Source organism: Lipophrys pholis (assembly GCF_963383615.2).
Source record: "Lipophrys pholis genome assembly, chromosome: 4".
In the NCBI taxonomy this organism is placed as follows: Eukaryota; Metazoa; Chordata; class Actinopteri; order Blenniiformes; family Blenniidae; genus Lipophrys; species Lipophrys pholis.
The window spans coordinates 14,209,977-14,354,155 of record NC_137637.1 but is presented as its reverse complement, the minus strand read 5'-3'; the positions used below and the strand labels follow the sequence as shown (position 1 = coordinate 14,354,155).

Genomic DNA, 144,179 nt, shown 5'->3' with positions numbered 1-144,179 from the left:
TACATAAAGCCATGCTGGCACATAAAATCAGGCGAATCAGTGAAAACCTGCGTTAATAGCTGCAGATATTGTCTATCCTGAGACAAGACAGTCTTCATCCAAGATTTGCCTGAGGCGAAAAAATAAATAATCTTTCTGCAGCTCTGCCAAATCAAGGAAAGTCTTTTGTACATTTTAAAATGTAACAAAATGTTAACAAACAAACATTTTGGGATATTTCACTGTGCTGAACACTGAGGAAGCATCGTTGGCATATTGCTGAGATTGTACTTAATGTCCTTTGCAGTTTTAACTTGTTCAGTTCTTGTAAAGAAGGCAAACAAGAATTGTTATTATGATATCATATTATGGATCTGGCCCACTGGAGATCAAATTGATGTAAACTGTATCTAGATTGTTGATTGTTGATATCTAAAAGGATGTCAGAGCTCAGAGTTGAAGGGGGGAAAGCAAGATGAGACAGGATTCAGTTTCGTAGATGTGGAACACTGCTTCTGACAGACAAAACAATATTTTTCTTAATGTAGGTTTAAAATGTGGCTTCCTCTCCACCCGCCTCCCTTCATCACTGTCTTCCTCTCGCTTGCTGTGATCTCTGAGGAACGTTCTCTTTAAACTCACCTTTACATAATCGAGACGTCACTGCTCAGCTTATCTGACCTCAGATTAACTCTTTGCTTTCCCCTTCATTTATTACGAAGGTCGAGCGTGGAAACACTGGGGGCTTTTACAGTAACATGGAGACACCATCAGGTAGACAGACGAAAGGTCAGAATTTGTTCTTCTAGTGAATCCAATAGTTATAGATGACTAGCAGGAATAACAAATGAATCACTGTGGATAAAAACAAAACAAAATTTCTTTCCATGTAATAAAACACGTTAATGTCCCATGTGACTAATATCTCACAGAAAGATAATAGTGTGAGGGGTTGTGTTGCGGAGATCTCTGATCTTTGTCTGCCTGTTTGGAAGAGACGTGTAAATCATCAGAGAACAGTCTTAAAATGTGTCACAAGAGAGAGCCAGATAAGAGAAATGGGGAGGAAGGGCTGGGACGTTGAGAGGAGTGCTTACATACCAGTCACTTTATGACAGTGATCATTCAAACAGTTAACCCGACACCTCCAAAAGGCTTCGTTTCTGTGTAACGCCCCTCTGGTACTGCATATGCAATGCCAAAATCTGATTTTGCCGAGTTCTCTTATAAATTTTTGAGATGACCATTATCATCATTGAATTAGAAAAGTCAGTGGAAACACAAAATTGTCTTTCTCTCTGGAAGAGAGGAACATTTTGCCACAAGAATCACTAGGAATTTGTAACTAACCGTGAAAAACTAAATGCATGTTACTTAGGTTAATCAAATCGATATAAATGCATTTGATGGTTTAAAATAAAGAGGCTTAACTCCTGATAATGTTTTTCTCTTGGATAAAGAACAAATGTGAAAAAATGACACTTTTTTTACACACTTTCAAGGATTTGTGAGTCCGTTTTATCTAATCATTGCGTTAAATCTGTCAACAATGTAAAACGCTATAAAAAAAACTGGAAGGGTTTGGATTCCAACTAAAGGGGAAACATGATGCTCTCTCTAGATTTCCGTCACATAATAATGTTGCGCCGTTAAATCTTCATGTTAAACAAGACCAAGATTTCGAATAACGAGGATAAACGCCTCAGGATTGGCCTGTATTGTGTGAAGCAGGTCTGCATGACATTCAATCATCCTGTAACAGACTGACAACATGAGGAAGCTGGTAACAAACTACAAGCCCATGATGCTGCACGATAGCAAGCTCATGGGAGTCCGAAGAGAGATGGTCGATAAGAACAAAGTGGGACCTTAAAGATAAAGAAAATGATCATCTGCAAGAAGAAGCGATATAAAACAGTTAGTCACATGGCTCAAAGAGACTGAATAAGCTCTTAATCAGAAACCGGTGGGAATTCTATAAACATGATGCTAATTTTGGTAAATATGCACAAATCTTGAAGTGAAACATTTCAAACTTTTACATCTCTCATGAATCATTCACTGAATTAATGAAAACATATTCACATGTTCAAACAAGCTGTTTACCAAGTTCTGAAAAGAAGGTACAAAAAAAAAAAAAAAAAACTTATATAAAAAAGACAACACGAAACTAAACAGCTATGAACTTTCTGAAAATACTGTATTTCAACTGTATTCCACTGCTTTCCTCACATCTTAGCCGCCTCTGTTTTTGGTGTACTGTGGTCTTAAGTGGTTGGATCAAGAGGTTCTGTCCTGCGGCCCATCCGTTGGCTGGTTTCTAATCCAGTTAGGGCTGAGGGGTCTGGCGTTTCCCGTCTTGGCTGAACAGGCTGTGCTAAACGAGGTTTTTACTTGCCCCGGGGAGTCAAACTTTAATGGAGCCTGCTTAATGAATACACAGAGAAGAGAGGCAGGCCAGAGAGGGACTGCCTGCTCCGACAAGAGGAGAAGGAATGACAGTGACAGTAATTAACAGGTAAAGTGATCAGTCAATAAACTGATCAATCAAATGTGAATATATCTGTCCTGTGGATAATGACAAAGGACAAGAGAGCTAACAAAATTATGGATGTCTACTGGCAGCTACCACATTAAATAAGTTAAATACGGCTGCTGTAATGTTGTAAAGCTTTTAGTGACTCAACATTGAGGCGGCAGAGGTCTATCCACTGCTTAGTGCACTTCCTCTTTCCCACTATTGGGAGAAAAAACACTATTGTGCACATGAATGTATTTATATGCTGTAGCCACTGTTGTGACTGCTCAGACCTTTTGGTACGGCTAGAAAATAGCTCCCTCCATAACCTTGCACACTTTCCTCCTCACACGTACACACACACAAATAAACAGCCGTCCTTTCCACACGTTCCCCACTGGGGCCACACACACACACACACACGCACGCACGCACGCACACGCACACGCACACGCACACGCACACGCACACACACACACACACTGTAGCACTATTCAAGCCTCTGTTCTTCTCTTTCCATCAAAGCTGTCAATCTCAGGGAAATTCTCATTGCCCAACCCTCCTGCCTCCACAACACACACACCCCCACCCCCCTACTCCCAACACTGAGACCTCGACCCACCTTTTAAGGCCTGGAATATTTGGTTCTGCCGGTTACTATGGTAACCATCCAGATGTTGGCCTCTGATTAGCTGGCGACGGTCAAATGAAATCAGAAGAGGTGTGATAAGATCGCAGAGCGACAGAAACTGGGAGAGTGGTGGCCGCAAGCGAGAGCGGGGGGGAGGAGGGTGGGGACTTGAAGGAAGTCACTGAAAAGGAGGGAGATGGGCATTAGCAGCGGGGTCTGCACACACATTGACACACTTTAGTGCGTTTCACAAGGCAGAGCTATTTCTTCCCACTAAAACATGTTGAATGTTCACTCCGCCATCTTTGTTCTGCTGGTGGACCACGGTTCCTCCATCTGTAAAAATGGCCTCAATTTTACCTCCAGGCCAAATGTCCATGTGCTCCGTCTGTTTTCTGAATGAGAATTTGTCATGAGCATTCGAGCAACAGAGCACCTATCATTCTTTCACTTTCTCCAGACAAAGTAAAAATAGAACTAAACGGATGTGGCACAGCAGCCCTTTATAATCCATGAAAACACTGATGTGAAGGGACTTCATGACTTTGCAGCAAACGTCATGCTCTCGCTGTGGCGAGGCTGATTCTATGGGTGATATCAACCCCTGCAAAATGCACATTCAAATAGCTTTCAAACAAACTCCAACGAGCACTCCTCCTCTCCCCTACCTGTCCTGCAACTATCTAATCGGATCCAAAGTCCCATTTCCTGTCAATGAAATTACATTTAACATTTCCCTCTAGGTCCTTGTCCAAAGTGACCCCAAACTCACTGTGACTGATAAGGGTGCTAACTAGGTAAAAGCTGAAGCACTTCCCAATGTGCAGTCAGTGAATAGAGCCACGGTGAAGGGTGTGTGTGTGCGCGTGTGTGTCTGTGTGTGTGTGTTTGTGGGGGGGGGGGAAGTAGGGGCAGGGGCAAGCCCCCCCCCCTCCCGTGCTTGCTCCATTTTCCAATAAACTCCAGCAATCAGATCAGCGCTGCTTTAAATGGACGACTCGATGGCAGCAGGCTGCATTAGCCGCTGGTGTTCTCCCAATCCGATTAAACAGAGACAGTGACAGTTTCCAGCCAAAAGAGGCAGGTAAAAGACACACACATAAATACACTGCCAAAAGCAAATTAAAAATCTACAGAGGCCATCAAACAAGCACATGTATGTGAATGTAGGTTTGACTTTAAAGGGTATGAACATGGTTGAGCATCACAGTGACACATACAGGCGGGACCTCTTGTGGCCATTTGTGGTGCTAATTGAATGGTCAGCGGCAGATGTCATTATTGTTGAGCAGTCACCCGCTTGACGTTTCCAAGTTGTTGGGTAGTCATTTAAGCATATTAGCAGCTCCTTCGGGGCAGAGGTCAAGCCTGAGGGCAACATTAAGTGTCTGTGTTTGCATGCACAGATGTGAGTATGATTGTTTGTGTATAGTGGTGATTTGTACATGTGGAAACAAATCTCTCTCTCTCTCTCTCTCTCTCTCTCTCTCTTTCTTTAATGACTGCCCTGCACTCAGCGGCAGCCTTTTATGGTCATATAATTACTCCTGATTGTTTTTATGTACCCAATGGGGTGCTTCTCCGCTGAGCCTGACATGAAAACCTGGCAACAAGCTGCTAAGTGCAACAAGCAGTCACATAAAAATGGTTGCCATACCTCAGATAGCTTAAAAACCTCTTTCAGGACGACTACCGCTGCTCCTCTGGACTTACAGCGAGAGAATGGCCCCTCAGTGTGCTTATCAGGTAAAATAAACCTCAATGATACAAAGTAATGGCTCGGTTATACGAGAATGCGTGTGTGAGGTAGAGACTGAAAACTCTGCTCCTTATCACAGTGCGAGACAGAGAGGAGTGAGACTGTACTTAACAGATTTAGACGGTCAGTGAAGCCCAGCACCTGGACGGAGAGAAAAGAGAGGACGAGAAGCGGATCTCAGGTTACAGCCTGCTTAGAGGAAACAGAGAAAACCCGGACAGTGGTAAAACTTTAAGTAGGACGGCAGACCGTATTCCTAATTCAGATCATTAAGTTTCTATCCTCTGCATTCTACAACTTCAGCAGTTCCAGAGTTTTGTCAAATAAACACCTCCCGCAGCTTTTAAGACCACCTGCCACATAAAGGAAAGATGTAGATGGAGAGATTTAAAATGAGTTAACTCTGCATAATGCAGAGCTGAAAAGCAGACCACCGGCTGTTTTTTAGTGTTTTATGTTAGAAACACATTTGCGCTACCTGACGCTTTCTGATCCCTTGGCTGATGATGGACTGCGGATCAGCCAGTTAATTTAGGCCAGATAAAAGCCTCTCATCTCTGCCGAGGTAGATTACTGTAATAGCAGCCTTTCTCATCTTTTGATCTTTTTTACTGCTGCGTTGGTTCATTTGCATGTGTCAGAGATACAGCTTTATTTAGGGCGCTTATTAATGAGAACAGGAGGGATTCTAGATACTAAAACCTGAAACAGATTAACACTGACCCCCCCTGGATGTTGCATGCTGTTTCTTTCCATACATTACCTGAGTGCAGGTACACACTCACTTTCTGTCGTGCTGTAAACACACACACACACACACACACACACACACACACACACACACACACACACACACACACACACACACACACACACACACACACACACACACACACACAAACACACAAACAGACGCTGTATGCACCCAAAAATGCTCATAAAAACTTAACTCCCCCAACTTATGAATACACACATGGCATATTTACAGACACAGTGATGCAGATACACAACAACAACAACAACACACTTAAGACAAACACAAACATCCCTTCATGCCTGCCCCTCGCTGACAGCATGTTGGACTTCTAAGCGTTTTCTCCCAGGCCTCGGCCTGTCATCCTCCTGTCTCTCCCCGGCTGCGTCGCTCCGGCAGATATGGTCGATGTGGACGTGTACTTTGTCCAGATCAGCCGTGAGATGAGATGAGAGGAAGTGGGAGGTATTGTTCTTCCTGTGGCGCTAAGCCCCTGGGCGATTACCCTGTCAGGAAGGAGAACTCAGCGCCAGCGTCGACTGCCATAAACCAGTGCTAAATCCCAACTGATCGCAAAAGAGGCCGATTTTACACTTTAGATTCCTCCCATCTCTTAATGCGGCCGATGAGGCAGAGGATCTTCGCCTCTCCCTCATCTTATCCGCTGCCGCTATCCTCCTCAGCCGGTGGCGTCAACCCCTAAGCTTGCGCTGCGGGGATAAGACTCAACGCCTTGTCAGGCCAGATCAATGTGATTTTACAATGCAGTCCGAAAGAAGAGGCCCGTATAGCCAAGCACGGCTGAACAACCGCGCGCGGCCCTTTTCCATGTGCTTGAGCGCTGTTCCCAAGTGATTCTTACCACCTCTGTGTATCCAGCTTGCTCAAATAAGATACTGCAATCTAACAACAATCTTGTACACAAAACCTGCCAACTGCATCTCCTGAATCTGACTACCTCACACATACCTGCATCGTCTCTCCCACCTTCTCCTCCCTCTATCGTTTAGTTTATCATCAGGGGTGATCTCTCTGAATGCCTCATTGAACTCCTCCATCGGTTTATCTTATCTACTTTCTCAGAAACACTCCTCGGGACACTTCTTCAAATTCCTCCTCAAGTTGTCAAAGCATTTCTTCTTCTCCCCCCCCCCCCCCCCCCATACAGAGACAACCCAAGGATATGGCCGCAGAAGATGACACTGTCATGTGTGCGCCTGGGCGACAGAGGATGTTTATGTTAGAGAGGAATTAACAATGATACAGCAATTATGGCTTGCAAAATGCAGCCAGTGAAAAAGTCACCAACATTACTAGTAAAGTTTCTTTGCTTTTTCCTCCGAGAGGGACCAAAAACAATTATGGCCGCATGACGGCTCTTGGGCAGCTTGACTGAAGGTGAAATTGAGAAATATATTTTCACATCAGAGCACCCAACTTCACGGTGACACCCTCTCCCTGCCAAGTCCTCTGCCTGATTTCCTGTTTGTGTTTGATTATCATATAGGGCCGCGCTACTATATCATCCCCTCCCTCTGCTCTGCTCTCCTCTCCTTTAGTTTTACGAGTGACAGTTGGGAATAAAGTAGAGCGTAAATCTCTGGCAGTAATAAAGCTGCTAAGGCCAATGTTCCTTCCTAATGCTCTCCCTCATCACAAATTTGTGCTTTTTACAAGACAAGCCCCCACTGCCTTTCATTGCTTCCACTAAGTCATCCTCAAGTGTCAGCTCTCAATCCAGGTTTAAGAGAACTAGGAGATCCAGAGTGTAGGAAAAAAAGAAAAAAAAAGAAGTGCAGCAGCACACTTCATCAGTCCAGACATGAAAGCTTGGCGTGCTGACGTGCTCAGCCTTTCACACAAACACACTTTTACACACACGCTCACGGGAACGCACACACTTTCCTAGACCACATTCCTGCAAAGGGCAATAATGAATCTTGGCTCGGAATCTAAGTCCTGAGCTGGTGAACTAGCGAGTGGCAACACTCCTCCGATCCCTCATAAAGTCTTCCCTGGGTGGGCAAGAGTAGCCCACACCTCGCTGACCTCCATCCATCAGCAAGAGTTGGTAGGGAGTGCTCACCTCTTCTCACTGAGTGGATCCTAAATCCATCTGCCTGAGTGCAGCACCAGCCTCCACACACACACACACACACACACACACACACACACACACACACACACACACACACACACACACACACACACACACACACACACACACACACACACACACACACACACACACACACACACACACTGAATGCGTGCCCTCTGGCGTTGCCTTGCTTGTTAAAAAGTCCACAGGTGTCAAAACATGCATTAACAGCTCCGAGTGCGGAACATCACACACCTGTCTAATCAGTCACATTGGAGATAAGGTTGTCAAAGTGGTGAGATATTCGGCTGCTGACTTATCACATCTATTTTCTGCTCCTTCTTATAGCAACTGACCGGGCAGACTGCCCTGCTATTGTCATTTATGAAAAACTTGAAGATGGTCACAAGAGCAGCATGAGAGTTCAATAATAAAACAAACACAACGCACACATTTATCCCAGAAAGAGCCAGCTATTCGTCCAAGATGCCCAAGCACGTAGAGAAGCACTATTTTCTGCTCAGCACTCAGAAGTGGTGGATGAGTTCTTATATCAAGGATCTGAATGTCCTGAAACCACTTTGAAACTGCAGTCAACACACTGATTCCACTGTGCTTCAGATGCAAGACCTAACAGCTCAGCATTAATCAACAAATAAATATCACAGTAAACAATAATGCCAGCGAAAAGAAATTGTTTCTGAGCTAGCGTCATCATTCTGGTTTTATATAATTGTACTTCTTAGTAGATTATCAATAAATCACAATCGAAGCACATATTTGGGCAAGAAGTGGCTTTGGGACATTTAACCACAGACTTACATAATCTATAGTCAAAATACAGGAAAAAAAAATGTCTATTTGAAAAAGGTCAAGTTGTTGTTTTTTAAATAGTAAAATAACTTTTTTTTTAAATACAAATAACCAGAAAAGTGAACAATATATGGATTTACTGTAAGAATTGTATTTTTTCTCATGTTAAATACTGATTTTTAGAAGGAACAAATAACATTTCACGAAAAATATGAAACTCTAAATCATTTGTATAAATGATTATGAACTTACAACTTTTTACTTGTTTTATTTTACCCGTGTCATGCTTAGATAAATATCTAATAACACTCCAAGATCAGCAAAGAAAAGGAGACATCCTTCAACTGTTAATGCTATCAACGTAGCTGGGTTTTTTTTCCAAAATTTTCAGGATATTCACATTGTATTTGCATCTCTTTGCAATGAGGTTTAAAGTTGAAATGTCCCGGAGCAAACTGAAATTGTCAGATAATCAAACTATTTTCACAAATCGCAATGAAACAGATTTTCTCATGCTCACAGTATTACGTAAAATTAGAAAGTTATCTGGCAGATGCAAACAAAGTGACTTACTGTCACCTCCCTCACTGATGAGCAATACTCCTGTTTATTATATGTCTGTACATAAACAAATACATACTGTATTTACTATTTTTATAGTGAACTGCAAATGTGCAAAAAACTATGTTTTCTCCCATGAATCACTTTTTCTGTAGTTTCTCTCCTGAGCAATGATAGTTTTTAATACTTGTATGGAAGCTTGGTGTTTATTCTGTGCCAAAAATGGGATTACATTTTACATAGACATTATTAAAAAAAAAGTGAGGTGTGATCATGGACATGCATCAGTAAGACAATACTACTGATGGAAAAATGAATGCCCTTCAAATGTTTCAATTTGTTGTGTCTATCAAACTCCATGTTCAAATTAGACAACAGGATTTTTTGGGGGGGTTTAGTTAGAAATGTGTTGTGTTGAGTACTCTTGCCTCGCAGTGGGAGGATTCCTCGCTCAAGGCCGGGCTTGAGGGTCTTTCTGTGTTGAATGGGAATGTTCTGGGTTCTCCGAGCGCTCCCCTCAGTCCGAAAACATGCATTTATTTTTAACTGATGACTTGATGGTGTGAATGTGAAGCAGTGTGAAAAGCCTGTCTCTCGTCTAACTCCACCCTTCAGCTGGGATCGGCTCCAGCACGCTGCAAAACTAAGATGATTGAACAGTATACATGATAGATGGATATTAAGTAGACTTTTTCATTTATTGATTAAGAAACCTAGAAGAAGCAATGCATCAATATGAAGGCAGGGGTGTTTTTGTTTCAATGTTGATTGATTTCTTGGGTCTTTAAATGGAGATTTTCACACCAACATTCCCTGATAAATAACTCTAAATAGCAAATAAGTAACCAGTGCCACCAATCATTTATGCATAAACAGAAATATTTAACTTATGTTAAAAATGTCATTTCTGACAAAGTAACTGAAATCTTAAATAGCAAATATATTTTTATTAGATTTTGCCAGAAAATATGAAGGAGAAAAACTGAAAACAAAAGCTTCAACATGACTTAATGTCTTTTTGATTAGATTTTTTTTGGGGGGGGGGGGGGGGGGGGGGGGCTCCACCTTCAGCTGGTTTAAGTTCAAGTGCTGTTAGATTGACGCAGAGGCTGCAGCAGCACAAGGTCAAACCCGAAGGAAGAGACCTTCACTTTATCTCCGTCAGGAACACTGTAACGCATGTGTCACATCAGTCCACGCCTGTTACGCACAAACCAAAGAAGTACAGAAAGACACAGCCTGTGTGGAGCTGAGTTCAGCTGAGGACATCTCACTCATGACGGGAGACTATTAAAAAAAATATTTCCCCTATGGTGTGACCGGGGCAAAAGACCTTGTAAAAATTCCAGCACAATGCATTCAATCTGATTAAAAAAAAAAGTCACCAAACATAGTTTAAAAAAAAAAGGAGACATTTTTTTTCCCTGATTGTGTGGTTATGACAAGATGGAATTTTTTAAGAAGTGTGGGCAAAATAAAAAGAAAGGTCTCAACTGTACATCTTATTATGCAGTATTTGTTATTGTGAGCCATTCATTTTTTCTCCCTTAAGTACATGATTTGATGAAAATGGAGTAAAAATGGGTCAGGGAAATCCTTCAATTAAACTGTGGTTTCCGAAGGCTTACTTACTGAAGGCTCAAAAGGCAAAAAAAAAAGCTTTTGTACCTCCATTGTAACATTTATACCTCTTTGGTTTCCGCTATTGCACCTGGTGCCAGATCTCATGTAAGTGATGGGCTCGGTTTAATTGCATCCAATCATATTTCAATAATTCCAGAGATCAGTGGAAAAGACAGCAATGGTGACGCAAGCAAATCCACACTTTCCTCCTTAAAAATAATATCACATAAGATCTCACAGTGTTCCCATTCATTCCCCTCTCTTCACTATTTTTACACAAAGAAATACTACATGGACCGTCTTTCCTTGCTCAGCCAGCAAGCAAGTCCTTTTTGATTATGGTTTTAAATGGAGTCTGCAAATGAACAAAAACAGTACATAATGTCATAATTTTACTGCTTGCATTCATAAGTAGTACACAGCATCCACCATTGGAAAAAATTATAACAAAATTACTTAATCAGTTCTTTTGGCTGGTACCTGAACCCCATTCAGTCACTCTTGAAAAATTGGTGTCCACTAATTTCCAGAATCCACCTGAATCCATGACATGTCCAAATTGTACTCTGGTTTTCACCAAACAGCCATGTAAATTCTGTAACTGTGGATGAATGGTGGGGTGGGGGGGGTGGGGGGGGGGGGGGGGGGGCAGCCGCACTTTGTTTTTCAACTTCAGTTCACCGTATTGAGACTTCTTCTGACAAGGAGATTTATTGTCAGCAGATACACAAAACCCAACCAGGAGTTTAAACCAGTCGACTGTCTTCTTATAACAAACTCAGAAATCAGGCTGTTAAGTTGACTCCTTCTCTCAAATCTGTGCAACCTCATTGTGGCAACGCAGCAGATCAGGCTCAGCTGAGCAGCAGCTCTCGCCTCGCTGCCCTCCTGACCAGAAGTGTTGTTTCCTTGGTTGATATGAAGAGTTGAAGTCGTTGCTGCCGCCACGTGTCTCAGTACATCACACAAGATATTTATCTGAAACAGTTTCGTCACAACGTTCAAAGGAAACATTGACAATCCTAAAATATTCATAAATGCCTGAGCGGCACCCTGGTCTCTGTGACTTTGTTTATCACAGCATCAGCGTCCAAAGACAGAAGAATTTCTTTCTCAATGTACTTTAGCATGACCGCTTCAGGTTTCTTCTGGGCTGAATTGCTTCTGAATCTATTTTTGATTAATTGCACTGTTGAGAACATCCTCAGAGGCTATTTGTGTGATGGACATTTTTATTAGCAGCTTGGAGGCCAATCCAATCACATGGTAGGCATCCGTTAGTCGTTAGTTCGGTAAACTTATTGAAGATCACGTTTTTATATATTTTTTCAACTGCAAACAAAGCCGGCTTATTTCCCATTACTTTCATGCTTTCCCTTTTCAGTTGCGGGCTGTCTTGTTTTAATGGCAAAAAGAATGATGGGTTGCTAACTACTGTAGAAAGTGGTTCATTTAGAAGTGAAGCTTGTTTCACACTGTTAAAAAGTTAATCATTCTCCACATAAATCTCCCATTTTAACAGTTCAACTCTGCTTCAAAGCATGACTTTTCAGGGCCTTTTCCCCCTTAAAAGAAGGTTTATGCTCTACATATTATGCATTATATTAATTCTAAAAATTAGCAATGCCACACGCTCACTCACAGTGTTTTGATATAGAGCCACTAATATCTGAAAATATTGTTAATATGACTATTGACTGCACTTTAATGAGAAAATGTTTGTCTTATTGCATGTTTTTAAAAATGGTCAAAAGTTAACATGTTAAAGAGCTGTGGTATCAACCATTTCCTCATTGGTTTGAAAACTGTTTCCATTATAGAACAACTGTTTGGTACGTTTACTGAAGATGGCTGAACTTGCTTCAGGTGAGCTGTCGATGTGACAAGGAGACCCACACAAGTGGGAGCAGCATTAAATGATGGATTGTAACTGAACACCTGGTTGGCCCGCTGGCACCAACCGACCCCTCTGGAAAAGTCTCATGATCATTTGGTCAATCAGAGCATGTCAGATAAACACGCACACTGAGGCCAAATCTTTAGAGGGTCAGACACTTGCAAATGGAAATAAATATCATATGTAAGTAAACCAACTTCACAAAAAGATCAGGAAGACACAAAATATAGACGTAACACAGAATAAAACATATAAATGCAGGTCCATGAATATTAGTATCAGACTTCGAATGAATATGAGGTGCAATACATCATGACAAATACACACATGTGTGCGTGTCAACATATCCCCGGTTGATCAGTCTTTCACACAGGGGTGGGGCTGTGGGAACTGTGCTGTCACTTCCTGTGCCCGCAGGCCTCAGCCAATCGCCATCAGATAAGAGCCACAACTCTGCCAATCAGAGCCGAGCCTCAGCTTCACATGATGGGGCAGTGGATGCGATAAGGAAATAACTTGCCAGTGAAAATGTCTTGATCTCAATTGTACCCCCCGTCCACCCGACCCTCTCCTCCCTTCCCACCAAAATAGTTGTTTGGAGACAAGGTTTCTTTTTGTCTTTCGCCCATAATTACGCACCCTTTCATCTGCCCCCCTGTTCCCCTTGACCCCTACTCTGGGGTCAGTGGCCAGGATATCCCACTCTCCTCGAGCCAATAATGTGCCTTTTAGGGTGGATGAAGAGGGGCATTCATGCCAGGGCAGACAGGAGAGCAGCAAGGAGAGTAATCACTCCATCACACTCTGCCCCCGTCTGTCTCAGCTCCTGCCCAAACACCCAAACAACTTGCCCAGCTCCTCACATCAAAGACCTGGACCCGGACTGCAGCCTCGGCTTCAGCCCCGCACAGCACAGAGGGTGACTGTGTCACCAGCCAGAGAAAAGCACAGCAGTTCACAGATGCTGTTGTAATCACCATGGAAAACCCCAGAGAGCGTCCACAATCGCATCCTAAGATACAGTGAAGACGATCGCCGAGGTTCAAAGAAATGAACTCACTTTCACCTAAGTGGAGGCACACTCTCTGGATTACCAACCTATATGACCACAGCCTCATTAAACAGTCCTTTAATAAACAGCCTGGGACCTTGGGGGATTTTCCTCCTGTTATACCTCGGGCGGACACACATTTGCACTGTTCCTGAGCAGCTATCACAGGTGGTGGTCTGCCTTATGAGCCAGTTCCTAGATGCTGTCTGAGCTACACTAACTGTTGTCAGGTTAAGTCAACATTATGAATATATTTTAAAGCAGAGTACGCCAAGGGAGTGTCACAGCATCTGTCTGGTTTTACTTTACAGTAAATTGTTGGAGGGCCTTTCTTGACCTTGCATGCAAAGAACAATAAGCAAAGTGTGGGGCAGTTTCTTAAAACATTCCTCAAAAAGGGTCGAAGAATGACTGGAATCCTGCCAAAACTCTTCCACTCTGTTGAAGTCCCTGCAGGCTTACCGATACACAGAACAACTGGACAGCAATAACACCAAAGCTAACTTGTGTACTGCAAAGAGATTTTTCTTACAACATTCAACGGTAGAAATCAGAATTTTGTCTCAGTAGAAGTGGAGAACATAACAGAGACTCTTGAAGTCTACTCTACTCGCTCGCTCTTGGTCCATTTACTTTTAATTACCGCTCGGTATTTATTTTAGTTTGGGTGCACATCCTGTTACATGTGGTCACAAATGTGGGTGTGTGGTTCCCAGTTTTGGCATATCGCGCAAGATTACCCATCGAAAGTTATGTTTACTCCATAAATGGAGGATATCGTAGATTGGACTGCAGCACTGACGACAATCTATGATGTTGGCTTCATCTGTTTTCACATATTTGCAAGAAAAAGTGTATAGAAAACAGCCTGCCAAAGGGTGGAAAAATGGGAGAATGGAAGCTTGACCACAAACCAACAGTCAACACAGCCTGTGGGGTAGTGGTGAGAGCTTTAACCTCACAGACGGAATATCCTCATTTTGAGTCTGATTTGGAGCGTTTTCGTGCAGAGTTCTTGTGTATTGTTATGTATATGCATTGGTTTTTTTTTCCTATTTCCTCCCGCAGCATAGGGTTGAGGTTAACTCGTCACTCTAGGTGTGAGTGCAGCATTGTTATAGTGGCTATCTCTCTGTGTTTGGCCTGTGGGAGACAGACTTGTCCAGGGGGTGCCCTGCTTTCACCCACAGTCAGCTGGGATTGGCTCCAGTACCCCGCTAACCTAAATTGGATAAAGCAGTGTAGAAGATGAATGGATGGATGGATGGAAATACAAAGTGGATTATTAAGGACTATGGAGGATGGATCAGCTTGTCATGAGGGACTGATATGCTTGCAGCTTTCTACGGGGTTCGGGATCAGTTTCTCTGCTCAAACTGTCAAGACTATAGCTAATGTGGGCCTTCATCAATGACAACGACACTTGAAGTTTAATTTGCTGGAGGGCTAACTGCTCCAGATATTTTAGGAATGCCACAACTCTGTTGTGTTATTTGTAATGTACTTGGTGTTCTTTTCCTTTTGATTCATTTTGATGACTTTTTTTCTCGACATGTCTTCGTTACTTACTTATAAATGCTGATTTGCATGAAACAATAACTTGTTTACAAGTGAAATGAATAGGACAAAGGAAGTGACAAATAGTTAGGCTTCTGATTCTTCGAAAAACTTCTGAGGATCTGCTCCAGTTTATGATTTCCTAAGGATCATTACATTGAACAACAGGTAGGCCCTGATTGTCTGCCTCCATCAGCGAGCGGTGTGGCCTCTTGCAGCCTTGATCCTGAATAGACCTCAAGCGGCCTGCCTGCAGCATCCCAGCCTTTAGAGTTTCCCCTGTGATCAATAGCTGGATTAATTGCTGAAAGGATGAGGGGAGGAGGAGGTGAGTAAAAAGAAGGAGGAGGAGGAGGAGGTCTCAAGAGCCCCGGGCAAGGGAGTGTTTCTGGGGTGGGGGGTTAAGATTGTGCTGACAGCCAGGGAAAGCTGAGGGGATTTAAAAGGCGAGCGAAGGGGAGCCTGAGTCGGAGCTGTACAAGCTGAAGAGGGAGCTTCTCCCTCCCCTCCCTTCCACCCCCACCTCACCCCACCCCAGGTCACCTGGCAGCATGCAGGGCGGCGGGCCGTCAGATTAGGATCTGAGAGGGGGAGATAACGGGTTTATTGCCCCCTGGATGGGGTTGTTGGAGCCAAGGAAGGAGGAAGGAGGAGGGCAGGCCAGGCAGGCTCAGGCTCAGGCTGGGAGGCAGAATGGTTGGTGGTAGGCGTTTGTGTTTGTTTTAACCTGGGGAGATAGATGCAGCCAAGCAGGGTCTTTATGAAAGTGCACCCTGGCGGGGCAGTAAAACACGCAGGCAGCATGGTTAGAATACCAGCAACACCACTCAACTAGCAGTCGGAGGAGCTCATCTATCACAGCCTCGACATGCGTGCGCACATAGTTACAAATGTACTCTGAATAACCTCTGTGTAGATGTGTGTCCTTTACTGTTCATCAAAATAGAGCGGCTCAAACTGATTTTGAAGTGGTCAGTAAATAACAGATGTTGAAAATAATTAAAAGATTTTGTCATTTTCATCGCCATTCTAATTTGTGTGCACTGAGTAATGTGTGAGGGCCTGAGAGGAATTCTGGTTCCTCATTGATCAACAGTGTGTACCTTCATGTTATCTCCCGCGTTATTGGAAATGGGATGAACCCGATCCTATTACAAGCAAACACAGAATAACATATGAAATCTATATGTATTTTCACACTGCTGTAATCTTTGGTCACTGAATTCTGCACACGTATCGGGGAGCCTGTATTAGCTTTGCGTGTCTGGCCCAGACGCTGAGAGAGAGATAAGGGGAGCGGATATGAGAAATATGAAAAATAGCACTGTGATAGGATGATCAGTGAGAATGAGCAATACGGGCTGTAGTGACAAATGGGACAGGGAGCCAAAGAGGAGAGCAATGCAAAGCAGCATTAGAACCAAGGACAGACTGATTCTCCAAGGAGTGGAGACGAAACATACTTTCTTAGAGCAAACAGGTCAATAATAACCTCCTGATATCTGTCATTGAGTCATTTACTCCAGTTCACATTTTTCAGTTTTGAGTCACCCATGCAAGCCTTATTAACAGCAACACACACTCTTAAACAGGTGCCGCATTTCTTATTATATTTTGCCAGATATCAAGAGCACAATTTTAATTACTTGCAGCACCAGAGTAGACACACTTTCATTATTGCACAATTTACATGCATATTTTATCTCTAAAAGATAACATTTGATTACACAGCATGTTTTAGTTGTTTCAGCAAACAATCCAGCCAGACAATAAAGAATATGTAGTATCAAGAGAAAGCCAATGAATGGCACAGATTCCCCTCAAACACACAAACCCCCCCCAATTTCTCTGCAACACTCGCACACTTGTACACACACTCAAAGGGATTTTGGGGCCCTGCAGAGCGGCACGTGAGCAGCCCTCTGTCAGCTGTGTTTGCAGTGAGGCAGGCGAGGGGCGCCCTGCACCTTCGAAAGAGAGTAGCGACCCAGGGAAATGGGAGAAAGGAGGGGTGCCCCGTGGAAAGGCCAAGGTCCAGAGAGGAGAGAAAAGAGCAGCCCACAAAACAGCTTTCCTCTGGAGGGAGGAAGGGAGAGAGAGAGAGAGAGAGAGAGAGAGAGAGAGAGAGAGAGAGAGAGAGAGAGAGAGAGAGAGAGAGAGAAGAGGAGGAGGGGGTTGTTGGAACAATGCCCCTTCAGCTGCAGGTGCAATGGCTAAGGCTGTGTGCATGGCGAGAGCACTACTTTCTTTTTTGTGTTAATTGAGCTGATCTGTTGTCTTTTCTCTCCTGCAAGTTTAACTCACAGCTGATTAACATGTGGCCTTTTGGCACTGCAGTGTGTGCACAGTGCGTGTGCAGAATTACAGACTGAGCTGCGTTGCCAGTAGGAACAGAGCGGTGACACCGGCGCAGGCGTGTGTAAACACAGCCAAACAGAGAGCGTTAACTCGATTTGCACTTGTATGGAGCGCGGCGCAATGGTTAACACATCTGAATAAAGGCTTTATATGCTACATGTCATACAATTGAAAGTGTATAGAGGCGTCGCCCAGCCACTAGATTAAATAGCATACTCACAGGATTAAAGGATTTATACCTAAGAATAGTAACTAAGTAAAACAAGCACGTTATTCAGCTCACCTACTGTAATTACCACCGTTGTGCTGAAGTATTTTATCACTGTCACATTCGGTGAAATCATAGAAGCAGCCACTTACCACCTTTGAGAGGATTGTAACAATGTCAGACATTCATATTGTGAAAAAACACTGACGGGTACTTAATAGATCTTTCAATACAATGGCCAAATGGGAATAAAATCTTGCATCTTTGTAATCTGATTTATAAAAATGCTACTGCTCATGCAAGACTTTCAATAAAACACTACACAACTTCTGCATTGTCACTGGTCATTTTCACTCTATACGGCCAAATTGTTTTTCAGACTGCTAGATTCTCAGACCTGGTACTCCCAATTAGCTGTCAGCTGGTGGTTTTATTCTACATTGTTGCATCTGTCCATCCTCAGTGTAAAAAATATGTAGATTCAGCCCATTTAACAATAATAAATATACAAATATTGTAAATTGGTTCAGTTTGCACACATGGCATAAAATAAATATTAATACTTTTGACACTCTTTATCTTTCCTTATGCTATTTAACACATCAAAAGCCACATTAGGTCGTAATTATTGTGTTCTGTGCAGGTTAAACAAAGGACAGTTTAATATTATTAAGTTTAACATCAAAAAAGTTTGGCGACTAAACATAATGAAGGCTGGGGTCCTGACGCCAAGGGTCTGTCCCTATTAGCTGCCCCATGGTGAGAGTTGCTATTCAGACCCCACCAGACTGGATGACCCTGTTTAGACAACTGGTTCCTATCCGACACTCGCATGAAGTATCGCAGCCCGAGGGCACACCGAGCCCGGCCTCAACTGCTGACACTCTGGTACAGAGGTGCCCGTGTGCTACTACCACCCGCCAGCTTTAAAGATTCTCCAGCGCACATGTACACTTCTGCTCGTGCACCCAGACGTTTAGCACACCTCGGAGTGTGAGCCCTCGGGCAATCAGCGGGGCACTCGGAGGGCCGGGATGTGGCAGGAACACAGAAACACGTGTTGGGGCATCACAGGAGACACTCACTTCACAGAGGAGCGAGTCCCCCGTTTCTCCCCCGTCCCACACCTAGCCCCGTCCCTTTCATAGGAGATTACTGGAAAAGAGAGAGGAGCAGAGGGTAGAGATGGGGAGCTGCGATATGAAAGCGAGCGAGTGAGTATGTTGAAGACAGAAACAGAGAGATTTTGCTCTCCACCCCTCTCTGCAGATATTACTGCTTAATTAAAAGGGCAGCATGTGCTAAGTATTATTCCAGCTGAGATCTCTATCTCCAGCCTATGTAATAAGATCTTCAGCAGGCTTACAGCTAAATTTTCGAGCAAATTTCCTTCCTATTCTTTGCCCTTATTTCCTCTCGGCCTACGTCTGTTTTGTGCTGTCACTGCAATCTTTTTGCGTGCTTGCATCGCGCACGCACGTGTGTGTGTGTGTGTGTGTGTGTGTGTGTGTGTGTGTGTGTGTGTGTGTGTGTGTGTGTGTGTGTGTGTGTGTGTGTGTCGAGCAGCACTGTTTTGCATGTTAATTAATGTAATATTTTGTACACCACTCGGGAGCATGTAAGTGTTCTCTTGAATGTGTTCCAATTAAGAAACATCCCTCAGGCACAAATTGGTTTGGACACACTGAAAATGTTCCCATATTTTTACATATTTGGGAGACCATGAAGAACGTGAACAAAATGCAGAGTTTACCCACTGTTCAAGTGTGGAAAAGATGTTTGGTCTCTGTGGAGTCGCACGGAGAAGCCTCTTTCTCTTGAACTGTCAGCCCCAAAAGCGATCTCTGCCTGTCTCCATCTGCTCTATATCCTGATGATGATTCACGTCTGCTGCTAATGCTGCAAATCCAGAGATGGTGGCTGGCTTGGGTGTCGGGCTGCCTGCCTTTAAATGAACATCTCCAAAACCTTTACGGTGAAACAGCATTTGGAAATACGATTAAAAACATGTACCTCACGCTGCTGCACGCTGGAATACACTGAGAATTTTTTCTGCACAGATATCATCCGAAAATCTTTCCATCTTGCGAAGGATGACACGTTGCAGACTTACATATAACCCTCTCGCAAATGTACACACGTAGGCATGATTGCCAAGTCATTCATGTATCATGGCTACTGGAGGGGTGGCTGTGAGCCCCTTTTGCATTTTTTCCAACAGAGTGGCTTTGGACTCACATTCAATCATCTGGTAAATTAGTTTAATCCTGCAGCAAATCTGTCCCTCTCCTGGGACATTTCCAGAGGTGTCAATCGGAGATAAGGCCTGTGTGACAATAAAGCCACTAAACCATGAGGGGGGGGGGGGGGGGGGGGGGGGGGTGCAGCATTATAACTCGTCTATATGTTTGATGCTATTTGATTTATTGCAGCAGAAAGAAAGATGGCGCATTTTTCTTAAACTGATACTAAAAACTAAAGAAATGGTTTGGGGAGTCAATGTTTGAGACCTGTGACAGATTATAGTAGCAGCTCTGCAGTTTTTGAATGCAATATGTCAGAGGAAAAAGAAAACATTTTTATTCGTCTTACACAAACAAATACTAAATCAATGTATTTGTTTAACTAAAATACATGAGAATACGTCTGTAAAATCACTAAAACACAACCTAATTCATTTATAGGGTAGTTGTGGTGCTTAACCATTTTATTTATATAGTGTATTACAAAATAATTCCAATTTCTGTCTTAAAACTGCTGTGACATTTGAACACACACGCACACACACGCACGCACGCAGTTTAACAGTAGTCTCTGCAGATCACTTCTGCCCTCTATTGATTAATAACGGCACTGCAGGTATACACATTTGGCTTCATAATGAAAAGAGATGAAAAGAGATGGAAAGGTCAACTTCCTTAGGCCACATCACCAAACTTAAGTCAAGAGTGAAGTGAAAACCTTCTAAGTGAGTCAAGGTTTTTCACTGAGTACACATTGTGTTGAAACTTATGGTTAGAAAATGTATGTTCTTTTGGCATCAATAACAATTAAATTGTGGAACAAGTCTAAAAGTATGGGAGTCGATAAATGACTATTATAAATGATCATACAGGCAATAATATCATCCAAATGTTTCACAGTATGATTATAATAAAATCTGATATTTTCTGTTAGAATTAAGCTCGATTCAAATCATGGCAGTTAAATTTGTTATCATTACAACAAATGCCAAAAATCATTCGCCAAACATTTTTGAAAGTTATCAGCAACTTTAATAACTGAATTGATTAGATCTTATATTGTAGAGTTTTTTTGGACACCACTGCTGTAGAGTAACTATAAGGTGGACCGTGTTAACTAAAGTTCTCTGCTTTACTTATTAGTAAACAATAATTTTAAGATATGAATTTACTCTGCGAACCTACAATTGTTTCCACAAGCGGCGAGCAGAAGGTTGATGAGATGCAGGACGTCACGGCCGGGAGGGTTGTGCAACTTAATGTGAGTCATTTCAACATTAATAGTAGCACGAGACAGAGGAAACAGAAAGAGCAAAAGAGGAAAGGAAACTTCAAAATGCTCTTTGAGGGAAATGAGATCACAGACTGCAATTATATAATTCTTGTCAAGTGATGGTAGCGATAGCCTAGGAGGAATGCACGTATGAGCACACGCACGCGCACGCACACAGTCACACATCCACGCACACATATCCACAGACAAACTCCAGTGGGAGGATTGCCTTCTTGACTGCTTTCTTAAATGTTGGAAAGTTATAGGGGTCACATGTGGGTCAGGTACAGGAAGACTTAGTGTGTGCGCGTCTGGTTGTACATGTGTGTCAGGCCCTGAGTACTGGGCCCCTGATAAAAGCCCTTATTCTGATTTCCTCTTTGGTTTTTGTTTTGTCCATTTGGTCCCCCTCTTTCTAGTTTTGATGAAAGTCAAAAAGCCAAGCGTTCCCAAGTTCACTGATGCCAAGTCCAGATTTGAAGCGAGAGCACAACTCCTGAAGTGTGTGTTATGTACTTTTTAGTTTTTTGCATGACTGTACAAGGGTGCTTCACTGTCTCGGGGCTTTAAGAAACAGTCAATCTTGATATGGCTCCTTCACATGGGCTACAACGCAACCGCATGAATACAAACATATATAATGAATAGTCAGTAACATTATGGCGTGCGGCTTCCAGATGACCACTCAGAATAAACCAGGCATTCATGCTGTGGCCTACATATCGTGGACGCAAACACATCTCCACATCTCGCAGTTTGCAAAACCCATTTACAATACTGGGACTGGAACACAAAGGTTCCAGTCTGAGCCCTTGTTATCCATCCACACACACACACACACACACACACACACACACACACACACACACACACACACACACACACACACACACACACACACACACACACACACACACACACACACACTGGTAGTGGGGCCAGGGGGTCTGCTGCTGGGTTCCCAGGGAGCCTCACTGGTCTGATGGAGGCACTTTGTCTGAAGCCGGGGCAGACTACAGCAGACTCCAGAGGAGATGCCTATCAGCTACTAGCTATGCTACGGCCTGGAGGAAAGAGAGAGAGGGAGAGAACAAGGGAGGCAGAGAGAAAGAAAAAAGAGAGGGAAAGAGAGAGGCAAAAAAGAGGACTACAACAGAAGGTGCTGCAATACAATGACAGCTTCAACTTTGTAAATTAGGTGAACAAAAAGGTTCATTTAAAGACAGACACACATACAAGACTGAAATTGAGAAGGTTATCTGGGTAAATTGTATCATTTGGATACAGACCGTATTTGATTGCCACGGAAAATCCTTCAGAATAAATCCTTCAACGAGCAAATCAAACTCAACCACCCGACTGCTCTTTAGCCACAAAACTATGTCTTCGGCATGTAAAATGCTTGCGATAACAGTGACAGGGGAGGTCACGGGCAAGTGTTGGCAGGTGGAGTGATGTATCGTCAAACTGCACGAGAGCCCCCCCAGTGCGTCACATTAAAGGTCAATAAGGAGCAAGACCTCTCCAGGTGTGGCCTAATGTCTCAACTGCAATACAACAAGCTCCTTCCATATATTCTATTATCTCTTTTTTTGTTCTCCAAAAAAATGATATCCGACAGGTTTAAAATTATGCACAATATACAGTTCATCGTTCACACTGACAGGTATTGTAAGGTGCTCGGCAATGATAGGAACAACAAAAAGCGGATACGAGGATAAATGTAATTCCTTTCTGACGTCTTTTTTCGCTCCTTCTAATCTCACTTTGATTACTGAGGCAGAGCGCGGTTGGGATGGGGCGAGTTAGTTGACATAGCTGGAGACAGATCTAATGTGTGCTGTCTCCTGCATGGCGACTTCTTAGTTAGAGCGTGAGGGCGCTGGGTAGGGCGAGGAGGGGTGGGCTAGAGGGACTCACACCGTGACCCAAGGATCTCCACGGCCTCTGTCAGCGTAAAATTAGATTACAACAGTGGGACCAGGGGGTGACTGAGGTGGGGGCGTCAAGAAGTCTAAATATGGAGGGCTCAGTATGTCCATAATCACTTTATACAAGTTAGATGAACAAAAAGACTTATCTCCTCCTCGCTGTCCAGATTGCCTACACTGTGTCAGGCTTGTGTGTGTGTGTGTGTGTGTGTGTGTGTGTGTGTGTGTGTGTGTGTGTGTGTGTGTGTGTGTGTGTGTGTGTGTGTGTGTGTGTGTGTGTGTGTGTGTGTGTGTGTGTAGTAAGCCAGATGAAAAAAAAAAAAGTACAGTGGAGCATAAATGTTATTGAATGGATGGTTTCGACACAGTAGCAGCCAAAACAGGCCAATTCAAATGGTGCCATTCAGAAAGTGGCCATTGTGAGAAACAGGCACAGACACGTGAAGCTGCATGTCTGTTTGAATTTTCATTCAGCATAATGAAATTATCAACCATAGGTGGAAAATTGATTTTATGTGTTCTTTGAGATTTTCAAAACCTTTCTCACTCCCTCTGTCAAAGCATGCATACAGCATACAGTTTTGCGGCTGCTTACGTTATGAATGAATGACGTCCATGAGTACGGCGGGTAGTTGGTGAGAGAAAGAGGGATAGCAAAGACAAAAACAGGAAGAGGAGAAGCCTGGGTGAAGTGAGGGTAAACGGTGGCTGCAGATGATGGTGGTGACAAGAAAGAGAAAAAAAGAGAGAGGGGGGGTGATGTACAGAGACAGAGCAGAAAATTGAAGTACATGTAACATGACACAAATGGACAAAAGTATTTAGCTAATGATTTATTATTAAACAGGGCAGGCAGCCTTCTCCAGCCCAATCCTCCAGCCTAGCCCAGGCCCTATTGAAGGGAGATGGAGAGACAGATAAGCGGGGCTGTAATGGTAGTCAGATGGCAGGTGGGCTGGCTGAATCCGGGGTTAATCACTGCTAAGTGCTGTGGAGAGGGGAGGACACAAGGCCTGGTTGAAACACTGTATCCTGGGGGGCACTGCGAGGCCAGGTAAGTCAGCCCAGGTAACTCACCTCGACGGCTCCAGCGGGCAGCTGCACTCTCATGCCTGAGCTAATGGTGTTAACTCAGGAGAGTTGACACAGTGACATGCAACATTAACGCACTCCCCTCCGTCTCACTCTCCGTCTTGCCTCTTCAAACCACGTTAGGGCTCTTTTGAGCGCACTCCATCCTGCCTTATTGCTTGGAGCATTTCCGAGTAACACGAGTGATTCAATCTGTCCGAGCGGAAGGAGAGAACACTGCGTAACAAAGCAGCAACGCAAACAGGCAAGTGGACATTCAAGTGGAACTCTTCGAGTAAAATGAGAAAACATGAGGTTGTTTTTAATTCACAGATAAAATGAAAATAAAAAGGATCAAGTAATGTAAATTTAATTTTGATTTCAAATATTATGCCTTGAAGGGCTGAAGTAAAATCAACATCTCTATCAAAACCATGTTACTTTTATTCATGTTTTCACTTAAAGTGCCCCCTGTTGGTCACTGTCTCCACATCGAGCCGCTCTAGCCTCAGGCACATATGAGGCTAAATGGAGAAAAACAACAAGCAGACTCTCCTGACACACCATGAAATGCAGCCCGCCGTGCTTCTAAACAGCAGATGACAAACTCATAACGAAGGCGGTAATTGGAACAACGTTTCAGATCCACCATGCACGTTTCATTCTGATATCCATGCCGCCATCAGGCCCCGTCTCCTAAATCATTCCCAAACGTCCAGTAAATCAAAACAAAACACAGGGAAAAGAAATACAACTTTACAGAGCAGTGACTTCTGATGGGCCATTTCTGCTGGAGACTTCAGTCTGAGCAGAGGTGGGCCGTTCTGAGTCCTTAACGTGAAACAGGCTGCTACTCTGGGCTATGCTGAGCTGGAACCATTGAAGGTATCAGTTACTCCAAAATGCTCGCCGGTGTGTTTGCAAATAAAACCTGCACAAAAGGCAAAAGGGAGGCTTTCATGCATGCAATCATTCCATGCAACAACAGTGTGGGCAAAAAATAAATAAATTAAAATGCACACACGTGTGCAGACAAACACACACACACAAACACCTCATCTTAAAACACAACTATCAGCCTTATAGCTCATTCCTCCACCTCCTCCTATAAAATGGAGTCATTGTAAACAACAAATGAAGTCATCTTGTTTTAGAAGAAGAAAAGAGGAGAGGTCAAGTTGAATGGGGAGCCTTAGTTAAATCATCTGCTTGTAGTAAACAGTTGAGAGGAACATCTATCAGCCGGGCACGTGCCGCTGACAGTATAATAATAAGGTAGCGAGAGCTGGAGCGTGCACTGAAAACAGATAAAGAGAGACACTTCCCTCCGGAGACGCAAGGAGAGGGGGAGAGAGTTAGAAAGGGAGGTGGGGGTGTGTGTTGGTGGGGGGATGAAGAAACAGAGGACAAACAGAAAGGGAAAAGTAGCTCATCACCTTTTCCATCAGCGTGGCGGGTGGTGCTGGTGTGACAGTGCACAGTTTCACTGCACACTCTGTTCATAATCACAAGGTTACTGTTCATTGTTCAACATGACCCTGTGGACGTGAGTGACAAGGTGGGCAGCCGGGCCCTGTGCTACTGCGCGGATAATTACCTCATGACGACAAAGTGAACTTTGATGTACAATCCTCCGCTGTAATGCTTTAATGACCTGAGAGCTGGTATTTCTGCACGTCTCTGTGTACGTCTGTGCACAAAATGCCTGTACATGCTCGACATGTGCATGGATGCTCAGAACGCACGCACGCACGCGTCACACACACACACACACACACACACACACACACACACACACACACACACACACACACACACACACACACACACACACACACACACACACACACACACACACACACACACACGCACGCACACACGGGACTTTAGTCGCCAGTAGGCTTGATGTCAATCAAGTGGGTGTCTAATTAAAAGTAACAGAAGGAAGCTGCTGGGGACAGCAATCGCTATCGGACTCCCATTTTCATATGAATGGCCTTTTTTAATTAAACTCAACAGCTAATAAGCCTCAGTATCCAGACCATGTAGCAGTTTAACAGACAAAGAGTCACAAAGAAACACACACACACACACACACACACACACACACACACACACACACACACACACACACACACACACACACACACACACACACACACACACACACACACACACAGGAATGGGGAATGAAAGGTAAAGACAGTAGGATGAATAATGAAGAGTCAGAAACAGAGTGATGCATTGCCTTTGAACCTGTTGGCTCTCCTTTGTTTGTGAAGGCACTTTGCCAGCAGCTATTGTTGTCAACAAAGTTTATTTAGCGCCGATGGTATTAAAGAATACCGTCCAACAGAATTTGCCTTTGCCATTAGACGGGGAGAAATGAAAGAGGGGTAAAAAAAAAAATAAAAAATTAGAAAGAAAAAGGAGAGCGCTAGCTCCTCCTCAGATGAAAAGGATGGTCTACAATCAATTGGCCATGTGTGTGTTAGTTCTTCTGTCCCCAAGCTGAAGGCTAATTATGAACGTATTTGAGTTGCGGCGACAGGATCAAACATAAAACGGCATTCAAACTGAACCAGCTGTCTTAATTTAAGCCAAGAAAGGCAAAACAATAAAGTATTTTACCAAATGATTTGGGTTATCATGAAATGAAAGACGTGAATTGTCGCTGTAAAATCCAATCTTATTTCCATCAATGGATTTAGCAGTTATTGAAATCAAACGAGAAAAGCAGGGCGGCATTATACAGCGACATGGATTTATTGCTTCGCAGCATGCTTATGTGATGCTCAGACTTGTTCTGCCAAGCTCTAACAATGACATTTACCAGCTCCAGCGCATGCTTTGTTCATGGGCCAGAAGCAATTAATGTGCTGATCCTCTTCTAAATAAAATTAGTAAACCACTCAAATCTGTATTTATGAAAAAAAAAAAGGACACATTTTTTTGTATCCCTGTACTGCTTCTTTTTTTCAATCAAGTGTGTGTCAACAAACATAAATAATCACGCCGGTTTGCCAACATTTGCGTGAAGAGAAGCACGGGGACAAAAGGCAAAATAAACGGGACGCATGATTCCCATACTGCTACGATTTCTTTGTGGGGGAGATTATGGTTTCGTTCTAACAAACACGACAAATCTCCATTTTCCCAACCTTTTACAGCAGATAAAGGGCCTTGGATCCCTTTTCCACACTAAATCCCAGATCAACTTCTCCTTAGCTATTCAAACCACCCAGCAGGTTGTTTCTAAAAGGCTTGAAAGTGAGCGGAGAGATAGCCGGCTCCGGCATCTCAAATGAGCTCTCTGCGCCGCAGCCACGTTAATTCTCCCCTGTTCCTCACTTCTCCAGAAACTTTTAACATCATGACCCCGAGAAACATTTGCAAACTATAACAATAAAATTAACATGTAATGAGCAAAATAATTGCACATCAAACGCTGCTCGATGGAGGAGCGCAAGCTCGGAAGAAAGGGCCCAATTTGCAGATTACATGGCTCATGACTACCGAAGTTCAAAACACAGAGAAATTGGTTGTGAAGTGAGAAAAAAGGGTCCTTCCAAAACGACTCCGAAGCATTCTTTAAACTTGTGTAATGGATACGCTGCGGGCAACTGGGCGAATTTACCATGCAAAGAATCTCCATTCTGCACGCAGCACTTCAAAGGAGAAAGGAACTGAGTTTCAGGGAGCCAGTGGGCACAGGGAGAGGGGGGAATGAACTCGGCGATGCACATTTGTCTCCTGGAGTGACAGAAATTGGCGGGGGGTGCACAAAATGAGAGATTTAGCTGATCTAGGGCAGAGTGGTGGCTCAGTCAACACCACAGCGCTTCCGCAATCTTCAAAAACAGAGGAGAATCAGAACGCGTCAAGAAGAAACGCTGAGGAAGTTAAAATGGAAGGAAAGACGCACATCAAAACTCAGAGGAGGACAGGAGACATTTTTCTGTCTGCTGCTTGTAAGTAAAAAAGAGAGCAGGGGAGAGAGAGAGAGAGAGAGAGAGCATAAGAAAGATAGAGAGATAGAAGATAGGGAGAAAGATGGCTTGGGTGACCGGGCCAAGTTGTTGTGTTGTATTTTTCTCTATCAGGCAGCAGCTCTTTTATGTTGTGTTGGGAGAGGAAGTGGAGGGGAGCAGGAGATTACATTAGCAGTGATAAAGGGACCTATGCCATGCCGTGTCTTACCATCAGATACACACAACACCACAGATTACAACGAAAAACAGCTAAAACCCAAGATACACTCTGGACTGTGGCGGACAGCCGATATCACCCCGACCAGGGCACATGCAGGAAAAAATGTATGATTCCTCCAAAGTGAAAGCCTGGTGAGAAAGGGCGGCAGTTTAATAGTGCTGGCATGACTTTATAGAAGCTGGAATTTGGTTGTTAAGTTTTTTATCAGCTGAAACAAGGCCACAGAAATGTATGCTAAAATGCTGATAGGTGAAATAAAAAGTTCCTCAATGTTTGATTGGAAGTCCCAAAACATTCAAAGCGAACTTTCTCGTCCGCCGTGTTTTTTGTGTGCTCATTTTGCACATTTTGCCTTCGCTTTCACCCCTCACTCCGCCGCCGTCGCCACTGCCCCTGCCAATGCCCCCGTCTCCCCCTCCCTGCCTCACACTGAAGTCTCCCTCTCTTGTCCTGGACTCTTATCTGATGGGAGCGCCGCCACTGTTTGCATAAAACACAGTTTATAAGGGGTTGCATATGTTAAAAAATTAAAACACACATCAGGCTCCCCGCACGCGCACGCTAATGCTGCATGTGTGCATGCTGATGAGTCGAGCCCGCTCCCAGCTTACTAAAGCCGAGTAGCCAGCATGCGGCGGGATCGGTTTTAATAAGCCTTGTGCTAAGCACCAAAAACACAAGTAAACATCCACGACACACATTGTATTTTATATTAGTTAAAAGATGAGTTGTAACTGTAATGGAAAATCCCAAGTTATGAAACTCAGACAATCATGGCATCACAATGTCATAATCTTCAATAAACTGTAAACTCCTGGACTGCAACTTGAAAACAACTTCTTCTTGATATTGTTTTTATCTATACTCATTAACTTTTATATACAAAACTAAACTGTACTTTATATCTGCTTAATAACCAATAAAGACACAAAAAAAACCTCACAAGAACTAAAAAATTTCCTCTGCAGATAAAATTTTTTTTTACATGTTAGTTCTTTTAGTTTTTGTTTGTAAGTTTGACTCTTTCTATAGGTTGAAGATACGTATAAGAAAATATATACAGAAAGAGCAGAGTCATAATCATAAAAGTACCGTCAGAAATCAGCTGGATCTTAAAATCATGACTTTTTTTTAATCAACCTGAATATAAACTGTCTCTAAAATCGTGATAACATTTATTATGTAACTCATGAGGTTTCACATTGAACTTGTATACATGATTAAGAACAGAGATGCCTGCTATTCCCAGTATTTCACTTTGACTTAGTTTTTCTCATGATCCAATTTCTTTTTCCCCAAAGATGATCACAGAAATGTGTGCCACTAATCTATTGTACGAATAATATTTAGCATATTTAAATATAATATTCATGTAATCCTTTCATTGAGCTTGCTCTGGCATCTGTAACAAAGTAAAGGCCGGCGATAATTACTGTGGAAGGAGCCTACACAAACCATTAGTCTTTCCATCAGTCTCGCTTCATTTTCCCCGTTCTGCCTGCCGACTTGACCACTATTGCGCTCAATTAAAATTCCCCCATTTGTTTTCTCTGAAAATTAGGTTACTTCTGCAAATTTACACTAATTTACTTAACTTGCGCAAACCTCTGGCTCGAGCCGCTCAAAAAGCCTCACTGTTTGTTTAACATGCAACTTGAACTCTGTGACTTTTACGTCAGCCCCTTCCTCCACCCTCGGCTCCCCTGCGTCCATCCCCCTCTCGCTCCCAGACCCACAGACCTGGATCGCGGCTCTCCTCATTTGTTGCAGGGAACACCTTTCTCTGTCTTGGGTTTAAACTTTAAATCGAAGTAAATCTGATTGGAGAGATACACCCTGATGTGGTTGAGATTGGTCCGCCACAGCACTTCCTGGGGGAAGTTTTCCCCTCAGCTCGCACTCTTGGAGAAAGACTCCCTGATATCCACACCGACAACAATGGCTCTCTATATTCGGCTCAGTTCCTGTGCAGAATGAGCTCTGTGCTGAGCTACCGGGGAGTAAGGTTCCCAGGAAGTTAAGGAGTGAGAGTTGTATATAGATTGGAAAGGGGGCTGTCAACAGAGTGGAGCCTTTTGGCCCGACATATGACCTGACTACTTCCGGGTCGTGTCGTGACAGACCTCCTGAAGGGTATTCGGCGTGTCAGTGGTGTTTCACATGACCTCAAACGCATAACATTCCTTTGCACTAATATCATCAAAAGTTTTTCGTTTCACGCGAGCACGGTTGGCCAATCACATTCTGCTCGTGTCACACCCGATGGTGTCAGTGCAGCCACAGAGGCGGCGATGTCCCTCGCCGCTGTGTGATGTGTGAACCTTCAGCGAGAGCGGGATCGGTGTCAGCGGCTGAGTCACGGGGGTTAATGGAGACGACGGCCAGCGCAGGGGTCTTCCATGCGGCGGGCTCTTTCTTCGGACACGCGTGACTGAGGATCATCATCATTAGAGCCGAGGGTATGTGGCTATGAGCTCATCATGAAGCGATGATGATGCTCATTTGTCATGTCTACGAGGGGGAATAACTCATTCCCTCCAGAAAAGTGTCAGGTTGTGGAATAAAACTCTCACGTTGTTGTCTGTTTTCTGTGTTCATAGATTACAATGTATGCTTAGACCGATTAAAGCTGAGAACTCCAAAATGTAATAAATACCAGTGTTTTGTTTGTACAGAAACCAGGTAGTCAAATATTAAATATTAGATGGGACCTCATGCCCAGATATGTAAAATGTAATGCAGACAATTCTGAATCTTTGTGAAAGAGTAAAGTGTCAATTGAATTTTTATGATCCATCCCATTCATTTCACCTCACAATCACACACACTATTATAAACAACTGCCAGGCAAGGTGCACACCATCAACAGCAACTTGGAAACCAGAGTATTGTCCAGGGACAAACAATAGATCGAGCCATGGTCCTTAAAATCGGGAGGCAACACATTCTACCAGCTGAGCTGGAAACACTTTGCATACAGGTGATCAGGTTTTCTGCCTTTAGTTTATTACCAAAATACTGTATCACACCAATGCAAATGTCTTCACTAATTGTCAACATACATGGCCTATCTCAACAAGACATATTAACTATGCAAGGAACTAAAAACATTACAATTACAAATTGTAATGTTGATCAACTGAAGACTTAGAAAAAAAATAACCTCATGTTTAAATTGATTTTCCCAAATCCAACCAACTTCTGTTCACAGATTCTCAAACCAAGGGCATCTATTCCGATTTGAATGAAATAAAAGTCAATCTCGAGTTTTGAACCCTTGTTAGATTTGCCACTTTGTCATGTAGAAGATCTACAAATCATAATAAAAAAAAAAGTATAATTAAAGTTCACAACTGTATTTTTAAAGCATATCTCAGACAGACTGAGTCCTCTTAACACTATATGATGGTAACATTATCAACAGCATCTATAATAACAGTGGTGCAAAAAACACACACCCATTAAGTATTTTATGAGGATCATTCATCTAATTTAATTTAATTTGCTGTTACAACTTTTGCTTTACAACAACAGCAGAACTAACTTTTGCCTATGATTTTAATTTAACTCTCTGTATTGCAATAGTATTTTGGTCGCTCCATCATCACACCATCATCCCTCAACAACAATCATATCGTGAAATTATTACTGCAACAACAGTATCAACAGATATTGACAACATGCAGTAAAATCACACATTTGCACCGTGAGATGTGACTAATTAAGTAAGTGGCTACTTATTACAAGTGCCAAGGGTAAAGGGTACATTTAACTTAAACATCTTCAAATTGGAACCTTTACATATTTTTCTTAAACTAAAAACACAGTTTATCACAGTATTTCTATAAAGGATGGCACATTTCTTAAATATTCACCTTATAATAAAGTCAAATCTAAAAGTTAAAGTTTCATTAGAACTTTTAATTACAAGAAATTGTTAAATGTTTTTATCTTTTTTATTTTTTATTTTGTTTTTACTTTTGTAAGTCTGCAACAATATACACAGTCACATGCCATCAAATTAGAAAACAAGTATTTAGACAATCCAGAATTCCTACATATTTCATGATTTTGACCATAAAGTGTTGTCTAAATTGAACCCTTTAAATTAAAGCCACTGCTAGTTTTATCTGCACTATGAGAATTAATAGTATTTTTTGCTTTCTGTTTCTGTGATTAAGTGTATTATAAATCCTTATACAAGCAATAGACCTGTGTCAGCATTACACACACACATTCACATGTTCAATGGTACATTTTATGCTTGCCAGTTACTTTCCATTGTTATTTATGGAAGAAGCTAAAGCTACCAAATGTAGTCAAGTGCTTGAAAGAATATTAAGAATAAAACCATCTAGTGAACCATAACTCTATTTCCCAAATACACAGGCAGTAGTCTGAGCCCTAAGGGCTCTCTGGGTGTATTCAAAGGGCGAACTGAGGTTACATGATGGGTTCCCACAGCTCAAAAAGTCTGCTTCCTTAGAGCAACGGCAGGAAGTTGAGTTTAGGGACAAACTAATGGACAATCATTATGCTTTCTGCCTCTGATCACTCATTTATTCTTCCAGTGTGAGAACATGTAGCTTTCTGCCCCCTCGGCACATGGAGACAGTGATATCTGCTCTTAGTTCATTATGCTGCACAATTGATAGCCAGCTTTCCCATTTCTTGGCTTTTATTCATTTTAATACATCCACTGTTTGAGCCATTTCCAAGGCCTATAAGGCTCTGCTCGATCTCCAGGTCTTTACTCTATCTCCTAATTCGCCTCTGATGGGTGAAACTGAATGAAAGAGCAAAGAAATGTTCAAAAAGCATCCAGAAACTTTTCTGTGCTCTCAACCGTCACTAAACTGCCCATGTCTCGAAAGCGAGGAAAAATGTCATTCAGCACAAACTGCTGCTCTGTTTCGAATTTGAACACGTGGAGAGGTGGGGTTGATAAGGCTGCTCATCAAAGCGTGCCATTCTCCAAACACAAGACCACTTATACTCATTCTCTTCTCGTTCTTCCAAAGTTAGATGACCCAGTATTGTTTGTTACAATTGCTGACAGCGTTCTGCCTTCAGGTTGCACCACCTGTCCAGCCTGACTGAAACAGCTATGGATGGATAGAAGAAAAGACGAGGCACCGGCAGTATGGCTGCAATTGTTAAAGTGCGCTTGAGAGACAGCCAAAAGAGACAGACCCACCAAACTGGGCCAAAGGAAAGCTCTCTGAATGGTGTGTGCAGGGTGTGTGTGTATTTAGGGGGCAGCGTGGATGGGAGATGTCAACATTTTTCCTTCAGGGTGCCCATCTCCATTTGCATAATTTCCATTCCCCATGAGCAACAAAGAAAGGAAGGAGATGTTCATAGAAAGCCCAAATTGATGAGGGAACAATGGTGGCCCTGAAGGGTCATTTTGTGGGGGCTAAAATTTCCTAAATTGTGGTTTAATATTTTGTCAGGCCAGTTTGGGAAAACACTGGTTTGCCAAAGCTCAGTCAACCCTCCGCTTTGTCTGATTTGACGGGTAAAATACATTAAGCGTTAGCAGTCCTCAAATGTTCAATAAAGAAAACAATGCCCTTCATTCCACTTGTCAGTGTCCTCTGAATTTGCACGAAGACAAAAAATGAACAGCATTAGATAAAGGAGCGGAGGATGGTGGACATGTCAATGATTTATGCTCGTCCTTCCAATGCTGAATTTGAAGATGCATAATTCACTAAAGGCCACTTCACCCCACCAATCCCCCACCACCTCTCGAATGATGTCAGAAAAGTCGACAAATGGCTAACCATGCAACAGCTTGGAGTGAAAGCTGCATTTAAACCATCAAATGTTCGGCAAAGTTTCAAAATTCACTGGAGAAGTCCAACAGAAAACAACAAAAAGTTTCAGAATGATCCAGTGGGGTGGGTGGGTGGTGTGGGGCAGGGGCGGTGTACAGCTGGCAGAGGGGCAGGTGTAGGGAGTGAAAGTGGCTGGTGTGAGGGCGAATGAGAGGGCGGGCGGGCAGGCAAAGATGGATGATGGATGATGTTGATACAGGAGGCAGCAGCCCTGCTTTATCTAGGCAGCACAAGCCAGACCTGCCGGGGTGATGGGTGGGCTGTCAGTCCTTTGTTTATGGACCACCACCCATCTCCCATCTCTTATGTGCCCCAAAATCCCAAATCACTCAAAAATAGAAACTACCTTACTGTTTCTTTTCTCTCCATCTCTGACTTTCTTCCTTTTTCACTTCATTCTATAACAAATGACATTCTTTCCTCCCAAGTTTGGTTCAGATGGACAGGGGCAGAAGGCGCACTCAGTTTGTTTGATGATTCATATTCGGTTTGCCAACGTGAATGTAAATCAATACCACATTTATTGTGATCATTTTAAATGCAGATAATGTAATGTGTCTCCCATATTTAACTCAACAGGGAAGAGAACGGAAGAAAGAGAGGAGGCAAAAGTAAAACAGAGCAAAGGGAAGAAGTGAATCTAATCCAACCGTATCCCCATGAGTTGCACGCTTCCAATTAACGACTGGTTGGTTTATCAGTCTCCAACGGGTGATTGCTGTTTTTAATCATTTTCTTTCTCTACACATTTTTTTTGCACTCTATCAGTTCTTCCCCTTCTTATCATCTAACCTCCTCCTTGCGCTGTCTCGCTTCCCACCCCATTTCTGTTCTGCGCTGCCTCTGTTTCATCGTGGTTCTCATGGAGCCGCTCTCTCATGCTGCGTTCGGCATTAAAGCCTGGCCGTCTATTGAATAAAAACTTTGATGTGGAGGTTTAAAATCTGCCTGTGGTTGTTCTTCGACCACTGACACAGCACCTTCCCATAGAGAATTATCCAGCTCGGCATGTCAAACAGATTGAACTTTGAAACAACTGTGCAGCCCAAAAACCAACACCCCAATAATGGCCTGAATAATTGACACGCTAATGATCTAACTTATGAGAGAGGGAGCTTCACGCGCTGAGCCCCATTACTGGAAGTTAGATAAAGTTTAATCGAGTCTTTGGTTCAGGACAGCGAAGGATTTGTTTGGACCTTTTCTCCTGACTCATCCAGAAACACAGCTATGGTCCTCTACGAACACCTCTTCTTTCACCTGCCTTTGTTAGCGTGATTGATTTGAGGAGCTGAAATGTGCCTGTCACACTGATCGATCTGTCCTCTTGGTGGGAGAGGGGGTTTATCCCCTCGTCCTGCTGGCATTGTAATAAATGGAGGGTGAGGAGCAGGTGACGGAGCAGCAGTTATGGCTTCTTTAATTTACCCGACGCCTCACACTGACAGAGACTCATAACAAGGTGACACAGCGCGGTAATGGTTACGCTCAGTCACCTCATGTTGGGCGGGGTGTGTGTGTGTGTGTGTGTGTGTGTGTGTGTATGTGTGTGTGTGGTGTGTGCCTCCCCTCCCTCTGGTCAAGGTGTTATTGAGAGTGGGGCTGTTATCTCTGTCGATGAGGTCGCCCGCTGCCTCACTAACAGGGAGTGCACCAGCGCCACCAATCCCAGCGAGCTGAGCAGCATGTCCGGGTGGGTCGTTGTTAGCCACATCCTCCTGGGTGGGCTATAACTCATCCCCAGATGGGGATAGGGCCTTATCTCAGTCTCCCTCCTCAGGCCTTCCCCTCTCTTGCTCTGTCTTAGGAAAAAGATTTTCTGGTGCCCTGGTGTGTGAGTTATAGTTGGGGTTAGGGTGACTGAATGGGCCTGTCCGTTTGGGTTGTCTTAGTGGATTTATGTCTGTGTGGGCTGAGGAATGTGGCATTCGGTATATGCGTTCATATAGTATACACTATATATATATATATATATATATATATATATATATGCCTGTGACACTGAGATTCATTCATCATGTAAACATTCCTAAGTTTCGTGTGCTCAGCTTAATGTACCCCATCACATAGGTTAAAACATTATTGCCACGAGTTATTTAATCATGTGAAAGGCATCCTTACAGTTGCATCTAAGGGTTGCTCCTCCTCTTTCTGCATGCACATTCACACACTCCCCTAGACCCACCCACCCCTTCCATGCACGCCGCCTCTCCCTGTCATCTTGGCCTATCAATCAAAAATGTATTAAGTCCGGAGTCGGGGCCGATCAAAGGCAGAATTCCTGGGAGGAGAGCAGATAAGGCCTATCTCATTAATAAGTGCTTTACCATCGTAGAGGCCCGCGCGCCTCGCCACACCCAGCCTGCCTTCCTTTGATATCTAATTATCCATCCGTTTCATTCTGTCAGAGGAGGGAGAGGGACGACTCACAGTGTCATCGCAACGAAATACTGTTGCGTGCGTGTTTGTGTGTGTGCGTCTGTGTATATCAGGCTATAGGCGAGGGGCTGCACCAAAACACAGTGACATGCAGCAAATCCAAATGGACGACGAGTGGCACATGTAAACAAATGCTAATAGGATGCTCTAGCAAATGGAACTGGGCCTGTGTTAGTACCACACTCCTCACAAAAAGCTGCCGCGTATGTAGTTTGAGCCAGAGATGGAGATGAGGGATGTGGTGTAATGTTAGCAGAGAAATGCACAAGGCTTAAGATGGTTTAAAAAAAAAAGGATCTACCTTTTAACAATCAGCAGGAGCAATGAGCTCTAAGAGCACCCCAATGAGCCAAGGAGGGATAAGATAGTTGTGGATGAGGAGAGAAACAAGATATTAAAACATCAAGGTAAGATATGGCGGAGTAGGGACAATAGAAGGAGTTCAGGGGTTAAGAGGATTTTTTAAGAAACGCCTGGAAAAGACTGATGGACAAAAGAGGAAGAAGAAATGAAGAAGGAAGGGAGAAGCAGACAGGAGAAATGAGAGAATGGGGATTGGGAGGGAGAGAAAGAGCAGGGCATTCTTTTCCCTTTTCTCCTTGGTTTTCTGTAAGAGTAGCTCAGGAAGATAAGGCTAAAAGGTCCGTCAGTCTGTTGCGGAACAATCCGTTCTGTGTCTCCCCTTTTTCTCTCTCTCAAGATACTGCCTTTCTCTCTGTCTAATGGCACAACTCAGATTTCGAGCGATGCCTCTTGTGATATGGCTCATCTCTGGTGGCATGGTGTACTGACATCACTTGTCCAATACAATATAGTGCCATGCCATGAAGAGCCAACCTGCCTCGCATCCAATGTGACATAAAAAGTCTGACAACACTCGGAGCTGTGATCTCTTTAAAGAACAAACCTTCAATGTGGCTAATATTCAAACCAGTGTCATTTATTGACATGAAGGCAGAATATTCAAAGCGACAATAAAGGCCTGAAATTATGTCTTCATTTAACCAAGCTGTTTAAACCCTGGTCCCTAATCGCTTAAAGCAGAGCTCGCAGACAAACACAAACCAAGAAGGATTTAGAAGAACAAAACCAACACAAAACACAGTCCCACATGCCTGACAAAGACTCCAAAGTCTGCCTCCCCATCCTCAAAAAAAAAGGACCTTCATCTCTTGGTGTTGGTGCTATGAAGAGACTTTCTTCAAGAGCGGAAAGGAGGCGTGTCAAAGACATGGGTCACAATGTTTACAAAGACGACTTTTAATCCAATCACAGCATCCCCACAAGCTTTTATTTTGTGTTTCATGGGATTAAATTAAATGAAATATATTAAAAACAAAAAAATTAATTTATGACTGAAAAACATATTTTCTGTTTTAAAGGGATGGGTTTGAAGAATGGGAGCCAATCTACAAAGGTAATAATTAGTCAGAGAAGCAAATTAGTTTCTTAAGACTTTCATTTTCATTTTGTGTTTGTATATTTCTAAAGACATTCGGATGTCAAAGCCCCAAACAATTTATATCCTGGAATACTGTTCAAAATGACTTCACAAACGTGCAGTTTATTTATTTATTTTATTTTTTGAAAGTCCTTCCTGTCCATCTGATTCTCTAAGACATTGCTCGATCAGTAAGAAATCAGCTGCTTTCTCTGTCTGTTTCTGTCTCCGACCTGTTGTGAAGCAGCCTGAGGGCTTGAATAACTGTCTGGTGCCAGGCTGCCTAACCCCAAGGCCTTGTGGGAGATGAAGAAGAGGTCAGTAGAGGTGTGTATCTGTATGTGTGTGTTTGTGTGCGTGTGTGTGGGGGTGGGGTGGGGGATTGTTCATGTGTGTGTTGGTGTGGTCACGGGAAGGTGCTTGCCCTTGGCTGTTGCTTATTATCGAGCTAGGACAGAGAGGCAGAAGGAAGGGAAAGTATGTGAGTGGAGGGACGTGAGTGAAGGTGGATGAGAAAAGAGTCCAGAAATCAGTCATGGGACCCAAACAGGGTAAAAAGAAATCATGTGGTAAACACACCAAATACTGAAGAAACTCTTTTCCAGCTAAGATAAAGAAAATCATACCGCAAAGTCACGTGCCATATTTCAACCTAAAAACTATGTAAATTGTGACGGTTACAAAACAGCATGATCAAGGACAGCGCTGCAGTCTCGGCCTCCCCCAATCATTTTTTCCACAGAACTCGAAGGTCCACTAAGTGTTAGCAAACACCTCAGATCCTCCAGCAGATGAAAGAGAGGTCATCTCACTGGGATGAACCTCTTACTGGTCTGGTCATGGACTAGAGGGTCTGCCTGCCTGGGTGGCAATAGCTACACCGTGGGATGAACAGGTCTGTTTGTGATTTGGTCTGTTAGAGGCTAAGACACAGCAGAGTCTTCCTTTGCTTTCCTTTTTGTTCCCAGGATGCCTTGGCTAATGTGGGTTAGGAAAGGGGTGACAGAGAGGGCATGGGGGCTCCGGATGACTGTGTCCTGAGGGGGAATCCTGGGGAGGCATAGCAGAGTGGTCGTTGAGGGAGGGAGGGAGGGAGGCATCCCTTAGGACCCTGACCCCTCCCAAATCAAAACAAACAAACAGAGTGGTCCTCTGATCTAATCTGGCCCTAAAACCCTCCAAACAGACCGCCTGGAGCAGCTACTGCTGGACAGCCGCTCTGCGTGTCTCCTACAGCAACGGCCACAACGGGTATTTCATTTTACAGGATTTCTCCATTGTGAGATAACTTGAAAACAGAATCAAACGTTTTGACAGTGACAAGATGATACACGGGAAGAAAGCTGAGGTTTTTATTTTTCTGGTAAAGACACGTGATTGAAATGAATATGTTCATAGAGCAATGCCGTAAATTAATTTACCATGCCGTCAAGTTTGTGCACAACGAGAAAAAAACCCTGCGTGGAGATTATTGGACTACTGCCTGAGAAAGCCAACATGTGTGACTCTTGAATTCTCCTCGTAAACATTCCTTCAGTTTCTCCGTTTTGAAGCTTTGCTATGCTTTAGACAGTAGACTAAACTTCTCACTGTAGAACTGTTGCCCCAAAACAATGCTAAACAAATTCCACCTCCTCGGCGGATCGTCCACCAGTCACAAAACGGCGCTCGGTCAGCTGACCAGTGAGAACAGATAAGGGAGAGATTAGGCCAATCAGGGGTCAGGCTGAGGTTATCACAACCACTTCAAAACTAAAACAGATGGAGAACGGAGTGCAGCACAACTCAACATCTACTGTCAGACTCCTATCTTTAGGCCATGTATTCTCCCGCTCCACTGGGCTGGAAGAATGTCAGACTTAGTTTTGGTTTTGAATTCTGGGTCATGTTGCTTTAGCGAAATGAAGTGTGGATCAGCGGGTCCGAGGCATATGATATGATACATGATAAGCCTTGCGAATCTCTCACCCAGGTTAAAACTCGCCCGCTGAGAGAATAAATGCAACACAGAAAAAGGAAAGACGCTAAATAACCATCTCTCACCCAGAGTGCTGCTTTAGTCCAGTCCGGTTCAGAAGAACTCTAATCACAAGCAGATGAACTGTAAGATAAGTTTGAACCGATGTACAAGCGTTTGGTTGTGATAACACACCTTTTCACGGTGAGTCAAATGTTATTAATTGGAAGTTTTGGTTTATTTCAATTCTACAACCATAAATATCTTCATTCACGAGTCAGATTTGTTTTCTCTTTATATAAATGTCAACGTTTGATTGACTTCAACTAGTTTGCAATTCCAAAAGCTCCTAAGTGGAATGGAGAATGATAACAGGGAGATGGGAGGGATTGAAAAATCTTGGAAATGGCATAACTTTGAGCAATTGAATAACAACAGAATTTTCCACAGGGATTAATGTTATTATTTCCATTATATTCTATAACAGATACCAACAGTGACTGATGAAGGAATAAGCATAATAATAAATGTGAATCTTATATTTACAAAGTTGAAAAGCTTGTTTTCTTCCTGTTTCTTTTTTTTTATTGTAGTGACTCCCCAGGATTTAAAGCAAGTCACTAATATTAAAATATTACATTGCTTTTGGGTGACGGCGGAGGCCCGTCTCACACCAGCCTCATGAGAGCACAAATCAAAACTTAGCCCATTTCAAACATCATTCCTGTCGTCTGTCGGTCTGCTTGTGCTTTTCCTCCACTGACTTTGTCTATTTTTGTATAATTGTTTGCTTATTTTGTTCATTATCTCAACATCTGGAATTCAACTCCCTACAGTGATAAACATTAGGCCCCTCTCAGTCTCTCTCTCCCTCCTTGCCTCTGCAATTCTTTGCACCTCGATGAGATGAAATTGTGATTAACAACGCTGTGACAAGGGGACACAAGACTTTCGTCATGACGGAAAAACAAACAAACAAAACTGGGTAAGATAAAACGGTGGAAATATGTAGAGCATCTTATCAAAGATGCTAATTGTTTCCGTGTGCGATGGGGAGGGTGGCCGCGGAGAGGAGCACTTCAAGGAGGGAGGGAAAGAGGAACTTGAGAATATCCTCCCTGCGCTTTTGGCCTGCGTCTGACTTCAGAGCTAAGCCCTCACTCAAGGGAAGGTCAACACCAGGTTCAACTTTTCACCTCGGCAGCCACAGAGAACATACTAAATACCGAGGATTACACCAAGGTGCTCTGCAATATCGCCTGGCCTACCACTGCATTTCAGAGCAGACCTGCACAACACATTCTCAAACCACAAATCTCAACATTGCACTCGAGGTGTAAAACAAAGACCACAACTACATATCTTGAACACACTTGATCCCTATTCAATAACTAAAACAACATAGCTATGAAAGATTGTGGATTACTCATGAGGTATTTGTTTTTTGTCTAGATTTAATTGACACGTATTAACATACAAATGCTAATAATCCAAACAAAACGTGGCATCATGTGCACGATGAACACAGAAACAGTGAATTCAACTTTTAAAATGATAACTGCTTCTGCTTGATAGTTTAATGACTGTGTTTGAGTGTGAGTACATGGATGTCATCACTGGTCAGGTGTGACTGAACCGACAGACAGACAGGCGGCCGGCTGGCGTCAGCAGCCACACGCCCTGTCACGACACACCGCACGCCAAGAAGCAGCATACCACAGCACCCACACCGCATGCACACAATGAGCGCTTAGTCCCCCGCATCATGCACCAGCGGCAGCAGCAATGTGAAATATTCACCCAGGGACAAAAGGTAGAGAGAGAGAGAGAGAGAGAGAGAGAGAGAGAGAGAGAGAGAGAGAGAGAGAGAGAGAGAGAGAGAGAGAGAGAGACATGGGTGGGCAACATGGGGGCAAAGACCTGAGAAGGCAGAACTGGTTTTGAGATAAAAAAAATAATAATAAATCAAACAAATGACATAAAATTATGACAAAAAAAAAAGAAGCAATTATTCAAAACTTTTGTAGGGGGAAAAAAGTATCTTTGAATTTTTGTGGCCCCGGTGATAAGGTTAAAGAAAGTCTTCATCAAGAGAACGCATTTTGAAATCCTGCATTAACTTTAAAAGTGTATTTGGAAAAAAATACGTAAATGTGCAACACAGGAGTCCGTAACCTTTACAGTCAAAATACAAATATGTAATTTGTCTGTAAAACATATTGACTCTCCTAAATGAAAATAAGACGGCTCTTATACTTCCATAGACCGTTTTGCCATGATAACAAAATCTGTAGTTTCTGTGGCTTTTTTTTTAATTAAATAATTTTGTTGAATAAAATTGTTCTCCTGTTTGATTGTTTTTTTTAGCTTTTTTTTTTTAACTAAACTTGTTCAAGTAAAGCATCATAATCAGCAGTGAAAACAAATAAGCCTGATCATATTAAATTCTCTGTTTTCACTTCTTCATTGATCTGATCATGAGGTCTGAGGTCAGAAATCACATTAATGATCACTGGGGGGAAAAAAAAGCTAGAGGACAAGTGAGATGTGATGCATATGTTACTTTACAAAATATTAAACCATTTTTTATTTACATGCCAGATCTGTCACATGAACTGCAAGAGTCTTAACGGATTTCTGGCTTTGCAAGGATATTTAATACAACTATTAAGATCTTTGTATAATTTCATGAAAGCTACAGGGAGTCACGATAGAGAGGCTGAGATTAGTCGTAGAAATAAACATTCCAGTTGATATTTCTATACAGTTAAAGAATAAAGCAGAAATAATGTCAGACAATAAATATCTTAAATACTGCTTTTAATCCGAACTTTCATTTAATTGGCCTGTAAATATATCAAAATAAATATAAGGTGCTTGCCTGCTGGTTTTGTGCATCACTAACGTTTTTCCTAAAACGTACAAAAACACAAACTTTATGTGCATATTGCTTTTTGTATTTACTGCTTTCAGTTCTTGTGATCTGTCCAGACCGCAGGACCTCAGTGTGCAGACCGTGCAGATGTTTTACAGCACTCTTTCGCCCTCTAGTGGAGTTGTGAAAAACTTACAACAACACGGTGCGCCGAGATGCACGTCCTCCTCCGGTGCAGACTGGCCTGATGTTTCCAACCTCACACGTATCTGGGGGATGAACGGCAAAGATATTAATATCAGCCATGTGTGAAGAAGTATTCAAGCATTTTCTGCAACAAGGGCGGAATGGAGCAGAAGTGGGGCCCTCCGAAGCGATCCCCAGCACCCTGAGCCGCGCACATCTGGTGCCAATCAGCAAAGCTTACACAAACGCACACATACAAAGAGAGTGAGACACACAGGCAAACACTTCTGCAAAGATCCCCTTCAGAAAATCCCTCTCAACTCCTGAACTTCCGACATGACTGGGGTCAACCCGCCTGCCCTGGTGCACACTACGGCTGTGTAATAGGAGCCGGTGAGTTGTTACAGTACAAGGAGTTCTCCCATTCACCTATAGCTACATGTAAACACAATACGCTTTCAGCTGACTATGGAGGGGCAGCTAATTCTCAGAACTCAGTGAGCAGCGGCAAGGGAAAGACATGAAAACAAACAAACAGGGAGTACAAACAAAGATCACCTTAATCACAACTTCTGTTCACAAGGAGCAGGTTATTCAGTTTAAGGGAACGCCCCATATAATCATCAAAATAAAATCTAACTTAACAGGCTCAAGTTAATGTAATAGAAGAAACACCAGTATTTCCTGGCTAAATTCCACCTGAACAAGACCTTGACCCTGACGTAATAATAGAGGAACATAGGAATCAGGGAGAACATTATTATATTATTATATAACAGTCAAAAGTACAACTTTGCTCCATTTCCGTGTGGAATATGCATATTCTGTAAGTGCAAGTTTTTTCTCCTGGTACTCTGGTTTCCACCCACAGTCGATAAACGTGCCTGAGTTAAGTGTTTATTCTAACGACCCATCGGTGTGAGTGTGAGTGTGTGGTTGTCTGTCTCTCAAGCCTTTTCCCTTTGATGGACTGCTGACCTGTCCAGGGCGCACGCTGCTGTCGTCCATGGTCAGCGGGGATCAGCTCCAGCCTCAGGCGACCCTGAATTAGACAAAGTGGCATGATGCACAGATGGATGAAACCGAGCTCCACTTTTTCACTGTGGCTCATCATCGACTGCTGCCTGGTCTCAGGAGTCAGTGAGGCTACAGACTCATCATCACCAAAAATACAGTATTCCACTTACCTGCTTACCCACTTGCAGTTGGTTCCAAAACATGCATTGAAAGACTTGAGGAATCTGTAAAGACCTAGAAATTTTTGAATGAACGTCTTCATATTGCTATTGCCTGCAAGGTTTCTCCCTTTGAGAGCTGACCTTCTCCAAACTGTATTTCTGCAAATCACTACACAGACAAAAGACGCAGATCTTAAACAGATGAAGTACTCCCATTCAGATATAAATAGTAGCAGAATAATATCAACAAGAGAGCTGAACATACAAGCAAAATCCTTCTTTCTGGAGATGATAACGTATTTTAAGTCAACAAATTTACCACTTTCTTAATGAAATATGTCAGAGCAAGTAAACTCCACACTGTATAAGACACAACTGATACAAATCTTCAGTTGAGTACATGTGCATTTCAGACAGTTATTATCACTCTTAATACCATCCATCTTCTGTACCGCTTATGCCCTGTTCAGGGATGTGGAGTGCTGGAGCCAATCCGAGCTGACTATGGGCGAGGTCAGGATACACCCTGGGCAGGTCACCAGTCCATCACAGGGGAAACAGAGAGACAAACAACCACACACACATACATTCACAATTTGGAGTAATTCAGGGCCACCAATTAAACTCACATGCATGTTTTTGGACAGTGGGACTTCACATGGACATAGGAAACCAAAGCACGCATGAGAAGATCATGCAAACTCCACTTGACCCATTAACTTTCTCACTGTGAGGCCAGAGTCCCTTTCATAATATCTACTTTTAAATATCTGTTGTCCGGTCAAGAATTCAAGTGGAAAATGTGTTACTGTACAATTGCAGTCTGAAGTCGGGTATCAGTCACATCTCAAAGGTGAAAGTGTGTGCATTACAGTAAAGGTTCAATTGCTATTGAGTAAATTTCATTTCTAACGCATGCTGTGGAATTTTCATATCATAAAAACTGCCTGAACAAAAAGGCTTTCATGACAATATAGCCTGGTTAAAACGGCATGTTTTCTCCTCTTGAATATTGGTAAACTTACATAGTGTTTTTCCACTGATTTAACAGCACCCAAAGCACTTAATGTTAGTTCTGTTCACATATCAATAGAGGCGGCTGCAATGCAAGATAACATTTCAGGGCTCAGTATCTTGCTCAAAGACACTGAGACATATTGGGGATCAAACCTGCAACTCTAATAACTAAGCCGTTTTGTACTTATAAATAATAAATAAATAAATAAATAAATAAATAAATAAATAAATAAATAAATAAATAAAAACAGTAAATACAAGAAGAACTTACTTGTGAGAGCTAAAAACAAATAGAGTTGGATATACTGTATACATATGTGTACACATGTAATTGCAAATGTATAGTTTGATAATCATCAACAAAAATAATTTCTAAAATGAGTATTATATAAAATATCCATTATTTCTCATATGATAAAATAATTGATTGATTTACATCTTGTGAAAAGATTTACATTTTGATTGGTTATTAATATAACAGGGACTATGTTTTGGGGAATTTATTATTACATAACTTAATAATTAAGTAGAGGCTTATAACTTGAAAATGTTTAATCTATGGGTTTAATAGGTTTTACTTCTTCACAATTGTTTTTTGGGACATCCAATCTGTATATATTGCATTGTTTTGATTTGTTTGTAAAATATATCCTGTTTGATGACTAATGTAAATTCATCTGCTTATCTTCTACACGTTTGAATGTTAATAAAAACGTGTGCATATAACTAATGTATTGCTGCAGTTTTGGAAAAACAGATGAAATAAGCTGAATATGTAGAACGCAGAAAGCCTGTGGATACATGCTAATGCTAACAGCATGCTAACCCTCAGTCATCCTGCAAATCCTCAGGCAATTAGCTCATAATTAATACAGTTATAGAATAGAAAAGTCTCTACAAGATCATATTGGAATACATGTGGCTCCACACGCAAGAAAAACAAAACATCAAAACATGCTTTTACCTTTAAGATGGTTGTTGGAATTTGAGAACCACTGCAAACAGGTGAACCCTGATTTCTCCAGACACCACAGTGCACAGACCATAGATATAAAATAGATATGAAATATCTATATCTATGGCACAGACTATAGTAGGGGTGACCAACATAATGCCTGTTGGCCAAATCCAGCCGCCAAACCATCAATCAAATGGTAAAACTTTCTAAGAAAACATAGATTTAAAAAAACAAACACATTTCTTCAGAGTAGCAGAGCAAAATAATAGAGACCAGGGCTGAGATAGCTATGCTACCATACAAATTAACTACCTTGTTGCTGTTAAACTAGCCTCAAAGCCATGCTGTTAGGGTGAGTTTGTAAAAACATCCATAATGCAACAGCGATAGCAGAAGGTTTACTGCAATTTACACCAGGAGGTTTCATTAAAGTTGGATTTATGTTGAGATTGGAGTCATTTTTTTGGGGCAGTAATTGTTTGGTAAGTAGTTTCATCACATAGACTCTGCGTCCACAAAGAAAATCTTAAAAATTTAAAAGTTTAAACTTAAAGGCACTGTTTTACTGATCCGACCAACTCAAGATGAATATGTGATGTATGTGGCCCCTGAACTAAAATGTGTTTGTCTATAGCTTGGTGACAACAGCTGTGGATAATAATAATAATAATAATAATAATAATAATAATAATAATAATAATAATAATAATAATAATAATAATAATAATAATAATAATAATAATAATAATAATAATAATAATAATGAGAAGAAGAAGAAGAAGAAACACAGGTTTTAATAGTGTCCTTTGGCACTGTCAGTGCTCGACAAAGTGAGGCAAAGCTGGTTGGTATTTTTGCAGCTTTTAGTTGAGTCAATCCTGAGCCCTGCTATTTGGTATGCTGCTGCACTGACAAGACCTTGAGACATACTTTATGCTTCAGAGCCGTAATTACTGTCACTGCTTGCATCAGGGCTGTGGTGTGACAAGCCGAAACAGGCACAGAAATGCACCAACACGAGAGAGAGTCTCCATAAAGCCGCATGAGGCCATGTTTTGACGAGGGTGTATTGATTTAGACTAGGAAGCCAATTGTACAAACTCCTGTGATGTTGTGTTTAAAGCATATTAATAAAATCAGGAACAAGATATCAATATGTGAATAACTGTTTTATTGGGTATGACATTTAGTGACAGTGACTGTAGCAAACTTATCTTTCATTCCCAAGGTTGACTGTTCAATCCTCAACTCAACCTGGGCATGTAGGACATTTGACGGTCTGTTGTGATAATATAGAATTAGCCATGCAATTCGGAAGAAAGAAAGGAAGATAAATGGTTTCATCTTTACTGTGAGCAAAACCCTAAATTCACTAATACGTGTCTCATCGTGTCCATTTACATGACATTAGAATATGCCACTGTGATGGATTCACCTCCAGTGTTATTCGCCCTTCAAAATGTTTCCTGTAACCAAAATACTTATTTGATTATGAAAAAATGAGTGGCAGTTAATATCATGACATATTTAAAATCATATCACTCTGTGGCATTCACTCAATGTGATACATTCCTCACGATATATTTTCCGTGATCATGTAATTACAAATACACCTTGCTTTCCCTCTGGGTCTCACATACACTGCGACCCACTCAATAGCGCAACTGCTGTTGTCTCTGTTAGAGCAATATCACTGATAGATTGCTTTCTTGAGATTCATACAGCCTTAAAAAGGCCTGATACAATGTAGTCTGAGGCTGTTCCATCGATGAGGCCAGCGCCATCGTTGCTGACAAACCAGCAGGGGGTACTCTCTCCAATTTTCACATCTCTGCTGAAGTCTTTCTGCCAGTGTCTGAGGAAGATATTGAGAAAAAAAGACATGTGTATAGGCAGAATAAATTTACTCCTACGTTGAATTTGGTGAAAAAGAAGAAGAAGAAACACACCTGGTTACGTTGAGTGTTTGTCCCTTCACATACATGATGGCATAGTTCTTCTGCACTTCCACTTCAAAGTCAACCCCGTTGTAGAACTGACCTGAAGTTAATACGATTCACACATGAGGAATCACGGGTCATAAAATAGTGACACAAGCGTACTATGCAGGGCTGTACTCAACCTAGCAGGCCGTGAACTGAAGCAGACAGGTGGTGGCTGTCCAGGGTGTAGAAACCCAGGTAGTCTTGTTGGTCATGTCGCCTCCTCCAAACCTTTGTGTGTTTAATGACCATAAATCTAACTGAGTGCCTCAGTGTCACTGTCAAGCTGCAGTTATTAGTTAATCTGAGGTCAATGCTGGAAGAGAGACAAAAAAATACACCAATGTTGTGATTATTTCCTGTCGTTATAAAACACAGAAGCCATGTGTGTTGATGTGAGTTAGGTATATTTAGCTTGAATTAATTCTAAAAGCATATTCAGGGAGGGAATTACTGAGAAACAGCCGGTTTCATAAACATGATTTGTTGTCCAGTAAGTGTAGATAATATTCACAAGGAGTTGCCACTCACTTGGTTTTTTTGATGTATCCCGTATCGGACCACAGCAGCTTGATCTGCTCACCATCGTAGAAGACAGAGATGCCCTGTGTGCTCACCTCCAGTCTCACCCTGAGCTTCTGATGGGCGATCACAAAACGGCCAAAGTAGGTGTTGGTGTTTCCCCCCGGAACAACTTTCTTTTTGCCAATAATTTGGCCGTTAACCAAAAAGCCTATAATAAGCAAAGAAAAGAAAAGATTCAGATTATTATTGCAGAAAACAAACTTGTGCTTTCACGATCGTGTGATTGAACCTTGGACTGACCTGAGTTTGGGTCTCTGACCAGATTAAAAATGGTTCCTGGTTTATCATTGATGTTGAAGCACAGAGCATCGTCTCTGTCAGGGAGCTCGATGAGGAAATGAGGATCTCCATCAACTGCAGGTGAGCCAGAGAACAATCAAAGCAATATCAATAATCAAAGAGAGCCTTCATGATGTCCAGGAAGTTACTTAAATTTATCCTAAGGAATTCATCTAACTGGGCCAGGTTCAATCTCCTATTGTCCAAAGCCTGAATAATACAAGTATAGAAGATGGATGAATAGATAGATAAAAAGTCTGTTGTTGAAATGTTGTCATAAATGCCCCCTCACAACCAAAAATATGTAGTGATCATATCACAGTAAACGCTAAGAATATCCAAAAACTATGTGTCCATGAGAGGAAGCAATCTTCATTTCTTGACCTGTTCCTGGAGCTTAATGAAGGGACATCTTAAGAATTACTGGGATCCACTGGATAAACATGATCAATTATTGCTTTAAGAACAAATTAAAATAAAATGTTTAACTCAAGTCAATCACTCATCAAACTCATAAACATGTTTTGGGACTGTGGGGAACCAGCGTAACTGGCGAAAACCATCGCACAGGGAAAACATGCAAATTCCAAACAGAAAGGCCTCCTCGACCCAAACTCTGGATATTTTTGCTTTGTGCTTACCACTATAGCACTGTACAGCCCAAAGATTTAAAAACATCTTATTATGGAGCAAGAGTGCAAACCACAACACCACTGTGCAGTGCGTCTCATCTCATTCAAAAACAAAATATTACCAATGACTGGGTTTGTTAAGTTCGTTATAGATTAGAGTGATTAGCACTGAGTCTGCACTTTCTCCCTTTGCAATACATCAGATTATTGTGTTTCAGTAGAGTTTTGATAGTGTGCATGGTTTACCATCTGACTGCCCTCGTGAACGGGATTTGGAGCTGGGCCGACTCGAGACACGAGTAACAGAACTTAAAGTAAAACCGGAATGTGACTGAAGGGATTTCTGGGATTGCTGCGCATGGCCTGTAAAATAGAGAAAATATATCATTACAAATATCATCAAATTAGATGCCCCTTGCAAAGTGTGAACAAATTGAGTGTTTCAGTCATTACAAATGGAACATTTGTGCTTTATATTTGTAAAGATTATAGCAGAGATTATGCCTGGAGCGTGCTAGTTTTGCCAGTTTGGGGAAACAATCAGGGTAAGATTTGTATTGAAATCAGAAGTAATCATATTTTCAAATCCTCCAAGAATTAAACATTACTCAGCACAAGGACATATACTTAGAATAAAGGAGGAGTAAGACAAAATTATTGTTTCAAAAAGAAGGAGAAAAGTTTTTATCAATTAAATACGACTCCCACTGTCAATCAGACAAACTGAAACACATAACTTTGATTGACATTGGGAGCTGGGAGAAGGGGCTGGGAACGCCGTGGAAAGCATAAACCAAACGTTGTCAAGGTATTTAAGCCAAGCAATGTTTATCTTCATGATAAACACAAGATATTGATTGAATATTTACAAACCTCGCTGTCTTTCGTCTTCCTGTCGCTGGGCTGTAAAACAGGGAAACAAGACGGAAACAGGTGTAGATAAATATAATTTCTGATTTAACCTGTTAACTAAACCAGCAGCTAAAACTAGGAGATATATTTCAATATGAAGACAAGTGTGGATGCTCAGTTTTGCAGTTTAGCACTTTAGAATAAACACGAGATCACTTTTCCAGTAAATTATTATGAGAAGAAAATTAGCCGTCAAGTTTTCTCTACCCTCAGTCAATTTATCTGCAATCAGAGACGTGTCTGATCCGTCCTCAGTGTCGGGCTTCGTGACAACCATGGAGGTGAGAGGGGTGACAAAGCCATACTGCAGAGACATCTTCAGGGCCAGGGCAGTTGCATTGTCTTTCTTTTCCTGAGAGACTAAGTCACTAGAAAAAAGGGGGGAAAAAAAGGTTTATTATAAGTATGCACAATAAAGGAAATCCGTACCACATATATGTGAGCAGCTTTTAGAGTTAAACCTACCTGTTTTCCAGAAGCTGCTGGATGGTGAGGTAAGCCCACAAGCGCTCGGTGAAATCCCCAAATACATACTCCAAATGTGGGTACATCGTGTGCCAGTCTGACGCGCTGGCCTTCCCCTGCACCCGGAAGTCTTCTTGAGGCTACAGGAAGATGAAAGAATCAATGACGTTCTATACTTGTTGGCAGGTTTGCCAAATGTCTTTGGTCTCATTTTTCATAATAGGAATTTTACCGAGAGACTTTGAACCTTTGAGGAACTTAGTTAACGAGTGTTTTATCTGTACAAAGCAGCACAAAATGAAGTAATTCCAGAAGTTTTGGGATTACTGAAGTTTTGGGATTACCTGTAGAATGGTGGAGTTGTTCTGCTCCTACAGCATTTTGTCAATCATGAATGGGTTTTTTTTAAATTTAAGAAGGGTTTGTGCTCTCGCTGGATAAGTTTTACCCAGCTTGAATGGAATACTTCAATCAGATTATCAAATTTAACAAACTCTCCAGTTTTAATATGAAGACATTTATCAAGAAATGTTGATAGAAAAATATTAATATTAAGTTTTTTTGTGGAAAAAACCAACAACTGGTGATCACTTCATTCACCATATATCACTCTTGAGTCTCACTGACGAACTGGAACCAACACAGTCAGCATGACTCGATCAGTCTTGTTCAAGCGAAAGGTGAGAAAGTGATTCCTTCCTTACCCCTTGAGCAAACACTTCAACCATAAAGTTGTCCATGTCGTTTCCATTCAGCTGACCAGCCACCACAATCTCTGAGCCGTTGAACAACTGACTGTAGTGATTTTTAGTCAAGTGTCCCACTTTGTTGTCAGAATAACGCAGGTCCACGTCCAACAGCAGAGGGCTGGACACTTCCTCATAAAAGCCCTGGGAAAGAGACGGAAATGGAAATGTGTGATAAACGTTTCCAAAAAATGTCCTTGAAGGTACAAGCAGACAACCTTTCCCCACCTGGAGCTGAACTACTGCATCTGAGGCCTCAAAGATTCTACGTGCCAGACCATTGTTCTGTCTGCTCATCACATCCAGGAAGGAGTACGCCACCTCATTCCCAAAGCCCAGACAAAACAGAGACATGTTTCCCCCAATAGCAGAACGCACGTTCATCTGGATTGTAGAGGAGTCGGACTCACCTACAGGTGCAAGCATACGTGTACAAGGCAATGAGCACGGTGCAGTTTCTTGTTGCAGACTATGATAAGTATTAAGAAAGACCGAATCCAAATTAAATCAACACACAATAAAGATTTCTGTTCTAATTCTTGGCAACTTGGTGTAAAAGGATCTTCCATCAATATTCAGTGTTTATGCACAGTTCAGAATGTCAGTGACAGTTCACCGGCGTTTGGCATCCCATCGGTCAGCAAGATGATCATATCAGCACTCCGTTCTGGAACTTTTTCACCTCGTCTTTCACTCTGCAGCAAACTCACTGCCCTTAGTACGGCAGCATTGATATTGGTGGCTGAAAAGCAATAAAATGATTTAGAAAATATACATTGGCATACAATGAGTTGACAAAACTTTTTAATTTTTATGTTTGTAAGATTAAAAGTAGGTGCAAATATTCACAAATCTTCTGGTCAATCTGCTGTTCTCTTTTCTTCTCTTCATTGCCATTGTAACGTAGCACATGAATAAGATATGTCAAACTGCACAGTTTCATGTCATTCTAAAGATTAGGTTTTATGTCCTATTGTGACCAGCTGTAATTGGAGCATGTTAGCAACAAAATCTTTTTTGATTTAGACCTGCTGATGCCTACCAGACGTTTTTTCCACTGGATTTGTACATACTGAACATAAGATTTTCTAAAAAACACTAAAACAAAAACCTTATAACACCATATATAGTAGTATAATGATCTCTACAAAGCCAAACGGGAAGCAGATTAAGGAGAATGGATGCAAATGACGTCATCATACCTCCATTTTCTTTTATTTTCTTGATGTAACGTATTGCTTCATTGACATTATCCTTTGTTGCTTTGGTAAGGAAGTTCTTCCACGTGATTATTTGACTGTCAAACAGGATGATAGCGAAGTGGTCTTCTTCATGGAGGTCGTTCAGAATGGCGACCATTGCTTCCCGGGTCTGACAAGATTCACAGTTTCACAGATGAACTGTGTACAGTGACACACTGTGGTGTACTGTCTAACATACAAGTCGTTTACCTGTTTAATCTTTGTTCCCACCATCGATCCACTGATGTCAATCACAAACACAACGTTCTTTGGGACTCTGGAAAGGTCGGGGGGGGAGAAGAAGTGCACAAAGTATCCATTCACAACCTGAAGGGAATAAGAGAAACCCAGGATGAACATGAATTCTGTCTTATTCAGTGTTTGAAAGCTACTTTGAGTTAATTAAACTATTGAAGTTTGGTATTTTCAACAGCAAGCATTCAATGGTGGGGATTCCTCATCCTATAAATAAAGACTGAGGCTACTACCCGGAGCAGAGGGAGAGCTGCTTCACAACTGCAAGCAAGGAATAAAAGCATTGCGGAAACTTCAGTAACTACACAGTTATGTGTCTACATATAGTTCCGTTTAATTACACAGTAACTTATTATTCTTAAGTGTGACTGTAATACTGCAACTGTGCATCTAATTAAACAGATTTGCGTGTGCTGCTGCTAATCTTGTTAACTGACCTGAATCTCCCCAAGGTTCTTCTCTCGTTTCACATCATACGTGATGATGAAGTCTCCGTTGATTATTGAGCCGTCACATCCTGGACATTTTTGCTGCTCTGCTGTCGGTGAGAAGAAAATGCGCGCCTGAGAGAAAAGGAGATCATTTCATTTAACATTGCTGTACACATGCTTCATACTTAAAAGTTAAATCGTGCAAGTAGTTTTAAAAAAAAAAAAGCTTTACCGTTGTGTCTGTTACCGTTTTCTCTACCAAGGGGAGCAGCTCATTGGTCAAAAAAGTTGCTGTGGCTTCCACAAAAGAAATACCTTGTGGCTCATAGATGTCTGCCTGAATCTGTCTCCACACACACACACACACACACACACACACACACACACACACACACACACACACACACACACACACACACACACACACACACACACACACACACACACACACACACACACACACACACACACACACACACACACACACACACACACACACACACACACACACACACACACACACACAGACACACACACACAGACAATACACAGAGAAAGAAAAAGTCACAGTTCTTCAGCTCATCCTGGTGGTGCCATTACTTAGAAGAAGAAAGATAAACAAAGAAAGGTGAGCAATCAACCTGAAACTCCTGCACCGGTTGTTCACTTTTAAGTCGAGACAGAAGTTCATATTTTCCCAGTTTCCGCTGAAGAAGTTCCTCGTAGATCAGAATGAAGGTCACACTGCTCTGGGCAGCAATGTTGACAGAAACTGAAAACTTCTCCATCTTTCTCCCAGAAGCCCTGGAATCAATGGTAAATAGATTTCACTTTTATACCTTTAAGAGTCTCCAAAGTCCTTCATATTGCTAATAGACTAGTTTATAGGTGTATTTTCATACTACCACGTTGACAAAATCTTTAGTCAAACATACTTGACAAGTCCAGCAGTCTGCCCTGAGGAAACAGCCTTGTCATACTGTTTCTTAGCTTTGTCTTTCTCCTTCACCTCTCCCACATAGCTCCGACCATCAATTTCCCTGTGAAACACATGAGTATTTGTCAAAAACCCACAACATGATACACAGTGGTGGAAATCACTTTCCAGTTTTGACTGACATGGTAAAGTTGGTGATGAAGGCGGTCTTGGGTAAGTCCATTTCGAAGAAGACTTCCTGGGATGTGTTTGCTTTGTTCAGAGCCTTGGAGGTCATGATGGTGTGGGCAAAGCGAGACGTCACGATGCAGCCGAGTTTAACGCTGTACACCTCCACCTGACGACGTCATGACAAGTGAGGAACGCTTGTGCAACCCAAACTCAAACCCACATCAAGTGTTGATTTATAGGGTGGAACGGAACTTTACAGTGAGTGTATGATTTACAAGACAATTGCTAGATCCTTTAAATTTAAAAAAAAACTGACTTCTTTCAGTATTTAATCTGTTATAATCATTATTTTTGTCTATTCAGTGTTTTTATAATTTACATGGCTGTTGGTCGCTTTTCGTCATGCATTATTTGTATTGTTTGCCAAGATTTCTCAAAATCTTCAATATGCTTTGTGTATTGCTCTGATAAAATTTCACAATGACCCCTGTATGATAGGTTCTAAGCTTTTTTGGGTGTCTATTTTTTTTTTTTACAGTTTTCACATATTTCATGCACAAATCCTAATGCTTGATTTCATGTGTGTAATTGTGGAAAATAAATACATTGCTGATGAAAATTAAATCAAATGTAATGTAATTGCACGAAAATGATTAATGTAAACGGTTGTCAAATCGTAGATCAATTTGGAAAATACAAATCGATACCCCGCACTACATGATGGTGTGCCAGAGCCCATGTAGTGTTTTCCAGTACAGGATTTTGTCTGTTCTAAATGCAGTGCTGCCTCAAGGACTGCAGATTACAGCATCCAATACTGACTTTCAGCTTTGTGCATGGAGATTTCTAATTGGTTGGTTGGTTTTTATGAAACTTTTGAGCATTTTTGGTTTTGTTTCGACACATTGCTGAAACCCATGCACATCTTAACTAAAAGCCAGACATGTCACAGTGTAAACTTCTTTGAGGTGGCTTCTTAAAATCAAATTTAAAACTTGTTGCCATTATTCACAAAAAAGTTAAATTGTTTCACTTTCTATGCAAGATATATTTTCTAATTCTACTACGAATAAAGTTTTGTTTTTTGTGTCAATTATTGCCTTAAGATTTGATTTCCATTGTATGATATTGTTCAAACCTTAGAGCGCTAGAGGTTTGCAGAATAAGCTGCTTCGTGTCATCAGGGCTATTTCTCAGCAAACGAGAGGACAAAGCATCCTGTTGTTGTTTCTCCCCTGAACTCTGGATCAGACGTCATGAGAAATGGCCATCATGATGTCTGTCACATAGCAGGGTCACTATGACTTTGAGCTGAAACTTTTACAGTTTCTCATACTGGCAAATGCTTTGAGAATCAAACACAGATGAATGAATTGCTCCCAGCATGTTTGTTTTCTCCGAAGAGCAAGGAATAAAAGAAACCATGTGCCAATGATCACCAGAGAGAAGCTGAATAAGTACCATCTGGAAGCAATGATGTTATGAGAAATGCATGAGCTAACAATACCACCACTGAGAAATAAAGGCTAACAGGGTGCTGTTTGTGTTTGTTTCGGGTCTTTTTTTTATTTTAAGTTGTGAAGTTAATAAAAATGGATCTGATAACGTTCTACTTAAATGAAAAGTTTCTCACATCTGCAGTCTTTGTACTTCTTTTCTGCAAAAGAAAAAAAAAACAGAGTGAGAGCCTCATAAACATAGCAAAGAAAAAATTATTTGTTGTCACTTTTTTAAGTGAAGGCTGTGAGTTTGTTTACCTGCACTGATCGAGTGTGTAGTGCATCTCCAGTCTTCTCGACCTCAGTATAGAATGACTGCAAGGTTGAGACAGCAACAACAACAAAAAAAACATTTATCATCACCACTAAGATTTCATCAATAATACATGATTCATGGATTATTCATCACCAGTAAAGCTGCCATTTATCTCTTTTGCTGAATATGTTTTGAAGCCGGTTTTACAAGAATATCAAGCAAGCAGTCCAAAGCGTCGTCTGGGAAGACAGGTGTGTATCACACAAAGGTCTTAATGTAGGCGTGGGAAAGGATTTACAACTGTAAAGGATAAAACCAGAAAGAAATCATAAAACTAGGCAACAACCGGGGCGATAAAAACAATTCCGTAACGTCGTAAGCATGTGCACTGATTATCTGGCGCTATATTGCACAATATGGGAAGACTGAAGGTAGCAGATGTATTATGATGCTTTGAGCATCACAATGTGGATGTTACCTTGACAGGGACAACATGTTGCAAACAATTTATACTCATTAGGAGAAACAGTTTTCTCTGTTGAGAGATGTGTCGTTCAGCAGGATGATGCACCCAGATAAAAGGCAACATGGTTCAGGAGGGATTTGAGGAGCACAACAACCAGCCTGAGGCCGTTATTTCCCAGATCTCAATCCAAACGAACAATTTACAGTGGTTTGCAAGAGTATTCATATCCCTGGAACTTTTCTACATTTTGTCACATTACAACCACTAATGTAAATGCATTTTATTGGGATTTTATATGATAACTCAACACCACAATGCTGAATAATTATGATGAGGAAGGAAAATGATACATGATTTTCTGCAAATAAAAAACTTAAACATGGTATTCAAATGTATTTAGCTGCCCTGAGTCAATACTTTGTAGAACTACTTTTGGTTGCAATCACAGCTGCATATCTTTTGGCGTTCATCTCTACCAGATTTGCTCATCGAGAAATTGAAATGTCTCCACATTCTTCTTTACAAAATAGCGTAGCGCCGGCAGTGCACATACAGAATTGAGGAGATGATCTGTATTGCTCAGGAGTGCATTTATTTAGAACCACCGGTAAATGTTGAGCTCAGAGGGGTGCGCTCACCAGCAACATGACCTCAGATAAGGGCGTCACACACAATGCACACAAATCTATCTGAACGAGACAACAAAAATGCACAAAAGATAACTGAACAATAACTCGACGATAACAGAACAACTCAAACAAGGAACTATAACACGTAACCATGACAACTCAGAAAGTTATGAGGAGCATTTCCCACAATCCTTTACAGCGCCATCAACTCTGAGCTGCCTCCCTTCCCTGCCTGAAGGAAAGCATCCCTACAGTATGATCCTGCCACCACCATGTTTCACAGTGGGGATGGTGTGTTCATGGTGATGCATATGCTGTGCTAATTTTCCGCCACACATAGCATTTGGCAAGTAGTCCAAAAAGGTTCAATTTTGGTCTCATCTGACCAGACCACCTTCCTCCACATCTTTGCTCCACCATGACTTGTGGCAAACTGCAAGCAGGACTTCTTCTGGCTTTGCCTCAACAATGGCCTTCTTCGGATGATGGACTGCATGGTAGCCAATGAGATGTTCGAAGCTTGAGATATTTTTCATAACTTAACCCTGCTTTAAACTTCATCACAACTTTCTCCTTGACCTGCCAGCTGTGTTCCTTGGTCTTCATGATGCAGTTTGTTCATAAATGTTCATTAATGAACAGCTGGATTTATTCTGAGATTAGATTGCACACAGGTGGATTCTGTGTTCTATTTAGGTGACTTCTGAAGGCTCTATGTTTCACTGGAAAATATTTAAGGGAGTCAGAATAAAGGGGGATGAATACAAAACAAATAATTTCCCTTCCGCTTCATGTTGTGTTTATCAATCACACAAAATCCCAACAATATACTTTTCCATCCATGGTTGTAATGTGACAAAAATGTGAAAACGTTCAAGGGTATCAATACCACAAAAGCACACATCATGTCCTTGCACTCATATCATATATCACATCCCCGAAGATTCAGTTTACTAAATTTGTGACTATAACCTGCACAACTACTAATGGGATGTTTATGTTAAACCCCTTGAATCACATCTTGATTGCTTCATTTCAGAGACATTAGGCTTGAGATAGAAATCACAATGTAGTCACCATTACCATCTAAAAACTCATGAGCCTGTCTATATTGCATTTCGGCTATTTATCATTCGACAGATGAGGCAAATCATGTTGTAAAGTGCAAAATGTACTTTAAAATGAAAACAATGTTATGAATGTGTTTGATGTCTTGAAAGCACTTAATTGTGCACTGTTGTTTTTCCTGGAAATGACTGTGTCACCACTCTCACTGCATGATTTCTATTTCAGGATTTTTACTTGCTCCTTTAAACGTAGTAATCTAAACAGAGCAAATACATCGTTGTAGTCTCCAGAGCATATTGCTTCCTGCACACCCAAGGGTTGCTGCTGGGAAAGATTCAGGCTTTAACAACTGCATATACAATCATTCATATAAGTATAGACAACAAAACACATACAAATCCTACACATCTAGTTTGTTTTGGATACCTGTGTCCAATCTTCTGTCCTGGAGATCTCCACAGCATTCTGGGCCTGAGCTGGTAGCCAAATGCAAACCCATAGCAGCAGCAGCAGGACTCTCCACACTGCAGGCATGGCTTGGAAATGGGACAGTACTTCCCCTGGCATGGTTGAAAACAAGTGTGGAGGGAATTTGAGGCATGTGGGGATCTAGTCTTCCCATAAATGATGCTCCGCCCACACATCACAATCCAGGAGGAGGGACCCTCTGCTTCTACAACTGCTTTTTAACAGTATGTTTATGTGAGTCATTGTGCGTGAATGATTTCCTGTAAGCTGGCGTGATCTGGGGTACTCAAGCAGGCATGAAATAACTTGTCTATCTAGTGTTTGTTTTCTGTCTTTACTTATGCATGTTTTTCACTGCATTTGTGCATCTATTTTCTCTCCACGGACAGTAATGATGTTGTGTAAACTGATGTTTGTATCAATTTCAGTTTGGACCTGCTGGTAAAAGAAATGTCTGACTCATTTTAAACACAGAAGACTGTATCTCAACATGTAGATAGACCCAGTGTAACTTTTATTTGTGTGTGGTGTGGTACAGGTGTCTTAAAGGGGACATATCATGCTAAATCCACTTTTTTAGCCCTTAAATGCATTTTGTTGTATATTTAGAGTGTTTAGAAGTACAGAAAAGTTCAAAGTAGTCTCTTAAGGTGCTCCGTTGATATCTTTATATTCTGTTTTGGTCATATTTTGCGATCGGTTTCGATTTTTCTATTCTCTATTACGTTTTTTGAACAATGACGTCACAGTATTCTCAGCGGAACTGCCAAATTAGGACATCGACACTTCGAGCAATCCGCCATTTTTGTTTCTCGCTGCGATTTTGTAGTCCAACCGAAGTTACGAGAGGATAAGTCGAAATGTTCGGTTGTTGGATGTAGTAACCCACAAGCTTCGTTACACCGTCTCCCAGCATCAGAACCTTTTCGAAGTGCCTGGTTGAGTTTTATTTTTCACAGAAATGTACCCACATCTGTGGGTAAGGTCATTTTTGTGTGCGCGAATCACTTCAAGGATGACTGCTTCAGCAACCTCCGCCAGTATAAAGAAGGATTTGCCGAAAGACTTGGTCTGATTGAGCGGTCAGTTCCTTCTATCTATGGAGACGACGAACAGAGCACTTCGGTAAGCTGTATATAACGCTAAAAAGTGTGATGATAAGACGTCCCTGTCATTGTTTTGTTAGCATTAGCAGTTGCACCGTCTTCATATGTTAGCGCTGTGTGCTCGTTTTAGATTATAATGTAACTTCTGTGTTAAATAGTCGTTGTAATACAGGCAGTATTGTAGTAGTGGGCATGGATGGAGAAGTTAGTGTAAATATAGTAACACACCATTGCGTTACATCCATATGAAGACGTTGTTCTGTAGGTGCATCATCGTCATTTTCATCTCGCTCCGCCGGGTCCGACTCTGGCTCCAACATGTATGGCTGGATGGACAAATCTTCCGTTGTTGACATTTTGTAAATAATGTGTGAATATAAAGTTTCTGCGCCGCTAGATAATTGTATCTGTTCTATCAAACTACAAAGATGGCCGAACAGGGTGGAGTTGAACCGAGTATCACCTCTGCAACCTGGAGAGGAGGCGGGGTATGAAGTGTCTCATTTGCATTTGAAGAGACCGCCCCAAAACGAGTTGCTCTCAGAAGCACATCAGAAAAGGGGTTGAAAAGGGGCCTGTGGAGCTACAATAATGAGGAATTCAGACCCAAGCATTGCAGTTCCGCGTTGTATAGACCACAACTGTATGATTTATATGTAAAAAGGAAGGATTTAAAAGCATGATATGTCTCCTTTAAAGGAGACCTCACATATAAGATACCAGCCTGTTTTTCCTCGGGAATTTGCTGCTTTCAAACAGATTGACACATTAACCATGATATAATTTCATCATAAAACGATTAAGAAATGATCAATTGGACATTCTCAAAGTCAACTGTGTCTATGAAGTATGAACTACTTTGTACACGCAGTAAAGATGGGAACAATATCTTCAGACCATGAAATTGGATGCCAAAATAGACTATACCATACGATTTGGAGGAGAAGCAAGGTTTTGTTTGGAGGTTCAGATCCCACTGCTGACATGTTACTACTGTAGACCCCTGAGCAAGGCCCTTGACCTTCATCTCCTTGGGCACTGCCCTGCTGCAACTAACTGTTCCTAACATGAGTAGTTATGATTAATTATGAAAAAGATGGGTGAAATGAAGAGAAATATGAGGAATACTGAGACAGATACTTCATGCTGGTATTTCACATCCTGACATGACATTGCATGAACCTGAAATTGGAAAAGTCAACCTGGTTTTGTTTTTTTTCAGGTACACAATATCTTGAGAGTATTGTGAGTATTTGAGGTGTGACTATATGTGAAAGTGTACATTTATTGATTTCATGTGATTGTGAAGGTTTGACTGGTGAATGTGAATTGGTCTCAGTTAGTTGTAAAAACACCGGACACTATGTAGTCTGTCACGAGTCCATCGACGAGGCCTGTCCCGTTACTGTGGACGAACCAACAGGGAACACTTTCGCCATTCTTCACATCTCTGCTAAAGTCCCTCTGCCAGCCTCTGTGGACAGAGAAACCCATGTGAAATAGTCTAAAAGACACTGCTGACACAAGCAGATACAACAATCTGAACATTTTAGGACACACTTTGCACATTTTAACTGGGGATCTCGGCGTACCTGGTCACATTGAGCTCATGTCCTTTCACATACATGGTGGCGTCTGGTTTCTCAGGGACTTCTCCTGGACGCAGCCCTGTCACCTCATATTCAATTCCGTGATAGAACTGACCTGAATGGTAAACCGCCGTTAGGGGGAAGAAAAAAAATCAGCTTTACTATAATTGATCTTTGCGATCTTAATAATCCAAAAACAAAACAACCTTAAAGCAATGCTTTCAATTATGGTGTATTTAGTAACAGCTGCAAACCATTACTGAATGAGGGCCTAATCACAGCTGAATCAATGCACTGTTGGATCAGTATGTCACACACCCAGCAGCCCATGGACAGAAGGTGAAAGAAGGTGGCTGTCCAGAGTGTAGAATCCCAGGTAGTCTCTGTGGTAGGGGTGCTTCGCCCACACTTTGTGCAGCAGGATGACAAACTTAACTGAATCCTTTAGTGTGACTGTTAGACTGCGATCTTTGGTCACGAGAAGATCCACACTGCAGCAGAAAGAACATGCAAAACAGAATGAACATTTAACATCATACTTTCCATCATATCTCTCGTTGGGAAGAGGTTTTTTATTTTTTTTTCCTGAGATGAATATATGCGATCACTCACTTGATTCCTTTGAGAGCAGCTGCATCAGACCACAGGAGCTTGACTTGCTTGTTGTCCTGAAACACTAAGATTTCTTCAGTGTTCACCTCCAGCCTGACCCCCAGAGTCTGGTGGACAATGCCAAAACGTCCAAAATAGGTATTGATGTCCCCGTTGGGGGAAATCTTCTTGTCTCCAATAGTCTGGCCGTTAACCTGAATACCTGAGGAAACAGCAAGATACAACAGGTTTGGTTACACTGTGTTACACAAGTCCAACAGTGAAAAATAATTACCAAATCACTAACAGACTAAGGACAGCAAACACTGCTGTTTAATGATGTCAAAGGTTATTACAGTCTTTATTATGAACTCAACTGTGGGCTGACCTGATTCTGGGTCTCTGACGAGATTAAAAATGGTTCCTGGTTTGTCATTGATGTTGAAGCACAAAGCATCATCTCTGTCAGGAAGCTCTATGAGGAAATGAGGATCTCCATCCACTGTGGACGACAGCAGAAAACAGTGACAACAAGTTACAAAATCATTCAGAGGCCATTCATCCATCAGCTCAACCATCTTTGCCACCGGGGTGTGGTGGCAATATTGGGAACAAAGGTCTCATTTGACATGGACACCAAAGCCTCTCAGATCATCCAAGATATCATTTCTCAAGTGGCCAATTGCTCTCCCTTGACAAACAGAAGCAACTAATATTTCCATTAAAATCATTCTCATATTTGGTTGATGATGAAAAGCCACCAGGGTTGAGTGGGCTTGGTGAGCACCTCATTTGGGACACCTGTATCTGTCATGTCATTCTTTCAGTCACAACATTGGCCAAATGTGAGTGTGGGAATATGGATCCATGGTTACAGAGCAAACTCTACAATACTGCTCTTAACCACAACAATCGGACTCACTGACACTACTGCTGCTACTTTTCCAGCCTGCTGTAGCCGATCTCAACTTTCATTTTCACATCACTGATGAATAAGATACAAAAGATGAAGGGATTGATGGATGATAAGTTACTGTACATGTTCTCTAATAACCAAACAGGATCCACCAAGAATACCTGTGAACTATCTGTCAGTAAAGGGTTATGACCATTCACTTCACTTCAGTTGTACTGCTGTAAAATAAAAAAAATAAAAAATTAAAAAGTCATTATAATGATTAAATAGCTTTTAGTCCCATCAACATGTGCCAGAGCAAACACTCAGGCAAAGATAAAATATACTCACCAAAAGCTGGGGCTGAATAGCTATAACTTGGAGAAGGGTAGCGATATGCTATTCACAGAAAAAAAAAAGCAAAATCAGGTCAATTTCTTTTTCATGTTGTTAAATTTTGGTTTAAAACAGTCTTACCCATGGTCTCTGCCTTTTGTCTTTGGGCTGTTAAAAAATAAATAAAAACAGTTGGAGAAAACGTGGTACATTTCTGAAGCCCCTGATGTTCGCATCTGTTTAACCGAAAATGTTTTGCCTGTCAGAGAAATATTTGACAGGAGTAATGTGAAGAAAAGACAGCCTTGTATACGTTTTAAAACCTTCCGTATTCTCCATTACCTTCGGTCAGCTTGTCAGCGATGAGAAGGTCAACTAATCCATCCTCAGTCTCAGGCTTGGTGACCACCATGGAGGTGAGAGGGGTTACGAAGCTGTACTCCAGGGACATTTCCAGGGCTTTGGCTGTGGCATTGGCTTTCTCGTCTGCATTACCACTTTTGCTGCGAGAGAAAGCCAGAGTGCTAATTTGTGACCACAATTTGATTGCATGCAGACAACCACATGGGATGTTTCAATAAATACTACAAGATTAACACAGGCTGCTACAACTGGCCTATGAAGGATGAGAAGCAATCTAAGCAAAGATCAATAAACGGACAATAAAGAAAGAAAACAAGACAGTTCTATTGTATAAAGCATTTCTGTTTTCTATATACATTTATAAATTTGGCAATCCTGTGTCTCTGGCCACAGAACTCCAAGTATGGCCGCTCAGTCACAAGCACAACCAATCAAAACAAAGTGCCAATAATAATTACAATTGATTTATTCTTCTGTCGGTCTACTTATTTTGTCTACCTTCATAATGACCAGGAAAAGGAAAAAAAAGAACATTGAGGATTTATCAAAAAGATGCTGGATATTCATGAATGTAACAAACCTCTTCTCCAGTAATTGTTGGATAGTGAGGTATGCCCACAGACGCTCAGTAAAATCTCCAAAGATGTAGTCATCATTGGGGTAAACCGCTGTCCAGTCCTGAGCAGTGGCCTGGCCTTCGACCTTGTAGTCTTCTTCAAACTAACAGCCAGAAAACAGAAGAAAAAGTAGAGCAGCGAGAAAGCGTTTGCTTTCTTTCCAGCACAGCATTCTCTTGTCTCTAGATTTCTGCAGTTTCCATGGCCTCACCCCACGGCCGAGGACTTCTACTAAGAAGTTGTCCAGGTCATTGTCCATCAGTCGACCGGCCACCACTATCTCTGAGCCGTTGAACAACTGGGCGAAGTTGTTGGTGGTCAGGAAGTTGACTGCACTATCAGGATAGCGCAGGTCCACATTTAAAAGTAAGGGACTGGACACTTCATCGTAGAAACCCTGGAAGAAACAAGAGTACACTCTTTACCACGTGTTACAGAACAAATCGAATCTAGAAAGACAAACCAATCAACGCTCTCAAGTCTTCACCTGGAGCTGCAGTGTTGCGTCTGAAGCTTCATAGATTCTGCGGGCCACTCCATTGTTTTGTTGGCTCATCACATCCAAGAAGTTGTAATCCACATTATTTCCAAATCCCAGACAGAACAGTGACATATTTCCCCCCATCGCTGAGCGCACATTCTCCTGAATGCTTCCGATGTCACTTACTCCTTCACAGGTATAGTTCAGAACAACGACGAACGTCATGTCAAATGTCAAACACTGATTAAATAGGCAGAATCCTATGCCTGGTGTATCAAATGGTACAAACAAACTCTGTCTACTTGCCTGAATTTGGCATCCCGTCAGTCAGTAAAATAATCATATCAGTGCTCCTCTCAGGGAGTTTGTTCTCCCGTCGATCTTTGATTATCATGTCTGTACCTCTTAAAACTGCACCATTGATGTCTGTTGCTGAAAAAGAAAACACACATGAAATTATCTCTATTGAACTGTATAAAACAATATGTTTGTCAATTCTTATTTTGATTTTTCTTATAAAATACTAACATCCTCCGGAGCTTATTGCTCTGGTATACACCATGGCTTCGGCCACATTTTCCTTGGTCGCTTTGGAGAGGGATTCCTTCCAGACAACAATGAGGTCATCAAACAGGATGATTGCAAAGTGATCCTCTTCGTCCAGGTCTTTGAGGATGACCAGCATTGCCTGTCTTGTCTACAAAAAAAGAAAAGAAAATGTTGAAACCTGTGCATTTTAGCTTCTCTCTCTCTCTCTCTCTCTCTCTCTCTCTCTCTCTCTCTCTCTCTCTCTCTCTCTCTCTCTCTCTGAGAAGCACACCATTAATCTGAAGATCTCCCACCTGTTCCATCTTTGTTCCAAACATAGACCCGCTCACGTCGATTACAAACACCACATTCTTGGGCACTCTGGGGAGGGCTGGCGGAGCAAAGAAGTGCACAAAGTATCCGTTCGCAATCTGAAAAGATTAAGAAACAGCCGGAGTAAACAAGAAGGAAATGGAAGAATGCAAAAGAAAAGTTGGAAAGTTTTTTGGGGGGTTTTGCACGGTTCAATTTTTCTTTGAATTTAATGGTACAACCACAATTTCAAAAAAGTTGGTATAAAGTGTGAAGATGTAAATACATCCAAAATGCAATTCAACCATTTTCTTTACCATTCCATCCTTTTGTGGGGTGACTGGGGTCTGGAGCTGGTCCCAACAGACTACTTCTATCCATCTTTTGAACTGATTTCATGAACTTCGGGTCGTAGTGTGCAGGAGATGATCCTCCCTGATTAAAGTCGGAGGCAGTGTACTCTCTGCACTTTACCATTCCCACACTTTCAAAATACAGAAAAAGCTTAGTCGAATATCTTGTTTTGAGGAAGTTTTACTGTCCAAATTGAATTATAAATGGATATGTTGCATTTTAAAACATTCTTTCAGATTCACTTGTACTTTTCACTGTGTACTGCTGTATCGAGCTGAAACAAAGTTTTCTCTTAAGCTTTTATTAGCAAAGTGACTATGTTTAGTTGTTTCACAGTTTTTTGTATCTTTAGAAATAGCAACAATAAGTGTAGGATATTACTGATTTCCCAGATTTTTGTAGATTAAAATGAAATTTGACACTTTACACTGCTCACACAACATTAACACAATTGTATTTTGCCCCTTTGAGACTATATTTAATTATATGTGAAAGGACATGATCTGGGTCTTTATTTCCCATCAAATACAAATTCTTTATTCTTAGGTTTATTTTTCATCTGACTTTAAAAAGCCACAATTTTGAAGAAAGTAAGAAATAAAGAATTTTCCCACAAAAGCAAGGTTAAAACAAGATTACATATTTCAGCATTTTAATGAGTGCCTTACAAAGAGTTAAAAGATGTGGGGATAGCAGCCTATATTGTTTCAGTATCTGTATTTTATGGAAGCATTCTTTGCATTTCTGCAAACTCAAATTTTCCATCATCACATATACAATGGATGAATTTGTTTGACCTTGCCCTTTTTCTGGAATTGGGGCTGTTGCATCTTATTATGAGATTTACACTTTTAGAATTTAGAACACCGACCACTAAACATATTTTGTGGCAGACAAATGTGAATTGATGTCCTTAAACTGCTTATTGGCAGCTGACCTGGATATCCCCGATGTTCTTCTCTCGGTTCACGTCATACTTTATGATAAAATCTCCATCGATCAGTGTCCCGTCACAACCTGGACACTTTCGTTGCTGGTCCATTGTTGGTGAGAAAGAGATGCGTGCCTGAAAAGGATTTTTTAAAAATTGCATTTACTGCATGGGGCTTCATGTGAAGAGACGGAAGAGAGACAGATGTGTAAAAACAGAATATGAATTTGCAGGATGATGTACCTTTTTGTCTGTGACGGTTTTCTCCACCAGGGGGAGCAGGTCATTGGACAGGAAGGTTGCGTGGGCATCCACAGAGGAGAGGCCCTGAGGCTCATATATGTTTGTCACAATCTGTTTCCACACAAGCAAACACACAAGGTTTTGGACCATAAGTCAGGCAATCTGAGAATAATTGCATTTAGATAAATGCTGTAGTTGAAAACATGTTTAGAAGCACCGAACAAGATATAAGCTTTCTTACTGCCAAATGTACACAAGGCCCAAGTACGCAACGATAGCAATACATATTCTGAAATAAGTACAAGCTTTTAAGTAATTCTCCCATGCTAAAAATCAACACAAAATGACACGGTCCAGATTTATGCCACACTCATTGAGAAAACATATGCAGTCAAAGTATTCAAACTGGATTCAGTTTCATACTCCTATGTTATGGTGAATTTGACAGATTGGGTTTCTGATGTCTATGAGTTGTTAGATTGTGAATCTTTACAGCTAATATTCCTGTGTGTATTTCAGTGATCCATGGTGTTTCATGCGCCACTTCCAAATGTGTTGGAGTTTAAATGGATGAATTCACATGGCTGAATTCAGTGAGGTGACCTTGAAGTCCTGGATCAGCATCTTGGGTTTAACTCGAGTCATAATCTCATAGAGGCCCAGTTTCCTCTGAAGGAGCTCCTCGTACGTCAAAATGAAAGTCACATTACTTTCTGCTGCAATGTTGACAGACACTGAAAACTTCTCCATTTTCCTTCCAGAGGCTCTGTTGAAAAATAAAAGAACAGGATATTTTGAATCTAATGACACTGGATTCATATAATTATATATATATATTTTAATTCTGATAGACTCACTTGACCAGCCCAGCTGTCTGCCCTGTGGAAACTGCCTTCTCGTACTGTTTCTTTGCTTTTTCTTTCTCCTTAACCTCCCCCACATAGAACTTATTTTCAATTTCCCTATGAGATCCAAAGACAAAGAAGGAAATAATTGATGTTATTCAAGGATCTGTATGTAATATCTTCTAATTTGACATTTTCCAATAAGCGACAACAGGCATCATGTCATTCAATTGATGCTTATGAGTGTCATCCTGTAAATAACCTGCCCTCAGGTACACTAAATAGTAAACACAGCAGAGGCTGGAGGTTTTGATGAATACTATCTACAAAAGGAATTGGCAAATCTCTGATAGAAATTCAGCTGAAAACAAACAAAAGCCTTCAGTGACTCCCAACTACCAATTTGCCATACAGTATACTGTATCTCCAATAATGTAAAATGGCTGCATCAAGACATAAAATATGAGAAGGTATAGAGATGAGCTTCATCATGTAGGTGTGGACAGACGCAGGAGAGAGGAGACAGACTGACATGCTGAAGTTTGTGATGAATGCGGTCTTGGGCAGCTCCACTTCAAAAAATATTTCCTGGGACACACTTGCTTTGTTTAATGCCACGGAGGTCATGACGGTGTGGGCAAAACGAGACGTCACAGTGCAGTCCACTATCACACTGTGCACCTCCACCTGAGGAGGAGACAAAAACATTTGAGCACTGATGGAAAGTAAAGCCATGAAGATACTGACACTTAGACGGGGTCACACTTTCTCAAGTGAACCGCCAAGAGATGATGGAAAATGGTTCTGTCCAGAATCTTGCATTTTTACATGAATTTGTTCATTAATATACACGGTCACTGTTGGGTCATTCTCAAAATGACTTTTGACAAAGTAAAAGTTTTAAAATTAGGTACAGGTAAACTCTGGAAAAGAATTGCCTAACCACAGGAAATGTAGACAAAAAAAATAAATAAATGTTATAACGGCTTAAAAAATCTGAAATTATAAGATTTTTTATTTTTTTTTAAATGCTGAAATGTCAAAACAGTCTATGAAGAAAGAGGAGTGAAACTGCAATATTCATGTACAAAAACAGGTCAACTGTAATGAGATGTTCACCCTCCTGAAATGTAATTGAAACTTGATTTTTTTTTCAGTTTTTGTAACTGTATCCAAACTATATATGAAACTTTACAGGCTCTGGTGGCCTCGTTGTAAAGGCTCAACGTGTTTTTGAAGCGCCACTTAAACTTAACCTGGTGGAAAGTCACAAAAAAAGGCTCTTTGGGTCATAAAGGTTACAGACCCCTGAACCAGCAATCTGCTTAGTTCTGAAATAAATAAATAACTCTATATGTTTGAGGTGGAAATGGGTTTAGTATCCACCACCAATAAAAAAAATAATTCAGCATTAATGAAAAAGAAGGTGAGGAACGCAAATATAACACAATTAAAAAAAAAAATCTAAATGTTCAAGTAGTTACAGGTTTCTGATTTCTTTCATGCTGTTGAAAAACTTTTAAAGGACAGATTGAAACTCAAAGGCATGCTCTGAAAATATTTAAAAACCTCCATCATATTTCCCCCCAAAAGGAATCGCAAAATCACATTTCAAGGACGACGTGTGAGCCGTGATGAACTCCACAACCACTGCAGGTCACCCAGTCACTGCTTCATGCTCTACCTGAGCTGATCTGAGGTTTTGCTTTCTAATTTCACACACACACACACACACACACACACACACACACACACACACACACACACACACACACACACACACACACACACACACACACACACACACACACACACACACACACACACACACACACACACACACACACACACACACACACACACACACACACACACACACTCTCTCTCTTTCTGTCTCTCTCTCTCTCTCACACACACACACACAGTCACTCCACTGTTTTTCTTTTGGCTGCATCGACGCTTTGCAGCAACAACTTCAACTGCATCGTCCAACGTTAACAACATTTGATTTTAGGGAGGTAACACAAACTCTACCCTCTGTACTGTATGAGACTTTCATCAGTGGCAAAAACAAGTATAATCAGAACTTACTTCTCATAACCTCTAAATTGTGGTTTTCATTTTAGACTGTTAGTTTATTTCTGGGTGAGAAAAGTAGACACACACGCTGGAAAGTCATATAACGCATCCTATTGCCAGATTATTAGTAGATTTCACTTTTTAAAAATTCATTGACGTATAAATGCTGTGAAAAACATCTAAATGAGTTGTGTGTTCATCTAACAGAAGCATGTTGCTCGTTTTTAAAATTTAAAGTTTCAAATAAAACTCACTGAGTTTTCCTTAGAGACTAAAGTGTTTCATAGTCCAACGAGGTTCCTATTCACTCTAATAATAGAAAATACAACATCACTACACACATTTCCATTGTACCGGTACCAAAATATGGCATTTAAAATCACACGACACCATTTTGTTACAACCTATTTCTTGACCCGCCGTGCTTTAGAAGGTTACTTTGGAATTAAAAAACACTACCTATGACATTTTATCTGAAATAAACAAACAAGAATTGCTACTGAAGCGTTCGTATTCACCAGAGGGTTAACGCGAACCCTGACATGGGATGGATCAACAGGTAGTTTCTCAGAGTACAAACATTTTGAAATGTAGGGTCAAATTTCCTTTACAATGATCTTGTCGTGGTTATCACATTCGCCCCATAGTTAGAATATCCCAGGTTTGAAGTCTGGCTTAGGCTTGAAAGCCATTTGCATGTTCTCCGTGTGAACACCAGGATATAGAAGTCCCGACCAGGATTTGACCACATGAGCTTCTTGCTATGATGTGAACGCACAAACCACGGCGTATTATTGATTAACAATGACCCTTTGTAGAATTAAATATCTTAACTTACCATCATCTCATTTGTGCTTCTTTTCTGAAACAATAAAGAGAGAAACATTGTATTCTGAACCTGCTTCAGAGCACAGCTGTAGACATTTCAATGGTTACTTTATTCTATATAGTAAGCCCGTTAATGCACCTCTTTAAAATGAATATTGTAGTCAACATTTAAGTTCTATCAATGAGTCGAACCAACAACATGCTTTCACTATCATTGAAAAAAAAAGAAGCTTTTACCAATACCTGCAGTGATCTGGCAATTCTTCTTGTGTCCTGAAATATAAATACAGTATAACGACTAATATCAGTCCAAAAGATTACAGCGGAAGATAAAAAAGCTTGTATGATCTAATTAAACAAAAAATCTTCCACACATACTTAAGTTAGACAAGTAGGTCAGAAAGGTCAGGGGGAGTTAACGCTTCCAAGTATTGATTGACCATATATGGTCATTTCCTGCTTTTTGTGTTTGTTCATTTGTTGGTTTGTTGGTTTGTTTAACACTGTTATATAAGTCAATATCAATAACAGAACAGACATTTTTTTATGATAAAAAACGTATTTTCTGCAGGACATCTGGATGAGACAACAGGCTTTTGGGAGACTTTTTACGTCATCCAGTGGGATTTATAGATTATTCAGAGACTTTTTTCAACTCTAAGTTATGAGATACAATGTTGGTTTTACACTTTGCAACAGACATTTATTGTACATCTTATCAACATTTGATTGTGTCTTTACAGACTGGCTCTAAAAACTCCCAAATGTGAAAAAAAATACAAAATACAAAATAGGTCTTAAAACATTCTTTATCAACACATGATGGTTAAATTCTCCATTTACACATACTTTCAGTGTCGTCCCCGAAAGCTGCAAAGGAAAACACCTACACACCATAATAGATACATTCAATTTCCATTAAAAAAGACACACCATTTCCAGAATACAAGAAGGTTACTGTGTGAGGTTACCTGTGGCGCCTCATCGTTCCTGGAGATGACCAGAGTCCCCAAGGCCGGGCCGGCCCAGAGGCAGCAGCTCGACAGCAGCAGCACGCCAACACAAAACAGTCCAGACATGACCAAACATCCAGTCAACACTGACTGACTTCAGTCCAGAGCAAACGAGCTCCCTGCCTCGAGGGAGGGACAAAGTACGTGTGTGTTTTACTTGACTGTTGACCAACAGCACAAAGCTTCAAGTGTAGGAGGTCGTAAGGTTCAAACCTGCTGCTTTTAGCACTTTGGGAGAATAAGTGGGACTTGAATCAAGACACCCTGACCATTTGAATGATTTTAAGATCTACCGGTGGGTGGGGGTGGGGGTGGTAGGCGGGTGGGGTGCGGTGGGGATGAATCAACATTGCAATTCTGTGTGTGGCAGCATTCATGTTACAAAGACAGTGCATCACGTTATGACAGTAATCTCATGTTGTTTCCAAAACCATTTTGGAAAAGCATGTTCAGTGCCGGGTGTTGATGTCTGAATGGACCTGAAGCCATTCTGAGTTTTTGGAGAGTCTTGTGGAGCTGCTGCAGCTCATTTGAGTGATTCACCTGCGATCAAACAGTAACTTCTGGAGTCCCCCCCCCCCCCCCCCCCCCCTCCCTCCCTCCCCAAAGGTCACTAATCTCTGATTTCTCTATGCTGCAACTCTGAATTTATGAGCGCAAACAATTCGTTTTTCTGAAAGGACCTGTACTCTGCTCCCCATTGGTTTTTGAAGTGAATTAAACTAGGTGCTTTCAAATGTGTGCGGTTTCCTCTATTTGGCGAATGTTACAGCGATCATCCTGTTTGCTCCTGGCAAAGAAGAAAACGCGATATTAATAAAGTGGTGTTTTTATTTAGGAAAAAGTGGTGAGTTAAAAAAAAAAAAAAAGCATACATAGCAGCAATATCAAAATGTACTACGCAGCACAAACGTCGCGCATTTATCCCCACAAAGGTTTTACATTGATATGAAAAGTCACACAAACAGTTTACATCGTGCGGTTCTCCCACAGAAACGTTGGTTGAGGGGTTCCAGCATCAGTCCGTCTATTTGCTGAACACGCTGGCTCCTGGAGCTGTGTCTGGTTTGTTCAGGCACGTCTCTCCTCCAGTCCTCACACCGCTGAACACAGACGGAGCCACTTTGCCCGAACGCTCTAAAACACAACGGAACAGAGAAAACCCCGGTCAGAATTCAACCAAAATGGCTTCTCATCCTCAACGACAGAAATTTGCAACAGGAATGATTGGTGTGTATTTGAGAACAAACTGTCTGTGAAAAATGGGATTCGTCTGTTTATAGAGCAGAGATTCATCGTGGGGGGAAAAAAATTGCCATCATTTTTAAAGCATTCAATCAGTAATAGTCTGTGAACTACTTATACTGGAATTTTGAGAGTGCAATGTGCTCTACGTGGTCAAGACTACAATTTAAAAGCACAAAAACTAAAACTAAGGAGACAAAACAAAATGCAGAAAAAATAAGGACATGGTTATACGTTCTCTATTTATAGAATTGCATTATACTGTACATAATCAAATGCGTTAACAAAACAAAATGCTAAACTATAATAACCTGAAAAGAATGATTGATCAAACAAATCAATAATCTGTTTGCTACAATCAAACAGAAAAGCAGAAAGTTGAAAGTGTTGGAGGTCCAGGGTCAATCCAGCGTCCCTTACATTTCTTCAACTTTCGACCAATCAGGAGATGATGTTGGAGCTGAAGGGGAGCTGTGTTTGTTTTTGTGTGTTTGTTTTTGTTTGTTTGTTTTCTTCATGAATCAGCACTGACCTCCGAAATCTAAAATGATTGGAAGGATATCGTTGATGTGGCTCCTTCATTGTACCCCCATGGTTATGTAACTAATATCCTATTATATGTTTTCATGTCTCTTCTGACAAGGTATAATTAAGATTTCGCAAATTTTCCTTAAATGGCATTTAGTTTTTGTTGGAGATGAAGCGACGGTCAGTGATAGTAATTCAGTGTCTTATTATAATAAATTAAAATTATTGACTCATGTCAAGATACGCACAAAGAGGTTAGTCTGTGTCATAGATCAAGTTTATTTAGTCCTCATATGCAGTACACTTGATACGTGCAGTTGAAATCGACGTCGTAGCTTTAATCAGGTTGTAAATTAAATATACGACATAAACTACACGATTAAACGCAAACGAAAGGTCACGTTTCATTGGTCTTCCTTTATAAACGTATGTGTAATCCAATGACAACACCACTCCCTGGTGGTCTAGTGGTTAGGATTCGGCGCTCTCACCGCCGCGGCCCGGGTTCGATTCCCGGTCAGGGAACTACCGTTTTAGATTTCTTTTTTTAATTTCATTTTACATTTATGTGAAATACTGTCTTTGAGACAAATTTAATTATTTTGTGGAATTGTTTGACGAAAAAAAACAAAAAACATTTCTGTATCTAGTATCGTGATATAGTACAGAATTTGAATCAGTGGTAAAACAAATCAACACATTTATTTGTTCAATGGTTTGAATTTACATGCAGTGACTTATCTATTTTTATATTTAGTACTTTGGTATTGATAATATGTTCAACTAGTTTCTCCTTATTAAGTCATTTTAACACTTTGCACATCAAGCATGGGGACGTAACTATTTGGATAAAAAAATATTGTAGTTATTAGAAATATTACTTTTGCATGCTGTCTTGTTTAATGTTTCAGTGTAAGAAGAGACAATTGTGATAAACAGCTGTACTCACCACACTCCATCATGACCTCATAGGTCTTACTCTTGACCTCGCCCTTCAGTCCCAGTTTACTCCGAGCTCCTTTCAGGTCCTCCTCCTTCATCGGTGGGCGCTTCTTCTTTTTCACCTCACCCGGCTTAAGTGAGCAAAACTCAAATGTTAATGTTTGTTAATGTTATCGAACCTCTAAAAACGATCTACATAAACAATGCTGCATTGGCTGTAACATACCTGTGACATGGTGATTAAAGTTGGTGTACAAACTTCGACACTCTTCCCAATGTAGTTGATCTGGTAGTTGCTGTTTGTGTCTTTGTCTCCCAGCAAGCCTGTCATATATATATAGTCCTGGTCCCGACACAGTGAGTCACTCCCTCAGACCCCCAACCATTGGACCCACTCTGCCTGTTGTCAGTGTGTATTATTAGGTGTGACATGAGGACTGGAATGGGTTTCCCATCTCTTCCAGACCAACAGCTGATAATGCAGGACACAACACCAGCAGCAATAGGCCTCCTCCTCCTCCTCTCCTGCTGGTCCTGGCAAACAGAACCTAAATGTAAGTGTGGGATTCAGCAGAGGAAAATTCAGAGCGAACAACGCCCAGCAGCACCTCCCTGCATCTCCAGTGGCTTCGACTCCACCTTCCCAAAGCTACCAGCATGGGCTTCTCCTTTTCGGCTTCTTGTACAAAACCTTTTCAGACAGTCAACACATGAACCAACAATCTGAGGGCTGAACCGAGAAGACAGAATGTCTCGCTGTCAGGTTGGAGTTAAAGGAGGGCTGAGTCATGTCCGGCAAGCAGTAGGAAATATCAATGGTTCCTTATTGAAACAAAAACAAAGCTGAAGTGAAACTTCCAAATATTTCAGAATTACTCCCCATAACAGTATTCCAAGCATATTTTAGTTTCATTCTTGAACATGTTAGCAAATGAATATCAAAAATACAGAATCTGAAAATATTACAGTATGTTCATGTCAGAATTGAAAAATGCTAAAAGCATTTAATTGACATGACTGTTGTCGTTATTGAATTATTAAAAAGCTGTAAGAAGCTGGTAAGGACAAAATGAGTCATAAGACTTGGCATCATGATCTAAAATCAGAGTCTTAACTGTGCATGATGATGAGACTCAATGGGACCATGACATCTGAGAGGCTGCAACTCATTAAAGAAATCCTCCTAACATTGAACATGACAGTACGGAAATATTGTTAGAACATCAGAACTGTCCAGAAGTTCATGACCTGAGATCAAACATGTGAGAAGCTGCTATCAACCAGCAAAACAACCTGTTTGTATGAATGCTAATCAGGCTCACTATCAGGCAAAACATGTGTTCATCTTATGTTTTCACTTTTCTCTACAGCAACAATTAAGAGTATTACAATAAGCACTTAGTGAGCCACCAGCAGCATTTAAAATCCCAACATCGAGAAAGAATGAACACTGTAAATGACATGTTTGTAGCACAACGGCGCATAAAGTTCATGTCCACTTAAAGTAACAAATGACAAACAGGCTGAAACTGATGATGCGACTGTAATGTGCTTTTCAGAGCAGGATGACTCTTGATGACAAAATACTGCTTGTGTGTTCCCTCCATGAATTTCAAGACGCTATAAGCAGCAAATCTATTTCTGGATGCACAATTATGAGTGGATGCCAGGTGGTTGTAATGGCGGGGGAACTACATCCAGTGGTAGACACGTGGAGTTATTTATATTCATTTATTCTCACGAGTTCATGTTGACTACGAGGGAAGGAGCTTATTCTCCATGAGTCGGAGGGAAGTTTTACAAATTCATTCATCAACATTAAGGAGCAATCACACCTCACACATAATGTTGAATTTAAATCCCAATTTTACTAAACAGACGTGTATAAATTTTGAACATTTTAGTTCTACTTTAATTTTTTTGAGGAGAAATCATGATAGATTTAACCATTAAATTATAGCATATTAATCTATAAAGAACAAGAACTCTAAACCCACGCCTTTGTTTCAGTGCAACAAAATATTATTTTCGTAGTAACTTCACGTTTAATGAACAATTCTTTTACAACCTATGGCAAACCTTCAATGTGAATATTGCCTCAAATGCCCAAGGTGCCTAAATTCGACATATGCTTTACAATTTAGAGATTACAGGATTAGGATTAGATTCCTATTACACTATTTACATCTTCAAAGTCGTAAAACATTTGGCCACATGGAGCTGGAACTCAAACATATTATTCATATTATGATCAGACTCACTTGTCAAAATGTATAAATGATCATTAATGTGGAAACATTTCTCCATCTGTGTGGTCATCCTGATCATTTCAACTGACTCACCATATAATCCACACTGAAGCGCGTCCCTGGTGGTCAAATTCTGTTCCTGGTTCAGATCCAGTTTTTGAACGTTGGTGAGAGAAACCGGACATGTTCACTTATGGTTTGATTTTATTATCTTTTTTTAGATTTCCAAAACAAAGCCTGGAAAGAAGACATGCATCCGCTTTTGATATTGTGCATTACACTTTTTATTTGAAAAGCATTTATGTTGATAATTTACCTCCGTCACTTGTTGTCCATCAACAATGCAAAATGCTAAAAGCCCTCTTTTATTTATTTTTTCCTGGTTGAGTAGAGAGTTCCCATAGTGGCTGCAAGGTGCTGTACTTTCCCCCTTTTTCTTACGCACAGTCATATATTCCTTGCCAACAAGCCAAAAACATCATAATGAAATCATCCAAAGCACCGTAGTCATCACAGTTTATGCCACTCCTTTTACTTTAAACAGGACCAGCAGTCTCACCCCCAGTACACACACTACATGCTGGTATACTGTATGTATACGCCGACACACACTCTCTCTCTCTCACACACACACATGCACTCACTCACTTGCTCTCGGCTGTCTGGTCCACGCGCACCGTTACAGTTTATAGGTCTATGCATGTCACAATCTTAACATCAGAGCCTGCTGAATGCTGCTTCGTGCCTGCAGATCTGGAGCTCTGGTGAAAACAAAGCCAAAGAAAGAAACAAAAACCAACCAAAGACCTGCTGGTAAGTTCACTCAGGCACATTACTGGGACAAAAGAAAACCTCAGAACAAAATTAACCGTCACACAATATACAAAAGGAAAGATGAAAGCTCTGATGAATGGGAAATTGTGCAAGAAATAGTTCCCATGTCCACTCGCTCATTTGGAGTGAAAGAATTAAAAAAAAATAAACATAAAAAAAAAAAACATGGGGCAAACGTAAGTCTCCATTTTGGCCCTAAAGTAACACTTGAAACTCAACTTAAGACATTCAGAGACAAAAAACCGACAAGAGCACAGCCGTGAAACAGTCACAGACAGACAGACAGACAGACAGACAGACAGACAGACAGACAGACAGACAGACAGACAGACAGACAGACAGACAGACAGACAGACAGACAGACAGACAGATTCACCGGCACGCAGGAGTTGGAAGTCTCTGTGAGAAGATGAAAAAAATGGAAGATTGCTGCAAGAATTAGTGTGCTCCCACTGATCTGAAGTAACATCACATCCAAAATATACAAGTGTGCTGCAGAGCTGCATCAATGCAGTGATTCAAACACTGAAGTAATGCTTCTCTTAGGCCGAGTCGTGTGCAACTCTACACACCCTCATTCAAACAAACACACACACACACCGCAGGCCATGGTGGTACACCCAACATGAAAAGACAGACAGACAATGTTTACATGGAGTCTACATGAGGAATACAATCACTTTAAAGACGTGTCAGGCTATCAGATGTAACCAGCTCTTCGGACAGTGTCGTTTGCATCATATTTGGATCTGTTGGGCCCGTTAAGGTTCTGTCCAAGTGACTTTATATGAAACACACACACACTGCCACTGAACAGCAGGCTCTTTAGCCAGTGTTACTTGTTTTCTATTATACTTCAATTAAGAGTGGTAGGGGAATAACATGGTTCATGGTGGGATTTGTTTTTTTCCAGTGTCCTTAATCACACCACTCACCCGAGGAGTGCAATGCTGAAAGAGTGAAGCCAGGAACCTTTCGAAGCATAAAAGGTCGCCTGCAGGACCATAGTACAGTTCATATGGCCGTCAGGAAAGGTACAGTAAATTCTTTAGGTCTGAAGAGGCTGATGAAGAGCTACAAAAGGAGATTTGATCGTAGCACTAAGGTCAGGCACACAGGTCAAACAGGGATCCCCATGCGAAGCTTCTTCTTCTTGACCGTCTTCAGGCCGGTTAGTCGACGGACATCGTCTTCATCGGACTCATCCATCTCATCGTCGGCCGAGAAAAGGATCTGAGGAAGAGGAACCAGTGAAAAGCTGCTTTTAATTTGAGACTTGTTTTTATATGCAGACAACATTTGATCTACACCGTCATGAATGAATCACAAAGCTGCACTTCACAACAGAACTCAGAGTATCACATAGATCATTTTCTGTCATTTCAGGTACCAGACCTTTACTTGGATTCTGATTCTGTGTTTTCCAATAAGGGCGAAATGAATTCTTACCACCATAAGTAATTGATTACTGTTCTTCTCCACGAGTAACTGATTCTGTTTTCTTCGTCTACAAATCACACATAGCGGCTCTCAGCTGAGATATCTGGTGAAAAAGGTGGTGCTTATCTGAGATGTTCAGATTTCACAGCCAATCAGGAGAGGGTATTTTGTCTGTATTGAGGCACGATAGAAGTTCTTCCCGCTAAGAGTCAACACATTCATTCAATCTACAGCAGCAGAGGTGTTGACTTTTTAGCCACGTTAATAAATTAACTCAGACGCAAAGCTGAAAAAATGTCCCGTCCCGTCACTCCTTTCCATTGTTTCCGCCTCAAAACAGAGAAAAGCCCCTCTCTTCTGATTGGCTGCGGGACAAAATCCTCTCCCCTGATTGGCTGTGAAATTCGTCAGTCTCAGATAAGCACCGTCTTTTTCTCCATTGACTGAAAGTTTTATATTTAAGATATATTTAAGCTGAGAGCCGCAATGTGTCATTTGTAGATGAAGACAACAGAATCTATGACTCGTGGAAAACAACTTCACATGGATACACGTGCACAAATATGTTTTACACCAAATGTACTGCAACAATAGTAGGAAAAATATGAGCGTGTAAGTTTTTTAATCTGTGACTTGTAAAACAGGATTTAATGTCTGCAGGCGAGCGTTCAGGAGAGCATGGGAAGGCCTCACACTGCAGCGTTACTGCCACAGTGAACGTCACGTGATCTGGAATATCTGACCAATGGCGCCGCACTTGGGACAAACCTGCCCACTGTCGAACAGTTCACCCCGCTGGCTTGTCAACGTCATGTGTCGAAATTCAGCGGCACACTTCTGAGGCTTTTTTTTTTTTTTTTTTTACTATTTTCTAATGGTGAAACTTCCACAACAGTTAACACCACAAATCCCAAAACATTTCCTCGAAATAGGCATGCTCCCTGGTGGTCTAGTGGTTAGGATTCGGCGCTCTCACCGCCGCGGCCCGGGTTCGATTCCCGGTCAGGGAACTGGCTTTTATAAGCGCAAAATACAACGAATTCTTCCTAACCGATGTAATTGATTACTAACTGAGTAACTTTAAAATAAGAAATGAACAGTGAAAACATCATTACTCTTATGTTCCATTTCTGTACGTCGTTGATAATCAGACTGAGATAAAAGAACTTCAATATGCGATGAGAATATAAATGAATGTTATGAATGAATGTTATGAATATAACTTCAATATTAGATGAGACATTGCTGTCAGTGGAAATTGGAATAATTCAAAACAAGAAACTAAAATCTGAACGAGCCAGCCAGGAGTCGAACCTAGAATCTTCTGATCCGTAGTCAGACGCGTTATCCATTGCGCCACTGGCCCACATAAGCTGACCAGTGCTGCTGGTAGACCCACATCTGCCACCTCCATTCTTTGAAAGTAGATGCTTTCAACACCTCCCTCTGTCTGCACCACCGTGATGATTCAAATAAATTCCTAAACAATTGAACAATGAAATGAACCTCAACTACAAACAATCTGTCTTCAAAAAACCCACAAAAATGTGAGAATTTCCAGCAAGAGCAGTGTCTAAAAAGGTTTTTAAAAACTGTAAGCAAACAATAAAAAAACTGTGTGGTTCTTCATTGAACCTCTGGAATGAGCAGTGACTATACCTACATGCTGTGATGTTTGAAGTAAAACTTTAACTGTAACCAAAATGGAAATTGCTGGAATCATCAGACACACTTTTGTTTTGGAGAACCTACAATAAGCAAACATTTGTTAAACAAAAACAAACAAAAAGAGGCACTGTGATGTTTTGCTAGAGTTTCACTTTATTCCATAGTGCCGGCTTATAATAAAACCTTTTGCTGCACAGGCCTGAAGATGCTGTACTGTACTCCCCACAGTATCTGTAATATCACAACATCAGACGTTAAAAACTTCCAAAGGACCCTTGCCCGTGTCTCTGTTCACTGTCACAGCTCCAGTACATGGGAATTCAATCACTGTCCTGTTTTATCTGCAATTTATTTCCACTTTGAGCCATAACCTTGCCGACACGTGTCCCTGGCGGTGTAGTGTTTACGATTAATCTCAATTCCCAGTCAGGGAACTATTACTGTGACATGGCATATTAAACGAGTTCTCTCAACCCGTTTCTCTCCTTTCCTCTGAAGATGCACTGTCCTCCAAGCTCTAGCCGTCTCCCTGGTCCAATAAACCCTACTGATCGCGAAAGAATGAGGGTAATGTGCAATGGAGTAAATTACAAGGTGTTTGGAAGACATTGCTCTAATTAGAAAGAGATGGCAACAGGACCAATGCACAAATAAAAAAACCTCGTTCCAATGGTCCACTGTTGTCAGCTGGCGGTGTGAAGGCACATGGGGTGAATAAAAACCCTGTTTACTTAACGCTTCAAGTGAAAACGCATCATTTTTGCATTTTCACTTCAAAAGTTTCCCATTTAGATGAGAAACACTGAAAATACAGTTTTTCCTGTCTGTCCACTAGTAGGTGCTGTTTACATGTAGTAAACCACCTATCGTTGCACACAGAGAACAGAAAGCAATAAGCATTGAAGCTCCTTTAAATTGTATTTCTTTGTTGTTTTGGTCCACTCAGTATCGGTTATCTGTAAGAAATAATGTGTCTCCACTTGTGATTCAGACGATGGCGTCGTAAACGTTCACTTTATTGGACCAGACAGCAGAGCACACGCCGCATTCATTATCATGAAGGAATCCTTGCAAATGGGCGGAACTATTTAGTACGACATGCGCAGTGAGTCTTATGTGGAGTTCTACAATCACTCAGAGGAACTATCTTTGAACGCAGAGTAGCTCTGGATCACGTTCCTCATTAGTGACCAGGAAAAGGTTACAACCGAGTCAGGACGTCACACCAGGGAGATCCGGAGTTTCAGAAGAAATAAAAGGCTGAGCGTGGCTTTACTGCCACTATGTGCACACTGAGACTTACCTCGGACTCTGAGTCATCGTGGGAAAGAGCTCGTCTGTAGCGCACTTTGCTGTTCCCTCTCGAATCCTCTTCTCTCTCCTCCAGCTTTGCTTTTGTCCTGTGCTTTTTCATGAGGAAATTATCTACCACCCAGAACATGAGGGCCTAAACAAACACAACAACAAAAAATTAGATTTTCATTTGTTTGTTTTCTCGCTGCAACTCCATGGAAGGTGATTTCTCACAGCAGTAAATGTCTCCATATAAGACGAGGGAATGCATGGATGACTGAGGCACTGACAGATTCCTGTTGGACATGTGCAGCATTAGTTTGGCCGGAGAAGAAACACCAGACAGTAACAGCAGACTTACGTTGACGAAGAATGGGACGATGAGCATGACGATGGCCAGCTCCAGGTCAGGGTTCTGTATGGGGTTGAGGAGAGCCAACTGCAACAAAACAAACACACACAACAAACATGCAAGCACAAATAAAAAGAAGCATTAGGAAGTGATGATAAACTCATGCTTTGGCTGCTTGAGCCTCATTTTTCAGCCGTGTGATGGACTTTTGACCTCTCATATATTCTACATATACTACCTGAGACCGTCTGTGATATGAAGGATTATACTTTTAGCATTGTGATGATGTTTTTCCACCAAAGAAAGTTGTGAAAACAGCAACTTGTCTACAAATGCCCCTAGTGGTTAGAATTCTGAGCTAGATTCCCAGTTAGGGAATTATTTTTTGTATGAATGTATAAAATAAACATATAAAATATAGAAATTTGCTTGCTCACATGGCCTTTATTATGGTGACCAAAACTGTTTTTTCATCACACACAAATAGTCCGATTTACAATTGAGCACTTCATGCAAACCAACTGTCTAGACGGGTCCTTTTGTTGTTGTTTTTTTTTTTAATAATTATGAATTTTATTTTTAAAAAAGATAAACGGTCCTCCATGGGATTCCAGCACAGACAGTATCCAGGGTACAAATGGGTACAGGGTACATCTCTGTCAAAGAACAGAGGGCTCTCTGAGTCAACTTGTGATTAATTCTGCTGCCCTGGTTACACAAAGACGGCTTAATCACCTCATCAGTCATGTATGAGAAATAATGAGCAACCTGTGGGATTTTTAAAAATTACAGTAAAACACATTTCTGCCCATTCACTTTGAAAAGCAGAGCAGGCATACTGGGTTTGGACTTTATGGAGGATTACAATATAGTGTGGTCTTATACAGATACACACTGATGTAAGGACTCTCTACCTCACTGACAGACAGTAGTACATCAACTATCAAATATGTACAAGTGAAGCAGTAGAAATTGTTTTTTCCCCAGGATTTGGCCAAAAGCAGGGTGATAATCACTTTGCAAAAAATCCTAAAATAAGTAGTGAAGTGATCTCTACCGAATAGGAAGAATAAAAACAATAATAGACACTCAGTTTAAATGCACCCTTTTCAAGCTATTACAGTTTCATCCTGACCTTCTTCCACTGAGGGATGAGGAGTACCAACATGATGAGAACCTTCTCAAACATCATGATGAGGATGTAGAGGATACATTGACCCAACCAGGCTGTGCACTGCACCGGCTCTCCTGCACACACAGGACGAGAAAAAAACATCAGGGTAAAACTGACTGCAAAGCACAGAATGTGATGATTTAGAGTCAGACCAAGCCGGGGGGAGAAATCACAACTAAATAGCAAAACAATAAAGGAATGTTGAAATAATTTTTTTTAATTATTTTACTGCTTTCAGGGTACAAAAACCATTTACAGCACAAAAGCAAACATTGGCTGTGGAAGAAATGACACTGCATTGCAGCACAGAGGTCGACTACTGCCCTCCACTGGACATTGAAGGCAATTTAAGAATGGACCTCACCGTATTCCCCAAACCGCAGAGACTCCCACTGTCTCCACTCTACAATAGCGCTGACGGCTCGTACGCCTGCATAGATCAGCAGCATGCCCAAAGAAGCATCTAGCAAGAAGTTAATGAGGTATCTGAAAGAGATGGACGAGGATAAATACTCTTTTCACCACAGATTCTTGTTGTTGATGCATGAGGAGCGTGCAGGAAGCTTGAGAACAGTCAAACACTCACAGTGAACAGGGATCTTCCTCTGTGAGGTCTGACAGGTACACATTGGCAAAATGGATAAACAGCATCCCAATTGCCTGTTTTGAGGTGTCCAGGAACCTGAAAAGACACAATTAAGATGTTCCCAAGGCACCCCAGAAGGATTCATGCGATGCCTTTGCAGTAAAATGAATTGAAGCAGGCTCAGCTGCCTTACCAGATCCTCCAGGGTCTTCTCTCGTGTTTGGGTTCCCTGAAGCGTTTCACTGAGGAAAGGGGAGGGGGGGGGGGGAGAAGCAGCACACAGATGGTGCGGTTTTATGACCGATCACTCATAAAAACATGGAAGTGCACAGGATAAATCAAACTCAAGTTTTTCATGTTTTCCTCTCACTGAGTTGACAACCCTCCTGTAAGTCACCAAAGGCCAAGTAAACATTTTATTACTTTTCTAGATTAACTGTTAAGCCCAAATGAAAACAGATCAGGAGCTGACAGCAAACTTTTTTTTATTCAGCAAGGTTCAATAGTGGAACTGACCAAGCTGCAGGGAAACTACAGGCTGCAGATGTTAAAATGAATCCAACGGGCTCAATTTATGTGTGAATAATTATTCCAGCAGAGCAGTAATAGGGATGAAAAGCTGCAGATTTGTTTTCAACCATAACCCGAAAAGTTGTCATATGAAGCAGCTTGAATATTGTTACATCCTGATGTTTAGTTTGAAAAAACAACAACAAAAAAAAAAGGGAATCAACCTCAGAAAAGAACAGAATCAAATCAATTAGAAAAGTCTTTAACTGATCCCTAAATGACTTCAGACTGTGAATCATATCCAAGTTGAGTGTATAGTAGTGTGGTAATATAGTTTAAGCCGTTAGTTGAGAATAAATTGAACCTCATAACAGTATTTACAAACCAGTGCTTCTGGCAAACAACACAGTGGCTGCTCCAAGGTGTAAGTCTGTTTAATGTGGTGATTCTCATCTGTCTGTGTGAGAGTCTGAACGGTTTTCATGTCACAAGGCTCATCATTAAATGTAGAAAAATAGCAACACAAGTGATGTTGTTCCCCACAATAGTGACTTGTTGTCTGTATCCCCCTCCCCCAAACCCCTGAACTCTGCTGACATGAGAGACGTCCCAGTTACATAAACTCCTAAATGCTGAGATACATCAACATTACAGTCTCACCTTTGTAGGCTTCCACTGCGTGTTGCGGTGCAATCCTAACACTCACTGACAGCTTTTTGTGTTTTCCTGTGGGCGAGTCGCACTGCGAGCAATGAGCTCACTTTCTGCACAGTACACAAGTGTGACTTCAGAATCAACACACCCTGCCTGCAGCTGGGTGGGACGTGAATGCAAGGCCCGCTCTCTCCCCCCTCTAACAAGACGGCCTGCTGAGAGGCTGCTTTGACGTACAGTACTATGGTTTCAAGTATTAGGTCACAGAGCTGTCAGTGCTGCGCCAAAGTAAACTAAACTTTGTCCAAAACTGGCAGATGACTTATCCATGTGCATAACACAACTCATTCTCACAAGAGGTACACTAAACATGAAGTGCCATGAAAAAGCAGCTTCAGTTGCACAGATGTGTGAATTTGCCCTCAACAACATCAATCTCAGCATTCTGCTGAACTCCAGTCCTTTAACTCCACCTGCACAAAGGATTCACAGCACAGCTGCACATTAGTGCTTCAAACAACTCGAAAGAGCACATCAAACCTCTGCTGGTATCACAGCAGCGACTCCCAGCCATTAAACTCAAACACTGACACACGTTCAAAGCATCTCACACCGATACTCCACTCAGGTCGCTCGAACTATGTTTTCTCTCTGCAGATCACGCAAATTTCTCCACATGTGAGATAAATAAAGGGATATCTTAAACACAGTTTTAAGTAGCTCCCCTGCAATCATATCAAACTCTACTCAGTCTGAGGCAGCTCCTAATTAAACTGTTATAAAATGATAAAGGTTTCAAGTAATAAATGCTGTTTCAAAAGTGTGTGTCGAAGCATTCAAAGCTTTTGATTGGTGTACAAGCCAAATGATTTAAAACACTTTAAAACAGAAAAAAACAACTATTACTTATTAGGGTATGATGTACGTGGATGACTTGTCAGCAAATTAACAGACAAGTGTTCATCACAATTTGAGTTGTTCAATAAACTATCAACGTGAAGAACGCTTCCAGTTCCTGCCACTGCTGCCTTAACTTCTTTGGGAAACAACTCAATGTCTGAACAGCATCCTAACCTAAGAGCTGACTGTCAGTGCAGCAGGGAAGGTCAAATGCATCAGGAAACACGAAGAGGAAGTAGTGTTTATTACAGCCATGGCCAAGGAGACAGGTTGGCTGGTGTAGAGTTACAGTAAAGTGAACTGCATGCAGACTGCAGAGCGGTGGAGTGGTTCGCACTGTTCTTAGTGAGAATATCTGTGTGTAGTGTGCACGTTCTCCCTGTGCATGCTTGACTTTTTAGGGGAGTCCAAAGACATCTAAGGTTAATGATGACCCTGAATTGCACATAGGTATGAATGAGAGTGTGTGACCATGTGTTTGCCCTGTGATGGATGGTGACTTATCCTCTCATAGTCAGCTGGGACTTGCTCAAACCACTCCACGATCCCAGTAGAGAAGATACGTGGATGAACTCCATGCATGTAGTGTATATTATAACACACTGTCCCTAGCTGAGATCGATAGTGATATTAGATAACTGGAGAGGGGCTGTTGGACACAGTCCAGCAGCTGGGGTCACATGTCCTGCCATACTCACACATGAGCGTGCTGAAAGCCATCATAGCCAGGAGACCTTGCAGGAAAATCCCAAACGAGTCCATCAGGGCGCCGTTCTCGCAGCCCCGGGTGTCAGTACCTGGAGTCGGGGTGGAGGGCACCGACGTATTGGTGAAAGACACCGCCGGCAGCCCCGCTCCTCCAGGACCTGCCAGAGCCACCTCTCCGAGCCGGGACAGCACGCCGACGCCGCTTTCAGCAGCCATGGTGGGACAGACGAGCTGGACGAGGCGAAGCAACCGAGACCCTCTACGGCAGTGGTCGGTCAGCTAATCGACGGTGGAACACAGTGACATCTTCTCGGTCTCATTCTCCTGCTTCACACAGCCACACGGCCATGGCTGCAGTGTCCAGGGAGGAGAGGAGTCCAGGAGGGGAGTCCAGGTGGAGTCCAGAGGAAGTTTCTCCAAGAGGAGCGGAGCAGCTCACTTTCTAAACAGTGAACACCAAGCTGGCTCGACCTGGACGCTTCTTGTCAACGAGCTAACATTTAACTTACCAACCCGAAACTGATGTCTCGTCGTCTCGCCACCGACTCATATAATCAGAAACACGTTTTATGGAACAGAAGTCTTATCTTACTCAAAGTGCAAATGTCCATTATTAAAAGGAACATCCAGATGCTACCTACCTAGCTAGCAAGCAAGCTATTTCTAACTCCCATTAAAGCGAAACGAGCAATGTTACACGCGCTCCCACGCTTTGGAAACTACTCCTGTGGTGGTCGCTCCTGACGCCCACTCACAAAAACACATCGTTTTGGTTTGAAAAGGGAGAAAAACGAGCAGGAATAAGTGCAGGTCACGGCTCGCCCCCCTGACTAGCGTAGCCCGTGTTTCGGATTAACTGGTGTCCCTGTTACCTGGTGCACGACTTCCTCTAGACTTCGTTGCTGCTGTTTTTAACAGCAGTTGTTAAGAAACCCGACATCAATACGTAGCCGCCCCGATGAACGCTGTTTAGCCGCAATAACAATACATTTTCTTATTGTTGTGCCCTTCATGAGTTATTTTAACAGCTGCTGTTACTACCAGCATGGAGACGCTAAAGCCAGGAAGTCGGTCACCAGTCAACAGGGAAACCAGTTAATCCGAAACACCTACGAATGTTGACAGACGCTCCTTCACGTGACTACGCCGGAGCCGCACACTGCATGCTGGGAAACGCAGCACCAAAACAAGACCACTCATTCTTTTATTTTCAGTTTTTTTATTTATTGCATTGTTCTCCTTAAGGAGCAGAAATCATGTCCAAACAACAAATGAAGAGGAAGCTCAGACGCTTTGAGAACAGAGGGAATTACTAGTAAATTAGAAAAGAGTTTGTAGTCACATAAAATGAAGCACGTTACAACAAATCACACTACATGAACTTGTAAACTGATTTACAAAAAAAAAAAAGCTTTAAGAACATCTTTTTCGTTTTAAATCTGCCAATTCATCATAAATTTGTAAAATTGCTTTTCAAGTTATACAGTTTAAGCCCATTCTGTGCAAATATACAATGTGGTTTGGACATTCAGACATTGCTTATGCAGAAATTTCTTTACTCAATATATTGTTCCTTTCAAATCACCCTGTTGCACTAAAAGATATTTGATTATATACACTATATACAAACATGCACTTTCAAAATTGTATACCACAATACAGTACATGTATTTTTTATTTTTTTTTCAACTTGTGCTTGCTTAGAACCACCTTCAAGGTTCCTTCCCTCAAAGCAATTTGGTCTTTTGAGATGTAGGCCCCTAATGTTAATTATACTAAAATTTGAAAGAAAAATGGAAATGTAGTATTAGCAAATTATCTCAAATCGCATTTTCCCGACAAAATCCAATACATTACATGCAATGACAATTTATGTCAAGACCAAAATGATCAATATTACTAGTTAATATTACATCCAGCATCAGTATTGATTGTGTGCAATGTAAAATTTGACCTTTAAAAACAAAACTAAAAAACTGTTACTCTAGCCTTGATGGACTATAGGGACTCTTAAAACAGATGACTCCAAATCATAAACCTCCAAGGTGTTATGTTAGGATGGAGCTTTTGAAAAACATGTTTTTTTTTCCAAGTGCTTACTTTTAAGTGTCCCATCTTATAACAGGTGTGCTGAACTGTTATCCCTATATAAAAATGTTGGAACACATTTTTGGTACAGTTGTTTTTCAATGAGTCAAAACTAAAACTAGATTTGTGCCTTTAGCAGGTATCAAACGCTATTGAGAATGATAATGACACATCGATTGCATGGACTTTGTGGTATTCAGTTTAAGAAGATAAGGAAAGGGGCTGGAAATTCAGAATGAACAGAGTTGTCGCAGTGATGCTCAGTCCCTCTTATGAAGGGGAAACAAATGGGAAGACTGAAACAATAATTAAAACTTGGCAAAATCCCAACTTGTTCCATCCTGAAAGAAAAGTTTTAGACTTGACACAAAGATGTGCCGATTAATAAGCATCTCTAATGTAATTAACACAAGTGCCTTGGTCTGCTCCCCTTCAGCTCGTCTCAAACGAGCCTCTGAAATGTTCAGCCGCCTTCTTCATTTTTTTTATGGGTCAGGACATGTTTTGTCTCTCCTGTCCACGCGTATCCATCGGGATGTGGTAAATGTGGAGTTCTAAAAGATATCCAGTGTTTTAAAAAGTCAAAAATTGGAAATTGCAAAGTTTTTCACAGAACTGATGGACGGAACGCTGTTCAGTCGCGTCCCATTTTCTTTCCCCATCAGCTACGTAGCAAACTGCTGATAAAATGCCAGCTTCACTCTCTCAATGTGGTGGCACAGCTTGATGGCCGGTCCCAGCTTCAGGTCCATGCACTCCTGCACTGTTGGGAGGTTCAGCAGCAGCAGTGCTTGTCCATCGATCTCCTAAAAAAACCCACATAAATTCTCTTTAGATTTGTTTCAAGCATGATAGCAACAAATATATGGAATCAACGTGACAATCCTAATAGTGTTAATAGAGTTGCTACAATAGAGTGCAGCCAACTCTCATTTTAAATGGTCGGATCTTTTAAACCTACAATAATTGCTTACCTGATCCAAGAATATCCTTGCGAGAGGGGCGCAGTCTGTCGTCCTGATGAAGCGAACCACATCAGTAACGCTCCATTCCAGCGGGCTGGTGTCCAAACACAGCTTCTGAGGAGGCTCAGTCTTTGACGTCTGTGAACACGCACACACAAAGTGTGAATCAGAGGCTGAGACCAAGATTGAAAGCTCAATTTACTTCCGATCCTGGTGGAGAGTAGGACACCGGATTGAAGAATTTCATAAAGAGACCATGTGAATGCAGGTGAATGTAGTATATTTCCTCTTTAAAAGCTTAAAGTTTGTTGTCTGTTGTTTGTGTAAGTGTGGTGGGACCACTGTCGTGTGACTCCAGGATAAACTTAGAAGGTGCATATATTTTGTAAGACCAATTAGTTTGTGTGAAAATTACATTTACGACCTCCATATTGTTGGTCTGTTCAGAAAAACCGAAGTCCCAGCTGGCATTAATCTCAGCTGAGACTCATATTACAACGCCGTAAAGACTGAATTTTATCAGACCTTCAAAAAGGTGCACAGATGTGACAATACAAGGAATACATAGTGAGCTTAACTTTAGACTCCATCAATTACCAGGACATACACTGGAGGCTGTCTTTAAGTATTGAAATCGCACATTTAGTGCACAAGCAATAGAAATCTGACCTCAGAAATTGAGCATTATCCATCAGTTCCTAATCCAACCATCTCTGACTGTAAATGAAGACTAAACTAGGAGAAAATCCTAAATGTTTTCCAGAGACTTTTAGAGGAAGACAGTACGATTAAACAACCATCTGTCCACAAGCCTTCGACGTCAAAAATCCATAAATCTTTATTTGTTTATCTTATTGTTGACTACTAGTTGTTTTATTTGTCGTTAGCTTTTTTTTTGGGGGGGGGGGGGGGGTTACGACCGCCCAAATTTGAAAGTGGAGGTGCATAATAGACTCAATAATGAAACACCTGGTCAGTGTCCTTGAAGTGCTGCTGTCACATAATGATTCTGTTTTAATAGAGTCAGCTTCAGCGCCTCTCTCTTTTCCCTTCACAACACATGATACACAGCACAGCTGGCAACATCTCAGGGGTACCAGCTACTGGCAGGAAGGAGACTGATTGACAGGCTGAATGCTGCAATCGTGGCATTACCACACTGCTGCTGTTTATTCAAGGCAGCATTTGCGTGTTTTAGCCAGATGCAGCATGCTTCGAGTAATTAAGTGAATCAAACCTTCAAATATGGACATGTGGATTATTATTCTGTTAACTGGCAGAGCCAGTAAAGACAGGGAGGTCACTGTGGAAATATTTGGGGATGTTAGTATGCCAACCGTCTGCCTCACTGAGGGTCGGGGGCCATACGCCACGCACTTTTCTCTCACACCACGTAGGAATCCTGAGCTGAATGTTGGATTTGTTGGATGCTTCTGCGGACTGCTTTTGGACAGTAAAGACCTCTTACAATGAAAATTATTGAATCCCTATACAGCTTGCGATCATCTTATCTATTACACTTGAGATTTTGCACAGTAAATTAATCGGTCAAAATCTCTTTACTCGCGTGACATTTACTTAAAAAAAAAATCTTCCAAATGTTCCTTTTTTCAACCGGTCGATGCTGGTGAGTCGGACGAATGAAAGTTCAAGTTCTATTTTCCAATTAATCACCATTCAAATTATTTTCCACTGTCCACCACACTCACGCTCATATTTGCAATACATGCAGACATGTACCCGCTACACATTCAGAAACTGTGACTTCTTGGTGTGACACCTGACCGACACAGAAAAGTTCCCCCCCTGTGAACAAGTTTCCCGGCCAATCAGCCTGGAACATCAATGCACCATGGACCAGAGAAAAACAAATGTGCATTCTGCTCCTAGAACAATACTGAGGGTCAAGCCTTAAAAGAACAAGAAAAAAAGTGCTGGTAAAAATCCCTGAACACTAAACTGATCCAGAATGTTATTTAAAGTAGCTCTTGGCTTGTGTCCGTTACCTTTGGGGAGGGAGGATGGTTCTCGTCATCGGAGAACGAGGGTGAGCGGGGTTTCCTGCGTCGGCGCGTGGGCCGCGGAGTCGCCGGTGGCGAAGGCGACGGCGTGGTGGGCTGAGATTTCTCCACCGACTGTTCGGAGTCATCCTGCAGATCGTCCTGGAGCTCCGAGCCAGAGTCTTCGCTCAGAGAGTCGTCTTCATCTAAATCCTCCTCCTCTCCACTGCCCTGCAAAGGAAACACACGGAGAGCTGGTGAAGACGGACTCGGGGAAGAACGTGCTTGATGCAGAAAATCCATGCGAGTCCGGTACCTGTGGAGATCCTGCAGGCGTGTTGTCCACAGACGCTGAAGAGCGTCTCTTCTTATGGACAAAGAGCTGCTTCCTCCTCTTCCTCCTTCGCCCTTTTCTCTTCACCCCACTGTCCAAATTGGAGTGACCCCCCGGCGGGCGGCCCACGCGTTTACTCTTCTTCTTTCCATAGTAATACGCTGGTGAAAAGACAGTAATTATTCCGGGAATTGCTGCGAACAATGATATCTCTGTCACAATAGAAATGATTCAAAAATAATTGTATTTAAGCTTACCTTTAAATTTTATTATATTCTCTGTAGAAAAAACATTGAGAAATACATTGTTCAAGAAAGTCTGCGAATTGGACGCATGGTCTGAAGCAGGGGTGACAAACTAGTAAAAATATGGCATGACTACTTATACACATTGTCAGCTTCTCTTAACTCTGAGTGAAAATGGAAAATGTGTACAAATGTAATCTTGTTCGGGTTGATTACACATTTTTTGGGGGAAATGAACAACATACATTTTCACTGATTCCAACAATACATCATCAAGAAATTAGCTTCATTTGGCTGCAAAAATCAGCTGAAAGACCAAAAACGTTCTCTGTTGCAGTGTTTGCGTTAAAGGCTAATGCGCTCACATTTACACGCAGCCTTCAGCATTCACGTTATCCAAACACTCACTGCAACAACATGGCTATGGCGAGCAAATAAAGCTTTAACCGCTGCGATGTCTGCACCCGCTTCTCAGGTTTTACTATTGCACTTGCTTTTCTTGCTCAAACTGTGCAATCCAAGTGAACACATTTGAAACAGCAGCTAATTTTTTTGGGTAAAAGAGAATTTCTTTTACACAATCAAAGCTCAGACCCTCTGGTGGGCCAATTGTAGCCTGTGAACCATGTTTGACACCCCTGTTCAAAACTGATATTAAAACACGAGGATGAAAAGAGACTAATTATGTGGCTGTTGCTAATGACTATGATGGAGCTGTGGTAAAAATGAGCTGACAGAAAAAGATCTGCTCTACAAACTGAAACAAAGGTTATTCCTATTAGTCAAATCTGAAACCTCCATTACTGAGCTTCACAGGAAATTTGTATTCAAGGGCACATTTAGGTACCTGATCACTTACAATCATGAGCACAACAAATTGAAAGAACAAAGTGTCTGAAGGAAAAGGGACACCGGATAAGGTTTGTGAGAAAAATGTTTACATTTAAGGTCACAGCTGACTTTCAAATGAAGTTTTATCTCTTGGAGTGAGCGAGCAGCCACCAGTTTGTCTACGGCTCTGTGAAGGACTTACTGTATTTGGTCTTTGTGAGGACGGAGCAGTTCTCCGAGCAGCGCTCCAGGACCATGCGAGGTCCAAACAGGTTTGGGCAGCACTCGAGCTTGATGCAGGTTTTTCTGCAGAAGTCTGCCACACGGTCCGCAGTGCGGACTATCTCCACTGTGGCCCGATAACTCTTTCCCTTGTACCTGTTTGAAAAGGAAGCCGTTGAAAGATCTGTCATATACTATAATATTTCATCAGAATGTCTGTTTACAAAAAAAAAAAAAAAAAAAAAGGCTGTCTTACTCATTTAAACCTCTATTATGTGTGATGCGCTCTCACAAGGTTACTGCAAACAAAGCCTGTCTTTTGTCAGAAGGCGAAATGCTTTTGGCGAAGTCGCTGCTTCAGAGAAGTATCAAAAGCTTGTAGTGGTGTATTTTTAATCCAACAACGTGTTGTTGAAATGGGCCAGCTGTGAGCACTTGTGTTATTCCTGCAGGTTTTCTAAAGAGCTAAGTATTTTGAGCTGGAGATTAAATGGCGTTTCTCCTCACTTGGCTTTGAGTGTCTCTCCGTGGCCTTGCCAGCGGCTCTCCTGATCCAGCTGCAGCTCTCGCAGCACTCGGCTGGGTTTGTACGCCGAGTTTATCAGCAGAGTCAGTACCTGGATACGAGAAAGAGAACGAAAACACGGACAAGTTATCTGAAGGTTGGATAATGAGTTTCTTTTACATTCTCCGACAGCGCCTATCTGTTGCGTCTTAACTTCAAAGATCACTTTGAGGTGAGAGTCGTTGCGGTGCAGCTAAATGTTGATTCAAGTATAGTCGCGGGATTTACTGGCACTTGTGCCTTTCTGAGTTGTGTGGTATTAGTTTAACGATAACCTTGACTATTTTCAAAGGAGCCACTATTACAGGAGGTGAATGAAAATGGACTTCCTCCCAAATTTAAAATAACATGAATGTTAAGCTGCTTGGCCACTCTAATGGGTCACCTCCAGTCTGCACAGGGTACATTTCATACACTGTTAATAACCACCTAAAAGTCAGATTTGTTTTTATTACTATTGTCTAGACTAAAGCATCCACATTTACACTGGACACCATGTGTTTACACTAACTATGAATGGACAAAGCAAATTTAGTCTCAACATAGAGACTTGTATTACATTTTCCAGTTTTATGCCTCCTCAAGATTCTAACAGGAGGTGGATCCAACTGTTGCAGCATTTCAAGTTTCTCACGGAGGCCCTTTTATTTTTTTTAATGAGTAGTATTCAAATTTAAATTGAATAAACTTGTCAGGTTTGCATTACCTTTGCTGGCATTTGGTCACAAACTAAAGTATTTTATATAAAAAAAGTTATTCTTTGGTGGGAAAATGAGTTGGACATTGCATCAATAAATGTTGATATACTACTTTTTTTTAGCATGTTTGTATTTAAGGATTCATACAGAAAACACCAAGACGAGTCCTCTCACCTCTTTGAGTACAAGCACACAGTTTCCAGGGCCGATGAACTGGGGCAGCTCAGCAATGCGCCCCTTGTTGAGGTAAGGCCCTGAGAAACAGCGGTGGTTGAAGTAGATCTTGGGACAGCAGTACTTCCCGTTCCCTTGCCCTGCACGTTTCCACAAAATGAGATAAAAATGATAAAAAAACAATAACAGAGCGGATAAGAGGCAGGTGAAGCACACTGTAGTTTGGGATGCTCGGACCTTCTCCCAGCTCACCTGTCTCAGAGTGGTTTGCCACCTGCTGCTTGACAGTGTCTGGTGACAAAGATTTGGGTGGATTCCTGCTGGAAAGTGATGAAAATGCCGTTGAAACCAATTAATTCAAAAGGAGTGAACCAAGCGACACTGTACTCACTGTTTCTCTGGCTGCACCACAGCGATCTTCCTCTCCTTCTCAACTGCAAATCAAAGAAGAGTCTCATGTGTGCCAATTCATGCTCTTTGCAATGTGACTATCCAATCACAAGCCAGAGCTAAAGGTTGTGTCGTTAACGCGACAGTGTAAAGACCATAAGCGAGTGCTGTGGTGACTCATGTTGTTCACCTGAGGGCTTGATGGGGTAGACGAGGGGATAGCCATTTGTCTCGCACCAGCTGACAGGGAAGATGTCGAGCGAGTCCACATGAACTATTAACTCGGGCATGGGCTGCTTCAGACCTGTGAACACATAGACAGCCACTTAACAAAGCATTTTTAATGTGGCTGGTATCATGACAGGAGGCATCAATGAATGCCGAACTTAAATGAAACTACTGAACATGTTATCTTAAACGCCTTTGCACCTTGCAGAAACGTCACCAAATGACCAAAAGATTGGAGTGACAATAACAGCTTAACTGCAACAAAAAAAACATCAAATCTCTAAGCGACTCTCTGTCTTGACTATAAATGAGATTGTAGTTGTCTGAATTCAAAATTTTGTTATAAAATATTGTTATTCAGTTTTTTTCTAGTGTGCTGTGGGCCATTGGAGGGCGCCGCTGAGCTTTAGGGGGTATATGAGCAGCATGAGGAATCTTTGGTCAAGGAGAGGGATTTTCACACATTGACTTTTTCACTTTTTATATATTTTTCTTTCACAATTAAATTATTCTTCAACAAATAAGTGGAAAAGAAACTTATTTGCGTCACACTTTTCCATAAGTACATTTTTTTTCCCCGTAATGAACTAAATAAATAATAAATATATTTAATTTGGGGCTTTGTAGTACATTAATTATAATACATCACATGTCAACATTTGATACAAAAAGCTTTTTCTTAATTCAAAATGATTTAGGTAGATGGATGAATCAATAAATAAACATACATATGTTTACACATCACAATCATGTATATTTTTCCAGTTAAAAAAATAAATCTATTTCTTTCTTTGATATATTTCACACAGCCGTGCTTTTCTCCACCCCGGTTTTTTTTAAATGGACTCTTTCCAAGCGACATACTCTAAAACGGTTTCATGCATCAGATCCGGTAGCTGGTTACTGGGCAATTGGGTGAATCAGGATGGGTGAGCTGAGAACAGAAGGGAACTTTCTCAGGTGCACTGAGAAAAGTACCGTGCTCGAGTGTAGAACCAAAATCAACATATTAAACTCAGATTTACACAGAAAGGCTTAGCAGGTACTTAAAATGAAAGAGTTTTGCTTTTTATTGCCTATAGATCCCAGCAGACATTAAAAATAATACATTATAATGTGAAAAACGAGTTGCGGTGTGCTCTAAAGACAGCTAAATAAAGAACGTCATTCTCCTCACCACATATACACTCTGCAGAGATGGCACATGTTCATGTTTATTTGCTTTCATTTCTGTGTTCAGTCTCACCTTCCAGACTGAGCCAGATGTATTGACCTTTGACCCTGGTGACTGCCGCCACGTGAATGTGCTCAGGCGACAGCGGGTTGACAGCCTCCAGTTTCATGGCTTCTTTGAAGCTGTGGTCGCTCTCCTCCTGGCAGGTAAACAGAGGAGCGGTAGTTCACAGTGGAAGACGGTCATTTGTTGTATGAAAATTGCCCATGATGAAAACCCCTTTGCTTTGATAAAAAAGGAGGGAAGTAACAGCGGGTCACCTTGCTTGTGACCCCGTCACACTGCATGTAGGGACATGCTTTCATCACTGTTTGTCTGATTGTCCTGTCAGCCACACGGGGTAAAATCTCATTTCCCACATGTTCCCATCTATGACAGCCACGTCACAGTGAAAATATTCCCTGGCTGTATTGAACTGCAAAATGTTTCAGATAAAATCACTCAGTAGCAAAATGACTAAATGATTCTCTCAGCGGGGCCGCAGGAGAGAAAGTTTCCAACAGCGAGCAGCGCTGTATTCAACTCGTGATTCGCAACGTACCATATTTTCTACTTTCTTTGGTTCTGTATGTGGCACTAAAACATACAAGAAATAACTCCTATTCATGATTTGTTTCACTGAAATTCATTAGTGGCCTGGCGAGAAGCTTGGATAAAAAAAGCCCAAGGGCCTTAAAATGAGAGAGGATTTAAAATGTCATAAATATAATGTATAAAAATTATGAAGGGAGGAGATAAATCATATTTATTGTAAACAAATAAAAGCACACCAAGTAAAGTGTTTACAGCTACAGAACTTGAACAGCATGACGAGTTAGAATGAGTCTAGGTATCTATCCCTTATTTCAGTATTTAATAAAGATTTTTTAATGCTACTTCAATAATGTTTAATTACACTATTGACTTTATTACATTCAGAATGACCAGAGATATTACATTACGGGTTGCTACATGTTTCATACTAAAATCAGAGATATTCAAGCGACATCTCTGTGCAGCCCATCATGCAAGTGATATTGATTTTGATTTAAGTAATTATTTTAATAAACTCTTTTTAATAGTTCCTTGTCTTTACTTAAAAAAATCCTTCAAAATAAAAGAAGAACAAGGCCCTCAAACACAGCCCCCCTTTAAACTCAGTGAAAATCATCAAGGTGCTGGTTAGTTTTTAATGTTTTTGTGTTTTAGATGATGGATGGAGTCTGACTTACAGTTGGGAAACAATGCTGGGGGGCCGCCTCCGCCTCGCACTGTTTCAGGTAATCTGCCCAATCAAAGTCTGGACCCTGGTATCCTGTACAAGTAAACATGAGATCTTAGAAGTGACGGCAGCTCGAGAGAAGGAGAAGGCAGCATGAAGGCTTCAATCATTTTTGCAAGGAGAGACAGGAAACCTGGTGGCGGGCTGAGAGGGAGCCCATTTTTGAGGCTCCACTGAGCAGGGAAGATCCCCGGACTGTCTCTGTGACACAGGAAGGACCGTCCGGCACCCTCAGACTCCTCCATGCCGCACAGATCGTCCATCGTCACCAGGAAGAACTGCTCGCTGTACACCTGAAGTATACGGCCGGGGGTCATTCGGGGACACCCACACATTGAGGGATGGCATCTGTGTTGCTTCTCTGAGTCACCCTAAAGACTACGTTAAGCTGATCATAAAAATAAACCCGATCTGCTGGGATGCCGTTTAAACCCTGTTCAGGCATGCAGGGCCACAACTCAACTCCGTAAAGATGGCCTGGCAGAAAATACTAACTACTCAGAGAAACAAACAGAGAACACAGTGCAGCACGGAGAAACAGATTTGACAGGGAAAAACTGTTACCTTGGTGACAGTGGCAGGTCTGATGGAAATGGGAGCAGCAGGGTCAACAGCCTCCAGTTTCATCCCTTCCTTAAAACAATGAGCGGCTATGGTGGGCTGATCCTGAGACCAATATCACAAACACAACAGTCATTTTCAAATGCAGCACGGCTCCTATAAATATTGAAATTCTTAATTTAGAGGGAGATGTGTCAGAGCTCTCCACTTGGCATGCATCTATCAAGGCAAAAAGAAAATACCTAGGTGTGGAAAACAAACAGCGGCACTGCTGACAGTACCTTAGTGAACTCTGCAGTGAGCGCTTCATCCTGAGGCAGGTCGCTGATCCTCTGTCTCACCTCCTCCCACTCCTCCTCAGAGCGCAGCGCTAACAAGTCTGGCACAAACAAATTCACTCAAATCAGCTGTGGAACAAAAAAAGGCAAGTGACTGAGGGATTGTTTCGGTTCTCTGAATAACTAAACTTTTTGTTGAATGTGCTACAAAACAGAGCCTGTGTGTCAGTTTATATTTAGTTAGCCCTCCCAAAAACAAGTTCCCTGCTACTAATTAAATAAGCATTAAAAAAATGTCAATCAATGTGGCACTGCACAGGATGAACAAACTTCAGGACATCAATTCCAAACCACCTCATAAACAATAGCATGTGCATAATCAATAACGGAGAACTTAAATAAACTTTAAGTGACCATCCATTTTATTTTGCTGATATATACTGTAGGGTAAAGGCTTGCTGAACAATTTTAATACAATCACTTCTTACATCATTTATACTGTTCACTGCACTTTGGTACTAACTTCCAGAAGCACAACATGCAGGAAACATTTCTGCAATGAACACATGGTATTTAATATCAATAAAGCATTAGCTGTGGTGGCACCAGAAGGCAGATCGGCTGTGTCAGGAGACCAACAGCCTCCAGTACTCCTTGCATCTTGCATATTAACAAACTTTTACTCATTTGGCGAGTGCTCTCAGATTGTGGCTCTGAAAACAATGAGCAATCTAATCCTGCATGGAAAACTAATTTCAAGGTCTGGTGGGATGCCTTGACATTTTGAATACGAGTCTCTCTGCATTCTGTCTGTCTGCATTTTTTCTGTTGGAAAACCAATATAACGTGGGAAAAAGATATTGTTCTGATGATGACGTGTAATAAAGAATTAGGTGTTGGCGCAGTGTCTCGATACAATAGACACACTTTAATAGCTCGTATATGATTTATGTGTCCAACTGTATAAACAACTATTCAGGTCTGCTTGAGCAGTAACGCCAGACATCAAGAAATCAATGTTTCTCTCTCCCTTTCTACTAAATATAAATCCCAACCCGTGTCAGTGCTGCTGACCTGAAGGAGGCCTGAGGGTGCAGCCGTGCTCCTTGGCCCAGCCGGGTGGGTGGATTCGTGGGTGGAGATAAAAGAGCCAGAGGGTTGCGGGTGTGTCTGGGAGGCCCTCGGTGCCTACCAGGCGCAGCTTCAGCCTCCCTCCAACATTTTCCTCCACCTCGGCAGCCCAGGCCAGCCCGGGGTCAACGTTGTCCTGCAGCTCCACGTAGCAGCCGGCACACAGGAGCTCCACCGGGTCTCGACCGCGCTGCGGCTAGGGAGGGGGTGGAGCGTGGTAAATGAGAGGCTACCGGCTAACACACACAAATTCATACGGGAGAGAATGTGCTGCATGAGTAAGTGGCAGAACTGAAGCGCAGTGACTGAAAGCTAACTAATGGTTCCCAAGAATTTCACAGGCAGTTCCGAGAGTGAATTTGTTTTCAGCCACACGGCCTTGGTGGTGTAAACAAAAGCTACGAGTCCGCTATTTGTAGACTTGAGGCTTCTTGGAGGACACACATGCCAGACATTATGATAGATATAAATAAATAAAGTATTCAGCGCTGGTTGAGTCCAAGAAGAATTTAATTTGTGAGGATTTTAGCTTCCTTTTTCACATATGCCATCATAAACACACCAAATGTGCTTAGATTCAAATCTACATGATGAACCAGTGTCACTCCACATTGATATCTTTAACTCAAACTCAATCAAATCAGTGGGTATAGAAGATGCTGTGGCTGGCACGTGCAGGGACGTGTTCAGTAACCTCGAAGATGGACAGCAGCTCCATTCTTACCAATTCCAGCAGGTTGGCAGGCGCGCTGCACTCCTCAGCCAAAGCCTTTTCCAGCAGAGCGTCCCAGTCCTGATGCTTCTCACGCACACCTGAGATGGATGATTCACACAAAGTGATCAAAGTCTATACATCAAACAGACACACCGCAAACTCCGCATTGATTCAAAGCCTCGGCTTCAAAAGAGGAATTCGGTAAAAGCACAATATGTGGCCGTGATATTCAATAAGTCTGTCAATTGTGACATCAAAGAATTACAGAAACTCATTAGACAAAGCAGACAATCTTACCAGAAAATACTTCCTTACACATATCGCCCACAAAGATAAAGGTGATCAAAATTAATTTCAGTCATATTCTTCTTAATCTTTCACAAAGTTAACACAACTGTGACAATACGAGAGGGCTCTGCAGGAAAAACCTTATCAAACATTCTGTACTCTCACTTGACACAAAAGATTTTCTGGATTAAATCGTCGACCTGCTAGAGACAGAGTGGGCCATCTGAAGCAGATTAGCACTATATATACTGCTCTGCGGAAAGAGACTCACAAAATTATACAAAGACTATTATGTGGCAGTCCTATCTATACGTTGAAACAGGAACTTCCTACATAAGATATCTATCGAAAATTGTGCTAGTGTAAGAAAAAAAATATATCACCAGCAAATAATAAGTACTTTCAAGACTTGATGGATTTTTGTTATTTCTAACATTTTTAAGATAAAAATTTGAACTTCTCTGAATGGCACTGAAAACATTCCATTTCAAAAATGAAAAAAAAAAAAAAAAAAAAACAGAAGAATACAGTAAAAAAGGCTTTACTACAAAAATACAAATAGTTCTGAGGGTGTAGGGATTGTCATTGGGAGGTGAAGTCTACAAGAGGATGAACTCCATCACACCCGTACAGTATGTTTCAAAGCCTAATCAACATGACGAGAGTGGAATGATTAGAGTGACTGAAAACACAATGAGTCTCACAATGAGTTGAAGAAGCTAATGAAATCGGAGCAGTTAATGCAGCCGTTCCCAAACTCCAGAGCGCCATGGCCAAAACTAAAAAAACATGCAATCTACTGGAGTCCAGCCAAGACTAATATCCACAATCTGATCAAAACAGAAGACCAAGATAAATGTACCTATTTTATAAACAGAATATTTCAATATGGAAGTGATTTAATGGAAATAAAGTGCACAATAATAGGTGCAAATAAATTTCTTGTATTTCTTTCTACAAAATCAATATGTTGCTTTTACACTTCTTCAAAGCTGGGAGGTTGATTTAAATACTTGAAAGTTACGTTTATAACTTTACGTTCCAGTGTTGCTGTTTTTTCATTTTGAGTTTACTTCTTACACATATGCAGGTGCAGTTTAATGTTACTGGGTAGCACATCAACTCTAATAAAAAAGCAGAGTTAACATTGTTCAGAGGAAAAACTTACAAAAACAGAACAAAATACACATGCGTAATTATTGTTTAGCAATTCCAAACTCAATTTCAATATCAAAAAGCTTTTCATCAGAACCTATTGTAATTCACTCACAGCCCACCTTCAGCAAGTCCAGAGTCCACCAGTGGGCCGCGGCCCACAGTTTGGGAATCACTGGCTTAATGTATTCTCGCCCCGTGTGATCCACGTTTGATTCTGTCATGCTATAACTTATCCTGCGATCTGCGGAGGTGTTAGAGACGAGTACACAGGGTTCTCAGGGAGAGCCGGGGTGCACTGTTTATAAATAAGAAATTCCAGATGTATTATATGCGCATTAGATGTAACTCCCTTAAATCCCAACATAAGAGAAGAAAATCCAAGCGATTCACCTGCAGGGCAGCGCCGCCGTATCAGGAGGACAGAGGAATTAATTACTGTGACTGCTGAATTAAGTGCAACTACTGAGCTCCGTTCCACCATTGCATTACATTTTAATAACATGGGAATGATGTAAGATACCGGGACACAGTTTCTTGTATCTTCTCCTGTAAATGCAACTAAAACGCCAAGTGAAGCCACCTTAAAAATAAGTGACTCGATTTAACAAAATTATTATTTTGAAGTGTTCTTGGTTGATTGATTGCACCTCATTTAATACTTATAGGACCCGTGAGTCCCAACTAAGCCTCCCACAGTTTAAACACCCTCCTCCCACCAGCCGGCGCCTTACCCTCAGGGGGCCTCATGCTCTTGCCGTGCTGCCTGCTCCAGCCCAGAGGGTGGAGGTCCGCCGTCATGGTGTCGCACCAGAAATCAGCGCGGCGGTCGTCCTGGTATCCCTCGTAACGCAGCAGCAGCAGCTGGCCACATGTGGTGATGATGTTGGCCACCCAGTAAGGGTTGTCGGCCTCCGAGCGCACACACACCTCCAGCTTCATGCCTGGAGTGAGTCCTGTCTGCAGGCCCTGGTCCACCTGAGGCAGGGGCAGAAAACCAGGGATCATTAAAATGGACTGGAAACTTTCCATTTGACTTGAACCCGTGACGTCCACAAAGAAAAACAACCAACAAAAGAACATAAGAGGAAAGTATTATGTTCTGTTATATCTCATGGAAGGTTACAGTGTTAATGACTTGATGTGGCTAAAGCTTTTTACAGATGAGTAAAGATTTAAAGGTGCAGTACGTACTTTGATATCTCCCAGATTTTGGCGATTTGTCTTTATTGTTAATAATCCTCTCTCTGTTGTGTTTACTATTCATCTTGCTATTCTTCTTATTGGACTGAGGAGAGACTAAAGCCCCCTTTTAAACGACAATGCTTCAAGTTGTTTCGCATTTGCACGCAAATGGCAAAGACGAGAATACGCTATAAACATTTAACAAATGCGAGTGCGGGGACATTCGTATGGACAGACAAAGAAGATGGATTCCTATTACGGGTGACTCAACTACTAAACTACCAAGTTCCAGGAGAATATGGACTGGGAGTCCTGCCGCTTTGGAGGCCGCCGTTGATGTTAGCGGTGTTGTTGTTGTTAGCAGTATTGTCATGTAAATGAACACCACAAATGCAAGGAAAGTTTTGTCTTTTCACTTGAAAACGTTGCAGGGGGCCTAAAGGTTGGATTTACCAGGACAGACAGGCTAAACAGTACCTACAGCACAAGACATAGATATCAATTAAATAAATGTTTCAAATGCATGATGAAAAAGAAGAAACAATTGACATATTTAATGTATATTTCCAAATTCTAAACAACCTTTGTAGCTAGAAGTCGTCAGACACAGACATTTAATAATTGACTGCAGGTCTGTAATGACAGCTCATGCAGAGGAGTCAGCGCTCACATGTTTGAAGCTGTGGTGGGGCACAGACACGGCTCCGGTCTCCTCCAGGTAATCATCCCAGTTGAAGTCGGGAACATCCTGGGCCGAGTCTGCATCTGGAATGCACACTCAAACGGTTTTTGTGTCCCAAACTCCCCGTCAACATTTGATCTCAGTCAGTTCACACACAGCTGTCCTTACCAGACTCCAGTGTCTCCTGACTCATGCTGGTGCCCCCTCAAGGCCAAGACGAGGAGCTCCGAGAGGGAACAGGAAGAGGAAGAGGTTTATTGCCAGGCCAAGTCCAAAACTGTGACAACAGAGAAAAGAAACACATGAATGTAAAAAAAAAAAATCAACCACACGCCCTTCAGCTTGAACACATCGCTTTCTGAAGATTTAAGTATTTAGAAGATGAGAGGAGCGACACTGCTGCCTGATTCAGGCGTGTACAAGCTGAAGTGTATCAGCATAAGTTGCAAAGGGAACCCGCAAACAGTGATTAAGGCTTACTCTTTGTTGAAATCATATCTATATCACGGCATGGCTTACATCCATCAGCAAACAGCCTCACAGGATTCACAACACTGAACATTAGGCAGCACAACCTCTGGGTCAAACTGCAGCAGCAAGACAAACAAAACCCTTGAGCCTTCACTTGCAAACCGTGTTTCAAGGTCCCAAACAGATACATCTCACTTTGTTTAAAACCTTCAAAATGCTTCCAGAGCCTCATTACAGAGCAAAACATTACATGTAAGTAATATTCAGAGTGAATCTACACAGTGCGGGACAACCTACCTCAGTAATTCAATGAAACTACACTAATCCCATCCAGCATTACGTCTCCTTGTGAAACTTGTTCAAACTCAGCTTTTCAAAATCATAGTGGCACCCCTTTTCCAGCCTCAAAGTGGCGATCCAAACAGCTCCCTGATGTGAATGCAGACTCGCACGTCAATCTTTGACACTTGAAACTGACCGGCCGCATTGTGAAACGCAAATGAAATAAGTTAATGCAACAAGTGAGGTGGCTTGAATGAGAAAAAGGGAGCGCAGGGCGTGACCACAGCGGCCGGGGCTGCTGTATGGGATGCCCAGGACAGGCGCTCAGTCACACCGCAGCTCCATTCAGCCGCCCTGTCAGGTCCGTCTTTGTCACATCTGACATCTCTATTAAAACGGGGGCCACCGTCAGAAGCCACCCCCCCTGACCGCCGGACTGCCACTGCGACCCCCGTGCTCCGATGGGGATCAGTGCCGCCTTTCACCCGCGACCCCGCTCCCAGACTCCCTCCGTCTTCCCCCTCCTTCTGACAGACATACACACACACACCAGAGGGCCTCATTGTCCCGGGGGTCACCCTCCTGACACCAGCGGGTGGGGGGGGGGGGGGGGGGGCGCAGATAGGGACAGACATACAGAGGACGCACCGTTCTTCATGTGTGCTGATATAGAGCCGACATTTCCACAATTTGTGTTTCCATGGGATGATTTTAACGAATAAACTAGAACTCTGTACAGTGCATACCTTGGCCAACGCCACATTAGTCGCCATGGAAACCAATGGTTTTACAAGTTTATTTGATCCACCACACCACAACTTCCATCATTTGTCATTGTCATTTAAATCGCTTCATGTTATCACTGTTTGACACAGATGTACACACATTTTACAAATTCCGTGTGACACCCCCCACTGACGTTTGACCGCCAAACGCATCAGCCATATCAACTGAGTTAGCATCACTAGCATGATAGCATTCAATCGCATCGATGCTAACTGGTGATGTAGCGACCTGATCTCCTCTTTGCTTTGTATTTGAATTTTTTTAACAGTTTTTTTGGGGGCAATTTATTTGGTCTGGGATTGAAGATAGCTTCAGATAAAATCCTCGTCGTATCTGAGACGATATGAGACAATAACGTTTGTGCGTCCGTGTGCGTTACTTGTCCCCATAGATACGGCTAAGCTACCAGGTTACAGAGAGGCTGCAAGGCTTTCTGGGAGATGTATTAGTGCTGTTATTACTAGAAAATCTCAAAGGGAATTTAGTGCGACGTGTTTGGGATTTATTTGGTTCGCCGTTAACGTTCCAAAATCTAATCGGTTGGTCCCTGGATGATGGCAAATCATCCCAGAATATTTCATGCAATTCAGGTGAGTAGTTTTTGCTAAAGGTTGGTAAAATACATACATACAAACTAATAAATAAACAAATTTACCCAACCAACTTCGTTGGAAGCCCAAATTTCATTGGCGAAGGTAATTAAGGTCTACTTCGAAACTTATGAGTCTTTCCTCTAAATCAGGGGGGGTCAATCTCATTTGAGATCAGGGGTCACACACAATCCAATGTAATGTCAGCTTGGCTAGAGTCATCAAACAATGGCACCATACCCCATCAACGCCAGCGTCAAATGTTTTATTGTTTCATTGCTAAAAACAATTCAATGCAAATGTTCCATGCACAAGATACAAAAGTGCAATCTGAAATCCTGTCATGTCACTACAGTGGATCTCTTCAGATTAAAATCAGTAAAAAAAAACATCTCATTTGCCAGTAAACAGTATTTCTGCAAATCTTAACTCAGTCAACAGCACGATATGGTGCAAACGAGGTAGCTGGCTTTCACCGACTACATCACAGTTACATTATGACCTTTAAATCTTACAGCAACAGAAAAGTCCCTAGTGGAGAAATTAGGAACAGCAGTTATTTGTGCTTTCACTCATGGGGGAAATTTCATTATGCGGTGACATTTCCACTGGACATTTCTTTTTATGGAAACCACCAGTCACTTTATGTAGAATACAAGTCAGTTATCCACTTGTGTGTCAAAATATGCTCATAAATTCAGTAGGGATGGTAAATATTATATGGGAGAATGTCAAACCTAATCTACCTCCATTCATAAAACATCAGGCACTTAATCATGTGTGTTGCAGTATACACCCATATGCCTTGCATTTGGAACGCTTGAGTCAGTGATTCATCGTTCCAGGTGCCGCTGAGAACTTCTGTGCAACAGTAATGACCTGCCAATCGATCAATGCAATAATGGAATGGGTTTTCCTGGAACGCCTTTCAAATTTGTGTATTTACATGGAATGTTGTTGCTTTAGCAATGTTTAGTAAAAATGTTTGATGCTTTTGGAGTTAACTAAATTCATGTGTATGCTCTCTGACAGTCGATTCAGTAAAAGGGGTGAAAAAAAAAAAAAAAAAAAAGTGTGAGTCACTGGTCTGAATCCCCCTGCCGGATGATTTTCACCCGCCTGCTGCATGTTTGACACCCTAGTTCCACAGAGATGTCATTAAAAACAGTCATTTTCAACCAAATAATACACTATTTATGCTGGAATAGACTTCATATGTCCTGGTTTGACTCTGCAAACCGGCTTGATTGGCTGCGCGAGGCGAGCGCTCTGCAGCACCTCACTGTTTAAAAACAGCGGCGAGCGCAAAGGCAGACAGGAAGAAAAGCAACTTCCCCTGTTTCACATACAGTCAGGGGTCTGTGTGGACGGCAGCAAGCAGCAGGCTGCCTGAATATGTCTGCACCACCCGAGACTCTGACTGAATCTGAACGAGAAAGGGCCAAATGTTGCACAACACCCACGCCAACACCCCCACACACACACACACACACACACACACACACACACACACACACACACACACACACACACACACACACACACACACACACACACACAAATGAGCACCCTGAGATCCACCCCACATCCTCATTACAAGCACTTGCAAAGTCATATTCTCGACTGCACTTGGTATTTCTCTAACACAGCCTTTCTGAGCCCCTGATATCCCCGGGTGGAGGGGGGGGGGGGGAAGAAATACACAATGGCACCAGGTTTTGTTGGAAAACAAAAACAAAGTCAGCTTTTCAATAAAAGGAAAGCAGACGCTGAACATTTCCCCCAGACACTGTTTAATGGCATCTGCTGATCACCAGAGGACGACTTCACATTATGAGCAGTAACGTAGCAGAAAACAAGGTGGAAAATTAGTTATTAGCGACCCTGTTTTTGTCCACACAAAAACATAAAAATAACAAGAAACTTAATTGCTTGTGCTTAATATTTGCAGGCTTCTTACACGAAGGCGTGTTATGAATAAAATCACGTAGGTAGATTTTTCTTGCCGGAGTCAAACAAAAGAAATCACTGGAGTTGTGTTTGGAGAATTAGCATAACGTGTGTGCGTGTGTGTGTGTTCTTTTTACGATAATCTTTAGAAAAAACCAGAGCGTCAACTACAGACTACACGTTATTGAACAAATTCTTGATTATTAATGTATTCATCCTACACACCTCTTTCATGCAGTTCGACCCAACTCAGGGTCAAACGGGGCTACAGCCAATCCCAGCTGCCCATGAATGGAGGCAGGGCAGACCTCAAACAGACCACCCGTCCATCTCACACACACACACACACACACACACACACACACACACACACACACACACACACACACACACACACACACACACACACACACACACACACACACACACACACACACACACACACACACACACACACACACACACACACACACACACACACACACACACACACACACACACACACACACACACACACACACACACACACACACACACACACACAGAGAGAAAGGCAGTCACACACACGCTCGCATTCAAACGTACGGGACATTTCAGAGTCAACAATTAGCTTCAAATTAATGCCGAGGACAAACAAAGCAAAACCTGCACTTAAACCTCGTCACTGTGAGGGGAACGGGAAACCACTACAGCCTCGTTCACTTTAATGACTGCTCAAGAAAATAACCTAAATGGTCTTGTGTTGTCCCGATTAGAAGTATTTATGCAAGCGTGCTGCAGTTCAAAATCGCAGAGGATTAGAGGAAATGCATAAAGTCACATTGTGTGATTTAAATTCAAATTCCAAGACTCAAAATCACAAAATATTCGTCCATAATTACCAGCTCTGGTTGTTTGTCTTTGTCAATTTCATATTAAATAATTCTATAACGAATTATCGCTGCGTTTTTACAATGTGACATCCTCCTAAACTAATGTGAGTTTTAATTACTCCTTTGCGACAGCCAGCTCTGGTAAAAATAAGTGTACACTATTAGTTGAACAGATCATATTGTTTTAATACCATAAAAAATACTTATACAGGATGTTAAAATATAAGATAAGACAAAAATAATGTCATAAGTAAAATATTGATATGCTTTATGGTGACTAATATTAGCATGGATGAATCAAACTGCCAGAAGAACCACAGAACACTATTTACAGGAATACAGAGAGTCACAATGGCCTCAGTTAGGATGTTTAATGTAGTGTACATTACAATATGTTATTTTGAATCAGATTCCAAGTTGTTGTTTTAAACGTGAAGTAATTGCTTAGGTGATAACAAAAAAAACCAAAAAAAAACACCTCTCCTTAACTAGGATGTGGTTTTCATATGTCTTGTGGGTCAACAGCAACATTTGGGTGTTTTCAGGTAAAATCTTATAAAAACAAAAACTTTTACAAAATATGCTTTTTAAAGACAAGAACTATCAAGAGTTGATGAATGGATTGATGTTATTTATGATATTTCCATGATAATAATTTAACTTCTCTGAATGGCACTGCAAAAATTCCTTTTCAAAAATATCAGTAAATAAAAGTATAGAGTAAATAAGGTTTTAGTGTTTAGCTTCCCTCTGAAACGGCGGTTTTGAGGGTGTAGGGATGTCAGAAGGAGGTGGAGTCTACAAGAGGATGCCTCCCCCAAGCAACCCCATCACATTCATACATTATGTTTTAAAGCAGGGGTGTCAAACATGAGGCACGCAGGCCAAAACAGGCCCACAAGAGGTTCCAATCTGGCCAGGCACAAAGAAAACCTTGTTTTTTAACAAATCTCTCAAGAGTAGCGGATGCAGTACAACACTGAGACCCGAGCTGAAATATGGGCTAAGCAGCCATGAAAAGATAAACAAATGTCAAGGTATGCTGTCAGGGTGAGTTTGTAAAAATATGCATAATGCAACAGCGAGAGAAGTTTTATGGACGTTTTGCTGTATTCCGCACCAGAATGTTTTGCTAAAATTGGCTTTATGTTGAGATTGTAGTCATTTGCAGTAGTAATTGTTTGGTTTTTGGCAAAAAATATAGACATTTTCATCATGTATACTCTGTGTCACTGCAAAGAAAATCTTCAACATTTAAATTTCAGATTATTATGGCACTATTTGACTGGTCTGGCTCACTCAGGATGAGCGTGGGCTTGACACTCCTGGTTTAAAGCTTATTCAACGTGACGACATGATCATATAGAGGTCACATCTTCCAAAAGCAAGATAAGTGACCTCAAATACCCTCTCTTCTTCAGGGTGGACACCACGGCCGGCACAAAGAGAATAAAGCACAGTCAACCTGTTACAAGTTCACATCACACTGGACACACACACACACACACACACACACACACACACACACACACACACACACACACACACACACACACACACACACACACACACACACACACACACACACACACACACACACACACACACACACACACACACACACACACACACACACGAGGTTTTTTTTCCTCCCATTCAGTTGCATAGCGGCACGTCAGCCGGACTCGCGCTGCCAGCGGATCACTCAAGTTGCACAATGGGGAAGTTAAGCGCCTCGAGAATAATATGTTGCATTCAGTGAACGTGGAAAAAAAAGTATCACCTTGTTGTTGTTTTTTTTAATATATATACAAATTTCACATCGGATGCAATTAGTTTAAATGAAATAAGACTATTTTGCTTAATAGCTGCCTATAATTTTAAAGAACAAAAATGGATGAGGTCGGGCAACCTCCATTATATAAGACCCTGACATAATAAATACGGAGTTCTCCACGAAGCGCGTTTCTTTCGGTGGAACGAGCTTTTTGAGACGTGCAGATAAACCGCAGCGTTCCGGGGCCGTGAACGGCTCTCTGCAGGCAGACTCGCAGCGCCCACGGTCCAACTTTCACACTGAGGAGCGAAGCACGCGCACACACACACACACATACATACATACACACACATACACACACACACACACACACACCGAGGAAATCACACAATTCATCTATGGAAATGTGAAAATTAAAAACAATGTGAGCCCCACGCGTGGACTTCGTGGACACATGGAGAGAAAACCGTCCGAGTCAAGTTACTGGACGTCAGTGGCTTTGAGCAATAAGAGCAGGCTGCCGAGCAATAAGGGCGCTGAGACACTCGACCGAAGCGGACTCGTCTTTTTGAGAGACGGGAAAAAAGACGGCCGCGCCGCCACCGCGCAAAACACCGCCGGCAATCGGTGACAAACAACACAGAGCACGTGAATATTTAGTCGCAAAATTCGCCCCTTACCGCTAAGTAGTTTTTCCAAGTGGGTTTTTTTTAGATGCCGTTCCTCTCCGCCTGTTCGCTTCGCAAGCGACGTTAAAGCAGCGCGGATGAAAAGAACGAGCCCCGCCACGACCCGTCAAAATAAGACTTGGACGTAACGGCTGCAACCGGAGACGGAACAGAAAGCGGCGCTGGCTGACGAACAAGCTAGGCCGCCATCTTGGAAGGGGACTCGCTTCGCCACCAGCGTGCTCTCTATTGATGGCGGGAGGTTTTCACTTAACTTAGACCAATACAATAGAAAAGTAATGTTTAAAGCATGGCATTTGCATGTTCTGTTCGTGGACTGGCGACTCGTCCCGGGTCAGGATAAAGCCGCAGGAAGGATTTTTGTATATTTTCATTTAGCCCACTGAGGGGAAATTATTTCTCTGCATTCAGGCCCCGTTTATACGACAACATTTTAAGTGAAAATGCATAATTTTTGCATTTTCAGCAATGTTTTAAAAACAGTGTCTAACTACACACAAATGACAGAAACTATTTACCACATGCGCAGTTGCAGCGTTTCAAAAAAGCCACATTTTGTCCGGTTACACAGAGATGGTCACCCGTCTGGTTTTCTGCCCTGGCCTCCCTCCCGGGCGCTCGCGGACAATGGTCTTCTTTGCACATGTGACAGCGATGCCAGTCCCCCGTGTCCTGCGATGGGTCTACGGACATCCGTCTTCCCTGTGCAGACAGGGGGCAGCGTCACAAGACCGTAAGACCTTACCCTTGGCGCACAGTCTGCCACTGTTGAGTGTGCTCCCTGGGAAGCTGCCCCGATTGCTAATAGCAAAATCTGCCTCTGGAGATGGTGTTGGAGCATTTTTGAAAAGTTCCTCCTTGGAAGTCATTTTCACAAAGTTGTGTTGTTAGTGGACGCCCAAAATACAACAAAAGTTTTTCATTTTCTCTTGAAGACGAGTAAATAGGACCTTAACCCATTCTATCTGTAGACGTGGTGGGCTGGGTTTCATCCCAGATAGACGCTCCCCATTTAGACGCCATATTATAATTAGTTAATTATTTGTTACATTTCAGTGACCTAGGATGAATAGTAAAGTATTTTTACACACAAAGACACATAGTTCCTCTGAAAAATTAACTCATCATTAGTTTAAAACTCACAGAAAAGACGCTTGAAGAAAAAAAAAAAACACGCATATATGTGAACGTGACAGGAGGAAACAGGGATGGAGACATCAGCACAGATGAATTCCGAGACACTGTCCAGCACCTTGTTGCACACTACTAAATATAATCAGAAATAGTCTTTATTCCTTCAGGGGGGAAAAGATATCGGAGAAAATAAGGCCAGGGAAAGAAAAAAAAAGAGGAAAACTCCCCGCCTGTTCCTGATGTCCGATGCAAACCTTCACAGAGAAGACTGAAAACACACACACACATACATACATAAATACCAGTGGGCTGCCGCAGTGCTGCACCCGAGGAGCTGCTGGAGGTCAAGGATCTTGCTTGGGGAGCCACAGTGGTGACCTCTCAGCTGTTGGTTTTGAACCCGTGAACCTCAGATCCCATGTCCACTTCTTTTCCCAGAGTAAAGCCAGAGTTGCCAAATGAACATTCCCCTGGAGTTTGAGTGCCATAAAAAAAATTGGTGAAAAAGAAAAAAGGGTGTGTTTGCGAGAGTGACATAATGTTAATTAAACGCAATCAACAATCCAAGCTGATCCTTTATTAAAATCTAGGATTAGATTATCAAACTTTGTTGAAATTTGTTCTACATTCAGTGATATATGACCATTTTGATTGTAAACAGACTTTCTTCTTCACCAGACAAAGGGGGTCCTCATCCAATATGGCGGCGGCAACAGTCACAGAGGCTTTTCCTGTGGAGAGTTTATTCCCGGGACTTCCGCCGTGGATCTCGCAGAATCTCGCCAGCTTCACGCACTTCTCGTTCACGACCTCATTCCAATATGGCACAAATGGCCACTGCGCATGTTCTGCCGCCTATATGCCTCTGAGCCTGGCTACATCACACCGACTTCCATCTTCACACTCTCACAATAAAATATCAGAGAAAACCGGAGTCAAGACAAAAATGTGTAAGAGGCACAAAAGCGCAGGAAACCCAGCGGAGTGTTTTCATTCATGTAAACAAGCAGGGCGGGACTGATCACTCGTTCAGAGGCTTTTTTTTTTTTTTTAATATCCCCAGCGGAATCAACACTTAGTTCATGCTTGAGCTGGAATTAATTGCACATTTATTCGACCCACTTTCGATAAGTGGACTGCTTTTTGTTTGCGTGGAAAAGCAGCTGATTCTGCAATAGCCTTTATATTTTGTTATTGAAGATGACCTCGAGTTGCTTTATTTCCCCCTCAGTATCACATTTGTTAAGTAAATAAAATACCTCCACAATGCGCCACGAGTGGCTGATTGTTCCGCTACTTTTAAATAAATGACAACAACGCCCCATCATGAGGGCTGGATGGATGATCCTGTGTGTCATTGCTGCTACTGCACTTCTGCTGCACAAGGATGTCAAGTCAAGGGTTTCTTTTTTTTTTTGTCTCTCTTTTGGGGAAGAGAGGGCGGGAGAAACTGCTGGAAATATGCGTTGAGACACTGAGTGCAATGCTCAAAGTCCATCTGATTTGCTTTGCAAACGAGGAATAAAGTGCATGTGTGATTTGGTAAAGCCTCTGTGGGAACCTGCAGAGCCAGTCCGTTGTCTCAAACACATTTTGTTGCTCACTTGGACCACAGAAAAGGCTGCTGCCTCAGATAATCCCCCACAATAGACCAAGCCTTTTTTTTTTTTTCCCCTTCTTCCTCGGATTCATATTATAACAAAAGAAAAAAAGGAGAGCAATACACGTTTTTTTGCACGCGCTCATGCGGAAACAATGCAATAAATGTAGGATCCACAGACAGCGATCGGATCTTAGATGAACAGTGGGAGCAATTGTAGAGCCGAGAATAATAGAAAATTAAAATTAAAATAAAAAACAGATTATGCGCTTATTTCAAAACGTCTTCAGACGCCAATTCTCCGAGCATATCATCGTTAAAAAGGCTTTAAGTAATGATCGGATTTTTTTTAAAGTGCGCATACGCTGTGGGTTTTATTTCAATTTTTTTTCTGCCCATGTAATAAAATTTGCCAACTGCGCCGAGTCTCTCCGGGGAAAAAAAAAAAAGGGGCTGCAACTTTAATGCTGCACTGAGCTCCAGGCTGTGTGCATAAAGGATCATCGTTCAACAACTTGATCAGGTTCGTGCAACAGCAAAGACTTACGTTTTGTTTGACCCCCACCCCCCCTTTCATGCTTGGGGGGGTTTATTTGGAGGTTACACCCTGCATCAGGACTGGAGGACAGTCCGGGGACAGAGGACAGCTCGGAGAGGCGTGCGGCGCACAGGGACGCTTCGTCCACTTTCTCCTGTCGAGTCAGTTCAAGCACCTGACCACTAGGGGGCAGTGGAGTAACTGAAAACCACGTCAAACAAGAGTGCCGGACCAGCCAAGTGACAGTCATTCTCACACTAACAAAACAATTTGAACGCAGTTAGTTTTTGGACTGTGGAAGAAAGTGAGGAAAAATCCGCACAATGACAGGGTCAACATGTAAACCCCACAGAGGGTGGAGCACATTACCCCCTGAGATTAAATCTCTGCACTGGATCCTCTTCAAAGTCTGACTTCTTGTCTATAAAACTACATCCAGGCCCCCCGAGGTCCTCAGGAAGAGGTTCACTAAATGTTCCCAGAGTCAGAAGAAACAGGGTGAAACAGCTTTTAGTTCCTACGCTCCTCACCTGTTGAACAAACTTCCTGCTGACACACGTCATTTAAAATCAGGCCTCAAAACGCGATTATTCACACAAACTTTAAACTAAACAATAGATTTTACTTATTCTAACAGCCTTATCCTATTCACATTTTCTTAATCACTTTGTTTTGATGAATGGATTTCATGCATAAAGCAGTTTTCCGCTGATTGACCAGTCTGCAAAACACTTTACATTGATAATCACATTCACACACCCATTGGAGGTGGCTGCAATGGAAGGTGCTCAGTCCATCCATTAGGAGTCATTTAGGGATGAGGGTCTTGCTGTATTTCATAATCCTATTTGTGCAAGATTAAGTCTATTGTTTTGCTTAATATATTTATTTTATTCCCCTGTAAAGCACTGTGAATTGTTTTGTGTCAGAACGGAGCTGCATAAATAAAGAAATATGCCTTGCTCAGAATGGCCTGGCTCCAACTTGAACCCACAACCTTCTCACCATAAACAAGTGGGCCTTTTCTTGGTTGTCTTGCCTTTCAATTTTTGTGAACACAAAAACAAACAATCCAACCGAGACCAAACCAAAAAAAAGTTACAATCAGAAAGTAGAAAACGAGAATAACATTTAAAAAAGAAAAAAAGAAAAGTTTCCTGGACGTACAAGACCTTAATTTAAAAAAACGGCAATATGTGAACAATGGAGGCGTAAGAAATGTGATGAATTTTAATGATAAAGAAATATTGTAGGTCACTGTTTTTAGACAAGCTTCTCAACATAGCAAAACTAAAGATGAACCACAATGTCTGTAACGCACTTTGTGCTGCAGATTGTAAGAAAGTGCTTTATAAATAAAGTTTGATGTGATTTGAATAGTTGGCCATAGAAACTAAACGAGTCTGTTTTGCTTCGGGACTTTTCCAGTGATGAATTCCTCCAGTGTGCTCATCAAGGCTTGTACCTGAAAACACTACATTAATATTTAAATAGTTTTTTTTCTTCACGTGTCATTTCTCACCTTGAACTGCACGTTAGGATTCCCACGTCATTTTGTGAACGCTAAAATATAAAGGCCACAATGTGCAGACGACTCGACTAAAACGACAACATCATGTCTGGAAACCCGCAATTTTCTGTGTGAGGATCATGTCAAATTTTGAGATACGTGGCTGAAATGATAAATAACTTCAAGTGAATGACGGCTGGCACACGTTTATTTATTAATTCTTTTGACCATGTATTTATTTAGAATCAAATGTAAAAGATGAAAGTAAAAAAAGTACACCCATAACTCACAGTTCATAATAACATACATTATCTTATGTATAGAGGACTATTATTTTCATGTTAAATTTCCTACATTCAAGTAAAATAAGACATATTAAAGATCTGTTATTACAGCAAAATGCCCCGACTATCAAAAAAAGAAGAAGAAGAAAAAAAAAAAAAGCATCCTTCAGAATGTATACAGGGATGAGTTAAATACTACACCGCTGCCACACTCCTTCCAGAAAATTCATATTATACGTGGAATGATTGTTTTGTACTACATCTTACTTTCATGTACAGGATGACATTTGACACCGGCGGTGTCAAAAAGACGAGAGGCGATATATATAAACCCGTGCCAAATTTAAAAACCAGATTATCTCGGAGGAACGCAGCCGGGGATTGTCAAGGCGCGCACAGCCAGCGAGGAGGTCAGATATGATAATCCGGAACACCAATACTTAAAAAGTCTGAAGCATTTACATTCGCTCGGTTATTTCCAGCGTTTCTTTCTGCGATGCCCGGGGCCGGCTGAGGAGTGGTTCACCGACACAAAGCGATGCTGGCTGCAGCAGCAGCAGCAGCAGCAGCAGCAGCAGCAGCAGCAGCAGCAGCAGCATCTGACAAGACGATTCGAAGCATGTAGTACCACGCGGTGGACGAGAGCCTCCAGGAGACGTGCAGTCGGTCAAAGCGCAGCGCATCTCAAAACATTAGTGTGCAATACCTCGTGTTCGTATATAGTGGATAAGCTTCTCATGCTTATGATTTAAATATTTATCCTACAGTACAGTGAACGATTTAAAGTTTGGATCAAACCAGAGAAATGAACCGAAAGACTAAATATATCATGAACTATCGCTCCAGCATAGATTATATTGACACTGGTCACCGAAGCGTCTCCCTTACCGTCCTGAAGATTTATATGCTTTTAGATACCTGTTCAGAACAGCTTAGTTTGACCACATTTTACCCTCTGGAATAGAAAGTGACACGGTCACTGTCAAGGTCGTACCGCTTTGGCCATGGGGATAAAGGGGAGTGTGTGTGGGAGGAGTCTGTTTCCATGTGTCATCACAAAAACCCTGTTTCTCAAGGCGTTTGGTCGGAGCTTTCATTTTCTTATCATGTTGGCCAGTTTCGGGTTGATGAAGGAGAAGCCAGAGAAGGCGTTCTGGTCCATGGAGTCTATGAGGTTTTTGTCAGCGTGGGAGAGACGCGGCTTCTCGCTCAGGAACTCTCTGTCGAAGTTGCTGCAGTCACTGGGAGATTTCTGTGGACGGCAGGTCAGGGTTCAGAGACAGGTCGAAGTCAGGTTCATCAGTCCGATCTAGGCGAGATTTACACCGTTCAGCCAGTAAAGAATACACCCCTACCACTTTGGGCTTGAAAGGAGGCTCCATCTCTCTCTTCTCCAGGGCGGTCCAGTTGATGGCTTTGAAGAACTGCTGTGCGCGGATGTCTCCGATCACACCCAGTCGGCGAGCCGGATCTCGCTCGAATAACTGAAACGATGACGGGAGACAATTCATTTAATTAGCTCAAACAGCTCTGTGATGCTGTGACACCACTGGACTGGCTGGGCCCATGTGTGAGTGTCGGATCATTTCAGAGAGTAGAATTCTTTCTTTTTTCCACATACGAGTCTTTTGATTAGATTATTTCACAATGTATGTGTCAGGAGTAAGTCCAAATATCGACCTGTTCGAGCAGGGACTTGGACTCCTTCGTGATCCACCGCGGGTAATGAGGGACCTCCGTCCGGATGGATTCAAACAGCTCGTCCTCGTCGTCACCTTGGAAGGGCGACTGGCCAATCAGCATCTCATACACGAGCACGCCGAAAGACCACCAGTCCACTGAGAATGTGTACTTCTGTCCGAGCAGGATCTGAGACAAAAGACAAAATCAAAGGGCGCATGTTATCTGAGGGAAGAAGCTTATTGTTGAACAAGCATCGCAACGGGAGGCTTTAATTGCTGCAACACCTCTCAACAGCCAGTAGGGGGCAGTGTAACTTTAAAGTTTTGCAGTTTGATGAAGAATTTGATAATGAAAAGCACAAAATGTGACTCAAAATGCTCAGAGGCAAACCTCTGGTGCGATGTAGTCCGGTGTGCCACAGAACGTGGTCCCTCTGGTCTCTCCAAACACATTCTCCTTGCACATGCCAAAGTCTGCGATCTTGATGTGCCCGTCTCTGTCCAGCATCACATTGTCCAACTTCAGATCTCTGCAGACAACAATGGAAGGGACAGAGTGAAGCGCTATTCGTCTCCCGGTCTCCTTCATGGCAGGAGTGAGTTGAATAGAGCGCGGACGGTAGTCCAGAGTCGGATTGTTGGGTTGCACCTGTAGATTATTCCTTTTGAATGGAGGAACTGCAGTCCCACAACGATCTCCGCAGAATAAAATCTGAGTGAAGAAAACAACTATTGAACACAGCGTTGCCATGTTGAAAGTAAATACTGCGGATGATGATGTATCCGTGTACTCACGTGGCTCTGCCGATATCGAAGCGGCCTTTGTCTTGGATGTGAAACATCAAGTCGCCTCCATTCAGGTACTCCATCACAAAGAAGAGGTGCTCCTGAGCAAACAACAAACAGAAGAGACAGTAAGACTGTGTGTGTGTGTGTGTGTGTGTGTGTGTGTGTGTGTGTGTGTGTGTGTGTGTGTGTGTGTGTGTGTGTGTGTGTGTGTGTGTGTGTGTGTGTGTGTGTGTGTGTGTGTGTGTGTGACGATAGCAGCTGTTCAGAGTGTGTGTTCCTACTTTAGACTGTAACGTGGCGTAGAGGTGAGTGAGGAAAGGGTTCTCCCAGGCGAGCGCCAGGACTCTCTTCTCCACCATGGTGCACTCCACGTCATCGTCCATGAGAACGACGTCCTTCTTCAGGACCTTCACAGCAAAGTATTGACTCTTGCCCTTGAGCTCCGCCAGCAGCACCTGCAGAGTCAGAGTTGCATTATAGGTGTGCTCACAGCAGCTTCTCGGAGTCCGTGCACCTCTGAGCTCAGGAACGACTCCACGCTACACCTGCATGAAGATGATCTGATCTCAGACACTCGACGTCTCGGTTCCCCTCAAACGACTTTCATTAAATGCTGCTTTTTCTCTCTGGTGAACGATGAACTAAACTCTTTTGTCGTCCGAAAACGATGACTGGGTCCTACGGCAGCGTGACGGAGGTCATCTCAAAGGCAGAGGTGTGGGTGTATTGATCAGGTAAGGTACTAAGGTTAAATCCAGCTCCTGAGGGAAAAACTGAAAACTGAAAATGACACCTTTAAGAGCTTAGTTCAGATTTTAATGTTTCAAACATGTCTTTTCTTTGAGTAATGATTCATTTGAATAAAACTATAGTAACATGCTGATTTTAGTCTCTCTCTCTCTCTCTCTCTCTCTCTCTAGGCTCCTTGCAGTTCTCACGAAATGACATAATTTTTCATTTACATTTAATTTAGTTGCATAGCCAATTTTTCAGAGGGATTCTTATCTTGTAATTGAAGGTGAATATTGCTGTACTTTAATAAAATAATGTTTTAATATATTGTTGGCTGAAATATAATCCAAAACCAAAAAGAAAGTTTAAGAGGAAAGTAAGCTTTAATTAAATGAGGCAAAAAAGCATTTTTTGAGCAAGTAAAATTTCTTTTTACTTGCCTTTTTAAATGACATGTTTTACACCAAGTCTGGAGGACTCAAAAGGGCCTGTATAGTTCTGTGCTGAAGCGAAATCTCAGTAGAACTCCAAATGGCAGTGTATTTCCGCTTTTTGCTGTGACAGCTACATTCATTCATTCATTCATTTTCTTCCGCTTATCCGTTTCCGGGGGTGACAGTCTGAGCACTGTCACCCAGATCACAATGCACCATTTAAGAACCTTCCTGCAGGTGGCGCCCGGCGTGGGACACGCACCCACTACCCTGAGATTGTGAGTCTCATGCTCTACCAACTGAGCTAGCTACACATACTCATAAATCACTGCTGCTTTTGATTTGGGGTCTATTAATTCCATAAATACAACATAAACTTCAGCTCTAGTATATAATAAGCAGAGTTATCTATCGTCTAAGGTCAGCAATGTGTTGCGGCCCGAAACAAATTTTATTAGGTGGATGAGCTCTTTTGAACATCCCCCCCCCCCCCCCCCCCCCCCGATAAAAGGTAAAGATATGGACTTATGATAACAGATTCTTTCATATTTCACTACTATTTCCAAGCTCACATCCAGACCTTCATGTTTATACGACAGTAAGATAAATGTGATTTCTTTTTTTATACGTGTAACATCACTGGCTTCGTTGCGTGTCGATGTGGATATACTGACTTCCACTTCATAATGGAAGTCAGGGAAAAAGCTTCAAACACATGGATCAAAGGACACACCTTGCCAAAGCTGCCTTTGCCCAGCACCTTGTGCCACACCAGTTGGTCGAGGGAGAGGCGCACCCGGGGAGGCATGGTTGGGGTCGGGGTTTCGCTCACAGCCTTGCTATTGTCCTGTGCTGCAAAGTCAACGTTTGCACATTTTGAGTAAATTGATATGCAAATCTGCATGCAGCCAGTCATGCAAAATAATGCGGTGAACAATCAGATCCAATCAAATCCACTTGACAGAGACTGAACAACTCAGCGCTACGATGTCTCACCATTAGGGTCGGTTATGGCATTTCTGGCATCTTGGTAGATTCCAACATCTGGTCCCATGGAGTCATCATTCTTCTTCATGGATTTCTAGTCAAGGAAAAAAAAAAGGAATGAATTATACTGGATATTCATAAAGAGAAGGTTTTATTTTTTTCCCTTAAATGCAAAAAAAAAAAAATTGTGACTGTGCAAACCTGGGAGACTTGAGACAGAGCCTCTGCCAGCAGTTTCTGGTTGATCCCACACAGATTGGCCACTTTAGTTCGACAGTTACTGTGTACGTTCATGCCACAGTCTGGTTAGCCATTTTGAGAGAGAGAGAGAGAGAGAGAGAGAGAGAGAGAGAGAGGTGTCAGTGGCACACGTGGCAGATGCAGGTAAACGTGAAAACCAAAGACTCATCAGATTCACCTTCACATTTGAGGCCCTGCTTGTAGAGACCCCACAGCAGACTGCCACAGTGGTCACAGAACGTCGGGCTCTTGTAGTTGTAGGACTTGAAGCGATGCGGCATGTCAATCTTGAAACGCTCTTTCTGGAACTAAAAGGAGAAGAATCCAAATATATAGAACTCACACAAATCCGATATTGAGAATTTATTACTGACAGCCGAGGCCTATCTTTTCGCATCAGTATTTACTTGAACAGAAGAATAAAGAGCCATGACCTGAAAATATTGGATCATTTAATGATTAATAAACACCTCAGTACATCATTCATAACATACAGCAGAGAGTAACCAGATAATATAAAGTCATTATTGAGCCCCCGATTGGGAAATAAAATACACGTAATAAGCATAGCGAACAGTGAAGTGAAATTCCCTTTAAGTCTGATGTGAGGTGAACGCTTACATTAATACTGGAGAAGGTTTCACTCACCATAGTGTCACGGCTGTTGGCCGCTGTTCCGGTGCATTTGCCGATGATCATGTCGATGCATTTTTTGTGGATGGCAGCATTGCATTCTGGTAGGGAAAACAATCATCAAATATCATTTTGGCAGGGACACGAGTGATTAAGTTAGGTAAAAAATGATCAACAGAACACAAGTACTCACGTCTGCACTTGTAACCTTGCTTGTTCAGGCCCCTACAGGAGAGAAAGAGTCCAACGGAATATTTCACAATGATACAGTATTAATCGTAGAGTATGTCCAATTTCATTAGTCAATTTAAATAAGGTGAACGATAAACCAACTGTTATTATGTCTTGTTTATCCAGCATGTAACAGAAAATGAAGCCAGTATAAACTCAAGGACTAAGACTAGAAATAAACTGTATGACAATAACTCCCCACTGCCGCTTTAAGCATAAAAATTAACTTCTTAAATTCTAATTAACGCTACAGTAAAACTGCTGTGTGTAATCAATGGCTTTAAATCTCTGAGGAACAACATTCTTCTGCTATCCTTCAAATACACTGCAAGATTGAAACTGGCAACACCAAAAAACACTCCGATGACAAGTGGCTACAGGGTGTAAAACACACTCGCGCAGACTAAAGCAAACCTTAGATTTCCTCTGGCCAGCACCACACGGGACTGATAACACAACAGTTTGGGGAGATAGCAGAGCAGCCGCGCTCACAGATTAGCGCTGCTGATACAGTGGGAACACAACACTACGGCCTTGTGGGATTTCCCTCAACACTGACTCATTCTCACAATAGCACTTCTGCAATTGTTCCCTCCTTTTCTAACCTTGCCCACCTATTCTGCCCCTCCGAACTGATCCATGTAGTAGAACCACTAATTGATTGTTTGGTGAACACAGTCAGTGGGATGGACTTTCTTTTTTGTTTCATTTGGCACCCAAAGCACTTACAAGTGGCCGACGACGCAAATAGTGTGGAATTATCGAAGCTTTGCCAGCGGGCACATTAATAAAATCACAATGCTGTAATGAACATGTGGAAAAACAAGCAGACAGGCAAATTAGCCGTTTCTGGGTAAGTCATGACCAAACAGCACTGTGAAAGCATTGCGGTGACAGTGGTCGTGCTGTGGAAGCCGGGCGTTGGAGTCTCACCAGACGAACTCCCTGCAGACGGAGCAGAAGGTGGGCTGGTGGAAGAAGGTGGCGGTGAATTCGTGGTTCTTGATGCAATGAACCCTGGGCTGCTTGAAAGCTCCTCTCCTCCTGTTGATGGTCAAGACTCCTTCTGCAGGAGGGGCCTTCACTGGTGTTTTCAAAGAAATCAATGCACAAATCAAATTACTGCATTTCCACTCAAATATACAGACTACAATAGAAACCCAAAATCACTTTAAATTGATTTGGCGGAATAAATCGAAGTGACATCAGGCATTCAGTGAAGTGCCAGCCAAGTCAAGTCTTTTTAAACCCAATGAGCCATTTTTAATCATGTAATCCTTCATATAAATATTACGAAGACCCTCAAATAATGTCAGAGAGATATTAGATTCTGTATTTCCGTGTACAGCATATTGAAACCCTTCAGCATGGAGGAGGTGAGTTACAGACCTGAGTGACAGTGTCAGAGGAAAAATGTGAAAGTGGGGCTTCCGTTGGAGCAGTGGAGACACAATTCTCCAAAAGTGCTTTTGTTTATTGGATGTAAAACTTGCAAATGTCCTCAAGTGATTGACAAACTATTATACAACACATACTATACTTATGTCAAAAATATTCCTTTCACATTTTCGTACAAGCTACAATTAATTTGGCACAGATGAAAAGATAAATGAGTAATAAATGACATTGACTAATGCTCCTCTTTCACATGAATTGATGCAGTTGAAAAGGGTTTGGGTCAGGTCGGCAGAAAGAGGCATGAGAAAGGTAAACAAAGAGAAACATTACAGGGGATTTGGGTGGCGGGGGGGGTGGTGATTAAAGACAATTATAAAAGGTTGAACCTTTACAACTAATAGACATGAGAAACTGGCAAGAGTGATGAGGTGAGGGAGATAAACTAATTTCCATTAGTCAGCCATTCTACTGGCAGATGTTCATGTTTGGACAGTGCTTCAGTGAGCCCAGCCAAGAAAGTGGGAGGGAGGGAGAGACGGACAGACCGATAGCATTAAGGGCTGTTCACTTATGCCTAAAAATACCCTGGGCTGCTTTTCAGGAAACCTGTGGAGCGTGTAGGAGGGAGTTGATGGAATATGGAGCTCTTTCGTAATGATGGCCCCCCCACCGTATGCCACCTCTCCGACCCGGAACGGTAAACCCCGGACGTGTTACGCCCACACAGAAACTCCGATCACAGAGAGACCAGTTTGGAAATCTCACCCTGGACCCCTTTGTGTCGACACAGTGGGCTGGCTTCCCTCCCTGAGCAACCAATCCCTCCTTCAAACAGCTAAACTCAGACTGAAAATATTCTTGAAGCCCAATAAAAATATTAATACGAGACTGAACCCAAGCTGTTAACGTCAGCTAATCTGTGCTGCTATTTTAACACATTGAGGTGGCGTCTTAATACAAAACAATGATTTTGTGGTAAATAAATAAAGAATAAATGAATAATGCAGTGCATGTTTGATTTACTCAAATCCTACTGAACTCCATGTATAAATATATAATAACAGTCCCAGAGGAGCCGGTAACATAATATACGCTACAGGGCCTCGCCTCCAGAGAGCCGCAGAGCTCAACATGACATGAAACCAGCGTGCAGTTTCACCTTTGACAGTCTAATGTGAACAGATAATCAAGGTGCAACTGGTCCAAAGAACATTGGACTGCACAAATGTGTTAATAAAGTATGACGCAGAACATAGTGTTGAAATGGCATCACTACCAGCAGAGGGCAGTATAAATCCACCCACAGTCACCTGTGAGATACATGTAACAGTGAGAGGAGCAGAAAAAGGAGGGGGGTGGGGGGAACTCTCGACCTCTGAGGTCAGCAGTGTATCGGCTTTCATGCATAATACCAATCCCTGGTGGTCTAGTGGTTAGGATTCGGCGCTCTCACCGCCGCGGCCCGGGTTCGATTCCCGGTCAGGGAACTACTGTTTTTAAAAGCCCTGTGAACATGTTTTCCTAATTACTTACTTAAAGCAACAGGGTCCTGTGAGATAACACAACTTACTGTGAAAGTTGAAGTATTTTTTGTTATTTCAGCTGCTCTTGTCTCTGCTCTTCTTTCACACGTGAAACTGACTAAGCCTCAAATAAAAAGAGGCTTCAATATGACCAAATCATTCCCACACCATCAAGACCATAATGATAACAATATTCAAATCTTGTTTTAAAATTGTACATGGAGGCTCTCTCTGGGAAAGTAGTGAAATACTAAAGCTCTTGGCTCTTAGAAGGCTTTTATTAAGGATGCACCGATATCACACGTACAAATATTAACCTTTAGCTACTTGCCGATACCGACTACTGATACGAGAACTTATTAAATACCATGAAGTCTAATTCAGACCCCAAAACAATGTGCGGAGGCGATGCGTCGCCACAAAACACCTCCTAACTGCCTTATGCGTACTGTAGATTACAGACCGTAGGGACTGAGCTTGCTGTGCCGCCACACACCCAAGCTCACTGTTAATGAGTGTATCAGTCATACTTTAATCACGTGCAGCATGACTGCTGTGTTGTTGTATGAAATATCATTTGCCTCCTCTTCATAATTTGGCAGATCATAATTTACTGTCATCCTTACATTTGTCATTTTTATTGATAATAAAGAATCTCCAAACTGCTCACATCACTCGTACTTATTTTACAAGTACTCGGACCCTATACTCAAAACTGGTATTGGTGCATCCCTACTTTCTATTGATAAGAGAATTACCTGAATCTTCATTCTCCAGGAAAAACTGCACAGCCATCTGCACCCTCCCTGAAGGAATCAGGTCCAGCCAGAACTCGGCACGTCCAGCGGTTTTAGACTTCTTGCAGCGTTCCGCCAGCACAGACACGCCCACTGTGGCCTTGGCCAATGACTCTTTGGCGCCCTCTTGCTGCATAAGGACGACTTCTAAGACTCGGCCCTCATGGATGTGAGCGTCAAAAGTGGACTTCCAAGCAGGATATAAGGTGGGCTTCTTCTGAAGTAGGGTCTTTCCTCGCTCTGTCAAAGAACATTCAGGTCATGATTGAAAGCAATGTCACGTGTTGCCACAATAAAATCACAGACAGAGTTTCAATGGCTACGGCACAACTTTCCTGCAGCAGCTGGAGAGTCTGATTGCTTGTGGACTTTTCAGTCCAGCAGATGTTGAATGTTAAAGTAATCAAACCCATGATGTCTGCTGTCGGTAGTTATTGCACCACTTCTCTGTGCACGTGGAATTATAGTTGCACATGTGCGTCCGAACATACCTGTGCTGACAGACTCTTTCATCTTCACGGCACAGATGGGAGGGTCGGACAGCGGAGTCAGCGCACCCATCTCATGAGCATTGATGGAGATACGTAGGAAGGGCGCCATGGCGACACTGGCCTAGGCCTCCTTGAAAAGGGACACAAAGAGACCATTAAGACATTTTCATTTTTTACGTTTGGTCATTATGTGCTTGCTTGGCTCAAAGATTGAACTTAAAACAAGAAGGAAGAGGATTTGGCACAAACAGCAACTTCAGATGGGATCTAACAGGAAGTAGAAGTTTCATTTCAACTCCACAGTTTGTGAAGAACAAGCCTGTAATGACAGCGGGGGGAAACAGAGAGGCAATACATGAATAAAAGCTATTCTCCACTAAAGAGATTTAATAACTGTGGTGGTGACAAATTTAAACCTTTAAAATGTACTTGAGTAAACTGATATGTTCTGATACGGCAAGAAAGGTAAACTGCACAGCTGGCAAAAAAGGCTATTACACGTACATAGATAATTGGTTCAATATAGTTTCAGAAATCTTTGAAATGGAAAAACTAACACTATATCTGAGACTGGACAGGACAGGACAGGATTTGAAAGAAAATGGGGAAAATTGAAACATTTTGTAAATAAAAAAAATAGAAAGGGAAGGGAGAACAAAGGGGAGAAAAGTGAATCAATAAGGAAAGAGGAATTCTATATAAACATCTTGTGCAAAAATTGTAGAAATGAGTTGATCAGGCTCCCAGGCATGTCGTGCTTATTGTGTGTGTGTGTGTGTGTGTGTGTGTGTGTGTGTGTGTGTGTGTGTGTGTGTGTGTGTGTGTGTGTGTGTGTGTTTCTGGTTCACTTTAGGTGACCTTATCTCTGTGTCAGCCCACCATTACAAATGCCACGACAGTAACTATTACTCTAAACCATGATTGTGTGACCCATTAGAGTGTACACGATGTTGACGGGCACCTTCTGTTTGTTCAGTTTAGAAAACAAATAAAAAAAATTAAAAAAAGAATGGTAAACTCCAGACTTTGGAAAGTCTGAAACTGAAACAGAAAACACAGTTTTCAAAAAAAAAAAAAAGAAAAGATTTCCACATGTTCTGCAGACTTCCTCTCAGAGTGCTTGTGGTGGACTTCGAACAGTCTGTCCTGAGTCATATTTAACACAGCCGATACAAACCTGCTATCAGGTCTGTCGTTTGCATCTTGATTGATTAAACAATAAAGTTTGTTCTTATACTATTAGTAGCAATTCATCTTGGTCTGGAGTTTCTGTGGGATCCAGGTGGTGCCTTTTTCCCCAGTATGATTATTTCCTTTTAATTCCTCAGATGAAAAAATTATTAAAGGAATTATGTGGATGGTGAAACTATTAACACATCTATTATCACAGACACCTTATTACTTTTAAACAGAATTACGTTTGAAGGCAAATTAAAGAAAAGCTTTAGTGCAAAACTACAACAGTTATGACACTTAGAGAATACATATCAAAACAAGACACAGAAAGTTTACAGACTCCGAAGCATGAGAAGAGTTTTATTTCTCATGAATCCCAACAGATAACAAAACATCAGAATGTAAAGAAAAAAATCTGAATCTTTCACATTCAACCCAAAACGACAGAATTTTTTCAGCAAATAAAAACACGTCAAAGAAAACTTGTAAAAATGTTCTTAGTCAGCAGCTCAGAGGACTCATATTTTAGCTCCTATCAGACCATGGGAGACAGTGTGCGGTCATTTATTAACTATTTTATTGTATTAACAATCACCGCAAAACAAACAGGGACATTTTCAGAGTTTAACTCTATGGGTTAATCTTCATCTAAAGAAACTGCTCTAATACCTAATAAACCTCATGTGTGAGGCTGTTTAACTCCAGAGGGTCACACACACATTAGGCTACATACTAATTCCCAAAGCAGCAGCGAAATCCTCCAAGAATTTCTACATCCAACTTGTTGTTCATTAGTCAGAGCTCGTATTGCTTTAGTCTCTTATTGCATTACCATAATCTTGGCTTAATAGTAATATTAGAGAGACAGTGTGTCAATGGTTTGAAAACAAAAACACAACAGTGCCTCGTGAGCTGCAGTTACATGATGCAACATTTCCAAACAGTAACTGCAAAATATTTCAACTCTCTTTGCTTCTAAATAATTCACCGACCCAAGGAGTGTTTTGTCTACAGACGTGTTGCTCTTGCAGCTTGTTGAATGTCACGCAGCATCGTGTTTATAAGTGACTGAACAGGTATGTGATATATGTACCTGCACGCTGCCCCGGCCCATAAAAGAAACACAAGGTGCTATTTTAAACTCCAGATGGATGTAGATCCCCTCTTTAGTGCGCTTGCAGTGGTGACAGTGATTGCATGAATTTTTATGAGAGCACACATTACTGGTTTAAGCCTTTTCCCACAGCACCTGCAATCAAGAATCAACCGTCTGTTAGTCAAAAGAGAAGATTTCCGCATTATGAGCAGGTTATCAGCAAATATTATGTCTCACATGTAAATCTTTGTCTTCGTAAAAATATACGGGGTTTGAAATGTTGTTTTTTTTGAGAGCCCTAACACTCACACACACACACACACACACACACACACACACACACACACACACACACACACACACACACACACACACACACACACACACACACACACACACACACACACACACACACACACACACACACACACACACACACACACACACACACACACACACACACAATCTGTAGAGTGTAGGAGGCAGTGATATCCTGATGCGACAGACCTCTGGTCTGTAGCTGGATTCAAATCCTAAACAAACATTCTGAGTGAGAAGGTGAATCGCTAACTGAGCCCCAACAGATTTAAAAAGCCAGAAGTTATTCAGTAACATACATAGCAGTGCCGTTCAAACGTTTCAGGCAGCTGAAATCTTTATATTCTTCGCCATCATATAACAGCAGAACAGTGATGTAAAGACTCCGACACATGAGACTGTGTCAAATTATTGGGGCATCATTATCATGCTTTCACTAACTGTACAGACACAGAAAGATACAAACATGCTCAGGAACGTGTGACCAACTTCATGTAGGCCGATACCTGCCCATTTTTAAAGTTTGCTTCCAGTTCTTTCCTGTACTGTACTGATGCATTTTCTTCTGTTCACGCACATTACATAGAAAAGAGAGCCTTGTTTCCCTGGAGGGAGTGGAAAAAATGAGCACATGCAACCAGGGAAGGGGCGGGTAGAGAATAAGAGCTGGAGAGGGAAAGTAAAAGAGCAGAGGCCAGTTTTGCGTTCACTGCATTTAGCTGCAATATTCTTGGCATCCAGTGACACAGATAGTGTTTATCTACATGTACCAATTTGTATCTTTAAGCTTAGTCTCAAGTTAAGTCTTTGCACAAGACTTCTAAAGCCAAGACACAAACCTGCTGTGTTTCTGTTACCTTCGTGTAAGAATATTCTGAAAATGCCTCTTCACAATGGAGGAAGTACGGAATGTAAAAAGCGGGAGAACAAGACGCATGGCAAGAAATGCCAATAAAGATCATTTGACTTGACAAGAAGAAGTTGTCATATGATCCATGAAGAAGTTTAATAAACCATATTCTCATGAACCAGTTGTGTTGAACATGGAAGGTGGTTTGCATCGTGGATAACAAGCATTAGCGTGAGTGAAATCAAGTAATTTCTTGCATTTCTAGATACAGTTCTATCCACAAACATGGTTTCGATTGCAGGGAGACCGTCTTAAATGAAAGGAGCTTCTCTCCTTCTCTCGCCTCCACACATCGCCATCATGTCCCTCTCTCCTGTAGTTTGTGCTCTTTCCCCTTTGTCTCCTCTTTCTGCAGAACCTCTGACCGTGGACATTGAAGTTTGTGACCTGTGCATCCTGCCCCCATTAAACCCGCAGTGTGTGGACAAGCTGTTGTCAACTTGTTTGTAGTTCTCTCCCCTACCCTTTTCTCTCTTTCTATTCCCAGACCCCAATCAGTGCAGCAGAAAGCATTACCTCTGATTCTGATCTGCTGGAGGTTTCTTCTGAGTTTTTCCTCTCTACTGTCACCTAAGCTTGCTCACGTTGGATTGTTGGGTTTTATTCTGTTAAAGTGCCATAAGACGCTACTAACTTGTTATACAACTTTTAAAAAAATATATATTTCTTTTATGTTTCATGATATTTTGCATCAATAACCCCCCAAAAACTGGTAAAATGTTGTTGTTTTTTATTTCATTTAAAAACATGCAATGATTCATGCTGAGTATATAGAGATATTTATCTAAAACGTAGATCCCATCAGAAAGTATTCATATTTGTTTTCAGTAAAATGAGGGGAAACGTTTGGAAGTGTCATCATGCCATCATTTTACTGGTAGCGTATCCTGTGATGAGAAGGGAAGCAAAAGAACCCGCTTTCAACACATGTTGAAACGAAGACAAACATGGATGTTTGTGTACTAAGAACAGACCAGATCATGAAAGCCACGCTCAGCAGCAACTCAATGGTTTGGTATGCACTGAATCAGTGGAGATGTCTCTTATTGGAAGCAGTCATCCAGCAGGTAGAGCCGGTTGGAGAGCTTCTGTGTCTGTCACCGGCAGGTTTCAACAAAGACAATTACCAAGAATAGCAGAAGTTAAGTGACAGACAAGAGTCACAGTGCCGTGTTAGTCTTCTGAGTCACGAATAACTGTGAACATTGCTGCTCGTAAGCAGCTCAGGTGGTAAAACCAAGGCTCATTCAGCAGAACAATGAAAAGGAAATCAGATGCTGGGTTAACCCTGGGCAAAATGCTGGCCAACAATTCGTTGCATAATTACAAGAAAGGCTTGTTGTCACCGAAACGTGGATATTTTGTCTGTGTGAACATTGCTGAATTCAAGCAATACAAAAACCCCTGGCTTTTAGGAGAGTGCAGCCAGACAGTGTTCCTACACATACAGACAGCAACTAATTTGTTTTTTTAGGAGACAGACAGAAACAGTTATGTCAAGTTCCTGACCTGAGCCTAATAATTTTCTTACATTCTCAACCCCAAAAGAAACAAGCAATAATTGAGTGTTGCAGTAGTGCTAACCTTTAGGAATATCAGCTCTATGCATCAGCTGAGGTCTATCACAGATTTCAGTTGCGCCAAACAGTTCAACGAAGTTAACGATGAGTTGCCTATTAACGTGCTGCCCGTTTAAAAGGGAGTATACATGAGCCACTCTACTGCATTGCTTATGTGATTGTACTAATGACCTCAAATTTTGGCTCATTGAAGAAAACAAGTTCTGGTCAATTTTAAGAATTCTGGTTTACTGAACAAAATCAAAACTGGCCTCTGATCAAAAGTGATGTTAAAAACTGAACTACCCTAATTCAGGTACAGTAAGAATGGGATGCATACAGGTGAGCAACTGTTAAGATTTTACATTTTGAGAGAATATTTAGGTAAACAGTATGCCAGGCGCCACCTTCCCGTGGGCTCACCACCTGCAGGAAGGTTCTTAATCGGTGCTATGTGATCTGGGCGACAGCGACCCGGAAATGGATGGATGGATGGATGGTGCTATTCATGTAGCACCAGCACTTTGATGCTTATGATGCTCAAGCCATGGAGAGAAATGTACTTACACTAGGTTTACCGAGAAAGCCTGAGCTCTTTCAGCAAAACAACCCAAAGCATACACCCAGCAGCACAAACACTGGTTAAACATGGAAATAAACACGAGTTTTGAGCTACATCTAAAATCTGCCAACGCATAAGGTTGTCTTCCTACAAATTTATTGTATTCGTTTCGAGATAGCCCTCTTAACATGATGGTGCCCATGGTAACCACGGACAAACAGTGTTGACCTGACAATATTTCATTCTGGGACACAACTCGCCTGGAGCGGATGCACAAGTTTGGCTCCATGTACTGTCAAGGTCAGTCCTTCTCATGACTCAAACAGAATAAACAATTGGTTTGTAGTTTGAAGCAGCACACAAATACAGCAAAAACGCACAAGAGGTCGCACCATCTTATCTACAAAAGACAATCCGTATGTTCAAGTGAAATAGTTGGGTTTTTCTCTGTAAAAGTTCCTTCAAATAAAACTGTATTTCATATAAACCTTTTTCTTGTTGACATGTCAAACTGACTTCAGATGAATGCATAGTTAATAATAATACATGACTCAACTACATTAAGTCATCAAATATTACAGACTAGCATTTCTGCATAGTTATCTGCTATGAGGAACAACATGGCTCAGCTAAATGGAATGGGAGCTTCATCAATACTTTCAGTTTTACCTACACAGGTCATCGAGTGCACAGAGAACAGTCAAATTCAGGCTTCGGTTTTGCCTCGTCACAATTTGACATGGTTGATGAATTTTGCCACTCAGGGAAATATGATTCATACTTTTCTTATCTGCTTGAGTTTTTTTGTACTTTTGCACGTTACCTCAATCCTCATGAGGTAATCATGGTTCACCTAAAGAGAACAGAGCCATGGGTACTTCCACCACAACAGGCAAAGTAAGGAGGGAATAATCTCTTTATGTAATATGGATTAGTTAAAAAAAAAAAAAAAAAAAAAACTTTCCAAAATTGGCCTTGAACTCCTCTGATCTCCCACCTCAACACCATTTGATCGGACTGAGGTGTGATTTCTCGTTGAGAAAGAGCAGGTGCAACGGGGATGTTTGAACTAATGTCTGCCGCAGCGACTGAGGACAGAAAACCTCCTGAAGCCATGAAAACTGGTCTGACACAAACTTATATAAAGACTTAAGATGGTTCCAGGAACAGGTCACTTGTTTTAAAAACTATTTGAAAAGACAGTATGAAACAAAGTCACTGTCACTGAGCACCCTGAAGGCACAGGTGTCATGGAATGTCGCACAAGCCACAGCGTGAGAATGCAATGTTAACATCTTGATTCTACCCTGGAGGACATCTGGCATATGTCTAGATTAATTTCCGTCAACAATATCAGGAAATATAACTTAAAGGAATGATAATCTGCCATGGGACTGCACTGCACGTTTCCTGTCCTTCCAGTTTGATTGTCTTCAACAGTTACAGTAAGACGCCATGATGTAAAAACACTATGACAGAAAAAGAGAAGAGGTGAAACACTGAACAAACAAAAAAAAAAAGCAGACGTATGACAGCGTTGTTAGACTGAGCTGGATCATTCAGTGGTCTCACATAATGAAGCTGAGCAAACACGCTGAAAACATTTATTATAACCTTGCACGAGCACGGGTGGAGTCAAACCGAACGCCAATAACCTGGTGTGTGTGTGTGTGTGTGTGTGTGTGTGTGTGTGTGTGTGTGTGTGTGTGTGTGTGTGTGTGTGTGTGTGTGTGTGTGTGTGTGTGTGTGTGTGTGTATAAACATCTCCTGTTTCTTGAGACTGCACTGTGTGTTTGCTGAAAGAACAAGTCTTAACATTAGAAATTAAACGGTCCAAACAGAAAACATCCCTTGTTATAACTGTGATACTGGCTCTTTATGTAATACCCCACTAGTAGTGTGCAGCAAGATTGCATCACACTTTGTGTTGAATAGAAAATCTAAAACATATATGTAAAGATCTGTAAGACGTCATCAAACCAATGACTTTTGAGGAGTTTGAGGTTCAATATCTTGTTGAAGGACATGTTAAAGCACCGACAGGGTTAACCCACCTAAATCATCGACTTTGAGATTGGAAATGATCCCACTCCTCTGTCTGAGCTACTGCCACTCTTGTCTGATTAACAATATGTCAACTATACTTCCTGAAAACGGAACTGTTATAAATGTTCATGGAAGTGTTCTGCCTATGTTGCTTGGTACTGAACCAGAAGTGACTGTAGAGAAAAAAACTTGGGAACAGAAAAAAAATCAGTATTGTTATTGGTGAAAAGGGCAGCTTGTTACAAAGACTTAATGATATATCACATATATAAATGCTGAAAGCAATGCTATGTGTTGTGTGGGAATGTAACAAAAATTGATTTGAGAAACCCATAAAGACAGAAATCCCACAACGTCATTTGAGTGCAGCCAGAAGAACCAACTTCATCATGAAAAACTCAACTCAAACATAAGACAGCAGCTGTCCTCAGTCTATTCAATCAAATCAAGATTTATTGTCATTTGGCTGGACATACAACAACACTTTAACGTCCCATAAGGCTAAAGACGATAATATAATCGAGAGTACAACCTGGACAGTCCCTCAGAGAACAAGAAACAAAAAAGACAGAGACAGATAATCATCCCACTCGGCCATTTACACGCACCAATTAACGCACAGGAACAACATGCAAATCTTTACTAAAAGGCCTAAAATGAAATGAGTGTCTTCTGCCTGCGTGGTAAGAGTACTAACTATTACACCACTGTCTATATCAGAGAATATTAAGTTGGTTTCTTTCCTCAGCAACTCTATTGTGATGTTTCCGTCTATCCTCATAATTACGTCGAGGCTTGGGGGGGGGGGGGGACTTAATTCAGCCAAGTTAAACTGAGCTGAATTAAGCGGCGCTCAGTTATACAACAATTTATGTGGCATTTCCAGTCATTCACTGGTTTCCTAGCAACCCGGGGCAATATAAAATTGGAGAAAACTGAAAGCGTTTGCTCAAGATTCTTCGCACACCATCACCTTGTGAGTGTGGGGTTACCATAGTCTCCTGACACCAATAATTCAACTTTTGGCTCAGCGGGCCTTATGACCTCTTGCCAATTGCTCAAACTTATATAATTAAATATAACTTTCTAAGTAAAGACCACCATACAAACAGTCCCAAAATCTAAAGCTGGTCGAGACACTTTTGCTTTTTCAATAAAGAAATAGATCCATATTGATCTGCGTTGAGCTAAATTTACGGCTCGGCCATTTTTAGCATTCCATGTTTTTAATGTGGCCCGGGTGGAAACTATAATTGCCCACCCCGAGAGGAACTTTGCTACTCACAGTTTGTCGCACTGATTAAAAATAACAAAAATAATTATGTAATTCTTACAAAACTTTGCTTAATCCATAGGTTTTTTACTGAGACATAGTGGCTTGTAATATTGCCGCATTAACACGGTCTGGAAGGCACTTGCCCCAACACATGCACATCCGCCTACGAGTACACACACACACACACACACACACACACACACACACACACACACACACACACACACACACACACACACACACACACACACACACACACACACACACACACACACACACACACACACACACACAGACACACAGACACACACACACACACACACACACACACACACACACTAATAACTTTGAACAAAGCAGCCTTTAATGAATTTCACTTGAGACGGCTTGGCTTGAAAGAATGAATGCGTTCCTTTCTTCCACCAGCCCTTTCCAATTCATACACACTTTCACAGGTAATGTCAACAGATGCAACACTAAAACACACAATGTTCAAATATCTGCCTTTCTTCCTTTCACTTGGCTTTTGCACACGCACACGCGCGCACACACACACACACACACACACACACACACACACACACACACACACACACACACACACACACACACACACACACACACACACACACACACACACACACACACACACACACACACACACACACACACACACACACACACAAATTAGGACAGGAAAGAAAAGTGAGCAAGAGAGTTTGATGAGATGAAGGGAGCTGATGTTTCTGCTTCAAGATCAGAGTTTTACAACTCGGTGTTGGGATATATTTAATCCAGTGATGCATGGTATTACCATTTTATTTTGTACCTTGAAATGCAATCTAATGTTAATGCAACAACTTGTTAAGATTGCCAGTACACAAACTTTACTGTAACTGTTTCCTCTTTTCAGGTTCTTTCTTTCTCCCTCGTTTCTGAGTACCACTAAGCTGTTTGGCAGGACGTCAAACCTGTTACACCAGCATGGAATGAGTCCCGCCTCTGTGTGTGTGTGTGTGTGTGTGTGTGTGTGTGTGTGTGTGTGTGTGTGTGTGTGTGTGTGTGTGTGTGTGTGTGTGTGTGCCATTCACTCAGCCTGGCCTTTCGTGGTCAAGATAGCTGCACCAGAGTGTGTGGAAAACACAAATAGCTTCTTGCTTTTGCTTCTTCCGCTTCTTCTATGTGTGTGCGTGCGTGTGTGTGAACCCAAACTTTTTTTTTTTCAAAGTACAGTATACAGGGACTTGTCTTCCACAAACAGCTTGTGTCATTAAAGGAAATCCATCACATTTTGATGTGTTGACATGAGGAAGTTAGAAGGTCAAAGTTAGAGTTTGGTTAAAAGAAGGGTAACTTATTACGCAAATAGCAGCTGTCGTTGTAAGTTTGTTGTATATCTCCAAAGAATGAATTTAATCCAATTTAATGTCCCTGGAAGGTAATGAAAATACAAGAAGGTATTTAATACCGTTGTGAGGAGCTAAAACGTATTAAATTTTTTTTTTCATCACATCCCTACAAAAATGAATAGAGTTTCTATGTCAAGACATGATTTAAGGTTAAATTAAGGTTCGGGGCTGGCAGGTAGTAGTCATTATTGAGATGACTGTAAGTCTGTAGGAAACGAAATGACACAAGTGAGTGCAATGTCCCCGGAAGACAATGTATACACAATGCATGCGTGCGTGTGTGTGTGTGTGTGTGTGTGTGTGTGTGTGTGTGTGCGTGCGTGCGTGCGTGCGTGCGTGCGTGCGTGCGTGCGTGCGTGCGTGCGTGCGTGCGTGCGTGCGTGCGTGCGTGCGTGCGTGCGTGTGTGTGTGTGTTCTCTCCAGTGTGCATTAACAGTGGTGTCCATTTCTGCCCCTCTCACAGTTTATAAAGGCTTAGTTAAGTCAGACGAAAAAGCATCTGAGCAAGTGGAGCCAAGGAGGAAACCATGTTGAGGCAGAGAGAAGAGAAAAAAAGAGAGAGAAAGACCAAGGACAAGTGTTGAGCCAAACTATTATCATTATCCAGAGCTGACTGTGTCTATTTGTGCCAAATGATTGTTAATGTGTTAATGTGTGGACTTTAGTGTTGAGGTTTGCCAAAAAAAAAAAAAGATTAAATAAGCAAATTAAAAGAAGTTGTGCTTGAGGCATCTGAACACAGATAGAAGACAAAGAATACACACCTTTTAATTTATTGTGCTGTGCATTTGACTCACAGTTGGTGATTAGTGACAGTTTAATGACTTTAGAATTGAAGTATATCCAGCTCTTCTGCGTTGCATAGTGTATAAAAGTGATATCAATCTAGATGCTGTCACGATGACATGGGCTCATGATGTGTATGTGTGTTGTACTAGAGAGAGATCAGAGCTGCAGAGGCAGCTGCTCACTCAGCAGATGTCCCCACTGTGTCCTCCAAGCATCTCACGATGCCGCAAGCCAATATTGACACACCAGTGACTGCAGGCAGATAATATTACATGTGCTCACAAAGCTGTGCTGCCTTCAGAAAATAACAACAGGATACACAGTCTCGCCGCAAAATTGTGCAGTAGAGTGTGACACAAGACTTTTGCAAGCAGTGCAAGGAGATTTGGAAAAACGCCGTGATGTGTTTAGAACACCTGGAGAGCTGACAAGCCATGAGTGCCGACCGAGTGAGGCCGAGCTGTTTACAGTCACAACAATGCGGGCTAATCTTCACCACCAAGACTTGTTTCAAATCAAGCACTACCATCAAATAACTCCCGCGCCGTCTCTTTTCACCTTTTTCAGATGTAGGTTAAGAGTGAGCAAACAATTTGTTATCAATAAATATGTGAGAGGAGGATGACTAACATATGTTTCCATTGCCTCAGCTTGAGTGCAATAAAGGGGAAGAACCTTTGAGACGTCAGATTGGTGGACTTTAGTCTCTGCTGAGTGTTACGCGGTCTGCCAGTATCTGTTCATCAAGTGTACTGACTTTGTCACAACGGCCCACGGCATCATCTGTCAATCCACACCAGAGCCCCTGACACGCATCCCGAGATTCACTGGACGTCCTGTAACACCGACCGCAACTCAGCAAAGAATAAAGAAACTGCAATGTTTTGACTGATGATTCGTCACAGTGACTACAGCCTGTTTTATCAACAACACTATCGTCCTACCCACATCGATGACAATACGGCCGAGTTTTAGTAGGACGAGACATACAACATGCACATTTGTGAGGTGGAAGTAAGAAATTACAAACAAGCACATCACAGTAGTTGGGTAGTCAGTTGTTGTGATACTTGTACTATAATGGTATAGTTTGAACTCATAATTAGGTATAATTTACATCATGTAACCTATTTCATGACTTCAATCATAATTCTAGCAAACAGGTTTGTTGACAACTTGTATTAAAAAATGTTTATCGCATTTCTGCAGTGAATAAAGTTTAACAAGAATAAATTCCTGCTTTATATAAACATTTCTTTAAGTTTTCATAAACTTGAATGTATTTATTGTCGACAAGTATAAATTATGCACTAAAGTACCAACTACATTTCCAGTGCGCTCTCCACCTCTGTATATTTGGCATTAATCCAACTAATATTCCCTACAGGAGAGATTGAGGAGATTATGTTCGACTTAATTTAAACCCTTTCACTTAGCTTTTGGAGTAAGGGAAATCCCAACACTGAAAATATGTGATTCAAGAATTTATTTTGATACCTGGAGGGATTATATGAATTCCTGTGTAGTTGAATGAATTGAAACAGGCTGTTGCCATGGTTAGGAGTCCTTTCTGGAGGTATTGAGAGAGAGAGGGGGGGGGGGGGGGGGGGTTAGTCAGTGTAGGAATTAGACAAAGTGAAGTTTTGTTCGCGGATGTGAAATACTAAAACAAGTTTTTTGTTTGTTTGTTTTGTTACGTTTCTTGCGTAACGGACACAAAGTAAAACTGAGATTTTCCGCGACAGCAGCAACACTGGACTCTCACTGTGACTGCACCGAGTCAGAGGCGACACACGAGTCAGAGCAAACGGGCAAAGTGTAAACAGGCAAGCGAGCCCGGCTCCTGTCAAAGCGCCGAGCTCAAGTTCGTCCCAGTAAGTTCAAGTCGAAGCTGTGACTTACCCGCCTTTCGCCGAGATGCAAAGTGTCGCGTGAGCCGCGAGTTCGGACGAGGCAGCAGGAAGGGGTGTCACTGGAAATGGTGGCGTTTCCCCGAGGTTTGACTTCTGAAGCTCGGGTGGCTTTTGAGGAAGTGCAGCGGCGAACTGCTGATCATTCAGACTGCCTCTGCTCTGCGGGCCGCCGCGCGACTGCACGCACCCACCAGGCAACTGCCGAAAGCCAGCGCGTGACGTCACGCAGGTGGATTCCCGCAGACACGCGCGCGCGCGCGCGCACGCACAGCGTGTTTTCAGTAAACATATTACTCATGAAGTAAAGGGGGTTTGTGCTTAGCTTTCCTCTCTCATTTATTTACATGTGAAACTCAACACTTGCAGGACTGGACGGGCAGCCTGATGTTTTACTAAAGAAACCGGCATGTTTGAGGAGAACGTGGTGCAGCAGAATAAAGCTGGGCTTTATCCTCCATACTGCAGCTCACTGACTCATAACACAAGTTCTCGAAGTATGAGGAGGAGGAGGAGGAAGAACACAACAAAAACTTATCTTATTGTAACTTATTGTGATTCATAACCAACAAGTTAGGTGATACAATGTTTGGTTTAATAGAAAAAGTAATAGTTTATACTCCTTTATTATCAAATCTATCAATTCATTGTCCTAGTTTAAGAACATGTTAGTAATGAAAGGCAAAACAAAGATGAGAAATAGACGATAAGTTCTGCAGTTGTAGATCTCTCTGGTTAAAATGTAATTTTTTTCCAAACTAAACAAGCCAACCACTTACTACGGAAATACTTGTACTCAAATGTAACACAGCATCTTACTCGATAACAAGCAAATCAATCAATCAAACATTCATTTATACAGCCCTTTACAACACTCAAGGTGACCAAAGTGTTTCACAGTAAAAATGACAAAGAAAATAATTAAAAGTGAGCATGAGTAAAAACATACCAACCACAGTAAAATCAAATCAAATCAAAATAAAAAAGAATAACATAAAATAACATAAAATGTCACCATGTTACTGTGTCTACAGCCAGTCTAGATAAATAAGTTTTGAGCCTAGATTTGAAGAGGCCAAAGTTGCAGAAGGAGCATATTTCAGGGGGCAGTTTATTCCAGAGTCTGGGGGCAGCAAACTGAGAAAGCCCGAAGTGCCATTATGCTGAATGGAAGATGGATGGAAACAAAAAAAACTCATTGGCTATTAAATGTTTGACAGTGAATTTAGATTTTGGGAATACTCAGTTCAATTATATTACATTGCATTGGTTGTGCTTAAGTGTGTAAAATGATACACTTGTGAAAAGTGTGTGGTCAAATACCCAGGTGATCTTCATCTGTTTCCGTGCTTGTCTGGTTGAAGAGAGCAGGGTTTATTGGACTGTACCATTTCTATACTGGCCCAGCCCACTGCACCGCCACACCCCCATTCCTCTCAGCCTACACAAAGCACATTGATCCACGTGCTGCTGAGTCATCAGCTCCCACCCACCAAAACTGTATGACTATAAGAGAGAATGGGCTGGTAAATTTAGGCAGTCTGTCACTGCTCCTAAAGGGCTATAAATAGTGCTGGAAAAGAGTAGGATGGGGAAGTTAGGCTTTGTTGATCAATGATGAATGCTGACAGAGATTAGAAAGCAAAGCCAAGGAGTTACTCACCACTACAAACATTTGTGGTCGAACTAACAGATAAGCACGTAGGGGACTTTTTAGATTTCCCCTGTGAAAGACTTATTTATTAGTGTAATTTAGATTCACCATGCTGGTAATGGTTTTTAGATACTCAATCAAATCTTTCTTATTTATAATGAAAAGGGTAGTCATATGTTTGGGAAATCCAACTTTTTATTTTCACTTCCTAGAAATCTATTCACAGATTACATTAAGTTGCACACGCTTTGGACATTTCTACCCCAGAAAACAACCGCTGACTTTTGATCAGCTATTCCCTCCCTACAAAATAAACCTGCTCCAGACTTTCCCCACTGATATCGACTGCATTTGCACTTCAGTGACTCTTAATGTGTTCTGTCACACCCAGCATACTGGTTTAACAGGAAGAGAATCAAATTGGAGAAGCAAGAGACGTTTCTTGCCATCACACCACTCTGTAGGAACAGCAAATTTGGGTCAGGGTGGTACACAGGTTCCTCATATAGCAAGTAAAAGGAGTAGAAGGGAGCTTACTGCTTGTAGTTTCAAAGTTTTATGTTCACTGTCGGTTATAGGAATTTTACCGAGGTTTCACCATTGTGTGTAGATTTCTGGGAATTAATTGGACAACTGTTGAGTCTTCTTGACTGTGATTTCTAATGTCACTCCTTTTTAGAAACATTTTTGTCTCTATTACTGGAAAAGCAGACAGTTCCTCTTGTAAGGGCCTCTTCAAAATCACAGTAACTAATGACAGAAACAGACAGTGGAAAGAGGGTGTGGGATATAGCTATAAAAAAAAGAAATCTTTAAAACAGGAGAGAAGGGCTTCTTCTATCAAGAGAGCGGCTTCATACGAAAGCTTTGTCGTCTGACTGGACTGAGAGTCAGACTGAGAGATCAGAGTTTACAGAAAAGAGAAGTTTGAATTTTGCTTCCTTCAGATGGCTTTGTGATAAACCAAAACAGTTGTTAGACACATCCAGAACTTGAATTTCATCACGAACATGACAACACATTGAATTGTGACAGGGATGTTAAACTAATTTTAGCTCAGGGGACACATATCGCTCAATCTTTTGAGATTAATATTTTTTATTGATATTTTCAAAATTAAAAGCAACACAAGATGGGAAAAAAAATGGAATATCAATAGGAGATTGAGCCGAGTTAGAGCAAACAAACAAGACTAACAAAGCATATACACCAAAAAAAACAACAAGCCGGCTCCACTCCTCTATAAAGGCTGTGGACAGGTCAGACGCCCACACAAGTTTGAGGGCAGAAGAAGAGTTATCAGAGCAGCACAGGAGCATAGAGTAGTACTGAAATGCTTCATGTCCCAACTTAAATACCTTGAGTATCTGTGTCAGGATGTCTGCAGTGGGAGGTGTTGTGGAGGGGGGATCCAAACGTTTGACCGAGGAGATGTCTAATTTGCAGATAACGCCAGTACTGATGTTGAGTTTATCTAAACTGCTCCTTTAAATCACTGAAAGACGTGATAGTTCCACCTTCATACAAATCACCTAGTACCCTGACTCCGTGGTCATCAGACCACAATCTCCCTAAAACAGGTGAGTGCCCTATACACAACTTGTGGTTTCGCCAAATGGAGGCAGAGAGATGGCAGTGGAAGTCCAATCAACACATTTTTGCGACTCTCTTCAGACTTTATCAAATATATTTCTACTCAATCTAAAAAAAATTAAATAATTAAAAATGTAGGGAAAATCTGTTCAATTTTCAAATAAAAAGATATTTTTCTGCCCTTGAAATCCGATAAGAAGTCTGAGATCTTGACGAATGTTTTGAAAAGCCTGTTGCGTCGCAGAATTCAAAGAATGTCTCCTGCCACTGAAACAGTGTGATCCAAAGCAAACAATCAAACAAAAATCAAATGATGTTTTTGATCCACAGGCTGTATGTTTGACACCCTCGCACAAGGGCTCAGGATATCTCTACAAGAGACATCTCTCATTTGTGTTGTCTTGTGGTTTAGGATTCTGCAGAAAACACTAAACTTGAATATCAGCGGGGCTTTTTCTGCATTTTCTCCATTAGTGTACCCAGCTGCTGTCATTCTTCCACGCCTTCTGTTGTGTAATAGATTCTGTGCAAATGTCCTTTGAAACATGATGCAAGTAAACATCAGGCAAATTACTTCCTTC

The 144,179-nt window shown here is 41.8% G+C and overlaps 6 protein-coding genes across 10 annotated transcripts; all 6 read right to left on the bottom strand.

Annotated features, from left to right (window-relative positions):
- Positions 1 to 47,590: 47,590 nt before the first annotated feature.
- On the bottom strand, positions 47,591 to 59,565 carry LOC308108669 (inter-alpha-trypsin inhibitor heavy chain H3-like). The gene is made up of 22 exons (XM_080461813.1): positions 59,415 to 59,565; positions 56,828 to 56,884; positions 56,704 to 56,727; positions 55,082 to 55,236; positions 54,898 to 55,002; positions 54,604 to 54,766; positions 54,195 to 54,305; positions 53,969 to 54,094; positions 53,487 to 53,603; positions 53,238 to 53,406; positions 52,652 to 52,777; positions 52,264 to 52,445; positions 51,994 to 52,179; positions 51,290 to 51,429; positions 51,032 to 51,192; positions 50,786 to 50,815; positions 50,159 to 50,275; positions 49,242 to 49,355; positions 48,948 to 49,149; positions 48,557 to 48,732; positions 48,384 to 48,474; positions 47,591 to 48,289 (listed from the first exon to the last, which is right to left on the bottom strand). Exons 1-22 carry the CDS (start codon positions 59,553 to 59,555, stop codon positions 48,151 to 48,153), a joined length of 2,832 nt encoding a protein of 943 aa, XP_080317939.1. The 5' UTR covers positions 59,556 to 59,565; the 3' UTR covers positions 47,591 to 48,150.
- Positions 59,566 to 59,657: 92 nt separating this feature from the next.
- Positions 59,658 to 72,813, bottom strand: LOC308108670 (inter-alpha-trypsin inhibitor heavy chain H3-like). Its single transcript, XM_080461814.1, has 22 exons — positions 72,526 to 72,813; positions 71,798 to 71,827; positions 71,565 to 71,588; positions 69,180 to 69,334; positions 68,660 to 68,764; positions 68,406 to 68,568; positions 67,803 to 67,913; positions 67,566 to 67,694; positions 66,277 to 66,393; positions 65,963 to 66,131; positions 65,741 to 65,866; positions 65,441 to 65,622; positions 65,165 to 65,350; positions 64,917 to 65,056; positions 64,316 to 64,476; positions 64,115 to 64,141; positions 63,989 to 64,036; positions 63,131 to 63,244; positions 62,764 to 62,965; positions 62,470 to 62,642; positions 62,155 to 62,266; positions 59,658 to 62,036 (listed from the first exon to the last, which is right to left on the bottom strand). Exons 1-22 carry the CDS (start codon positions 72,631 to 72,633, stop codon positions 61,898 to 61,900), a joined length of 2,721 nt encoding a protein of 906 aa, XP_080317940.1. The 5' UTR covers positions 72,634 to 72,813; the 3' UTR covers positions 59,658 to 61,897.
- On the bottom strand, positions 72,773 to 75,624 carry mustn1b (musculoskeletal, embryonic nuclear protein 1b). Its single transcript, XM_080461818.1, has 3 exons — positions 75,509 to 75,624; positions 75,290 to 75,413; positions 72,773 to 73,704 (listed from the first exon to the last, which is right to left on the bottom strand). Exons 1-3 carry the CDS (start codon positions 75,611 to 75,613, stop codon positions 73,595 to 73,597), a joined length of 339 nt encoding a protein of 112 aa, XP_080317944.1. The 5' UTR covers positions 75,614 to 75,624; the 3' UTR covers positions 72,773 to 73,594.
- Positions 75,625 to 77,719: 2,095 nt separating this feature from the next.
- stimate (STIM activating enhance) lies at positions 77,720 to 88,944 on the bottom strand. The gene is made up of 8 exons (XM_080461817.1): positions 87,641 to 88,944; positions 85,072 to 85,120; positions 84,879 to 84,974; positions 84,657 to 84,778; positions 84,254 to 84,366; positions 83,128 to 83,205; positions 82,777 to 82,920; positions 77,720 to 79,598 (listed from the first exon to the last, which is right to left on the bottom strand). Exons 1-8 carry the CDS (start codon positions 87,864 to 87,866, stop codon positions 79,485 to 79,487), a joined length of 942 nt encoding a protein of 313 aa, XP_080317943.1. The 5' UTR covers positions 87,867 to 88,944; the 3' UTR covers positions 77,720 to 79,484.
- sfmbt1 (Scm like with four mbt domains 1) lies at positions 88,879 to 112,380 on the bottom strand. 2 transcript variants are annotated; one of them, XM_080461815.1, is made up of 22 exons: positions 112,289 to 112,370; positions 105,049 to 105,157; positions 104,869 to 104,963; positions 103,748 to 103,991; positions 101,580 to 101,668; positions 100,799 to 101,051; positions 99,728 to 99,825; positions 99,450 to 99,551; positions 99,019 to 99,178; positions 98,836 to 98,918; positions 97,637 to 97,763; positions 96,353 to 96,466; positions 96,164 to 96,206; positions 96,025 to 96,092; positions 95,773 to 95,912; positions 94,843 to 94,952; positions 94,316 to 94,491; positions 93,295 to 93,315; positions 93,020 to 93,198; positions 92,710 to 92,934; positions 90,713 to 90,841; positions 88,879 to 90,544 (listed from the first exon to the last, which is right to left on the bottom strand). In XM_080461815.1, exons 2-22 carry the CDS (start codon positions 105,071 to 105,073, stop codon positions 90,404 to 90,406), a joined length of 2,622 nt encoding a protein of 873 aa, XP_080317941.1. In that variant the 5' UTR covers positions 105,074 to 105,157; positions 112,289 to 112,370; the 3' UTR covers positions 88,879 to 90,403. The 2 variants fall into 2 exon arrangements, with proteins under 2 accessions (XP_080317941.1, XP_080317942.1); XM_080461816.1 differs by lacking the exon at positions 93,295 to 93,315 and having other exon boundaries at positions 112,289 to 112,380.
- Positions 112,381 to 117,261: 4,881 nt separating this feature from the next.
- LOC308108680 (protein kinase C delta type-like) lies at positions 117,262 to 141,707 on the bottom strand. 4 transcript variants are annotated; one of them, XM_080461826.1, is made up of 18 exons: positions 140,344 to 140,554; positions 139,939 to 140,011; positions 127,301 to 127,430; positions 126,771 to 127,049; positions 124,025 to 124,175; positions 123,054 to 123,085; positions 122,876 to 122,961; positions 122,406 to 122,535; positions 122,189 to 122,289; positions 121,997 to 122,081; positions 121,734 to 121,852; positions 120,116 to 120,289; positions 119,841 to 119,932; positions 119,695 to 119,757; positions 119,437 to 119,575; positions 119,044 to 119,232; positions 118,719 to 118,847; positions 117,262 to 118,615 (listed from the first exon to the last, which is right to left on the bottom strand). In XM_080461826.1, the coding sequence occupies exons 3-18, from the start codon at positions 127,407 to 127,409 to the stop codon at positions 118,457 to 118,459; spliced, it is 2,037 nt and encodes a 678-aa protein (XP_080317952.1). In that variant the 5' UTR covers positions 127,410 to 127,430; positions 139,939 to 140,011; positions 140,344 to 140,554; the 3' UTR covers positions 117,262 to 118,456. The 4 variants fall into 4 exon arrangements, with proteins under 4 accessions (XP_080317952.1, XP_080317953.1, XP_080317951.1 ...); XM_080461827.1 differs by lacking the exons at positions 139,939 to 140,011; positions 140,344 to 140,554 and adding an exon at positions 141,675 to 141,707; XM_080461825.1 differs by lacking the exon at positions 139,939 to 140,011 and having other exon boundaries at positions 140,344 to 140,564.
- Positions 141,708 to 144,179: the final 2,472 nt, after the last annotated feature.

Bases quoted from the DNA above. Each gene is read 5' to 3' on its own strand.
- LOC308108669 (XM_080461813.1), bottom strand. From the start codon at position 59,555: ATGCCAGGGGAAGTACTGTCCCATTTCCAAGCCATGCCTGCAGTGTGG. The intron at 55,237-56,703 runs GTGAGAAACTTT...TGACGTCGTCAG, and splicing joins GAAGTACAAAGACTGCAGAT to GTGGAGGTGTACAGCGTTAA. The intron at 48,290-48,383 runs GTGTGTTTCTTC...TATCTTCCTCAG, and splicing joins CAAACACTCAACGTAACCAG to ACACTGGCAGAAAGACTTCA.
- LOC308108670 (XM_080461814.1), bottom strand. From the start codon at position 72,633: ATGTCTGGACTGTTTTGTGTTGGCGTGCTGCTGCTGTCGAGCTGCTGC. The intron at 66,132-66,276 runs GTGGGAGATCTT...CTTTTTTTGTAG, and splicing joins TTGGAACAAAGATGGAACAG to ACAAGACAGGCAATGCTGGT. The intron at 63,245-63,988 runs GTGAGTATATTT...TGTCGTCCACAG, and splicing joins CTATTCAGCCCCAGCTTTTG to TGGATGGAGATCCTCATTTC.
- mustn1b (XM_080461818.1), bottom strand. From the start codon at position 75,613: ATGACAGGCTTGCTGGGAGACAAAGACACAAACAGCAACTACCAGATC. The intron at 75,414-75,508 runs GTATGTTACAGC...TGCTCACTTAAG, and splicing joins CTTTAATCACCATGTCACAG to CCGGGTGAGGTGAAAAAGAA. The intron at 73,705-75,289 runs GTGAGTACAGCT...GTTGTGTTTTAG, and splicing joins TGAGGTCATGATGGAGTGTG to AGCGTTCGGGCAAAGTGGCT.
- stimate (XM_080461817.1), bottom strand. From the start codon at position 87,866: ATGGCTGCTGAAAGCGGCGTCGGCGTGCTGTCCCGGCTCGGAGAGGTG. The intron at 85,121-87,640 runs GTGAGTATGGCA...CCCTTTCCTCAG, and splicing joins GGCTTTCAGCACGCTCATGT to TGAAACGCTTCAGGGAACCC. The intron at 84,367-84,656 runs GTGAGGTCCATT...CTGTGTGTGCAG, and splicing joins TCTGCGGTTTGGGGAATACG to GAGAGCCGGTGCAGTGCACA.
- sfmbt1 (XM_080461815.1), bottom strand. From the start codon at position 105,073: ATGAGTCAGGAGACACTGGAGTCTG. The intron at 101,669-103,747 runs GTAAGGCGCCGG...CATCCATCTCAG, and splicing joins GAGCATGAGGCCCCCTGAGG to GTGTGCGTGAGAAGCATCAG. The intron at 96,093-96,163 runs GTGAGTACAGTG...ATCACTTTCCAG, and splicing joins GTGGTGCAGCCAGAGAAACA to CAGGAATCCACCCAAATCTT.
- LOC308108680 (XM_080461827.1), bottom strand. From the start codon at position 127,409: ATGGCGCCCTTCCTACGTATCTCCATCAATGCTCATGAGATGGGTGCG. The intron at 127,050-127,300 runs GTATGTTCGGAC...GTTCTTTGACAG, and splicing joins GAAAGAGTCTGTCAGCACAG to AGCGAGGAAAGACCCTACTT. The intron at 120,290-121,733 runs GTGTGTCCTTTG...CTGACTCTGCAG, and splicing joins GCAAAGGCAGCTTTGGCAAG to GTGCTGCTGGCGGAGCTCAA.